General features: G+C 40.9%; 2 protein-coding genes across 5 annotated transcripts; one reads left to right on the top strand and one right to left on the bottom strand.

The window, feature by feature from the left end:
- Positions 1-17,117: 17,117 nt before the first annotated feature.
- Positions 17,118-23,512, bottom strand: NXT2 (nuclear transport factor 2 like export factor 2). Of its 4 annotated transcripts, none has more exons than XM_082447816.1 (4): positions 23,056-23,512; positions 21,999-22,085; positions 20,255-20,399; positions 17,118-19,360 (listed from the first exon to the last, which is right to left on the bottom strand). In XM_082447816.1, the coding sequence occupies exons 1-4, from the start codon at positions 23,068-23,070 to the stop codon at positions 19,179-19,181; spliced, it is 429 nt and encodes a 142-aa protein (XP_082303942.1). In that variant the 5' UTR covers positions 23,071-23,512; the 3' UTR covers positions 17,118-19,178. The 4 variants fall into 4 exon arrangements, with proteins under 4 accessions (XP_082303942.1, XP_082303943.1, XP_082303945.1 ...); XM_082447817.1 differs by lacking the exon at positions 23,056-23,512 and adding an exon at positions 22,807-22,958; XM_082447819.1 differs by lacking the exon at positions 23,056-23,512 and adding an exon at positions 22,840-22,904 and having other exon boundaries at positions 21,999-22,087.
- A 29,304-nt stretch (positions 23,513-52,816) lies between these two features.
- GUCY2F (guanylate cyclase 2F, retinal) lies at positions 52,817-136,310 on the top strand (the record flags this gene model as incomplete). The annotated part of the gene is made up of 19 exons (XM_082445690.1): positions 52,817-52,882; positions 53,064-53,814; positions 63,189-63,490; positions 75,058-75,412; positions 77,102-77,186; positions 81,020-81,116; positions 85,116-85,247; positions 90,507-90,596; positions 101,422-101,598; positions 103,918-104,074; positions 109,019-109,168; positions 112,628-112,776; positions 115,031-115,194; positions 115,929-116,121; positions 119,366-119,540; positions 122,895-122,993; positions 126,030-126,124; positions 131,379-131,467; positions 131,557-136,310. 19 exons carry the CDS (start codon positions 52,817-52,819, stop codon positions 131,642-131,644), a joined length of 3,414 nt encoding a protein of 1,137 aa, XP_082301816.1. The 3' UTR covers positions 131,645-136,310.
- Positions 136,311-144,179: the final 7,869 nt, after the last annotated feature.

The following is a 144,179-nucleotide window of genomic DNA, read 5'->3' as shown; positions in this document are numbered from 1 at the left end:
TAGCTTTTTAATAAGTCTCAATATTTGTCCAAGCAAATCTCCCCACCTTATTCTGCTTCTCTAGAAGTTGTTTTGGCTATTTTTGGTACTTTGTTATACAAATTTGAGAATCAGTTGCCAAATTCAGTGAAAAATTCTGTTGGAATTTTGATTGGAATTTCATTGAATCTAGAGATTAATTTGGGAGGAATTGTTATCTTTATGATTATTGAGTGTGACTAGTTATGAACATGGTACATATCTTTGTTTATTTAGAGCTTCTTCCATGTCTTTTTATAAAGTTGTATAATATTCTTGATTAGGTCTTGCAATCTTTTGTTAAACTTAATTCCAAGTGCCTTATAGTTTTCATTGCTATTGTAAATGGTATTTTTTATTAGAAAAATTTCTAACCCTTTGTTGCTAATATAGAGATGCAGATGATTTTTGAATATTGATCTTATAGTAGGTCACTTTGCTAAATCTCTTATCATTTATAATCACTTGTAGATTTGTAAGAAGATGATTGTATTAATCTACAAATAATGATGTCTTAGTTTCTTCCTTTTCAGAAAGGAGGAAAATACACTGTTAATTTTCATACACTGTTAATTCCATACACTGTTAATTTGTTTTTCTTGTTTCACTTCACAGACTTAGTCCTCCAGTGCAGTATTGAATAGAAGCAGTGATGGGGGCATCAGGGCCAAGCTCTGTTGGTTGTTAGTAAAAGTCTAACAACTGACTCTTTAAGGGAAGAAAAGCACTGGTTTGTTGCATTTTCCAGGTTTTATGATGTAAATACTCCTGCCATGGTTGATTTCAAGTTACCAAAGTGACATCACTGAACATGGAGTTGGGAGGAGATGACCACAATTGGCTCTCCTGAGCCAAACTGACGTTATCACTGGATCTAGCTCTTCTCACACTGCTGGGTCCTTGGGCTGACTTGTTGGGACAAGCAATGGGGTTTATGGTAGATGATGCCAGAGGAGGAAAGCTCAGGATTCGTATGGGGGTTTAAAAAGTTTCCGGGGAAGAGGATTGAATTATGGGGAGTAAAAGACAGCCTCTGGCTGCTCAGGGTGGAAAGTGCTGAGAAAGGCATGGTAAGTTCTTGACCCTCTTACAGAGAGAGGAGAAACATGTGATAAGTTTAGAGAACTGTTACCATTTTTCTGTGGAGGTTTGGAGAGGGGGACTGTGGGATGGAATCATGTGAGCAGGTGAGGATCAAAACAGTGCCAGGGAACAGAGTACAGCCAGGGTCTGCCAGCCAACCTGGGGCTTATGAAGAGGACTTGGAGTACGTGCTTCCCTCCATTTTTCTGTTTTTGTCATCAAATTGGGAAGGTAGAGAGGGATGCGGAGTGTGGGAAGGGGGAACGCTGAAAATTTTGAGAGAAAAAAAAGGTAGGATCATGAGAACTTTGAGCGCTGCACCCATTCCTCGTAGGCCAGGCAGGACTAATGGTAGAGTGGCACTTTAAGGTGTTGGCAGCTGCATGGAAAAGAAATAGATTCACTAAAAAAATGATGCAGGTGAACTTGTTTACAGAACAGAAACAGACTCACAGACTTAGAGGATGGGCTTGTGGTTGACAAGGGGGACAGGTGGGGTGGGGGAGGGATAAATTAGGAGCTTGGGATTAACATATACACATTACTATATGTAAAATAGATAATTAACAAGGACCTACAGTATAGCACAGGGAACTCTACTCAACACTCTGTAATAACCTATATGGGAAAAGAATCTGAAAAAGCATAGGTACAGTATATGAATATAACTAAATCACTTTGCTGTACACCTGAAACTAACATAACAGTGTGAATCAACTATGCTCCAATATAAAATAAAAAATTGGAAAAAGAATTAGATTCAGAAAAATCTTCATGGGATTTGGAAAGTCAGGAGGTAATGCCTGGAAGCTCATCATTTTGCCATCTCCCCTGTGCACTGCCCACCCCCCTGGCAAAGAAGTAAGGAGATGTATATGTTAGCAAATTGCATGTAGCAGGAGAGGGAATGCTTCCCTAAAGCTGGAAAAATATTAATGAATGTTTAGGGTGGTCTGGGAACAAATAGGCTTGGGGCTCTCAGGCTGGAGCTAGCTGGGTTCCAAGAAATTATCGGCTCAATTCTTCAGGTGCAGTCCAACTTCTTCCCACCAGATTTCTCACCTTGCAACTTCAGTCTTTCTCCATAAGGCTAGTGGGACTACAGGTGAAGATACTTCCTCCAGACCAATTAAATCAGAATCTTCGAGAAGGGGCCTGCCACTGACGTATTTTAAAAGCTCTACGGATGATACTAATGTGCAGCCAGGGTTGAGAACTACTGATGCAGTGAAATGGTGGAAAGTTTATGCCAAGATGAACTACTATAGAGTGAGTCTCAAATAGCTATTATATTTTGGTTATTTTATGAATAGTTTCTGGCTCATGGTCACTTAGAAGACCAGACAGGGTTAGGTCTTGTAGTCTGGGTGCAGAGTTTCCCATATGTAGCGTAAATTGTGGGGAGCCTGGAGTTCCTGAAGATCAAGGGAGAAGGCAAAGGTGGGGAGTATGGGACACAGGGAGGTGGGGCATCAGTGAAGTGGTGGGTACTGATGTGTTCAGACCTAGCAGGTCTGATTTTAATACACGAGTTCATTGGAACCAACTCTCGTCTCTTTCAGGTATGGACTAGGTATGGTTTAGCAACTGACCAGGGGCAGTATCTTCTAGTCTCTTCACTCCTGCCAAGGGTGCTAAGGCAACCATCACATAGAAAGCAGGACATACCAGGGGAAAGTCTCTGACAAATCTCATCAAAGGCTACGTGGAGAAAGGAGCCCAGGAACAAAGTTGAGAGAATTATAAATGTGGAGATTCCTCTATTGTGCTAAGGACTGAAAAGAGGTTGAAAGGGAAGCAAAGCACTAAGAGGAAAAATTAGTTTGTCATAAGTGGCATATGCGATGTGTGAAAAGAGAGTAGCCCTGGACAACATCCCAGATCATTTGATATTTTAGCGAACATTCTAGGACGATGACCGTCATACATCAGAAACATATTAGAGAACTTTTTATTAATGCTCTATATCTGTATGTAATAATTAGGGATCTCAGCCTCTAGTTATGATGGAACATTTTGTTGCAGAACAACACATGAGAGGAACTTGGAAAAGCCATCTATTTGAAGACATAAAGAGCTGCCAGAAAGGCAGAACTTGAGAATCTGAGATCTTGGAGAGAAGGAGACCACAGGGAGGTAAGCCACTGCTTTAACTCTTAGGGAGTTTGTTGACTCAGTGCGGGCAAGAAATTTAGAATCTGGACCTTGTTCTCTGTCAAAAAGCAGAAAAAGCAGCGGAGATTTCAGAAACCTCATGGAGCTGAGGAGATAAAAATTGATTTGGAGCTGCCAAGGGACCAATATCCCAGACTGAGGTGAAGCACATCTTAGCCTGTCACTCAGTGCTTTTTTGACTCAAGATATTTGCCAAATTCCTGAGCTGCAGAGGCCAAAAAGCTAAGGAATTAAGTAGAAAGCCACTGAAATGTAGACTGGAGTTTTCAGAAGTTCCATGATACTGAAGCGGAAACCATTTAAGTTCAGTATTTGCCAAGGAGGGAGAGCCATAGTAGACCCTTCAAGCTCTAAGTTACTAAAGGGCTACACCATACAAATGAGAGGGAACCAGGGGAAGACTGAGCCTTGCAAACACTGAGACTCAGCCTCAAGTCAGCTTAGTCCCTGATTGACTTAACATGAGTTCTGTCCTCCCACAGCGACTATTAGAGGAGAGGGTGACCCTCTCTAGAGAAAGATAGCATAATTATGTATACAACTTTTCATATACAATTTCCAGGATTTGAATAAGAAATCAGCAGGTATACTGAGAAACAGGACCAAAAGGAAAAAAAAGACAATAGAAACAGACTCAGTGACCCAGACATGGGAGTTGTCTGACATGGACTTTGAAAATAAGTGTGATTACTATGTCTAAGGAAACAGGTGACAATGTGGAGAGCATCACCAGAGAACTAGGATCCACAAAGAAGAATCACATGGCTATTCTAGAACTAAAAAATACAATATATAAAAACAAGGAATCAATTGATGGGTTAATAGCAGATTGGACACAGAGGAGATGAATGAACTTAAGGATCAGATCAGTTGAAATACTCAGGTTGAAATTTGGAAAGCAGAAAAAAAAGGATTGAAAAATATAGAACATGGTGAAGAAGTGTAACACATGTGTAGTTGAAGTCCCAGGAGGGGGTGGGGGGAGAGGAACTGATGCAAAAGCAATATTTGAAGAGATAATGATTGAGAATTTTCCAAAACTGTTTAAAGATATAAAACCACAGACTCAAGAGCACTACAAACACCAAGTATACATAGAAAGCCACACTTAGATACATCATATTCAAATTTCTGAAAACAAAACTAAAGAGAAAATCTTAAAACCAGCCAGAGGGGAAAAAAAGAGACATTATGTTCAAAGGAGCAATAAGTTATTAGCTGACTTCTCAACAGAAATAATGAAAGCCAGAAGACAAAGTGCTGGCTGTAGTACTGAAAGAAAATAACTGCCAATCTTGACTTCTATACATGGTAAAAATATATTCAAAAATGAAGGCAAAATGAAGACTTTTCCAAACAAACAAAACCTGAGAGAACTTGTTGCAAGCAGAGCCACACTAAAAGAAATAAAAGCCATTCTTTGGTAGAAGCAAAATGATCCCAAATGAAACCATAGGAATGCAGGAAGGAATGAATAGCAGTGGAAAGGATAAATCTAAATAAACAGCAACTTATCAAACAATAAAAATAATATCTTGTAGAATTCAAAATAATATGTAGAAATAACTTAAGTACATGATGACAATAACAAAGTCAGAGGAATGGGAAATGGAGGTAAAATGTTCTAATACCCAGCTTCCATCTCATAATCTAAGATGGCTTCTCCAGCTCTTACCATCATATCCATATGTTCCTTCCCTTTAAAGGTATTTCTCAGAAGCTTACAGTATCACCTCTGCTTTTACTCCAGTCACATGACCTCAACTTAGCTGCAAGGGAAGTTGGGAAATGTAGTTTTCAGCTGGGAAGCCAAGTACCTAGCTAAAACTTGAGGTTTCTATTATTTAAATAAGTGAAGAGTATATATTGGGGATCAACTATCAGTTTCTGCCATGTTACACTGGGGTCTGTGTACAACTGATTTGCAGATATGTGAAGATTTCAGGTTGTGGGCAGACTGCAAGCAAGCATATATGATGCCAGTGGACCAACTAGTCAATGACTGTTTTAGACTTTTTCGGATTCTAATATGCCCTTTATATTACACACAGATACTATCTTGGAAAGACTATGATAACAGTGTCAGCCATGAATTAATCCTAAACTGATCATTGTTCCATTGGATGGGGATGGAGGATTGGCACAGAGATCAATGGGTAGTGTTAGAGCAATAGTCAGTGGTGGGAGGAAAAGAAGGAGCCTTGCTGGTGGGGAAGATATGCGTTTACTCCCCAGACATAAGAGTTCTTCTCGTGGGAATGAGAAGAACTATCACTAATGGATGGTCCATTTGTAGGGTACTATACTGTCCCTTAGATGGATAATGGAAGTAGATATTATAGCCTAAGAAAGAAAGCCCTGGAGTGCTGAGGGAAGTGTTTTGGGGGATGGAGAAATGCTAGAACTAATTAAGGGGTTGCTGTTTGAACCAAAATGATCAAGAATATCCAAGAAAAAGTTGACAAGTAGACTGGATGCAATCGGTGGAAAATGTTGCTCACCAAGGAGCCCATTCAGGAGGGATCCAGAGGATCCTAGGCAACACGCTGGTGGAATCCCTACTCCTCATACTAGCAAGAGAGATGACACCAGCTTCACTCACTATTTCTTTACATTCAGGGGGAAGCCCAAATTGCCTTGTTTCAGAAGGAGCTAGATGTGAGGTGAGGGCCTCACGTGTAGGCAGCTACCTTGAAAGGTAGGTTCTAAGTTGCAGATTGCGATGGCCCTGGCAGTCCAACATAACACCGGGAGCCAGAGAAAGCACTCTGACACATCCCTCCTCTGAGTCAAGGAGAACAGGGTCAATTACTTGCTTAAATGAAGAGAGAAGGGAAATAAGGAAAACAGGGAGAAAATAAAAATATAAGTTCCTATCTCAAAAAAAATTTATCCTTCTACAGAGCTTAAAGAGGGAGGTATAAATGGAACTGACCACCCTAAACACAAGAGACAACTTCAGGATGAAATGAGAGGGGAGGTGGTAAAAAATGAAGACAAGTGGGAGATAAAGAGGAGGGACTTCTAGGGGCCATGTGTTGTGAACATGGTGCTGGCCAGAAGGCAGCTTAATGAAAGCACCAAAGTAAAGTATCTCATCATCCTCCGGGATCTGAGGGTATTCAAGCCTCTGAGGAAGAGCAGAATCTTCACAGTCATGAACTGAGCACTCTGGCAGGAGTGTTGTTATGGAGTGCAACAGTAGGGTCACATGAGTAAACACATATGTAACCACAAAGTGTGATATTTCTTATCAAGAAAGAAACAGGGTGGTATGATCGTGAATACTTGGGGGGCATACTTTAGCCAGAGTGGTCAGTGAAGTCCTCTCTGAGGGGGTGCCAATTTTAGCTAAGCTCTGAACTTTGAGAAGTCAACCCATTCAGATTGCGGGCTGAAGGGTTTAAGAAGAGGGTGGAGAAAATGCAAAGGCCCTGAGGAAGGAATGAGCTTGGCATATTCAAGGAAGAGCAATAAGGCCAGCAGCTGTAGCAGAGTAAAAGGGAGAGTGGTAGGAGGATAATTACGGAAAGACAGGTTGGGGCCACATCTTGCAGGGCCTTGCAGGCCATGGCAAAGAATTTGGATTTTATTATAAGGGCAACAGGAAGTCACCCCCCCACCAATGGTTTTGTGGGGGAAGTAATATAATCTGATTTTCTGTTCCAGAAGATCACTCTGGCTGCTGTGTGTAGAATGGACTCTAGTGAGGCAAGAGTAGAAGCAAGAATACCACTCTAGAAGATACTGAAACGGGTCAGGCAAGAGATGGTGGCATGGTGGCTTGGTCTAGGGTGAAGGCTGTGGAAACTGAGTAAAGTACAGTTGATTCCCATTATTCATAATAGTTATGTTCTATAAAGTTGCACACTGCATTAACACTGCATTAATAAAGATTGAACTCTTGCTCCTATAGGAAATGCAGGGTTAGGTTCCGGCAAGGCTTTGGTCATAACATTTTTGTCAACTGATGAACACATAACTTTGTGTGTGTTTTGTTTAAAGAGACCTCGTTTAACATATATTATATTATTGGTTCGTTCACATTGAACTCATGGCCAACAGCACATGAGTTATAGCTCATGGCAGAACAAAGCTTACGTAACACTGTATTTTCTCTGAAAGGCACATCACAGCCTTCGTGCACTTAGCAACACTAGAAAGCACTTCAGCACTACACTTGGGGGCCAGTTCAAACAGAAATTATCAGCAAAAAGCACAAAAATGTGAAAATGTGGCACTAAAATAGACCATGAAAAGGACATTTGTCTACAGAATGAGAACTTAAAAAAGGAAGGCAGAGCATTGCCTTGTTTGACGTCAGCTGGGAATGTGCACATTGATTGAACTACAATTTCACCATTCTATGCTAGTATTTTAAAAAATATTTTATTTATTTTAGTTATTTATTTTTTTGGCTGCGTCAGATCTCAGTTGAGGCATGCAGGATCTTTCCTTGTGGCACATGCTCTTCGTTGTGGTGCGCGGGCTTCTCTCTAGTTGTGTCATGCGGGTTTTCTCTCTCTAGTTGTGGTGGATGGCTTCTGTAGTTTGTGGCACATGGGCTCTCTCGTTGAGGCACACGAGCTCAGTAGTTGTGGCGAGCGGGTTTAGTTGTCCTGCGGCATGTGAGATCTTAGCTCCCTGACCAGGGATCGAACTCGTGTCTCCTGCATTGGAAGGCAGATTCTTTACTACTGAACCACCAGGGAAGTCCCTGTTCTATGCTCGTATTAAGTTGGGGGTTACAAATGCATTTTAGCAAGTAGGCAAATCCACAAATATGAAATCTGTGAATAGTGAGGATCAGCTACGTATGTTTTTGAGATACATTCTATAGAGCAGCGGTCCCCAACCTTTTTGGTTCCAGGGACTGGTTTTGTGGAAGACAATTTTTCCACAGACCGGAGGCGGGGCATGGTTTTGGAATTATTCAAGCACATTACATCTATTGTGCACTTTATTTCTATTATTATTACATTGTAATATATAATGAAATAATTATACTACTCACCATAATGCAGAATCAGTGGGAGCCCTGAGCTTGTTTTCCTGCAACTAGATGGTCCCATCTGGAGGTGATACGAGACAGTGAGACCTGAAGTGTGTTGCTTATGTCCAGTCTACTCTGTAAGATGCAGCTTAATTGTCACTTGCCACTCACTGATAGGGTTTTGATATGAATCTGCAAACAACTGATTTATTATGGTCTCTGTGCAGTCAAACCTCTCTGCTGATGATAATCTGTATTTGCAGCCACTCCCCAGCGCTAGCATCACTGCCTCAGCTCCACCTCGGATCATCAGGCATTAGATTCTCATAAGGAGCGCACAACCTAGATCCCTCACATGTGCAGTTCACAGTAGGGTTCGCGCTCCTATGAGAATCTAATGCCGCCGCTGATCTGACAGGAGGTGGAGCTTAGGTGGTAATGCGAGCAATGGGGAGCGGCTGTAAATACAGATGAAGCTTCGCTCACTCGCCCACCGCTCACCTCCTGCTGTGTGGCCCAGTTCCTAACAGGCCACGGACCGGTATTGGTCTGTGGCCCGGGGGTTGGGGACGCCTGTTATAGAGGGAAACTGATGGGACTTCATGGTGGATTGAATGTAGGAAGTGAGAGTGGTGTCAAGGTGGACTCCTAGGTTTCTGAATGAGCAACTAAGTCAACAGTGGTACCATGCACAGGGGAGGGGCAGGTTTGTAAGGAGATGGTGAGTTTAATTTTGAACATGATAAGTTAGATATGGTGATTATCCACCCAAGAAGGGATGCCAATCAGACAATTCAATATATGAGACTGGAGCTCAGAGGACAGGTGTAAGGGAAAGACAGGTACTTGGGAGTGGATAGCATATATTATGCTAATGAAACATCTGCCCTTCCTCTGTCCAGAGTTGTATTCCAAAGCTTTTCAGCATCGTCAGAGAATGAAGGAAAACTGGTGCCTTTGCTTCCTAATCATTTGGTTTCTAACCTAACTTCAGAAAAAAGTGGTGGTGGGTGAAGATAGCTCACTTCTCCCCAGGGCACAGATTGGCAGGAAGGTCCATTATGGGAATCATGAACTCAGTGTTTGCTGCCCAGTTATGTCTTTGATCCTTACATGCATTCTCCCAAAATAGGAATACAAAAATAGATCTCTACCTTACAGCATATACCTAGTGAAAACAGTTTTAAAAAATCAGATGAATCTAAACTTTATAAAAGCCCAAGGAAAACAGGTATCCCCAAACCTATATAAGCACTTGAAGAAAATATGGGAGGCTACATTTATAATTTGGGGGTAGGGAATATTGTCTTAAGTATGAACATCAGAAGTTAAAAAAGAAAAGAGGGGCTTCTCTGGTGGCGCAGTGGTTGAGAATCTGCCTGCCAATGCAGGGGACACGGGTTCGAGCCCTGGTCTGGGAAGATCCCACATGCCGCGGAGCAACTAGGCCCGTGCGCCACAACTACTGAGCCTGCGCGTCTGGAGCCTGTGCTCCGCAACAGGAGAGGCCATGATAGTGAGAGGCCCATGCACCGTGATGAAGAGTGGCCCCCACTTGCCGCAACTGGAGAAAGCCCTCGCACAGAAATGAAGACCCAACACAGCCAAAAATAAATAAATAAATAAATAAATAAATAAATAAATAAATAAAAAAGAAAAGAGTACCATGTTTGACCAGATAAAGAACATAAAACATCCGCATGGCCAAAGGTATAAACAAAGTAAAAAGGTAAGTGACAGAAAGGAGAAAACATTTGTCACGCATGTAACAAAGGGTTAATATCCACTTTCTCTAAAGGACTCCTATAAAAATCAACAAGAAAAAGAAAAAAAAACTTCAGTGGAAAAACAGGCAAAGGACATGAAGTGGCAGTTCACAGATCAAGCACTATAAATTGTCATACTCACTAATGCTTAACCTTGACTGTTCATTTATTGAACAACTGTTTAGTGAGAAGCTACTACATGCAAAGCACTGTAATAGCTTCTGGAGATTCAGCAGTGAACAAAATATACAAAGTCTCTGCCTTCTTGGAACTTACGTTCCAATGAGTGGAGTCAAAGTGTAAAAACTGAGATATATAATGTATCAGTGGTGAAAAATGCCCTGAAACAAAATTAAGTGGTGAAGAGTGATAGAGAGTGATGTGGGAAGTGCTTTTTTAGAAAAGATGGTGTGATGGTTAATTTTATATGTCAACTTTCCTAGGCCATGTGGTGCCCTTATATTTGGTCAAACATTATTCTGGGTGTGTATGTGAAGGTCTTTTGGATGAGATTAACATTTGAACTGGTAGACTAGTAGACCAGATTGCCCTCCCTAATGTAGGTGGGCATCATCCAATCAGTTGAAGGCCTGAATAAGACAAAAACGTTGAGTAAGAGGGAACTCCTCCTGCCTGACTCTTTGAGCTGGACATTGGCCTTTTCCTGCATTTGAACTCAAACTGAAATGTTGGCTCTTCTAGGGTCTTGAGCCTGCTGGCCTTTGGACTGGAACTTATACCATGAGCTCTCCTGGTTCTCAGACTTTCTGATTTGGACTGGAACGATACCATTGGCTCTCCTGGGGCTCCAGCTTGCCTACTGCAGACCTTGGGACTTCTCAGCCTCCATAATTGTGTAAGCCAATTCCTTATGTTCTCTCGATAGATAAATAGATAAATGGATAGGTAGATAAATAGATGGATAGATAGATACTAACAATGCTATCTGGGCCATACACTCCCAATCCCCAGCCTTCTCCTCCCCACCCTCTATCTCCCTGCCTCTGCATTCTAGGCCTGGGCAGCCTAAGTATCTCCCCATCTCCTCTTCAACTCCAACCCTCACAAGGCCAAATGTGATTGGCCAGGACCCCAAGCCTTCTGCCCAAGTGGCTATGGAGCCTCTCCCACCACAGGCTGGGTGTGGGGCTTTACAATGAGTCCTCGTCTCCTTCTTTTTCCCCCTTGCCTGTGGAAGTTTCCATGGCAACGGTCAAGCAGGCTACTAGGATATTTGCCTGAGAAGCCACCAGACACTCACTCTCAAGATTGATCAGTGCTTCAGTTCGGCAAAGGAGAGGCAACAAAACTCCCTGGGTCAGATTGGGTTCTCTAAGAAGCAGATGCTGAGAGGGTGTTAGGAATAAAAGAGGTTTATTGGGGGTTAACACTTGTGAAAGATAAAGAGGGAGGAAACAGCGTTGGGCAGGGAAGTCTCCAGACATTGATATGTATCTGACCCTCGTGAGAGGAAAGAAGGAAAAAAGCAGAGTTGGGCAGGCCTGTGATGTGGATCTGAAAGTCTCGGCCAATCTAGGGGAGAGCTGCAGAGGAAAGATAGTCCATTAGAGAAGTTCTGCAAAGAGTTGAAATGGCCAGGCTTTAGCAACCTTGCTGTGTTCGGTCATTGGCTAGAGGCTGCCCCAGAAGAGCATGGCCTCAGCTCAAATACTGCAGCAGATCCTGCAGGCACTGTAGCTGGGGTCTGTCAGGTAACTAACTGTCTTCCTCACAGCTGAAAGGCAAATTCTTTCTTTTTTTAAAAAAATAAATTTATTTATTATTATTATTATTTTATTTTTGGCCGCATTGGGTCTTCGTTGCTGCGCGTGGGCTTTCTCTAGTAGCAGCAAGCGGGGGCTACTCTTCGTTGCTGTGCGTGGGCTTCTCACTGCAGTGGCTTCTCTTGTTGCAGAGCACTGGCTCTAGGTGCGCGGGCTTCAGTAGTTGTGGCTCACGGGCTCTAGAGCGCAGGCTCAATAGTTGTGGCGCACAGGCTTAGTTGCTCCACGGTATGTGGGATCTTCCCGGACCAGGGCTCGAACCCACGTCCCCTGCATTGGCAGGCGGATTCTAAACCACTGCGCCACCAGGGAAATCCCGGGAAATTCTTTCTTGAAGGGTGAATTGAGACACGTCCCTAGCTGCCACAACCTCTAACCTTTTCTAACCACCAAGAAAACAGCCAGCATGGTCCTATCTAGGCAGGTCAGCCTAGATAATTTGAGGTAACACCTTGTGACACTTCCAAGACAGGGCTTGCAACCTGGACTGGTTTCCTCTACCTTACAAGGAGTGGGGGTGAAAGGGGGTCCCATCTTGTACTGCTGTATTTTCCTCTCCAGATATTAGCCCAAGCTTCACCCTCAATTGAGATATATATAGTGAATATGCTTCTCCATGTTTACCTTTGGCTCCAGGAGCCTTCCATCCAGGAGGTAAGGAATAAGATGTTGACAAGACGTATGATGAGTGGGCCATATATACACCGAGTGTATGGGCAGCTAAGTCTTCCTCAGGCTTGGCTCTAAGAATGTACAACACAGCAATTATAGCAATCGCTACCGTTGGTGAAGTGCCTGTAATTCTGATATCATGATGGTTAAGAATCATAAAGGCCTGGTTTTGAGTCTGTCTTTGCCACTGAGTGGCCTTGGACAAGTGACTATCTCTCCAAGCTTCAATTTCCTCATTTGCGAAATGGTCATGACAATAATACTTATCTCATAAGGCTAATTTGAGGTCAAATGAGATAATAATGCATGTGAGGTGCTCAGCATAGCTGGACACATTTAAGTGCTTAATGATGGTCGGCTATATTATTACTGTGTACCAGGCACAATACAGCTGTATCTAATTCGGGTCTCACAATAACCTTGCAATGTAAGTATTATTATCTCCCTTTTATAGATGAGGAAGCGGAGGCTCTGGTGGAGGATTAGAAACTTGCTGAAGGATCACACAACTAGCAATTGGCAAGTCTGCAATTCACCTCCGGGTCTCTTTGACTCTAGAGTCCAGACCCATTAGCTCACACCAAACTACCTTCTAGAGTTTTCTTTGGCTACTGCCAAAGGGCCTCTGCAGTCTCATAAGCAGCATGGGGCAGAAATGGGGTTTGGGAGTGTTCTCAGCCCACTGACAACTAGGTGAGAGAGCAGTAGTGGAATGAAAACCATTTATCACAGTGAACAGGAGTCAAAAAAACATATAATCAGTAAGCTATTTGGGTGGCTGTATGCGGGGTTAATTTATATTCCATGATAAATGATATATATGAGTTCGGCTTCTGCAAAGTATAGTTTGAGGGGCACTAGAAGTCCCTCTGATCTTCAAATCAAACTTCTCCCATCCCTCACACACAAAATATATGTCTGAAGAGTCAAGATTAGTAAGCCATTCCTTTGAGTGACGGTATTGTTCCAGCTGCTTCCAGACAAAATACAACCCCAAGAGACAAAAGCCAAACATCTCCATGGTGAGTTTATGAGTTAACAAACTTAACTTGAAAGCGGAGGGTGGGGACTGTGAGAATGGTTCTTAGGGCAAGTAGTTTGGTTGGGATGGGAAGGGGGATTTGAGGGGATGGCAGGATTGGGCCAGAGTTTGAAACTGCGGGGATCTTGGGAAGCATAACAACGTAGGGCCCCAGAAGATTGGGAGAAAGGGGCACATGGAAGAAGGAGGCCCCCCATTACTAGTTTTGCCACTGGTCTCCCAGGGATTTGTAAGTATATATATGTGTGTGTGTGTGCGTGTGTGTGTGTGTGTGTATACACACACATATACATATGTATATATGTATATTTTAGCTGCAGTTCTCATTCTAAGATGTAAGGGCTTCCTTAACTGCCGTGCAGTGATTATAAATTTCCCATCCAAAGGAGGCTGAATTTTCTGGTTTCTCTCTCCCACTTCCTCCCCTTTTACTGTCAGTTGTTTGGAAGGCAAAATTTATCCAACTGCCCCTCCGCCTCCCCCCAGCTAATTTCTCTTCTGGTCCCTTCTCCCGGGCTTGCCTTTTGCACAAGCCACATCCAGAGCCAATGAATGAGGTTGGACCTGGACCACTGGGAGTCTTGGGTGCCACTGATGGACAGATGCGCTTGTTAGAGAAATCGTTCCCAAAGGCACTTTCAGAATTGACACAAAATGGTGGGGAAAAGAGCAGGCTGGCCACGTCAGGCAGCTCGGGGCTCCAAGGCGGACTGCAGCACCTGCACTTGGTAAATGTTGCAGATTCCTCTTGCTGATATCCTGCCCTTGAGTAAGAGAACTGGAATCAATAATGTTCAGGCCCATTTTTTTCCCTTTACAGAAAGACCTCTCAAAAATACATCTGTGAATTGCTATCCTTTTTTTTTTTTAATACCCTGAATCTCCTTTTACAGTTTTGTTTTTTTTTTTATTAAAGCCATCTATATCTGTATCGATCTAATCTTAGGCTTTTTGTGGAGCTGGTTAAGTCCTGCAAAGGCAGTGGCGAGATTTAAAATGAGTGTCTGGTTGTGGACAGCAGTCTGGATCAATTGATTTTAACCTAAAAGAAACAGAATTTGGGGAGAGGGAGAAGCCAATCGCCCAGCAAAAAAAAAAATAGAACCATTGTATTTGTGTAGCACTTAGCACTTTTCAAAATATTCTCCCATTTGTTGTCTTATTTGATCCTCACAACCTCCTGGTGGGCCAGATGGGGCAAATCTCCATTCAGCAGCAGAAGACAGAGGCCCAGAGTGCGTGACTCACCTAGGGTCACAAAGCAACATCAGGGACACAACAGCCTTAGAATACAGGTCTCCTTTGGGACCAGGACCAGGATTTACACCTTAGAGCCCACCATAGCCTTTTTTTTTTTTTTTTTTTTTTTGCCACGCTGTGCGGCTTGCTGAAGCTTGGTTCCCTGACCAGGGATTGAACCCATGCCCTCGGCAGTGAAAGCTCGGAGTCCTAACCACTGGACCGCCAGGGGATTCCCTACCGGGAGGGTTGAATACAGATGTTTGGGGTGTCCAAGGAGGGAGGGAAAGAGAAAAAAACATATGAAATTCACTTAAAATAGGCTAAAATACAGTGCACGTGGTATGAAACCATGTTCAAAAATGGTTCTGCTGGAATGCCTTCTCAGTTCTCTGCTTGCACATCTGAAAGAGGGCAGTCTCCTTCCTGTTTCAACTTCATTGCCACACATCCTATTCCCAGATTCTGCCTAAAGACTAGCCTAAACAGTTGCTTTCTTAGCTTTGAACTTCGGGTACAAGATAAGGAATGGGAGGAAAACAGGGCTGCCCTTCATGGTCCTCCACAAATACGACATGCCTGAGAGGAATTTTTTGATCTTTTCTAAGCCAAGGTGACATCACTGACACGACACTACTTTTTAGAAGCTGACCCTACCCGCCCCACCCACTAGAATGTGATGGTGAAAATATTATGCTTCCTCTATTTTCATGCTTTCCAAACTGCTGGTACAATCTATTAGGAGGTTGTAAAAATCAATTCAGCAGGCTATGAACAGCATTTTTAAAAATTAATAAAATGAAGTAGAAAATGGTAGAAACACATTGCAAGTAGTAAGCATGAGTTTTATTTTTGATATATGATTTTTATTAGTTTGTTATATGTACATGTATTTGTATACTGGGCTGCGACATTTTATGCTTCTTACTGTGGGTTAGAGCAAAACTGAAAACCACTGATCTAGAGGGTATATATACTTCAACCCCAGATGTAGTCTGTATCCTAAGACCCTCCATCTGACACATTATTCCAACAATATTCTACAGTTTTTTAGTGCTTCTCTAGGAAGCAAGACTGATGTATAGAGCCCACTGATAGTCACCGAGCAATTTTTTGTACAGAAAGATGCATTTGACAAAGAAGGGCAAATATTTAATAGAATACAGCAGAGTTTGGTAGCAAGTGTTTTGATGAAATATTTTTATTGTAGAGACAACTGTTAAGTAAAAAAGCTAAATATGCCCTACCATCTCCCCCTAAATATGTAAGGTTATGTTAAAGCACATCCATGCTTATCTTTTCTATCCTATATTAAATCATATTATAACAAAAATCAGCAAATGAAGTCCTCTGCTAACAAATTTCCTACATTAGTAATTCCGGGCATGTCAATCCAGCAACATTCCAGAAAAAAGAACTCACGGTACCTTCTTGGCTTTTATGTGACTTCTTGCTCCTTTCCCAAACACTGCATTTACCCTTTAACCTCATTGGGAGTATCTTTTTAGACACACTACATACATTACTAGGAAATTTCCAAAAACTAGGAAAATGCTGATTCCAATTCACCAAAGCACTTACATGCTTAAATAAGGTCTGCAGCTCTTCCAGCCTTATGAGCTAGACATGAAATGCAAATAACTTGGGGACAGAGTTTGTCATGAGTCATTAGCCTCTTAAGCTTACAGTCTTTTACTTCCACTAATGCCTACAAATTTACACGTAAGTAGATTCCTAACCATTTTTATCTAGGCAAAATTCATTACTGTATTTCATCAATCTAAGATGCCATCAATTGTAAGACTCATCAGTATTTTACGTACCACTGAGAAAAGGAAAAAGGCCAATTAAAGTATGCTTTAGCATCAGTTTAAAATACACCAATTTCAGGGATATTAAAATGTGAAAAATACATGCCTCATTGAAGAGATGAAATACAGGAGCTGATTTTAAAGGCTGTTGCCTCTTCTCACTCCTCAAGTGTCTGCTGACATATTTTTAATGTAGAATTAAAGTTAATGGGACCATTTTTTTTTTCTGAAAATGAACCTTTGGTTTCACTGCCTTCTGGATATAGTATTTTGGCTAGTTTTTCAAGGTTAAAATTTCCAACATTTTACCAAAAACGTCACTGTTACTTCAAACAAACAGGTGATCTCAGAAATGTGAATATTTGGTAGGAAAAGAGGAAGAATGAGGTAGACTAGAGAAAAGACAAAGTCCAAGTTGTCAACCATTGTTTTCAACATTCTAACTTAAAATTTTTCTTAAAACGTTATATTGTAAAAAGGAACAACCAACTGTTCTGGAGCCTTAAAAAAATCAAGAGACCTTAAACCAGGCTTGAGAAAACTCTTACAGGGCAAATTTTATTTTAATTTTTTCAAGTTACAAAAATATGTCCATGTCAAAAATACAGTCTAGTCCATGTAACAGTAGTTCCAGCCATTTAAAAGTTATATAGAGTTTGGAAAAAGCAATTAATTTAATTTACAAGTCTTAAAACAGTGAATTCATGAACAGTATACAACCACTCAATTCAGTTATTGCTTGTTATACGCAGCTTTTACTTGAAACTGTTCCTCTTAAGGGAAAGGACAACATTTGGGCAATCTGACTGTTGCTGCTAAAGCTGTGGTTTTAAAAAGCCAATACAAAATTAGAATAAACTTACTCTGAGTAGAATATAAGGTGTAAGTTTTAGTCAGTACTAAAAGAGGGTAGGAAGGTGTGGTCTAAATTTTAGTTTCATCCCCTTCTCCTACTTAATTCTATTTTGCTAATATATCAGAAATGTAATGTGTAGTTTGAGACAAGAGTAAATGAATCACCAATTTTCAAATTAAATGACAAGGAACATTAACTTTGAGTTGCAATGTAGAAACAAAGCTGGCACACCTAGTGTAAAAACATGAAAACAATAAATTCAAGAAGGGAGAAACATTTAAAGCTTAACCAAAAACCAAAGCTAGATTTCTTTCTCTTTAGATGTTGAGACATAAAATAAATCAATTGGTTCTTTTGAAGTTTATGGGCTTATGAAGATCTGCTGTTCTCTGTTTTCTCTAAAAAGACAAAGTGTTAGACACATAACAGGAACATGTTTTATAACAGATCTATCTGCTCAATGCCATATGAAAGAACAAATCATGAGGTTAAATAATTTTAACTTTAAGTAGTAAAAAGACCATGCAGTTGACAGTGTAAACACAGAGAACAAATCACTCACTTTGGGGGTGGGTAGTACATAGGAGACTTTTGGCCTGAAGTTCACATGGAAGACTTAGAAGTTAAGGGTCCCAAAGAGGGAGTGATGGCTTTGTTTCCAACTTTCCTGTCAGACCCTGTTGCAGGGTCAGGCTTATTGCTGACATTTTACCCCCATAAGTTCTTGAATAAACTGAGACATATACTAGTGATGAGTATGAGGTGAACTGGAAAAACCTTTAAAAATAATTCTTAGAACAAAAGTGGCCTTCATGACCATTTGGTTAGGATACTTATTACTTTAAGGACTCAAATCCTAAAATTAGGCTACATTTTTAGGAGGTAGAAAACAAGTACCAAAAGTGTACCATTTGGCCACCCCGCCTTGCTTTTGGCCAACCTCGGATCTCTACACTTCTCACTACTCATTCTCCCATTAAAGCTCTTAGTACTACTACGATTCACTATCTAAAGTTACAGACCTGGAGCTGCCAAGAAAAAAGCTTTCTTAAGAAGTTTTGCTTTTAAGCCACTGAGTGTTATCTAACACTCAGGTATCAATCGAGAACATTTTACGCCTCTTTAGTAGATTAATTCACTTAAGAAAACATGGCAACATAAAAAAAAAACACCTACATTACTTAACATAAAAAGACTACTGAACATCTCTACATGCCATTCTAGTATGTCAGAGTAGTTATGTAAACCTAAATTAGTAATGTGTTCACTGAACTGATTTGAAAAAGCCTCATATTTAAACTGCATTACCAGTGTTTACCAAAAATAGGTACATGCTGTACTACAAAATTAACCTAATAACAAAAAAAACACTCCACTTCCTCCCAGAGAGTTACATTGTGCTGATATCCCATAGACAGTACTATAAAAGGAGTTCATTTTTGCAATACACTGGGCTCACAGTGAGTATATTAGTACAGAGACCATGGGTTTAATGTTACTGTAAGAATGTCATTAGTGAAACGTATATAAGGCATGTAGAAAACTAACATTAAAGCTCTTAAGGGCAATGATCTAAACTGGCAGCTGCTAGAAAAGGTGCTGCTAGGAATAAAAAATATTAAAGAAATTTAGTTTCAGCACATACTAGTTTTTAGTGCTTCTACAATGCAATGAACTATTTCTTATAAGTTTCTACTGCTGGAACTAATGGACCACAAGAGAATGGACTTTTGCCCCCTTTAACTACTAGCCCAATCTTGAAAACGGAAGCAGTCGCTTGCAATCTTCCACACGGTATTGTTAGGAGTAGACTGAGCGGTCAGCAGGAAGCTCTGGTTGAAGTAGTGTTGTCTGTTTCCATCAAACTTCACAGTTCCACTGGTCACCACGAGAACTGTAGTCTGGGCCTGAGTAGCTTGCTCTTCACCCACACAAAAAAAGAGAAGAGGTTGGATGCTCTCTCTAAGTAAGCAGATTTTCAGGTTTAAACTACACTGCCTAAAATTTAACACTAAAAAAAGTTTCATAAACTTTCTTTACTTTGCACATTATCTTGAGCATGTGCACCCAAAGCCAGAAAACTCAATAATCATTTCAAAGATACTAACATTATTTTCAGTCCAGAAAGATTTTGGGTGCTCTAAAGTTTAAAAATAAAAAGCTTATATCTAGAATAGGACCATTTGGTTGCTGTATTTATTAATATTTCATTGGGTTTCTAAAAGAGTTTTGTCGTATTTTGCTTCTTAAGCTTTCTTTTCAAGAACCATAAAGGAAAAAAATAATCACACTCAACTACTACTTAAGATGCTTAGGACCCCACCTAGAGGTTAATCTTAGAAACTGCATCAATCTACTACCTTGAATCAAATTCTGTCTTGCCAAAAGTCATCCTTTCACATAACAGAGTGAATTTCTGTGAAATTTTAATAGGTTGTAAGATAATAAAACACATTAATCAGAGATAAGGTATAATTTTTCTCTGGAGACATTTCAAGGTACAGAAGGCAACAATTTACTTAGGGAAAATAGTCGTTCCTCTCCATTAACAAAAATCATATTAAGGCTCAATTTGTCACATGACTTTTACTAAGCCATAATCACTCAATCCACCAAAACCTACTAGTGGTCCTCTGGAGAGAGATACATCTAAAGGAAGACCAAAAGTTTGATTTGACAGCTAAATTCTTCATATTTAATTTGCTCAAAAAAGTAATTATTTCTACCACTGAAAGTCGCTAGCTGCTTTTGGTGTTAAAGTTCACTGCTCACTAAAGGAAAACAAAGGAAGTATCTTAAAAGACCATGATCTTACCATGAACTGGCTGGCAATCTAGCATGTTGACCTGAAACTCACTAGAAGGCAATGTGTCAAAAAAATTAGCTAGGGCTTCCAGCCCTGTTACAACATTGCCATTCCATATTAAATTGGCCTTGTCCAGATACAGCCTGGTTAGTGCCTAAAAAGAAAGAAAAAAGAAAAAAAAGGGAAAGTTTTTTGTTTCTGGGTATTTTATAGAAATGGCTTGAAAGGTTACAGGTAGTATCTAAACATTTTTATTGTTCTTCCTCCATCTCTCCTTCCCTTGCCCCCTCTCATGGGAAGACAGTGTCAACAAGGTATGTGCCTTATAACGTTGGCCTTAAATAGACATTATCCTGCTTTTAATAAACTAGGCAGCTAGCTAAATACTTTTTTTTCAAATTTCACTTTAGCCACACTGAGAAAACTGTATCAAACTGGAAGAGAGTTTTTTAAGTTTTGCTCTCTGTATTAAAATAAATTAAATGATCACAGGTTTCAAGCCCATGCAGCCCCGAACTAGCTTTAATCTCCCTCCCTTTTCTAATTCTGTGAATTAACAAACTTGTCAATCAGGCCCTACCTGTACACTTCAATCTTAGTGTTTATATACATGTGAGTTATTTAATGTTTGAACCATTTAATGTTGTATGTGTTAGGAAGCATTCGTTCCTTTTACCACTATGGAAATAGCATATTTAGTTCAAAAGAATCAGGAGTACTTGCTAAAGCAGAGTCTTGGATAAGTCAAGTAAGTTAAAGCTCAAATAAGGCAGAATTCAAGAGTTAATGTTTTAGTCCCAGGAGTCAGTCACAGGAATTTAGTGTGTCACAGGACACATTTGCTTAGCTCTAAAATTTAACTTGGATTAAAGGGCCAACACACATCTGGACTCTGGAAATGAACTATGTTTCCTTTTTTTTGGGGGGGGGGCTACTTTGTCTTTGAAGGCACCAAGGCACAATAAACGTCCATTGTTACATCGCTTGCCCCTGTCCCTTGTCATCAAACGTCAGTATCAAGAACTTTTTAATCTTCTACCTTAACAAAATAGTTTTTAGAGATACTAACTTCTGTACCTACAGCGTAGACAAAGTTCTCTAAAACATAGTCTTATTCCGATAAGAGACCTAGGCAAGACTCTCGAGCACATACTGAAATAGTTACTTAGAAGATATGGCTCAGGGATAAATCACAATGAAAAAAGCTGATGAAGTCAGAACTTGCTCTGCTGAAGACTAAAAGTATCCAAGCCATGCAGATTCTGTTTGTGAGTGCCAGCTACAGCTGTGTGCTTTAATTGAAAATTATCAATTAATATATGATTTTAAAGGGGCAAATCAAGGAACAGTCCCTGTAATGCAGACCCCCTTCACTAGCATTAATACTATTTTAACCATATTGGTTGTACAATGGAAGGAAGAAAATGTAACATATTTCAGTAAATATACGTTGGGTCCCATGATTAAGTGCAGTAGTTAAATTAATTCCCATTTACCACCCTAAAAATAAAATGAGGTTAAGAGAGGTTAGCAACTTGCCCAAGGTCACCGAGCTTGGCAAACACAAAGCTGGGGTATGATTCCAGAGTCCACATTTCCATAATGCCATACCAACCCTTCCTTAAGCAATGTGCTTTTAAAGAACACAGCAATCACTTATGCAAGTCAGACGAATGGCTGGCTCAGGAAAAAAAAAAAAAAGAAGAAAGAAAGAACTGGTATTTAATAAAGAGTAGTAGTCTATAACACTCACCTGTCTTCTTCTGTCCATTGTCTCATAGTAAATATTGACAAATTCCTCAGCAGCTTTGCATGCCTGATCTACATAAGTTTTAAAATCCTACAAGAAAAATTTCATTAAAGTGTACATTACCACCCCTCCAACCCCTCACAAACACAAAATCACCAACAAAAGCTGATGATTTATTTCAATCACTTTGTAGCTCCATACACAGTCCACATTCTTCCACATAAATTTGGACATTTTTAAGGTTAGGGCTCAAGTTTCCAATTTTCATTATTTTTAAGGACGTTATCTTTAGAACATATTCATCCTTGATTAGTCAATTTCACTTTTTTTCTTACCTTAAATATAAATTTATAATCTTTGCTTGGCAACTGGTACTTTAGGCTTCCAGTATTTTACAAAACATTCACCTTAATAAAAATTATGCGGTCTTAACCTTAAAAAAAAAAAAAAAGACGGGGCGGGGGGCGGGCGCGGATTGCCATTGAATAAATTAGGAAACAAGCGAGAAGTTATTCGAAAGTAGTTGAATGGGAAAAAAAGTTGGGTAAGTTCAATGAACTTGTTTGAAAAGCTAGGTACTTAGGAAACGTCCTCACATTACGTAAAAATTCACCGGCGTTTGTAAAGGATTTTAAAACCGAAGCAAAGAAATGCTGTTGCGGTTTTCTCCTTCAGGAAGATTAAGTACTTTCTTCCCCAGCCATTTACCAGCCCAGCCTATTACTTGAATTAAGAACTAGTTTCGTTTTCTGTCTCAGGCAACTGCAAGTTATTTAGATCGAGAAAAGATTACAAGCCATAAGCAACAGACCCCAACATTCCGGACTCTGGCTAGTTCCCATCTCAGGGTCCTTTCCAGGCTCGGAAAAGCGACTGCACGGCCCTGGAAGTGGGGGGTCGGGGGGATAGTAGGGGCTGCAGAGAGCGGGCCCCGCCCCCGGCGCCTGGCGGGCCGGACCCTGATTCGCCGCTTGCCCACGTGACCAGCAGCCAGCCAGCCCCAGAACCCCTCCCCTCAGCCGCCCGCGGCCGGGCACCCTGCCGCGGCCGGGGCACTCACCATGGGGATGGCCATCGGGCTGCAGAAAAAAGGCTTTTCCGGCACTGACGGCTTCGCTACGCTCTGTCGCGCCTTGCTCCCTTGGCTGCGGGATGATCAAATAGTTAGGAAGACAGAGAAACCCGCCAAACCCACAGAATTCTCTGCCCGCCCATTCTCTCCCGGAAGCAACTCGGTCCGCTGTTAAAAGCACCCCGATGTACCAGCCTTAAGTCCAATTCTCTTCAGTTCCGACCGTACCCTCCCATCCGCCTTACGTATTCACTCATTTGATATTCATTAACTTAGTTTGGAAGAAAAAAACACTCCGCTTTTGTAGCTGGACAATTTTAACAAAAGCACCCATTTCTCCAACGTGCCCAAGGACTGCAAAAAAAGACCTATTTAAGGCGTCCAATGGGGAGACTTCTTTGCTCCAGGAGGTGGGGCCAGCGAGGAACGCTAGGAGACCTGCCTGACCTGTAGCTAACCGGAAAAAAGGGTGGAGCTTGGGGAAAAGCGTGCAACTGTACTGCGCATGACTGGCAGACAAACGGCTTACAGTTCTGGAACCTTATGGAAAAATCTTCACCAAATTAAACCCCAGCATCTCCGTAGTAGTCCTAAAATCATTCACTATTTTGATTTGGCACTATTCTGTGGAAAAAGTTCGTTTAGTTCTATTCTGAAAGGTCTTGCAGACCTCAAATGAAGATTAGTCTCTAGGGCCATTCACCACCTTCCACGACGCACCCTCGAAAAATATTTAAAATTTTACCGAGTGGTGACCGCAAGCAAGGTACTTTTCTAAGCATTTGGACCCCGTCCCGTATTCACTTCTTACAATAACGCTATGAGGTAATCATCTCTGTTATACAGTTAAGACACAGAGTGATTAAGTAACCTGCTGAGGGTCACAAACTAACTGGGATTCAAGCTCAAGCAATTTAACTACCACTACAACCGGACGCCACTCCCCAGCGTCCTTCAAAACCGCTCATCTCAAAGTCCCCAACAAATCCGATATCTCGACGGCCTTACCACCCGTAGCTGGTGTGTGGCTCCTCAGAAACATGATCACTCCTTTCATGGAGTCCTCCTCTGTCTTCTTGACGCTGGTCCCTCCTGAATTTTCTCATACTTGAACCTGAATTTTCCCCGGCCTCTCCTCAGCTTCGTCCGGTTCTAACGGCCGCAACTTCCCAGCATGCCCTACGTGCCGCTCTGCGCCCCTTTTACTTGCGTCACTTCCGGTGGCGTCTCCCGCTTAAAGCCACACTCCTCTGAGGCGGTCTCAGTCGCTACTTGTTTGCTACTGAGTTTCAATACATCGCCGGCACCGCCCTCCACCTCTTCTCTGGGCTCCAATTCAAAGTATTGAATTTCCCTAAGCAGGAACACCGGAACGCACTACAGGCTTCTCAAACTCGGGGAGTCCAAAATTTAAACGCATTATTTCCCCTGCACTTCCAATCTTCTGTATTCTTTCAGCCATCTATGCTTGAATTCTTGGAATATTTTTTTTTTGGTGTCTTCCCCCCACATCATCATAATTCATTCCTTCATTCAACAAATATTTATTGAAAGCATACTATGGGCCAGGCATTGTGCAAGGTTCTGGATATACAGTGGTGAGCAAAATAGACAGGATCTATACCCTCATGAAGCTCACAATGTAATTGGGAGTCATAGACAATAAACAAAACAGTGAATTACAGAGGAGTTCCAAGTAACTTGCCCAATTCTGCCCATTCTTTAAAGAAATTCTCTCTCTCACTCCCCTCTTTCTCTCTCTCCTCTATACACAAACTTTGACTTTGATTGCTCTATTCTCATTTTTCCAAAATTCTCCTAATCTTCTAAATACCTATCTTGGTCTGGTCTCAGTTTACCCTTCCAGACTTCTCTCCCATTATTCACCAACACTGGCAAAGTTAATTGCTGTTAAACTACTGTTTACCAAAAGTGACTCATGTTTACTGCTTTATAGGTGATTGCCTTTCTTGATTGAGAGCTTAGAATGTGTCTGGATTTATTATGATTTCATTCAATCCTCACAGCCCCTGGAGAGGGAAATATTATCTACATTTTTAAGAATTTAAACTGAAGTTCACAGAGGTTAAGTAAGTTGGCCGAGATGACGCAGCTAGTGGAGCTGGGATTTTAACTCACAACTGTCTGATCCCAGAATCTTTGTTCTTAGACACTTTGCTATTCATGCATTTGCTTATACTATGCTTATTTTGGAATGTTTATTCCTTCCATTTACAACTGCCTTTCAGGGGCCAGGGCAGGTACAGCCTCCTCCATGAAGCCTTCCCTCATTTCATGTCCCCAGAACCCCAGAAGATGTGACCTGTCCTTTGGCTATGAGGAGTGGCTATTGGTGTGGGGCAATAGTGCTGGGGACTAGAGGAGCGTTGGTAGTACTGAAAAGGGACAACTGAGCTAGAGGTAAAGGGAAGGCTTAGAGTTTTGCAGTGAATGTTTGCACAGAATTTTGTGCACTTTTATCGATGTGCTACAAGGATGGGAGGTTGGGTAAACTGATAACATGAAACCAAGCAGGACCCTGAGGGGCTTTCCTGGGGACAGAACATCCTATGTCTCCTGCTTCTTGTTTGTAGAAAAGCTTTAGCATCCTAGGCCTTCCCTGAGTTATTTTAAAAATATATTTATTTATTTATTTGGCCGCATCAGGTCTTAGTTGCGGCACGTGGGCTTCTCTCTAGTTGTGGCATGTAGGTTTTCTCACTCTAGTTGTGGTGTGCGGGCTCCAGGGCACGTGGGCTCTGTAGTTGTGGTACATGGGCTCCAGAGCGCATGGGCTCTGTAGTCTGTGGCAGGCAGGCTCTCTCGTTGAGGTGTGCGAGCTCACTCTTTGTGGCGCATGGGCTTAGTTGCCCTGCAGCATGTGGGATCTTAGTTCCCCGACCAGGGATCGAATCTGCGTCCCCTGCATTGGAAGGTGGATTCTTTACCACTGGACCACCAGGGAAGTCCCCCTTCCCTGTGTTCTAAAGAGCAAATTTAATCAGAGAAGTAAAGAAACAAAGGAAAACAGTCAAGTAAGACAAAATAATAAGAATGTAGCCATAAAACAAAGTCAAAGACCTTTAGTTCCCCCTTAGGGGCTATAGATAATATCCTGAGTTGTTTTGCAGATACTAAAACCCCCATCAGGTAGAAGAAGTTAACTGCTGACCACCAACATGTAGACCCCAGACCAGTTGGAACCAGAAGTTTGATGATGTTGGTGTTGACTTCCAAAATACCACCGAGTTACCTCACCACCAACCAATCAGAAGAACGTCCATGAGATGATCAGGCACCCTGAGACCCTCTCCCTGACCTTGCCTTTAAAAACCCTTCCCTGAAAGCTATCGGGCAGTTCAGGTCTTTTGAGCATGAGCTACCCATTCCTGCTTGACCCTGCAGTAAACACTGTACTTTCCTTCACCACAACCTGGTGTCAGTAGATTGACTTTGCTGCATGTCAGGCAAATGGACCCATGTTTGGTTTGGTAACAAACACAAAACACACTGTTGGGCTCTGGTTGGTCAGAGCAATGAATTTAAACCATATGAAAACTATGTTTGGGGGGACAAATGGGAACCAGGTGAATAAGACACAGAATTGGTCTTCACTAAATAACTGCACATGTGCAAAAAGTGGGGAGAGTGATTAGGAAAGGTGTGAAAGGGCTTTTCTTGGAACATAGAATGGCATCTTGGTTAAGTAAATTGTTGTTGGCACCAGTTGGGTTTAGATCCTGGCCATGCCACTGAGCAGCTCTGTGACCTTGGCCAAATTACTTAACCTCAGTCTCCCAATCTATAAAATGGAAATAATAATATTAATACATATTTCATAACATTGTTGTGAGAATTAGATGAGTCAGTGCCTGGTGTACAGTCCCTGCTTGAGGAATATTATTTTCCTACCCACGGCAGAGATTATGCAGCCAGCCCCCTATTTGAGAGTACGGAGTTGGGACAGATTAGATACATTTTGGTGTGTTGAGAGGCATCAGTACAGTTCAGGAGATGGTTGGGGGGTCTGGAATAGCAGACTGTAGGAGCAATAAATTGGGTTGATTAGGATTGCTGTGGCTATTCTGTGCAGCCATTTCTCCTGGTCAAGTGTAGACCTAATGGAAATAAACCGACCTAATGGAAATAAACCTCTTTGGAGTTACCAATATCCCTATCTCAACCTTCGCCTTGCTCTTGACTTGAGAAGGACTAGTCTAGACCAATCAGGGAAGTGATCTGAGCAGTCAGTCTCTTCTTGTCAGGTCTCTAACTGGCAACCAGACTGTTCACATTAAGTCTCCTGCTCTACCGACTAAGTTAGCCAGGTACCTTTGGCCTGTTCACATTAAATAGTGCTTTTAAAAACAACTTTATCGAGATACAATGCATATCGACCATTTAAGGTGTAGAATTTGGTGGTTTTTAGTATATTCACAGAATTGTACAAGCATTGCCATGAAATTTTAGAACATTTTCAATGCCCTGAAAAGAAATCACTTTCCCATTAGCAGTCATTTCCCATTCCTCTTTCACCCTAGCTCCTGGCACCACCAATGTACTTTTTACTTCAATAGATTTGCCTATTCTGGACATTTCGTATAAATGGAATCATACAATATGTGGTTCTTTGTGTCTCAGCATAATGTTTTCAAAGTTCATCCATGTTGTAGCATGTATCAGTACTCTATTCCTTTTTTTTTAAACATCTTCATGGGAGTATAATTGCTTTACAATGGTGTGTTAGTTTCTGCTTTATAACAAAGTGAATCAGTTATACATATACATATGTTCCCATATCTCTTCCCTCTTGCGTCTCCCACCCTCCCTATCCCACCCCTCTAGGTGGTCACAAAGCACAAAGCTGATCTCCCTGTGCTATGCGGTTGCTTCTCACTAGCTATCTATTTTACGTTTGGTAGTGTATATATGTCCATGCCATTCCTTTTAATTGCAGAATAATATTCCACTGTTTGGCTATAACACATTTTATTTATTCATTAATCCGTTAGTGGGCATTTGGGTGGTTTCCATTTTTTGGATATTATGAATAATTCTTCCATAAACATTTTGTGTGGACATGTTTTCAATTCTCTTGGGTATATACCTAGGAGTGGACTTTCTGGATCATATTGTAATTTATATGTTAGAAAACTAAATTCAACTGAGTAAAATTTTGAAGATCTTGCTGCCTTTATTCAATTCATGAATTGTGCAGCATCCAATCTAGCAGATAGAAACAAATTCCGAAGAGCTATATGAAATGAAAGACTTTTATAGTCGGAAGGGAGCAGGAATAAGGAAGTTATACTAGGCCGAAAAACGAGTTGGTTATTGCAAGGTTACTTTCCTTTAGGGGATGGTAGAGGTCTTTCAGGCAGATTACCTAACTAGTGATGATCAAGTGATTCTTGATTGATTGGTATAATATTCCATTTTTGGGAGAGCCCAAACTGTAATTAAGTCTTGGTCTGGTGACATGAGGCTTAACATAAGCAACTCCATTTTGGTCCTGTTGTCTCATTTTTAAACATATGTTTAACGTTTTAAGGAACTGCCAGATTGTTTTCCACAGTGACTGAATCATTTTACAATCCCGCCAGCAACTCATGAGGGTTCCAATTTCTCCACGTCCTCACCAACACTTGCTATTGTCTATCTTTTTAATTATAGACATCCTAGTGAGTTCGAAGTGGTATCTCACTGTGGTTTTGATTTGCATCTCCCTGACGCCTAATGATGTTGAGCATCTTTTCATGAGCTTATTGGTCATTAGTATATCTTCTTTGGAATCTGTACATTCAGATCCTTTGTCTATTTTAAAAATTAGGTTATTTGTCTTTTTATTATTGACTTTTAAATATCTTTATATATTCTAGATACAAGTCCCTGATCATATATACGATTTGCAAGTATTTTTTTCTCATTCTGTGGATTGTCTTTTCACTACTGTGGAGCTGTAGAGAGGGTTATGGGAATAGGTGAGTAGGTCAAGTTATAACACTACAAACCCTGCTGTCTTTTTGGGTGTTCAGCAGGTTTTCTTGAATCAGTATTCCTCAGATATTGCAAGTGTTTGCTTAATTTCTAGAGTTCTGAAAAATTAATTTGGACAATTTTTGCTAGTGTTTTTATTGCTTTTATGGAGGGGTGGACTTACAGAGGTCTTCACTCTGCCATTCCAGAAACCCTGCCTAGATAGCCCTTATGCGTATCTTTTTGAAGACATTAATAATAAATAATAAATAAATAAATAATAAAAAGTCTGCCTTTATTTATATATTTATATTCTTTACAAGATGTTAAGTTCCTGTGGCTAACCTTATGCGTTTTTCATACATTAAACACTCACTCAGGGCTTCCCTGGTGGCACAGTGGTTGAGAGTCTGCCTGCTAATGCAGAGGACGTGGGTTCGAGCCCTGGTCTGGGAAGATCCCACATGCCACGGAGCAACTAGGCCCGTGAGCCACAACTGCTGAGCCTGTGTGTCTGGAGCCTGGTCTCCGCAACGAGAGAGGCCGTGATAGTGAGAGGCCCGCACACCGCAATGAAGAGTGGCCCCCGCTTGCCACAACTAGAGAAAGCCCTCGCACAGAAACGAAGACCCAACACAGCCAAAATAAATAAATAAATAAATAAATAAACCTTATTAAAAAAAAAAAAACACTCACTCATACCACTGGTATTGAGTAAAAACCTTCCATGGAGTAGGTGGTAAAAAGTGAATGACCAAATGAAATTTCATCCTTTTTTATCCCCATTCTGAATCCATTCTGAAGGAAGTGAAGATGTGACCTAATTTCTTATAAAGGGAACTTTTTCTTCCTGTCATGATAGAAGTGAGAGAATAATCCATTTTCACCTCATTACTTTTCAGTTGCCTCCTTTATGGGATAGTCACAAGTCTTATCTTCAGGAGAGAACAAGTCTTTCAACTCTGCTGAAAACTTCTTTTTCTTCAAGTCATTATTTTCAGAAGCAAAACGTACAATAAGGCTTTTGTATTGGTTGAGCTCTCAGGTTTTGGGAAGTCCCACTATCATTCTGGCTCAATCAGTCTGAAAATTTCTTAGAAAAATGTGAATTATCATTGTCAAGACATCATAATGTAAGCTTCAGACAGGGGCATACGTTTAATTAACAAGATGAGAAACTAAGATCTGCAAGTTTTCTTATCTTACTTGGCTCTATCTGAGAAGTCTCCTTCATACTAAACACCTATGTTTTTTTTCTTACCTTCTCCCTCCCATCTAGTTCCAACCTTTTTTCTACTCCCATGTATTCAGTAAAAATAAACAAAACAAAAAGTTCTCCCCCTGCCGCAGAAAAAAGGAAAGGAAAGAAAATGTTGCTAGGGGCTTAATGTAGTCACTCAATTTTTCTCTATTCTTTTTACCTTTAAGTATATGTTTTCCTGATATCAACATAGATCTACAAAAATTTTTGTTAGTATTTGCTTGACAAAACTTTTTCTCATCATTTTCTTTTCAACCTTTTGAGTCCTTATGTTGAGGTGTGTCTTTTGTAAATTGCATATAGCTGGATTTTTTTCTTTTGGCTTGATAATCTGTCTTTTAAAATGATGTATAATTTACCTATAGTAATGTTCATGAAGTTTAAGTGTACTGCTTAATGGATTTTACAAAAGTATCCGCCCATATAACTAACCACTAACTACATAAAAACAGAATATTTCCAGTGTCCCAGAAGGCTCCTTTCTGTCCCCTCTCAGTCAATATTCCCCAAAGGTAACCACTGTAATGACTTTCATGATTATAGATCATTTTTTCAGTTATTTAACTTCATATAAATTGATTTATATAGCATGTACTCTTTAACATCTGGCTTCTTTCACTCAACATCAATGTGAGAGCATCCAAGTTCTTGCATTTTAGCAGTAGTTCATTCGTTATTTATAACAACTTCAAAATGGAAACAACACAAATGTCAATCAATGGGAGAATGGACAAGTAAACTGATCTGAGGGGAAAAGAGTTCAATATTTCATCATTAAATAATACGTTAGCTTTTAAAAAATGCCCCTGATTTAGAGAAGTCCCTTTCTATTCCTAGTTTGGTGTGTATGGTTTTTTTTCTTAAAATAATGATCAGGTGTTGAGTTTTATCAAATACCTGTCCTGCAAGTATTGGTAGCTTTCTCCTTTATTCAGTCAATATAATAAATTGCATTGGTTGACTTTCAAATACTTAAGCAAGATTCATTATTGAGATACACCTCACTTAGTCATGATTCATTTCATACATTGCTGGATTCCTTTTGTTAATATTTTGTTTAGGATTTTTGCATCTATCTTCATGACAGATATTGGCCTGCATTTTTCCTTTCTTGTTGTATCCTTGTTAGGTTTTGGTATCAGTGTTCTGCTGGCCTCATTAAATACAACTGCTTTGGCTTTCTCTTTTGGTGTTTGCATTGTATATATTCCCACCCTTTTTACTTTTAACTTTTCTTTATCTGTTATTTAATCTGAGTCTCTTTTAAGCAGCATGTAGTTGCATTTTTTCTATAAAAGAAAAAGCAGTCTGATAATCTTTGTATTTTAATTGAAGTGTTTAGTCTATTTACATTTAAAGTAATTATTGAAGATAGTTGGGCTTATAGCTACCATCATACTATTTGTTTTTTATTTGTCCTATCTATTCTTTTTTTTTTAATTTAATTTTATTTATTTATTTATTTTTGGCTGTGTTGGGTCTTCGTTGCTGTGCGAGGGCTTTCTCTAGTTGTGGCAAGTGGGGGCCGCTCCTCATCGTGGTGCACGGGCCTCTCACTGTCGCGGCCTCTCTTGTTGCGGAGCACAGGCTCCAGACGAGCAGGCTCAGTAGTTGTGGCTCACGGGCCCAGTTGCTCCGCGGCATGTGGGATCTTCCCAGACCAGGGCTCGAACCCGTGTCCCCTCCACTGGCAGGCAGATTCTCAACCACTGTGCCACCAGGGAAGCCCCTGTTCTATCTATTCTTTATTTAGTTTTTCTTTCTTGCCTTTTTATTATTAAAATATTTTTATTACCCTATTTTATCCTTTATTACTTTTTAGTTGTATATTCTTTTATAATTCCTTTCGTGGTTACCCTGCAGGTTATAATATGCATCCTTGACTTATTCCAGTCCATCTTAAATTAGTATTTTTACCATCTGCTGAACATGTAAGAACCATATAACAGTTTCACTCCATTTATTGACCTCTCATCCTTTGTGCTCTTTGTTATATATTTCATTTCTATGTATGTAAAAACCCTATGTGAGTTAATTTTTACGTTATGTATATTTTATCACAATACAAAACTCCCTACAGGACATTATTATCATTGTTTTAAACAGTTCGTGCTCTTTGCACCTTCCTGAAGTTTCATGCTTCCATCTGTGGTCATTTTCGTTCCACCTGAAGTGTCTCCTTTCATATTTCTTGTAGTGTGCATCTGCTGGCAAAAAATCAACTTTTATTTGAAAATCTCTCTTTTTTATTGAGGTGAAATTCTTTTAACATAAAATTAACCATTTAAAAGTGAGCAGTACGGTCACTAGTGTTAACAATACTGTATTATATTCTTAAAAGTTGCTATGAGAGGAGAGCTTTAATGTTTTCACCACCAGCACCACCACAACAAAATACTAATTACATGAAGTAAAGGATGTGTTAGCTAACCTTATTGTGGTAAACATTTCACAATATACACCTGTATCGAGTCATCACATTGTACACTGTAAACTTATGCAATGTAATATGTCAATATATCTCAATAAAGCTGAGGGGAAAAGTGAACAATTCAGTGGCATTTAGTATATTCACGATGTTGTGCAACCACCACTTCTATCAGATTTCAAAACATTTTCATCACTCCCAAAAGAAACCTTGTACCCATTAAGTAGTTACTCCTAATTTCCCCCTGTTCCCAGCCCCAAGTAACCACCAATCTGCTTTCTGTCTCTATGGATTTACCTATTCTGGATATTTCGTATAAATAAAATCATATAATATTACACAAGACTTTTTGTATCTGACTTCTTTCACTCAGTATAATGTTTCTGAGGTTCATCCATGTTGTAGCTCTGCTTTTGCTGCAGCCCATAAGTTTTGGTATGTTTTGTTTCAACCATATGTGCATCCCGTATTTAAGGAGTGTAGCATATAAGGTCCTGCTTGTATTGTTTGCTTGTCAACATCTCCAAGCACTTTTAAAAATATGTATTTTGTGTAATTTTTATAATTATTTCCAGTGGGAAAGTTAGTCTGCTAAAAGCTACTCCCTTACTGCTGTAATTGGAAGTCTTTTTTCCCATCCAGCTTTTGACTTCAACTGAAGAGGTTAGTCTATTATGTTCATTATGGCTACTGATATATTTGGATTTAATTATACATTCTAACCTCTTACCTTGATATTTCTCATTGTCCTGCTACTCTTGTTTCTCTTCCACTACCTTACTTCTTGCTTCCATTTGGATTGATATTTTAAAATGTGTCTGTTTATCTCAACTACTTTTTCTTTTTCTATTTGGAAGTTTTGTGCTATGTTTTTATTCTTTTAGTGGTTACCTAGAAATGTTAACAAGCATATTTAATAAAGTTTAAAGTAAATCAATGTATTTTCCATTCTCCCAAACAATGCAAGGACCACAGAACACTTTAACTCAGATTGCCCTGTTCTGACTTATAGGTATTTATTGACCAGAGTTTTTGTTCTATATTTTGACCCTATAAATTAGACATTATTATTGTTTCATGCATTCAATGTTTATTTTGGCTTACTCATATATTTACCACTTTCTAAATTTATTAGATCAAAGGGAAGGAAATGTAAGTTTGGTCAAGGCAAATACATTGACAGAGGTGTACTCTCCCAGGATTCAGGATTGAATGTGATGGGACTCAAGTACTTGAGACTGACACACAATGGGAGAAAGGAGGACTATTTTTGGAACCCAGATGATTCACTGAGTTTTTATTACACTCCTTTGCCCAATTATATTGGACAAATGGAAACTGAAGCAACCCAGTAATATAGATAATACCATAACGAACTCATATCCTATAGACAAAAAGAACTTGGTTTTCCCATGAATTCAAGAACCTGGTCTAGCCTGGATGCTGGCAGAGGGAAAGGGGAATATAGAATGGGTGGTGGAAGAAGGCAGCTTTGATTATTACCTTAAGCAAACTACAAAAAACAGAGATTGCAGCTGCTATGTTTTATGTTACTTTTTTTAACCCTATTTTGATCCCCACTACCTTATGTGAAGAGCAGTAGTGGTGACCATTGTTTTAGGTTTCAGGTGGAAATTTGACTGGATTCACATCACCCTGTGGTCATACAGTAGCTGGTGGGACTTTGTCTGATCCTGTGCTTGTGAAACAAAATCTTCACCTAGATGAAGGATGATGAGTGGATACTGGGGGGCATGAGGAGTGGACTATGTTGGATAGCTTCCACTTGCTCCTCCAGATCCACTCCTCTACTTTTCTTCACTCTGCTCTAATCCCTGGGAGGCTGACCTTTATGGATTACATCAACAGGATCTCTGTCCTTTAGTTAATTTCTAGTTAGATATATCCATTGGAAGTCCATGGCAGGATACCATAAAGAGATGGAGGAGTGAGGTTAGGCTATTTATTACTCCCAGCTCCTTCCTGTAGGATCCCCTAGAGCTAGTTCTTTCAATCTACCAAAGGTCACAATTCTTTTCAGAGTGGTCCTTCTACATGAATCTTTTTGAATTCTGGTAATCACTTCCCTCATTCCTTCCAACCTAGGGGTTTTAACAGCTCCAACATATAATGTTATCTCTTGTGGTTTTGCTACACCCTTGCCTATATCTTTGTAAACAATCCCTTTATTAAACCCTCCTTGAATTTTCCTATTTTGAATGTGTCATCCATTTCGTATTGGGACCCTAATATGTCCCTTCTCCTTGTTTCCTCCCTCTCTCTGTCTTGTCCTTTCCTTCTCCAATTCCCTTAATTGTAGGTATTTACTATAATTTCAGCTATTTCCTGTAAGCAGATGACACCCAAATCTACAGCTCAGTGTCATCCAGGCCTCAATCTCAAAGTCATATCTGACTCACAACTCTGTCCCACTCCTACCTCCACTGCTACCAAATCAGTTGCTGTTACATCTATTTTACCTCTTAAATGTTTCCTCCATCCACTCTCCCCTCTCTAGTCTCCTGGCTATTATAGTGTGCAGCATGGTGACGAAGAGCATGGACATTGGCCTCAGTCAGACCTGGGTTTGAATTCTATATCTGCCACTTTCTTGGATGAGTTCATTCCCTCATTCAGTAAATATTTACTGAGCATTGACTTTGTGCCAGGTACTGTTCTAGACCCTAGGGATTCAGCAATGAACAAGACTAACTCCTGCTTTCCTGAAGCTTACATTCCAGTGGGGGAGGCAGATTATAAATACATGAACAAAACAATAAAAAAAAATAATTTCAGATTGTACCCTGATGAAAACAAAACAGGGTAATGGAAAATAAGTGTCATAGGAGGAAGAAATCTTAGAGTTATAAGGGAAGTGTGGCTAGAAAAGAGAAGAGGCTCTTGGACTAAGCTCTGGGGCATGCCAAGATTTGGAGGTTTGCAAAAAGAAGAGCAAATGTGTTTATGGTCTTTACTAAATGCCAGGCATTGTCCTAAGTGCATTATGTACAGTAATCCATTCAATCCTTGCCAGAACCCTAGAGGGTATCATTTTGATCTCACCATCATTTTACTAAAAAGCAAACTGAGGCACAGAGAAGTTAAGTAACTTGCCCAAGGTCATATAGAAAGCAAATGGTAAAACTGATATTTGGACTTACTTACAGCAGGGGTAGGCTAATGTTTTATGTAAAAGGCCAGATAGTAAGTATTCTTAGGCTTTGTGGGCTATGCGTTCTCCATTGCCACTACTTACCCCTGCCATCGTATAGTGAAAGCATTCATAGAAAGTACATAATACAATGTGCGTGGATGTGTTCCAATAAAACTTTACTTACAAAGCCAAGCCTGGGGAGGGCTCGATTTGGCCCACAGGCCAGAGTTTGTCAACCCTTGGCCTACAGAATTAATTTGGCATTCAGGTCCCTACCTGCCTCTTTCAACCTTGCCTCCCACTTGCTCTCAGTTGTTGGTTCCCAGACTGACCCCTGTACACAGAGGGCAAAAAGACATCAAAAAAGCGGCAGAGCACTCCAGATTGGTAGGTGACAGATTTAATGAGCAAGGGAACTTACATACTAGGCTTATCTTTGTGTGTGTGTGGGGGGGGGGTGGTCCGCAAGATGAGTAGATCTCTGCATCCATCCTCCAGAGTCTTAAAAGTTTATATACAGGCCTTAACTGGGTTTAGTCACGTATACGCTCCAGATGGTCTCAACACATTACTATCTCAAGGCTGTGTCCTTGGGATAGCTTGTAGCGTGGGGAAGGCAAGCAGAATGCACATTCCAAGGATAGGGGCGGGGGTGAGGAGCCTCCAGTTGCCCGAGTCCAGCTTGCAGGTCAACTGGTGGTCACATCCTCTCCATGACCTCCTCCAACACCAATCACCCATTTAACACTCCAGCCAAACCAGATGATGCTCTGTTCTCTTTGTTTACACTAGTTCCTCTATTATCTTACTTGCCCCCCTCTTCAAGCTCTGTCTGTTAAAGCCCTATGTATCTGTATTGATTAGGGTCCTTTGCAAGCATTAGAACTAACTTTGGCTGTGGTATAGACTGCAGGTGCTCATCAATATCAGTGTTCTTTTCTTTCTGGATGCCCATCTAGATTACATTTCCCAGCCCACCTTGCAGTGAAGTGTGGCCATGTAACTGAGTTCTGGCCAACGGAATATGAACAGAATTGACATGTGCTATTTTCCATAAAAACCTCCCACATTTGATCCTGCCAGCTGAATGCAGAGGATGCCTATTTTAGTCAACTCAAGCTGCTATAACAAAATACCATAAACTGAGTGATGTAAACAACAGAAATTTATTTCACACAGTTCTGGAGCTGGGAAGTCCAAGATCAAGGTGCTGGCTGATTTAGTTCTTGGTGAGGTCCCTCTTCCTGGTCTGCAGATGGCCACCTTCTTGCTGTATTCTCACATGGTGGAGAGAGATCATCTCTTTTGTGTCTCTTCTTATAAGGGCACTAACCCCATTCATGAGGGTTCTGCCTTCATGACCTAATTACCTCCCAAAGGCCCCAACTCCAAATACCATCACATTGAGGATTAGGGCTTCAACACATGATTTTTGGGGGAGACACAACAATTCAGTCATAGCAACTCCTAAGACCTAGAGGAGAGCAGAACCAAAGAATGGAAGGAGCCTAGGTCCCTGAGTAGCATGGAGAATAGTCCTCCTGCTAACCCACTTTGGATTGGACATGAATAAGAAATAGACATTTTTTTAAGCCACAAAGATTTAGGAGTTTGTTTATTACTTACCCAAATGAATATCCTGGCTAATCAAGGAATATACCTGGAAGGCAATGATTTAGCTCACAGAAGGAAAAAGTAAACAACCAGGTCTCAGAAACAAGGCATCTTGCAGGATCTAGATAGAGGGAACTAATGGACCACTTTTCTAGGCACCACTGGCACTATGAATCAGCTCCAACTCTTTCCCATCTTTACATTGCTCAGCTCAAAATTTAAATTCCTAGCAGGATCCAATTGATTTGGCTTGGACCTCATGCCCACCTCTTGACCAGAGAAGTGCAGGATATATTTGTTGGCCATCCTTCAAATGCTACACACAATGGGGAAAGGGAGTCTTCCAAAGGGAATAACATAGCTGGCGCTTGTAATGTCCTGAAAAGTAGCAGTAAACATTAGTCTTTATGTGGTCCATGGAGAATTCTTAATTTCATTTATTGTATTTTTCAATTTCAGATTTTTCATTTGATTATTTTTTATAGATTCTAGCTTTCAGGTGAAATTCACTATGTTGTCATTTATTTTCTTGAGTATTTATAGTCACTGTCATACAACTGCAATAACTGGATCACTATGAGTCTGTTTCTATTGCTTGGGTTTTTTTTTCTCTTCTTGGGCTCATTTCTTGGTATGTCAGTTAACTTTTTACTGACTGCAAGACTTTGTGCCTGCAAAGGTATACAGGCTCTAGATGATCGTGTGTCCCTCCAAAGAGGTTTCACCCCATTTTCTGCGAGGCAGCAGAAGGGCAAATTACCTTAATCCAATCAGCCACTGAAGTGACTTGAGGCTGTTTTACAGCGTTTGCTAGACTCAGCCTACCTCTAGTTTGCCCCATTCCAAGGATATAGCTCTTTAAGGGGTCCCAAGTGAGAGCCAGGGGGTGGATGTTTCCTAGGGACCTTCCTCTGTGAGAAGTCCTGGGCTCCGACCTTTATTTCCTCAGCTCTCTGAAACTTCCCCAAACTCCACTCTACTTTTTGGCCACTCTGCTTGACTTCTAACTTTTTGCCCTGCGCAACTTAATTGGCAATTTCCTGAAAGGAAAAACCTGGGCTGAGTGTCACGCTCACTTTTCTGTGCTTCTCCTCCCTCCAGATTGTGGCCACTCAAATCCTAGTTGGCTTTGGCAGAACTTAAACTCCAATTTTTGTCGCTTCAGTCCTGTGATATTACCTAAAGCTCTGGTGGCCTCTCTGCCTCTTCAGAGTCACCCTCTACCCAGTGTCTGGGCCAAGAATTGACAAATATCCTAAGGGAAAAAACAACATGTAGGAAGTTGGGCTTGCTTTGATGAGTTTCCCTTCTTTCTGGAATCTCCCTTCTCAAGTCCTGGTTCTCTGATATTTTCAGAAAGGATTTTGTTTTTTGGAATTTTACCTGATTTTTCTAGTTACTCTCAGCAACAACATTGGTCTGCTACAAGTTACTCCATCTTGAAGCAGAAGTCCCTTGTATGGTACAATATTTTAATAAGTATTGGGCCTCCAAGAAATTTCTTGTATATTTATCTCATTTATGTGGTCCATAACTGAATTGGAAACCAGATGTTTACAACACCTTAAATATGTAATGTTTAGTGATAGTGACAATGTTACAGTGTGTGTATCAGTCAGATTTTAGTGCAGGAAACAGAAGCCACTCTAAGAAGTTTAAGCAGGAAGAGATGTCCCTACCTCTTTATTACAAAAATAGAATTATACAACCTGTTTTATTAAATACATCATATATCATGACATACATACACATGGCAATACACACACAACATTTTTTTCAGTTTGCTCTAAAATATCTCATAGTGAGATGTACTGTATGAATTTAGCCATTCCCCTATTGATGGAAATTCAGGTTGTCACCAGGATTTTTTTTTTTTTTGCCACTAAAAATAACACTGCAATAAATGTCTTTGTGGCAATGGACCCTGATGTTCTTACTTCTGTACAATGGAATTTTCCAAATAAGACTGCTGGGTCAAAGGGTACAAATATTTTAAAACTATAATAGATAGTTAGACTACATTCCAGAAAGTTCATAACAATTTACAGCAACGAATTTAAAACAGAGAATTGAGTACTTACAAAATTGCTGGAAGGTCTAAAGGAGTGGGGTGTAGGCTGGATTTAAAAGAATAGTTCCAAAAAAATACTGAACTGAAACCTCAAGGGAGCTCTTACTTCTGATGTCACCTCTAGAGCCCTGCCAGAATCAAGGACCTGCCATCGTCACCTCTGCAGCTGCTGCAGCTCTCTCTGAATACCCAGGGAGCTAGATGAAGAGCGTCCATAACTGTGATCCAGTGATTAGAAACTACATCAAGAAACTGCTGTTGCTGCCTTTGCTGGGGGGTAGCCCCTCTGTTCCTCTTGATACCCAGGAAGCTGGCGAAGAAACACTGCAGAAAATCATTTCTACAGGCAGGACTGCAATTTCTAGCTTGTCAGCCGATTTGCATCTGCCAGACTTTCACATAAGTGCATCTACTGGGTGATATCTAATTCACATGCAAAGCCCTAGCTGGATGGGACTCTGGGGTGGAATGCAAGTGGAGTAAACCAATGCATACTAGTAGCCACAGTCTGTAGTTATTATATAGCATTACTAATTACCCAATTCTGCATAATGCTGGGCAAGACACCAATTTGGGCTATTCTCTGTCTACCACTGGACCTTAGAAGTGGGGGAAGATACAAAGAGACACTTTACAAAACAGGAAATGCATATGACTTACAAAATTATGGCAAAAGACTGTTTAAACAACTCACCAGTAATCCAAAAATGCATATTAAAGCTAGATTTTTTGTTTGGCCTGTGGAATTAACAAATATAAATTTGAGACGAGCTGGAGCCGATGACAGAGCAGTAAAAAGGACACTTTTATTTTATTCACTGTTAGAAAGAGCATAAATTGGCCCAAATATTTTGGAAAATGAATACCATACATGTCAAAAGTCATTACTGATATTCATATACTCTGACCCAGTAATTTCACTTCCGGGAATCTATTCTAAGGTAATAATCCTAATATACTGAAAAGAAGTTTATATTATAAGATATTCATTATAACATCACTTATAATAGAAAAAAATTGGAAACAACCTAAATACACAATAATAGGGGAATGGTTGAGTGAATTTTGGATCGTACACAAAATTAAATATTCCACAGCCATAAAATAATGCGTAAGTGTAATGATAATAATGTTAGCCAGAAACTTTTATTTTAATCCATCAAGCACTATAGGCACAATGTCTAAGGTCTATGAACTTTTCTAAGACCTGCAAAGGTGTTTGACACGTGATGAATATTATTGGCTTCCAAATATGTAGGTAACTGCAAAATTAAAGTCAATAAATGTTTAAGTAAATGTCAAAAAATGTAACGCATCGATTTTATAAATTACTTCTTTTTGTACTCAGAAACATTTCAATACATTGGAAAAATTGTTGGTTAGATTGCATCAGTTTGTAAGAGTTCCTGAGTATATATAATCTCTGCTAAGAAGTCATAACTAATAAATTTCAAAAGCAAAATTTAAAAATTTACTTCAATTTAGCAAAAAATATATTTAATGTAGGATATGGGTACATGTTAAAGTATAAATGGAAAGATTTGGGTGAGGCCACCTAAAGCAAGAGTACACGGGGCTTAGCATGGTCTTAAAATGCTCTGCCTAAGAAATGCCATGTTTTGAGGACCTACTGTGTTCCGGACACTTTATATGCATCATCTTTAATCCCCACAGCAGTGCTGGGTTGTAGCTCTGTTTAATCATGGTTTCTTTCATAGGAGGAAACCTAGGCTTTAGGGAACTTATGCATGTAGCCCAAGGTCACATGGCTAGGAAAGTCAGAGCTGGAATTTGAAGACAGGTTGCCTTGAGTCCAAATCCTGAGTCCTTAAATTTATGTATGTTATGGTATCAATTTTTTTTTTAAAAAAAGGAGCTTACAAAATTGTGTATGTGGTTTGATTGTGATTTTTAGAAAAAAATACAGTATTCATTAAAACCAAAATTTTTCTGATTTTTACTGTTCTGCATTTTCTAAAATATGTTTACAAGTCATGCAACACTTTAATTAAAAAAAAAAAAAAAATTGAGGAGTTTGAGAATACTTGTATAATAGTGACATCCTGTGGCTATGTGTGGGTTCATTACAGTCTCAGCTTTAATTTCAGTTTGGGACCTGGCTACTAGAGGGCAGCACTGGGCTTCCTTCTGGTCAAGATTTCTGGGCTGAATGTGGCCGAAAACTAGGTCAGGATTCTACCCTTCCTCTCAAAACTGGAGAAAAATAAACCCATTTATAATGTCATTTTTGGCAATTGTACTTAAATATAGCTTAATGTAATTTTATTATATTTAAAAATATTATTCTGGGAAGGGTCTGTAAGCTTCACAAAATTGCCAGGAGTCCACAGCAGGAAAAAGGTCACTAATGCCTTTATCTGGCATATTCCAGACAGGCCGCTGCACCAGCTGGGTCCTGGAGAGAAGACCACAAGAAGCGGAGCTGCCACTGACTCATAAAGAAATAGATAGATGGATAAATAAATAGATAAATGAAACACCCTCTAATAGCTTCTCTGTATCCTGAAGCAATATAGCAAAGTTATTAAGCTCCCAGCCCTGGAGCCATGCTACCTGAATTTGAGGCCTGACTCCACCATTTCCTAGCTATGTGATCTTGGCCAAGTCACATAACTTCTCTGGACTTATCTTTTTCTCCATCTCTGAAGTGAGGATAAGAATTGTCTCCCACATCTTAGGGTTCTGAGAGAAATAAATGAAATAATACACTTATAGTGTTAGTTGGGGGGTGCTTAATAATTGGTAATTATTATATTGCCTGCTACCCAAAGCTAGCCTTCCTTTAAGATCCAATATGTATCTTGCTGAGCATCATAAGCAGAGAGAACTTTGTTATTGCTACTGAATTCACAAAAGAACTTTCAGTGGGTTAGGGTTTATATGAAACATTTAAAGAGAGGTGGAAAATTGCACTTCAGAGCTTGCACTGGAATCAGGCAGATCTGACTTTGAATCTGGCTTAAGCCTGCAAGGTACCTGCTCTGTCTAAGCCTCATTTGTCAAAGATGGAGAAAATAATATTACATGCGTCATAGAGTTTTTGTGATGTTTGAAACGAGAGAGTGCCTTTCATGCTTGTAGCACAGTGACTGGCATGTAGAGCTCACAGCAACTGTTAAATTTTATTTTCCTCCTTATCTTCAGCAGGGTTATATGTGACATGGCAGCCCTTGTGGCAAAATGTGGACGTTTGTCTAACATCCTGTCTTGTAGTTTTCCTCTCCCACTCTCTGTCATCTTCCCCCACCTCCCTTGTTCCCTAGGTTCTCACGTGACTTCCTGACTGCAAGGAGCTACTTGTCCAAGCCTTGTTCTGGATGATTAACTAGGAACACACCATTCTGGACCTATTTTTATAGCCCAGGCCCCAGCCCCGCAGAATTATTCATCCTGTGCCTCAGTCTCAAAAAGAATACATAGATCCCAGGCTAATGTCATGGAAATCCTTTCCCACTTTCCCATGATGTATATAATTGGGGGTTTCCTGTAGTGTTTAGTAGTAAAAAAAAAATTAAATATTAAAGGGCTGTGTTTCTGTCTTTGCAGCTAAAGTTAAGAGGGAACCTGGACACATGTGTCTGGCTTCACAATCAGTCTTGTGGGGAGAGAGGGTGCCATTTTGGATCCTTGTTCCATGGCTCCTTAGGAAGTAAAGATCATCCAGAGATGCTTGAATTCTATAAATTGTTAGGCTTCGATATAGGGAACATAGAATGGGAACTGATATAAGTTTCAATAAAATCCAGTAGAATCCCACTAATATTCTCCAACAAGACCCCTGAGGGACAATATTTAACCAGACAGTGTAGCTGATGTTTCTGACACAGCGATTCTAAAAGGTCCATAGGAATGATCCCTAAGATTGTACTCGTGAATGAACTTAAGGTTTTTGTAAATTTTTAGACTCACAAGGAACCCTAGTGGTTTTGAATCATTATCATTTATCATCTACACTGTCACTGAGGTCTAGAGAGCCAATGAGTATTTTTGAGCCTATGGATAAATCCAATGGTCCCACCCTACAATTTCTTTTTTTTTTTTTTTAATTAATTAATTAATTAATTTTTGGCTGAGTTGGGTCTTCATTGCTGCGCGCGGGCCCTCTCTAGTTGTGGCGAGCGGGGGCCACTCCTCGCCGCGGTGCGCGGGCCCCTCACCACGGTGGCCTCTCCTGCCGCAGAGCACGGACTCCAGGCACACAGGCTTCAGCAGTTGCAGCACTTGGGCCCAGTAGTTGTGGCTCGCGGGCTCTAGAGCACAGGCTTAGTAGTTGTGCATGGGCTTAGTTGCTCCGCAGCATGTGGGATCCTCCCGGAGCAGGGCTCGAACCCGTGTCCCCGGCATTGGCAGGTGGATTCTCAACCACTGCGCCACCAAGGAAGCCCTACAATTTCTTTTAAGAGGCAGTCGTTAAGGACCTTGACTCTAAAGCTAGACCATTTGTTTTCACAATCTGGCTCCACCACATACTAGTTGTGTATCCTTGGGCAAGTTACTTGACCTTTCTCTGCCTCCGTTTCCTCATCTATAAAATGTGGATGATAATAATACAAATCCTATAGGACTATTGTGATGATTCAACGATTTAGTACATGTAAAGCCCATAGAGCAGTGACTAACACAGAGTGAACCTTCAATAACTGTTAGCTATAATTATTAACATAGAGAGAGACAAGTGTTTGTGGAACTCAATAAAAAAATATCCCTTTAGAAGTTTTATTTATATGTTAATTCCCAGCTACTCCTACCTATAAATTTGGAATCTCATGTCTCTTCAGGATTTTGGAGCATTCCTTGAATGTGGCCCCTTGAGCATCCTAGCCCTTATCAGAACTCTCCTGTGAAGAATCTGCTGTCCCCATAGGTAGAGAAGGCTAGAGGACCCTCACCTGCATGAATATTTCTATCACGTCACCTAACATTCCACAACTGGTGATTGTTTCGTTTGGGTAGTCACCAGGATTTCCTGGACCCCCTGTTAAAATGCAAGCAGCCTTGGATGTATAGCACAAGAGAAACATTAGTGGAATGTGGCAAGGATAAGAATGGGCTTTGTTGGAGCCAAATGACCTTGGGTTTGAATTCTGACTCCACCACTTATTCAGAATCAGACTGTCTGGGCTTAAATTCTGGCTCCACTGATTAGTGGCTGTGTGACTTTGGGTCAGTCACCTTAACCTCTCTTTACTTCTGCAATTCAAACAGTATCCACCTTATGGGATCATTGTGCAGATTAAAGGAGATATAGGGATTCCAAGAATGCCTACCACATCATCAGTACTCAATAAATATTATTATTGCCTAACTTATCTGAGTCTTGGTATCCTCATTTACAAAATGGGGGGAATAATAGCTACTTTCATGGTTGTTGTGAATATAAAATGAGATAATGTACATGTAAAAATGCCTACCATACTAAAAAAAGGCAGCCAAATAATGACCATTGGAAAGAACAGGTGGAGAAACAAGAACTCTCGTATATTGATGGTGGGAATGTAAAATGGTACAGCCTCTTTGGAAAACAGTTTGACAATTCCTCAAAAAACTAAACATAGAGTTATCACATGTCCCAGCAATTCCACGTTTAGGTATATACCCCAAAGAATTGAAAATGTATGTCCACACAAAAACTTGTACACAATGTCCATAGAAGCATTATTCATAATAGCTAAAAAGTGGAAATTACCCAAATGTCTATCCATTCATAAATGAGTGAACAAAATGTGATATATGCAATAAAGCAGAAAATTATTCAGCCATAAAAAGGAATGAAGTAGTGATGCATGCTACAAGATACATGACCTTTGAAAACATTGTGCTAAGTCACAGATGACTACGTATTGTACATGGGCATTTATATGAAATGTCCAGAATAGGCAAATCCATAGAGACAGAAAGTAGATTGGTGGATGACAAGGGCTGGGAGGAGGGGAAGAATAGGGAAATGACAGCTAAATGGATACAGGATTTCTTTGTGGCAGGTCATAAAAATGCTCTGGAATTGGATAGTAGCGATGGTTATACAACCTTGTGATTACATATATCAAAGCCCACCAAATTGTACACTTTAAAAGAGTGAATTTTATGGTATGTGAATTATGTCTCAATAAAGCTGTTAGCTTTTTAAATGTCTGCCATATGGTAGCCATAATTTAACAGAAATCATTTTTAGCCACCAACCCCTCAGCTCTCACCTTAGGAATACAGAGCAGGTCCCTGAATGAATGACGCTCGCGACAAAGAGGATTGCTAAGGGGAAGGGGATAGATTTAAAGTATGGGCGTGTGTGCAGAGTTGGGGGGAGGGAGTTGGGGGTCTCTCTTGGAAGGAAAGGCAGTGAAGGCATTTAAGGAGAACAGAAGGAGACAAACTTCACCTACTTCGAATTTTGCAGGGAGTCAGCCTGGATCATCTTTCATATCCTGGACTGGAATCACAACTGGCGAATGTTCTGGCATTTAAAGCCGTCCTGGAAAAAGGGTGATGTGTGATTATTGGACAGAAGAGAAAAAGGAAGAACACGGAGGCAAAATCCGAGGGTATGTGAGTCCAACTTTGAAAGGTAGAAGTAGGCAGTAGTCCGTGGAGGATGCATTTATCCAGAGGACTCTTGTTTGTTAATCTCTGGGTCAATGCATTTAGGTCAGCACTAACTCTGCTACAGGTGGGATCAATTTAAAGGATTAGAAGTGTCTCTCTAAATCCTAATCCTGGTCTTGGGCCGGGGATGCTGAAGAATGATTTAAAAAAAGGTTTACTCTCCCTCTCAATTATTTACCCCATTAATGGAATTTATCAACAGACTGGAGTCCTTGGCAGGATTATGAACGCATAGAGGATGCCCTGAAATGGACACACGGGGTAGCCATGCCAGAGATTTGCATGCGCAGACGGTAAATTGAAGACATTTGAGCGGTGAATTGCACGGTGAGTAGTTGACAGCTCTTGTTTATTAGAAAGATTGTAGTGGGGAAAAAACACAGCCCACTTGGGAGCTCAATCTTCTGACTGAGATATATCAGTTTTACTACAATATGTGGCGGGAAAAAAAGAAACAAAATAAAAAATGAAAGAGAGAAAGAAAGAATGAGAGAAAGGGGGAAAGAAGAGCTTTCAAGGCACTTTAAATAAAGATCTGGGCTCAAAGGCTCTCATCCAAGCTTTCATTTAGTTTCTCTCGTGATTCTTTTTTATTTCATCCTGATGTTGTCTTACACAAGCTGTTAACTTGATTCAGGCTGTAACTGCAAAGATCTATCATCCATAGAAGTCCTCAGCTTGACAAGCTAGGGTAAGGAACCATTTTCCTCAGAGCTATTTGTCATAGTCTTTCTTTGTACATGTTTAAAGAACAGTCGTTTCCCTTGTGAAATCAGGCTTCGCATCACATTGCGAAAGCTACCTGAAATAAAATGATGCATCCCTATGCTTCTTTCCATGGAAGCCCGATTCCATGCAGGTGTTCAGACCTGAGTTACCTAGGCAACGGCCCCAGAAGAGCTGTGGGTCAGTAGTATTCTATTTTCAAAATTTCATATCTTCAAACTTTTAGTTATGTCCACATTTCCCATTAATCCCAAAGAAGGCTTCAGCAGGCTTGTTGCGAAGACAGTGTCTTTTACACAAGAGCTTTATAATTTTGTTTTTAAACCCAAATCAGCAGGAAAAAAGAAGGCTTAGGGCATCCTCTCTCCCCCCTCCCTCCCTCCCTCCCTCCCTCACTCTCCCTTCCTTTTTCCCTTCCTTCTTTCCTCCCTCCCTCCCTTCCTTCCTTCCTTCCTCCTTTCCTCCCTTCGTCTTCCTCTCTTCTCTGTCTCCTTACTTCTTTTTTCAGACTAAGTTTCCTTCTGCAAAATCCTGGGATCAGGAATCAAGACTACATTTTAGAGCAACACAGAACTTTCTGGTTCTCAAGGGAGTCCTAGCGGAGTTAGAAACACCACCCAATGCATGAAATAGAGCCCAGGAAGAATGGAGAGACAAATCTTCAGCTTGGGAGTTGTTTAACAAAGGGCAACAACAACCTAGACAAATAGCAAGAGGTACTCTCTGACATGTGGCTTGAGGAAGGACCCATGTTGTAAATGTGTAAACTTGAAAAATGCTACACAAAAGGAGCAAAATTTGAATTTGAATTTTTTATTATGATAAGAACACTTAACATGAGATTTGCCCTCTTAACAAATTTTTAAGTGCAAAATACAATATTGTTAACTATAGGCACTCTGTTGTACCGTAAATCTCTAGATCTTTTTCAGCTTGCTGAACTAAAACTCTATGCTCATTGAACTTGCCATTTCCCTCTCTCCATAGCCCTCAGCAGCCACTATTCTATTCTCTGCTTCAATGCATTTGACTACGTTAGACATCTCATATAAGCAGAATTACACAATATTTGTCCTGGCTTTTTCACTTAGCATAATATCCTCCAGGTTCATCCATGTAATCGCATATGGCAGGATTTTCTTCTTTTCAAAGGCTTAATAATATTCCATTTTATGTATATACCACATTTTCTTTGCCATTCATCCATCGACGGACATTTATGTTGTTTCTATATCTTGGCTATCGTGAATAATGCTGCAATGAACATGGGAGTGCAGATATCTCTTTGAGAGCCTGATTTCAATTCTTTTAGATATGTATATCCAGAAGTCGGATTACTAGATTATATGGTAGTTCTATTCTTAATGTTTCGAGGAATGTCCATACTGTTTTCCATAGCTGCTACACCATTTTACATTCCCGTTAACAGTGTGCAAGGCCTAAAACAAAAGCCTGTTCAAGAACATAGTAATAAAACCTTTCACTTGTGTTCCATGTCTCCTCTTCACTATTTATTCAACAAACACTTGCTGAGTACCTATTATGTTTCAGGCACTGTGCAGGGCCCTGGAGATACCATGGTGAGCAAAAGCAAGCAGGGAACTTACAAATTTGACTTTACATATGAGCCATGTAGGTGGATATTATTGCTCTCTTCCTCCTGATGTACATAGTTTCTTTTCCTGGTAAGATTTCTTGGCCAGGCCCTATAGTCCCCCACTTTTTATTTTGTAGCTACAGGCCTAGCACAGACCAGGTTCTCAATGTATCCTTGCTCATAATGATAAGATAGTGAATGGTTGTAGGAATCCAGATTTTCAGTATAGTATAACTACAGCATGGGGGTGGCACTTCACACTGTAGGTACTTGATAGAGGATTCTAGACCAAATTTTAAAATGATCAGGAACTGGATCTGCCACATGGAAGTAAGTGCAAACCACTCCAGCAAAATCTAATTAGAACAGCAGAGCCTAGGGAATGTTGAATGAATTCAGAAAGCAGTTTCATAGCACAGAGGTTTAGAAAAGTCACTGCTTGGAAGAAGTACAGAACCCCAGGATCAACGTACGTCAGAGAAGAAAGGGACTTGAAGATCCTCTAGTTCAGCTGAGGGAGAAAAAAGAGAGACCTAGAAGGGGGAACAATATCTTCAGTGTCACATGGTGAGTCAGTGGCAGATCTGGGTTCAAGATCCAGGCCTTCCCATTCCCAAAGCAGTCCGCTTTCCAAACAGCAAGGAAGAACTAGTATTTACTGAAGGACAACTGCGTGCTCAGCATTCTATCTTATTTAATCCCTTACCTCAAAAGCGTTAAATTTACCTCCATCTTGCAGATGAAGCAGTTAAGAAGCAGAACTAACGTGCCAAAGGTCGTACTCCCAAGACTTCTGCTCTCAAAGACTAGGATTAGCTTCATATAGAGTACAATGTGACTGGAGGCCCGCACCCCCAGTTGTGCAATACTGCACCCTCAGTGAGGGGTCCCCAGGTTTGGCTGGAACACTGGTGGCAAATTTCTTCTAGTTGGATAATAAATTTCTGTTTGCTCCTCCTAGTTTACTCCATCCCTCCCCCTCATTACTTAATTTATTATTTCATGGGGAACAAAGGGATTTTTAAAAAACCACCAATGAATCATCCAAGCTCTATCTGGGTAGCATAGAAGGTATAATAAGGATGGTCTCAGTGACTTCATAGATTAGGGGCTGTTGGCAGGCAGTGCTTGATCAACTGGGGTACAAATCCCCATCCTGCTACTATGTGCCCTCAGGCAAATTACTTACCCTTTCTGAGCCTCAGTTTCATCATCTGTAAATGAGGGTAATAATAGTATCTACCTCAAAGGGCTGCGACGAGTTGATTTTATTTATTTATTTATATTTATTTATTTTACTTAGTTATTATTATCATTAGTTTCTTTTATTTTATTTTTATTGAAATATAGTTGATTGACAGTGTTGTACCAATGTCTGCTGTACAGCAAAGTGACTCAGTTATACACATATAGATATTCTTTTTTTAATATTCTTTTCCATTATGGTTTACCATAGGAGACTGAATATAGTTCCCTGTGCTATACAGTAGGACCTTGTTGTTTATCCATCCTATATATAATAGCTTTCATCTACTAATCCCAAACTCCCAGTCCTTCCCTCCCCCATCCCCCTCCCCTTCGGCAACCACAAGTCTGTTCTCTATGTCTGTGAGTCTGTTTCTGTTTTGCAGATAGGTTCATTGGTGCCATATTTTAGATTCCACATATAAGTGCTATCATATGGTATTTGTCTTTTTCTTTCTGACTTACTTCGCTTAGTGTGACAACCTCTAGTTGCATCCATGTTGCTGCAGATGGCATTATTTTGTTCTTTTTTTATGGCTGAGTAGTGCTCCATTTTAACCTGAGTACAAATGATGGGGCATACTATTGTGGTACGTCTGGAAGACCCAGCAGATGTGCCCCTGACTGGTTTCTTGAAGAGTCAGGCTTTCTCATAAAATTAGGGGTGAAAGTCAAGGTGATAACCAACAGACCCGGCCCAGACAGAATTATTGCTGGCAAGCCCAGTCACACAAGAGCCAATTATTAACCCTGAAGAGAGCCATGCCATTATTTTGATCTTTGGTTGGAATTAAAAATTCACTAAGGATTTTCCTCATTAATATCTCCCCCAAGCAGTTAATTCTTCTTATTATATCTAGTGAGGTTATTCTTGGCCTTGGAGCAACTTTAGTGTTTTATTAATTCCTTTCACAAACATTTATCTGGTACCTACTATGTGTTGGCTAGGCATTAGTGCGATGAAGAAGATCCTTAGGAAATCCCAGTACAGTGGGCTCTGTTCCCCATAGAGAGTTGCCCTCGTTACCTACCCCTTGTAGTTGAAAGTATGAGGTCCTGTAAATACAGAGATAGCAAACAGTTCGGTAGCTTTGTCACAACACAGACCAGAAATAGGGACAGTTTATAAATCAGAGGAACGCCTTTCCTAACGGGTATAAGTATGAGGCACAGGTGGGAAAACAATGAACTCAACCTGGGGGTGTTAATTAAGGCTGCACGGAGGAGGGAACACTTTATTTGGATCTTGAAGGTAGAGTTCATCAGGAGAATCTGGAAGTGGAGTAGGGGAGGAAGGAGGAGGACATTCCAGGCAGAAGGAACGGCACTTTCCAAATCCTATGCTTGGCAGACTATGTGACATATGTCTATAGAACTGCAAAAAATTTACTATAGCATCAGATGAGAACAGGGAGATGGGGGATATAGAGAAAGACAAGGGCCAAGTGGAGAAAGGCTTTGCATGCGTCATCTTGAAAGAGCCCTCCACATTTACTGACTCCACTTCATTCATCCCCATTCATTTTTGACTCATTGTGGGTCCTTCCACTTGCAGCCTTACTCTCTGAATCCAAATCTAATGGACAGAGACCTTTCTATATTTAGCTCACCTGACTTCTCAAAGGAGTGTGAGATGTGATAAACAATCTTCACCCTCAAAGTGTCGTCTTCCTTGTGTTGTAAGATTCCACTGTCTCCTGGATTTTGCTGTTTCTCTGGACTTTTCTTGGAAGTTTTCATTATAACCTCCTTTCTCTCTGCCTGACCTTTAATTGTTGTGGGTTTTCAGGATTTTGTCCTCTGACTTCTTTCTCTACTTTGCAACTCTCTTTTGTTGATTTTATACACTGCCATGTCTTCAATTACCCTCTATCAATTGATTACATTCAAATTTATATCTCTGGCTCAGCTTTCTGTTACAAGATCCAGTATGTCAAATTGTCAACTGGATCTTGCTACTTGGATATTCTACAGACATCATCAGTTCAACGTGTCTAATAGAATACATAATATTTCCCACCCCTTCCTTTAGTGGTCCCTATCTCAGAGACTTATATCATTTTCTAACCAGTTGCCTAGCCCAAAATCATCTTGGAGTCCTCCTTTTTCCCCCTTACCTTCTACATCTTGTCAGTCACTAAGTTATTATTGGCTTTACTTTCTTAATCTCTTTGATGTTTTTAATCTTGGTGGACTTCATCTCCATTCTTCTACGTCTTTACTACCACTCTCTTGGTCTGCCATCATTTCTCATATGGATTACTACAACAGCCTCCAAACTGGCCTCCCTGCCTCCAGTCTTGTCCCCTTTCAACCCATTCTCCACACTGCTACTTGAGTAATCTTTAGAAAATGAAAATCTTATTATATCATTTCTCTGCTTAAAACTATTATCTACAGGATTAAATCTAAAAACTTATGAATGGCATATAGGACTCTTGGTGACCTGGCCTCTGCCTTGGTTGACATCACAGACCCGAGCAAAACAAATGCCTTAGGACTGTGAGAATCTAATATATCCTTTTCCTTTTATAACCTCTGGGCCTTACTGTATATCGTTCCTTCTGCCTAGAAGGCTCTTAGCAACAACCCCCTTGCAACCCCATTCACCTGGCTAACTTTTCTTTCAATACTTAACTCAGAGAGACGTCCCTCCTCCTCCCTCTTCTCCTCCCCTGAAATTTGGGTTCGGGTGATCCTCTCTGTTTTCCTCTGTCTGGGCTACTTCAATCATAGCACTTCTTACTCTGCTTCGCCATTATCTATTTACATCTGTGCCTGTCCCCAGGAGGGCAGTGTGGTGGAGAAAAATGGACATATTTGAAACTATAATAATGATAAAAATATCACAAATATAAAGTTAATGACCTGCCAAACCCTGTTAAAAGTGTTTGCTGTATGTTAATCCATGTAATCCTTACAACACTGTGAGATGAGCAACTATTACTGAAGTTGAATCAACAGTACTTGGTGATGGATTGAATGAGGGACAGAGAAGAAGGAAGAGTCTCAGCTGACTACCAGGTTTCTGACCAGAGCAAGTAGATGAAGGGTAGATGGAGGTGCCATCTCCTGAGATAAGGATTACAGGAAGTAGAGGAAGAGGAGAAGTTTTGGTCAGGGTAGGGGAGAGAAACTTTTAGTTAGGGACTGCCATTCCTTGGCCATTCTTTCATAACTGTTATTTCCAGAAGTTTCAGGAATAATGTGAGTAATATACCTTTTCTTCTGATTGACAGGCATTTGGAAACAACAGTATCCATCTCGGGACAGCTGCCTCACCTTCCAATATTTCTTCATTAGCCTGCTGGAAGCAGGACGGCTCTGTTCTTGGGACCCTGGCCTTTCTCACACCTTATGCTCTGGTTTTCGGCTCCCGGAAGACAGCGAGGGCACCATGGCCTTGCATCCTTCAAGCTCCTGTGGTGTTTGTGCCTCCTGGCCCTTACGTCCCTCCCACAGCAGGTATGGGCAACCCCCTACAAGATAGGGGTGGTGGGCCCTTGGACTTGTGATCCGTTGTTCTCAAAGGCCCTGCCAGAGGTTGCCGCTCGGTTAGCCATTGAGCGGATCAACAAGGACCCGTCGTTTGACCTGGGTTACTCTTTTGAATACGTGATTCTCAATGAAGACTGCCAGGCTTCCAGGGCTCTATCCAGTTTCATTTCCCACCACCAGGTGGCCTCAGGATTTATTGGACCGGCCAACCCTGGCTACTGTGAGGCAGCCTCACTCCTGGGAAACAGCTGGGACAAAGGGATTTTCTCTTGGGCCTGTGTGAATTATGAATTAGACAATAAAAATAGCCACCCGACCTTTTCTCGGACACTCCCTTCTCCCATCCGGGTGCTGGTAACCATCATGAAATATTTCCAGTGGGCTCACGCTGGAGTCATTTCCTCAGATGAAGACATTTGGGTGCAGACAGCCCATCGAGTTGCAAGTGCTCTTCGGAGCCGCGGCCTACCTGTAGGGATCGTCCTGACCACAGGACAAGACAGCCAAAGCATCCAGAAAGCTCTACAGCGGATTCGCCAGGCAGACAGAATTCTCAGTGAGTGCCTTCTCCTGGCTCAGCTTTAAATGTGGCTTCAGTGAAAGGATATGACAATGTCCAAAATTTTCCTATCCTCACACCCTAGGATAGCACATCACTCTCCAGTTCTTCATGCATTTGCCCCCTTTCAGTCACACTCGGGCCCCAAGACTATCCTGCTTCAACAGAGCCTATTTTATGAACTGAATAAAAGTACAAAGACCTCTGTGGTTACAATGCCCTTGGGTGCCAGTGCTGGCTCTCAGCACCTGGGGTGGGGGGGAAGATTAGCATCAAGAGCAACTGTGGTCACACACCCTCCATGCCCTTAGGACCCCAGCAGTTTCAGATCAGCCAAGAAGCGATGTTCTTATAGCTCTATTTTTGTCTGGTCTAGTCACTGAAGGGAGATTTACCTTTGATTCCCTTCTGTGTACTTTCCCTCATAGATGCCCAGTGCCCTTGTGTCATCACATCTCACTAAGAACCTGTCTTCTCTGGACTCAGAAATGCACACCCACCCCTTCTCACTTTCCACTCCCTGAAAGCAGGGCTTCTCTCTCTGCAGCACACAACGAGCCGATATGGAGGGAGCTAGCTGATAAATAAAAGCATATTAAAATGAGAAGCCTGCCTAAATTGTAACCTTTCCCCTCCCAAGAGAAGTTTTATGTTCAAAGATGATTCTTGCAGAGACCATGAACCAAGTGTAAAGCAAAGGACTGACCCACTGACCCAGGGCGAGTTGGGTGCATTTTGGGAAAGGGGAGGGCTCTTCCTGGCCCTCTTAAATCAGATGGAAGTCTTTTACATATACATACTGCAAGCCTTTGTGACACTTGGTTTTGATTTTTTTTCTATTCTAATTTTTTAATCTCCACTTTACCTTTTTTCTGGAAAGTAGCAGTGATCTGTGGGAACACTGCTCATCCTCTATTGCAGTCACTCCATCGCTTTAGGACAGATAGATAGCTCAGAAACTACTTGTCAAACTGATTACTTCCAGGATTAGACCTGGTCCCAGTCATTTCCTTAACATAACAATGGACTTGTTAGAGAATGGTCCAGCTTAGGGCTGGCCTATACCCAGAAGCCCATTTTAAGTTTCAAGTGTCTCCAGTATTGGACCTTAATTATGATCATTATGGGAGGATGAGGGCAAGAATTTTTAGTTCCAGGAACTATAGTAGTCTGCTTCCAGCTCCAGTCTACAAGATCCTATAAATGTTAAGCAATCAGTGTGGCTCTGATTACTTCATAATAGAGCTTGATACTTTCAAAGCAGAGCACAGAATTATTTTTAAAGATATAAAACCATTTCCAGGGAGGAATCATGCCAGAAACAGGCTAACGTATTTAATATCATAACTTTATAATATGTTACAAATCTTCACGAAGCCCAGTGTCTCCTGCAAGTTTACATTCCATGAGTGTTTCACATCCCACCCATTCTAAATAGTATACTCTTTGAAATGACATTTTGGCCTCTACCATGAAATGTTAAATAAATCCAGGCCCCGAAGCTCTTTGGGTTGTCAGACTGAGAGAAGTTAGGATTGAGTGTTTACCACCCACAATTCTTTTGAGGCAGGGAGGTAGCAAATGTACAGATTATCGCCGTACTATTAGAGATTCATTCCTTTAGGTCAATGGTTCTTACTCTGGCCGCACACTGGAAATACCTGGACATCTTTTCAAAACGATTGGGGCCAGAGTACCACCTCCAGACATTCTGACGGTCTGTGGTGAGGCCCCAGCAAAGGTATTTTAAAGAGCTTCCCAGGTGCTTGTAAAATGTAGCCAGAGTCAAGAACCACTGTTTCAAGTTCAAGAAAATGTAAATAAATGTTCCCTACTTTAAGTTACCAGACAATTTTTTGTCTTAATATGACTTTGTTTAATCAGATTGCTTTCTGTATAGCAGTGTGGATCAGCTCGCTAAGGGAATGAAAATTTTAAGATGGGGGTGAGGGGGTAGGAGCCTGGAAGCCTAGAGAGGGAGGTATGTGGTTATGCAGCAAAGAAAGACCCTGGGTAGGGAGAAAAGCAGCAGAAAGCGCAGTAGGGACTCAGAAAGGGAGATAAAAGGGAGTGAAGACAAAGCTCTGCTCTCCAAGATTTTGCCCCGGGTTTCTGACAAAACATAGACAGACTCAGGTGAGGCGTGCTGGGACCTCAGCGTCATGAATCAGAATGTGGGTAGGTTGGGGCGGATGCAGGGAAACTGAGCCATTGGCTGAGCTGCGACCTGAGTAGGACCTCGGGCACCTGAGTGTGCACTGTCCAAAAGCGTGTGTGGTACCCACACTTGGCACAGCTAGTTTTTGGTATCTGAGGGCACTCCAAGTGATGGGTGGGATGTGACAGGAGGACTTGCAGAAGGGGAGTGAGTCTTAAAGCAAGATAAGCCTGTTGTCCACTTGATCATCCATTGAGACTAGTGCCCCAGCCAATAGGAGCATGAGAAGCAGGATTCAGAGTATGAATATAAATCGAGTATCAGGACTTTAGCCGCGAGGCCTAGGGTTCAGGGCACATCTCCAGTCCAATCAGAGAATGGGAGATCTGGTGAGAAACTGAGCTAGAAGTTAATGAGTATGGATTGGGCCAACTGAGCAGTGAGGACGGTTACAATACACCAGATCCGGCATCTACTCGATCAGATCTCTAGCTGATTTTCTAGCCCCTTTCAACTGGTAGGACTGAGCCTGTGAAAGTATTCCTAGCTGTTGACTATTGGGACTGAAAAAGCACTAAGGTTTTTGTGGTGACCTCAGCTGAGAAGGGCTGAGGAAGGCAGTGCCTGGCCTCTTCCTTATTTTGCTGGGTATGAGGCTACTTCTTAACACTGTGGACCCCCAAGTAAACCTTCAGAGAAGGACCTTTTATGATGTACAAAATATAGTGGAAAGGGATCCCTTCGTTTGGAGAGGACTGGCAATATTTGGAAGTAATGGAAATAGCTGGAAGACTGGTTTTGTCTGACCTACTCACGACAACAGTGACCAAAGCCCCATGTGGCAGTGGCAGTGGTGGCGGCAGTGAGAGATAGTGGTGGGGAGGGAGGGTAGTGCTGCTATGCCACTTCTCTTCCTTGTAAATTTATGTTTCCAGTTATCACTGGCACATTACTGGAGTCAGAAGGAATGTCTTTCTCAGAAACTGGTCTAAATTTTGCTTACACAACAGCAAGACAATGATAAAATTTAATAGTAAAGATGATCATAACAATAATAATGGTTGTGGGCTCTTGGAAAGGGAAACAGCAGGGGTGTTACTAGAGGCTGCCATTGAGACAATGAAAGCAACCATAATACCACTTTACATGTGAACAGCTCTCTACAGTTTACAAGGTATTTGCATATAGATAATGTCATTTAATCCTCAGGGTTATCCAGGAGCAAGGTATTTTCTTCCAAGTTTTACAACAGCTGTGAATCTCACATAACAAGTAGGTAGGTGTATGCATTATTAACACCAAAGAATGGGGTAAATGAAGTCCCAGAGAAGGGGGGATTCAGGATTCAGCCTCTCCCAGATTGTCAGCTCACTTCCTTTAAGCTTCAGAGGCAACTACCAATTATCTTTGTTTCTGACAAAGTCATATAGGAGAGATATTAGTCAAGGACAAAGGCCTCAGCTTACAGGCAGGGCTGCTGTATGTGGCTTTCCCTGCCCAAGGGAATCTAGCTGAGTGGGCTTGAGGGCCACAATTCAGTTCACTCTCTGCTCCTTACACCATGAGTCCTGTTGGAGATTGGGATCCAATGGCACAAAAGAGCATCACTCACCAGGCAGAGCACCTGGGGGCCTGCAATTTCCCAGAAGTTCTTTTGCTAATTCTCACAAAGACTAGCAGGAGGCCCCACTAGAAAGCTCTTTAGAGAACTTTTCAAATGGTTATTTCGAGCCCTCCTCCCTTCTCCTCACCTTTTTGCCTATCAATGCTTGGCTGATTGTGAAATCCTTTCAATTTGGGTTTACAAGGTTGTTGAACCATTTGGGGATTCCTTTAAATCCTTCCAAACTGGGAATGCTTCATTACAGCATGATGTTCGGTAACTAGGACACGGTCAGAATGTCCTTCTCTTGTTCTTCCAAAATCAGATACTTTATTACTACCTCATTGTCAGAGACCTGGCTGGCCTCTTCCACCTATTGAAGATTCTTGACATAAAAAAAACCCCCAATAATAATAATAGCAATGATAATAGCTAATATTTATTGAGAATTTATTATATGCTAGTCATTTGGCAAGGGTTTTATATGGACCATCTCATTCAATTCTTGCAACCTCCCTGGAAAGTAAGGCCAATTACTATTTAATGCACTTCACCAATGAGACTTTGGAGGCTGAGAGAGGTTAGATAACTTGCTTAAGGTCACACAGCTAGTGAGTGGGAAAACTAGGATATGTATTCAGGTTGATCTAAAGCAGTGCCTCTCAAACCTAAGCACGATCGGAATCCCCTGGGGGGCTTGCGTCCCTCCTCCAGAGTTTCTGACTCAGGAGGGCTGGGATAGGGTACCAGAATCTGCATTTCTAACCAGTTCAAGGTGGTGCTGATGTTGCTGGTCCAGGGACCATACTTTGAGCATCACTGGTTTAATGAAAGACTTATGCTCTCCTGCCTCCTGTCCACTTGAGGGACGCCCCTAAAGCGTACTCACTTGACCTCCTGTGTCCCATGGTGTATAATTTAGCCCTTCCATTTTTCTCTCTTAACTTTTGGGCCCACTGATGAAATTCGTTTAAGTGCCTCAAGGTAACAAGTATCGCCCCAGTTTTCCTCCAGTAATAAGAATAGTGATACTGTAATACTATGGCCAAGAGCCTTAGTGCTGATAGGGAATTTGGTATACAGTTTGGTATAGATAAATGTAAGTAAATGGAAATGGTGAAAGGACAACTTGCTCCCTTGAATGGGTCCACTGTCAGTAATGATAGAATTATTGAAGACCCAGCCCAGGAGGAAATCTCTAAACATCTAGGCTTCCTGCGTTTAAGAGCCCTTACCTGCATAGCAGTTTAGGAAAAGCTGAAGAAAACATACGTTGCAAAGTATGGAGAAATATTAAAAACATAAGCTGGGCAGCAATAAAAGTACTTGTAATAACAGTTTTACTGGGTATGAAGAAACACGATCTGATGCAGACAGAATGGCCATTGAATGTAATATGTGTCTGACAGCATGCTGAGCTACTTGGACCAGTTTGACACTGGTGGCAGGTAAGTAAGTGGTGGTCTCAGGACTTAAGGCCAAAAATGTGTGCAGTGTCCTCAGTCGATAGACATAGCCACACATCGTGTACTACAGTGTTCTTAAAGTGTGGTCTGAGGGCCTCCTGCACTGAATCACACTTTGGGCGGTGGTTGGGGAACATGCAGATTCCAGAGCCTCCCACCCTCTTTTTATGTATCCATTTTATAGAGTGCATGGGGGAGAACTGAGGGGAGGAAGGCGTGAATCTACTTGTTTCAGAGTGTGGCCAGATGGGGCTGAATCCTGGGGGAACATGAGACCTGGGATAAATCACACTGTATGTCCCCCTCCTCCTCTGGCCTGCTTACTCTCCCATCTCTCAACACCTGTTAACACGGAATAGGTTAAAATGAAGGTTAGTGGTAGGAAATGTCACAAAAGGATTAAAATGAAAATTAAGGACAGTAGAATGGAGGGTTTCTGTGGATTGGGAGCAGTATTGTGGGCTCACAACATGAATATGACTTCTAAGAACTTCTTCAGCAATAGCTAGTGAAACCATTTTCATCTCACAAGGTGTGAAGCTGGGCTCAGGTTCCTCCACCAAGCGCTCCATAGCCAGTAATCTGGGAGAAATAAAATTTGCTTTTGGAGAAACACAGTTCCTCTACCTCGAGGAAGTATTGGATAGAGTATTTCAATATAGGAAGAGAGGTAGGAATTGAGTGGCTTGGGAATTGGCTTCTCCTGGAGTTAGACATTTCCTGCTGCTAGCATTGAGGGTGAAAGAGAGGGTCCTGAGCAGCCTGCCATAGTGGGTACCACAGCATGAAGACGTAGCTACTAGACAACTCAAGTGGGGCTCAGGTGGCTCAGAGAAAGTGCTAATATCATATCCTAGTGAGATGGGATCTCAGGAGGATGTATCTCCTGGTCCTTGTTTAGGCTATAGAGTGGCTTGACTGTGAACAATCAGGATGGAAACTTACAAATTAATATTACTCAGTGATCACCTGTTGACCCAGGTCTTGTCAAGGATTTAAGGTTTCTGTCCGCTAATCCTTTCCTGACAACTTACAGGTAAAATCCCATTTTAATGAATGTCATTTTGAGATAATAAAGCTATTTAGTAAAATAATCATGTAGAACAGATGCATCTACAAATCCCTATTGACAAAGCACTCAATCTATTAAATGAAGATGGTGCTGTTTGAATTCAGTATTTATGCTTTCTGTTTTAATCGTGTTCGATGGCAAAGTCTTACCTTGCAAAAAATAGAGTAGCTTGTGATCATTCCCTCTTGAGGCTTCCATTTCATCATCTGTAAAATAATGGGGGGAGTAAGACAGGCTAGATGGTCTCAAAGGGTCTTTCCAGTAATAAAAATTCTGACTCTGCCCAAAATGTCCTCTGTGTGGGCCAATGAAAGGAAAATTAAGGGGAGGGTAAGGTCTTGACAAAACTTCTTTCTGAAATTGTTTCAAACATTCCTTGTTCATTGGGTATATAATATGTACCAGAATACAGAAATAAAATACAGTGTTTGACTTCAAGGAACTCATGGTTTCATAGTAGAGGCTGACATAAATAAATAAGGGCAATGAATCTTGTAACTGCCATGACAGAAGTCAGTTTAGGGTACAGTGGGGCTCTAAACCAGTGTCACAAGTTGGTACCCTAGTAAAAAGAAAGGCAGATGGAGATCGGTGTGCAGGAAGCTTATTGGGAGAATGCTTTCAAGGACAACACCTGTGACGGAGAGGCAGCAGTAGGATTGGAAAAAGAGAAAAATTAAACTGTCATGCAGTCACAACAAAGGTCCCAGCCAGTCCCAGTGGGAGCTCTGGAGCTGGGGTGGCCCTTCAGTATTGTCCAGAATTAAGGAGTGTTGGTCTTTATGCCTCCATATTGACCAGTCATTGGGTACAGGCAGATACAGAGAAAGGGGTGCAATGTGATAATAATTGTTTAATAGCCAGTTTATCGGGGGAGGAGGGGAAAGCCCTGATTTGTAGCATTTGCTAATTTCCATGGTGTTATGACACCCACCATGGCCAATTTCAAGCTACCAACATGACATTTACTAGTTCATAATATCCCTGAAAATTTAACCATAGTCTCTTGTGAACCAGCACAAGCCAGCTCCAACACACTATGGAGGGGATGCAACCTTGGGAGAGGTGGTTCTCCTCAGCTGAGGACAATCCCCTGAGAGGTATTGGCTATTATCTCCAAACATTCCCAGCAGCTAGGAGAATGAATGCTTCATTCCTGAGGGTTGCATCTGACTGGCACACCACAGCGCCCAATACACGTAGTATATGTTAAAATATTCGCTGTATTTCAACCAACACAAAGCACTTAGTTCTATTTAATATTTTCCATCCAGGGAAGTAATTTTAATATTCCTTTAAGTTAATTAAATGAATTTTATCTCTATTGGGTAACCTTGGTCTCATAATCTAATCTCTGTTTTTGTAGGAGATCCCAATACTGACCCGCTTGCCAAGGATACTGTCGGAAGAACTGACCAGCTACCCGAAGCACCTAACTAAACTCAGCGTTTCCCCTCAATGGACATGTTACTGAATTAATTTGACCAAAGTGATTCATGTTTAATGGTGTAGCCAAACTTAGGGAGTTAGGGGCCTTGGGTTCTAGTTTCTCTTTCTAAATCCAATCATTGCCTTGTTGGACCTCTCTGTCACTCCATTTTCCCATCATACAATGCATGATTATGAACAAGGGAGGCTGAATTCCTTGTGTGGCTCAAGAACTAGCTCCAAAGATATCCCTAGAGTATTCAAAGGAATACTTTGCACATCAGAATACATGTAGAGCCTCTCAGGGTAATTATATTGAAGGAGCTAATGGTCATTTAAAAATTCAAGTTATGGTGTGTGTGTGTGTGTTTGGTATCTAAATCAACTTCGTAACTTACTAGGTACACCTTAAAAAATAAAGGGTACCAGCTCTGGCTCAAAGGGGAAATTTTCTGAGGGTATCTAACAAGTGCAAAGAAGGTTTTTGAAAATAGATGAAGCAATACGTAAATACCAAAGACCAGTCATTGAACGTAGTTTAAGCATACTCAGTTCCTGAGATTAAAGGTTCCATGTAAGCATGTATAGTTAATATTTACCAAAGGCAGTAGGCTCTTTGCCTTTCTTCAAGGAGCTCAGAATACTTGCCAGGCATTATCTAATTAAACTACTCAATGTACCTGTGAAATGCATTGGAATCTACATTTTAAAGACGTGGGCACTGAAGCACAAGTGGGCTTAAACTAAACTCATTTAGCATGCCAAGGGCGAAATTGGATATAAGACTTTCACTCTCATGATCTAGCTGCCATTCTTCAACCGTGGCCTCCACTAATCCACTCTATTCTAGCATAGCCTTGCCAAGCAACATAGTTTCATAAGTCTAGGGAGAATTAAAGTGAGTGCAAAGTAATTCCAGTTATAGGGAAGTTGGATTTTTAAAAATTGAACATATCACTCGTAATATTAGTAGCATTTACAGCGGAGTGTGAGTTAGTGCCATTCATTGTCTATAATGGCCTTGGTAAGGGTGGGAACAGTTGGTCAACATCTGTTGGAATGTATGTCTGCAGGAGGTAGGCAATAAAAAGCAACAGTGGCTATGGGAATATCACCCATCTTCTCCCTCTAGCCTTTTTATTCTTAGGTATAATAATAGCTACCATTTATTGAGCGCTGTGTGCTAAGCCCATTGTATGCATTCCCCCTTCAGTCATCACTACCACCCCATGAAGTACATATTTACTATCTCCATTTTATGAATGAGGCAGAGAGAGGTTAAGTAATTTACCTAAGGGTATACAGCTAGTAACTGGCGATGTTAGGATATAAACCTAGGTTTTCCAACTCCAAAGCCTCTTCATTATGCTACCTCCCACTTGCTATATTTGTTTATTCCAGTCTAGTACTAGGCTCTGCAGCCTGTAGACATGTCTGATTTTTCCCTATTGCCTAATCAGCGTCCCTGAAAATACGTCAGCCTCAACTCAGGGTTTCAACATCTTGTTCATCTTAAAGACATAAGATAGATATCATTTAAAAATTGGTTATAATACAATTATTTGTTTCTCCCAATCTGTAGTTTTTGGTACTATATTTTACTAACGTATTGCCACCATAACCTCCCTGCTTTGTCGGTTTCAGTAATCATCATGTGTATGCATTCGACCTTGATTAGGGGAGAGACTCAGACGCATCTCTTGGAATGGGCTCACGATCTGAAAATGACTGATGGAACCTATGTCTTTGTTCCCTATGATGCCCTGCTCTACAGTTTACCTTATAAGCATACCCCCTACCAGGTTCTAAGGAACAATCCAAAACTCCGGGAAGCCTATGATGCTGTGTTGACCATTACAGTGGAGTCCCAAGAAAAGACCTTCTATCAAGCCTTTATGGAGGCAGCAGCTAGAGGTGAAATTCCTGAGAAGCTGGAGTCAGATCAAGTAAGTGCAGATTCACAAGTTAATCATGAACAGAAAACCTCAAAAATCAGGAAGGTAAATATTTTTCCTATCAAGTGACTCTATTCCATAGGAAACTCAGTCAATAGCAGGCAACCACACACAAATTAAAAACACCTTTTGTTTGCAGAAAACATTTATAAAACAAAGATATATTATTGGAGTTTTTTGTTTTTGCTTTTGTTTTTATCTTCAAGCAACCTGCAATGATAACATATACAGCCATGAAGAAGAAATAAAATGTGTTTAAGAACAGGGAAACAAAACTTTAATATATACTAGTGCCATTCAAGGGGGCATAGTAAAAAGAAATCTTGTTTCTGACCCAAGTTTGGAACCAATTCAACAATAAGAGAGCTGGTATATAGGAAGATATTACCATTATTATTGATAAAGCTGGTACTGGAGAATGCGGCTTCTGTCTATATGCATTTGAGTTTCCCAGTATTGAATCTGAGGGTTGATCAGACTTCTCCATCTAGTTACCAGCATTGCTGGACCCCTATATTTCTGCCCCGTGAGGGCATGCCTTTTGTAAAATGTACAGCCTGAAAGAGCATAGTGGAGCTTACTCCCGAGAGAAAGAAGTTAGGAGGGCTTGGGCTACATCTGTTTAGTTCTCCTTCCCAACTAACCAGTCAGATTAAGTCACTCCTTTGTGGGAAGGAATGAGTAAGGGGTTGAAGAGGTCAGGTGTTTTTTGCTAGTAGAGCTGTCTCTATATGAAAGGAATCATTTGGAATGGGGAAGAATTCCTCCCTAATAATATACAAGAAATAATATTTATGTATGTATACATGAATATATGTATAAACATATTTCAGATCAAATCCCAGCCATTTGAGGGCTAGTGGAAGGAAAAGCAGTGGGGACAGGATGAAAGCAAGGAAATGAATGGACAAAAATAAAATGGACCAAAAAATGGGCAAAAGACAAAAACAAAGAGGGAAAAATACAAAAGAGACAAGGAATATGAGAGGAAGATGGGAAGGCCAAAGATAGTTAGATTAGAAAAAATACAGAGGGGGTTTTTATAAGTTAGAGGCCAGATGTAGAAGGCAGTCATTTTCAGAATGGCCCATCAATAAGTTTAAAAATTCTAGCATTTGCTAACATATTGTATTAGTTATAATGCTCTGTTATAACTAATACATTAGTTACAATGTGTTAGTTATAATGCTCTGGCTGTAACTAAGAGACAGCTCAACACAAAATGGCCCAAGTAATTGTTTTTTTTTCCAAACTGGAAGATATGGGGGCTTTAGGGTCAGTTAATTCAGCTGCTCATGATGTTATCAGTGAACCAGGTTCTTTTCATCTTTCCACTTTACAATCATAGCATGCTAGATTGCCCTCATGATCTGGTTCTTCTCCTGGTCCCAAGATGACTGCCACAGTTCCAGACATCATGTCCAAGTGCAACTGTCTACAGACAAAAATGGGGAATGTCCCTCTCTTGTGTCTCTTTTTAAGAGTGAGGAAATCTTGCCCAAATGCTCCTCAAGCAGACTTCTCCCCACACTTTCCTGGTCACAATCGTGTCCCATACCCATACCCAAACTAATAATTTAGAAAGAGGAATGAGACCATCGTGACTGACCCTATGGCTGCTGGAAAAGTGTGCAAAAAATTGAGATTCCATTAGCAAGGAAGAAGGCTATCAGGTAGGCTGGTGGTTGTGCCTAACACTCACATTCTCCATGATCTTCTCCTTTTTGTATACTATTTATTCCTTTATCCTGTGCACTGCCTCTCTACCTGAATAAATGATTCAGATGAAACTTAGGTTTTCTTAATCTCTTTCTGTCCTGAGTATTGATAGCAAAGATTTTGCAGATTCTTGTTCTAATAAAAAAAAAGTGACCAGCAGAGATACTAACAGTGTTGGATTTAAACTTTATTGCCACAGATATGTTTGTAATAAATCTTTCTTTTAGGAGACACACACATGTTTAATTGAAAACAATTCATTGATTTGGTCAAGAAAGGCAAGAATCCCTCAAACTGCTAAGAATGATTGCTCAAACCAGTTGTTTGGTGTATTTATAGGCAAGCAATCATATGGTGAATTTTTGTACTTTTTTATGCAATGCTATGGCATCACATAGTTACAAGACTAAGTCATCTTTTTTACTTTAATCACAGGATTGAGGGAAATATAAAGGTGTGTGTGTGTGTGTATCATATGTATGAGCAGATATTTTGATACAAAAAATTCAGACCTTCTACTCTTAATGTTTGATCCAATCTCTTTGAGCTTGTGGAAAACATAAGGTAATTAAGGTAAAAAAAGACGCCATTAGTGTGGTTGCTAGGTAGCCTGTACTCTACTTTAGACAAGGAAATAGAGAGAGTGAAAACAAAGACTCTAAAGCTTATTAAAAAAAAAAAGCTTTTTTGGATACATTTCCACCCCCACTTTGCAGGTGCCTTGGCTTTACTTTCATAACCAAAGAATGATAGAAGAGTGAGACAATTATTTTCACATCTCTGATAAACAAAACCCCCTTTTTTCCTAAATTACCTTGCTAAAAGGTATTTTTGAAGGCAGCTAGTATAGCAGAAAGAACATATGATAAGAAGTTAGACAGGTTTAAATCTCAGCTCTCACTCTTACTAGCTGCGTGTCCTTGGGCACGTTACTTAGATTTTTGAGTCTCAATTTTACCATCTGTAAAGTGGGTTAGTGATCTACAGCTTCTAGGATTATTGTGAAGATTAAACAAAGTAATACGTGTGAAGTGACTAGCAGAGTGCCTGGCTTATAGCTACTTCCTTTCCACCTTTTCTTTTTGGGGCCAGGATGACCTTATTGGTTGATGGTGACCTAGCATCTAAATTACAGTCTGACCTGAACTTCCTACTCTCTTGAAGTTTTATGATTACTGGCACAGAATCGTTCAATAGTTCCAGCTTTCAAAATTATCTCACTTTCAGAATTCCAAATGGTATTTTCTCAGATCAAATTATGTAGCTCAATGTTTGCTTATCCCTTGGCTCCTGTTGTTTTTTCCTATTCAGTCAACAGATCAACAACTATTTATTAAGCACCTGCCACGTGCCATGCACTATGCTGAACTTCAGATAGAACAGTAAACAAGACAGGATTTTTGTCAGTAGTGTGTTGGAGCCAGTTCATAAAAGCCAATTGTGTGCCTCTTTGCCAAACACTGTGTTCAGTGGCATCATGTTGGTAGCTTGAATCAGGCATTGAGAGTATTTACACCACAGAAATTGGTAAATGCTACAAATAAGAGTCTTTTCCCCTTTTCATAGAGCTGTTGCCAACATTCACTAGCATATCACTTGTTCCTGCTCTTATGGGGCTTAAATTCTAATGAAAGAGAGATTGTAAATGAGTAAACAAATGTATGAGAAAGATGGCTGTATTTCTCCCTTGCCCAATAACTTCCAGTGGAATTGAAATTTCTATATATAGGCTATATTGCTTATAGAAGTGGTTTGCATCCTCTTTTAGTTTATATACTTGCCTATTCAAAAATTATAAAAAACAAAAAACTATCAAAGTGATGCATGCACACGATTTTAAAAGTCAAGAAATGCTAAAACGTTTTGTATCAACAACAAAGCAGTTCCTAGGCCTTCTTCCCACTCTTCATCAGGAACAACCACTTTCATGTCTTTTAGTTCTTTATTGTGGTATTTATATTTCTAAATACCATACTGCTACTGGTTTCTTGATTACTCAGTTTTGGATATTATTTGTTGACTTCCCATTATAGTTGAGGATTGTTAGCACTTATATACTTCCTTACCCTCCTTCAGACCCTCAATATAGTTATGTCACAATTTTTAGTTAAATTCATATTTTGTGTTTTTAACATTATACCTGTCTAAATATCATTCATAGATGATGCATGTGGTATACTATGGTAATAATTCATTTCAAGTATAACTTTTGATTTTTACTGGAGTTAATAATTACTTTATTTTTTAATTTGTTTACCTTAATTTGGATTTCTAAGTCTTTCTGTACTGTCTGATAAAGCTGTAGAATCCTCTCAAAACAATTTTATACACAGTAAAATCTGTTAAATCCCTATCAATTTCATTTGTTTATCCTGAGGCTCTCTGTCCTCCTATTCCAATCTAAACTTGTTGTTTCCTAAGGCTGCTATACAGCTGTTATGGTAGGATCTCTCTTTTCATCACCCTGGAAATTCGCTTTCTCTTTCTTCTGTGCCGGATTCACTATTCATGACTCTCATGACTCCCATTTTCTTGTTTACTCTCTCATTTTCGTTGAGCGCATCCTTTAGTAGCTTCTGAAAAAGGTATACTGGAGGTAAACTTTTGAAATTTTGCACTGAGAGTCTTTATTCTAGCTTCATTATTGATTGCTAGTTTGATTAAATATATAAATCTAGGTTAAAAATTATTTTCTGTTAGCACTTTGAAGACATGGCACATTGTCTTCTTATTTCCACCATAGGTGTTGAGAACTCCATCGTCATTCTTATTCCTGATCCTTTGAAGCAACCTGTTTTCACTCCTCCTTATCTCCCCTGGAAACTTTTAAGGTTAACTCTTTATTCCTGAAGTAATGAAATTTCATGATTATGTCTGGGTCTTTGACATGTATTATGCTGTATATTTGGTGGGACCTTTCAATCTAGAAGCTCATTCTGCCTAGAAAACTTTCTTATGTTATTTTTTTTGATAATTTCCTCAACAACATTGTCTTTGCTCTTTCTGAAAATATTATTGGTTGGATATAAGATTGCCTGGGTTGATTTTTTAATTGTATTATTAGTTCTCTTGTATCACCCATATCTTTGTTTTTAGCTTTTCTTCCTGGAAGAATTCCTCAATTTTGTGTTCTGACTCTTTTACTGATTAAAAAAATTTTTTTGCTATCATATTTTTAATTTCCAAGAATTGATTCTTATTGTTTGATTATTCTATTTTTATAGCATCCTGTTTTTGAATATGGTATTTTCTTATATTTCTCTGAAGATATTCATTATAATTTCTTTGAAGTTTTCTCCTGCTCTTTGTGTTTTCCTCAGTTCCTAATTTTTCATGTTCTTTGTTTTGGTCTTTCTATTTAATCTTGGAAGTTTTCCTTAAATGTCTGATGATCCTGGCTATCTGTATGTTTTTGAGAGTGAAGCTTTAAAAGGAGGATTTGAAAGTGTATGTACATGGTGGTTATGTTGACCTGTAGGCTTCAGTATAGGGCAATTGGCTTGCGAGCTGTTGTTTTTTTTTTTTTTTTTTTCCCAATACCTGTAGATCTTGCCTCTTGAGCTAGTCACTTTCTTCAGAGAAGAGTGTTTCAATCTCCTTCCTGGGAGTTGTAATCCTGGTTGTCACTATTCTAGGAGCCATGTTGGGGGAAGTAGGCTGGGATTCTCATCATTAAGTATGAAGACTTTAACTTCATCACTCTTTTTTTATGGCCCACCTCACTCTCACTGTCATTTGGGTCAAGTGTCCCAGCTCTGGAGCTGTTCTGAATCAGTTTAACCTGTTTCCTGCAGAGATCTGGTTCTCCTTCGTAGAAGTGGGATGGCAGAAGTCTAACTGTTCCTTACACAGACATTCAAAGCTATCCCTTTTTTCGTGCTCTGCCTAACCTCCACTTCTGTACATAGCGCCTCTAATTCCTAAGCCTTCCCAGGATTCACAGGGAGCAAATCTGCTTGTTGCTTACCAATACTCCCCTCTTCAGATACTTAGATTTAATCACCCTCCACTCTGCTAAATCAGTTACCACTCCTGTAGCAGCTTTCTATCTTCATATTCTGTGGTCAAGATTATACTTGTCTTCTAGTGCCGTTAGATATGGAGGTTTATTGTTTCTGTTTCTTGTTCTCCTTGTTGTTTGGGAGTGATGTTTGAGAGGAGGAAGAGGGTGAAGGAAAAAAATCTTGATTTTGCTATCTTTAATCGGGAAGTCATGAAAGGAAAAAAAGAAGTTACAAAAGGTATATATGATATTCTTTTATTGGTGGGTTTAATGACAGTCCATGAATTAACTTAGCATTTATTTATTAAGTTCAGATATAACATGGTAGTTAAGAGCATGGGCTCTGAAGACAGACTGCTGTAAATTTACTTAAGCTCTCTGTATCTTCTTTTCATTATTTTTAGGTTGGGAACAATAATAGTACCTACCTCATAGAGTTGTTGTGAGGATTAAATAAGTTAATACACATAAAGAGCTTGCCTGACACCTAATGATTCCTCAATAAATGTTTTTCATTATGATTGTTAATGTTGTTATTTTTATTATTAAGATGTCCTAAACACTCTGTTGGTGATATAATGGAAAACAAAATAGAAGCAAGATCTTTCCTCCAGTGAAGGGGAACAGTTTTACCATATCAGGGTGCTAAGGACACTGGGTCCAAAACTGGGACTCTATTACATATTTGTGACAAATTCAAGACTGAGACAAGGGTCTTGAACACTAACTTCCATGATGATATTACCAGAGCCCTGTGTTCCTCTTCTTAAATGCAAACAATAGCAGCTATCATGTAGTCAGTGATTATTCTGCACCAGGTAGTTTACATAAATGATTCCATTGAATCCTCAGACCAAGCCTACAAATTAGGTTTTATCAACTCCATTTTATGGATGGTGAAACTGAGGCTCAAGGTAACTTGTCCAAGGTCATACAGCTGGCAAGTGGCAGAGCTGGGATTCCAACCCAAGTCTACTACCTGGAGTAATATAACCTGACCATTTAACCACACATTAGCCTTTTAAAAAAATTACCTCGTGTCCCATGTCTAGTGCTTTACTCAAAGTAACATTGCTAAGTGACTAATACTTATTTGATTTGAATGGGTATTTGATTTGAATGGATTGTTTTCCTCTGATATAGGAGGTGATAGGGCTTTACGAGGACCTGTGAAAAGAGAAAAATAAATCAGAATGGAGAGATTGGGGGTGGGGGTGGGACATCAGTGAAAAACTTCCTAATTTGGTCTCAGCATGATTGGGCAAGGATTATCACTTTGTACCTTTATATTTTGGCACAAAAAGACTTCTGAAATAAGGTTTTAGTTCCTGCATTCTTCTCTTTCATTGTATTCCCAATGCTTGTTTTCAATGAAATTCTATTGGCTACAAATGCATATTGCTAGAACACACATTTTGGATATTTTTTCCAAATGTGGCCTTATTTGGCTAAGCAAAAGAAATCCTCTGGATTTCTCAGCCAGCCCGGGGGACCTTAAGCTCCTACACCTATTGTTTTCCATTACCATAAATATGGGTGCTTGGCAGGGGGATGCTAGGCCGAAGGCGATGTGGTTAGGACTGGAACATTCCAGGATGGGGCCCACTAGACATGTTGTCAGAAAAGCTTGCCTGCAGCTTACAGTGGCTACAATTGTCTTTGTACTGCATTCTATATAAAATAAGGGTGTTATCTTCATGAGTATCATATCAAACAGATTAGGCTATTAGACATTTTTTGGCTAAGTCCAAGGGTTGAGATCATGCATTATTGGAGGTACCACCTTTAATAACAAGAATTCAATTACCCTTTGGCTTCTTGGTCTCTGTATGCACCTGGCTTTTTGTTCAAAGGTGATGTTGCCATTTTGTCCTTCAACTGGTGCTTTCCAAGCCAGGTGTTTTAATGTATACTTCTAAGGACAAAATTCTTTGGAAACCCGTTTTGTGTCTTTTAAGCACAGTAAATCGGAACTGATGATAGTCAACTTGACGACACCATGAACCATTAAACTGAACAAATTCAAATATCACTTGCTCCTGACCCAGACCTTGTTCTCTTGAATACAAGCTCCAAAAAAGCCTAGGGTAGAGCTAGCTAAAGTCACTGAGTAACAATGAAAGATAAGTTTCAATTATCATTCATTTATTCACAGTTCATTCATTCATTCAGGCTCAGGTCTATACAGCACTCCAAACCAATAGACTGAGTCATCAGTGGTTTCACCATTCTGGCCTGTGATAGAACAAGGCCATCTGCCTGACAGAAGGTCTTGCCAATCCTGTCTTGCTTCTTTAGAACTATAGACAGAAGCCAAGATAGAGGGTTGTAAAGAGTGTCCTTACTTTCCTTGTCCCATCCTCTATCTCTTCTTTTTCTCATTATTTGCAGCAGTTGCAACTACAGAGCTTTTGTTACCAACGCTAACAGAGTATGCCTTTGGCTTATGGGAAGGGGCAATTACCATTGCTGAAAGGCACAGCAGGTAAAACAGCAACACAAACCAGCTAGAACACAAATCTAAGGCCTCACAGCGAGAGTGGGGCATAGTGACAGCCCCTCTTTTGCAACCAAATGCTGTTGCTACAGCTATGTTCTTTCCTAGCTTCAAGTCCCCCTACCATACTTTTGTGGCTCTGCATGTGTGTGTGTGTGTATATGTGTGTGTGTGTACACATGAATGTGTGGGTATGTGTGTGGTATGTGGTAGAGGCTGGAGAATCCTGAAGAACAAGCTTCAGCTTTCGTTCATCTTGGGGAGTTGCTGTCAGTCAGCTCTAACAGGGGTCAATCCGAGAGCACCAAGGACAACATAGGCTGGTCAGCTGAAAACTCTGTGCGACGGGTCAGCTCAGAGGTGAGGATGATGTTTTTAAGAGTTTAAATCTTTGCTTTTGGTTGTAGGTTAGATGCAGTCCCTTTCCCAGAAGGCTCTGTGCCTTTCAAAACAGAATACTAGCATTCTCCCTGCTCTCAGGGTCTTGCTGCCCTGTGGTATTTTACTCATTTGTTTTACTAGTATTGATTTTATACTCTACCTTACAGCCTTCACTTACTGTCATAACTTACCAAAGCCCCAGAAAACAGGCAGAATCTTGCAGCAATCCTAAATACCATTAAATGGGTCATCTGAGAATGTCAGGAGGGGGAGTTAGTAAAAACCCCTGAAGGGACCTCAGTGTGTGCTAGGCAACTAACTGTGGATGCCTTGGTGGCAGCACATGTCATCCATTCACCATGCCTATATCTATAGTGTGTGTTAAAGCAGGGTGAAGGGAGATCATTGGAATAAAACTCAGGAGACTGAGATGTTGATTTCTGCTCTGCTATTAGATGCTCTGTTACTGGGGCAAGGTCTTTGGCCTGAACAACTGGAAGAATGGAGTAGCTTTTAACAAAAATGGGAAAGACTCATAAATGGAGCATGAAGATTTGGGGTAAAGATCAGGAGTTTGATTTTGGGTACACTGAAACTTAATATTTAAGTAGAGATACCAAGTAAGCAGTTGACTATATGACTCTGGAATTTAGGAAACAGGTCTTAACTGGAAGTGTAAACCTGACATTTATGGCATAGAGTGGTACTTAAAGCCATGAGAGCAGAAGAGATCACCAAGGGAGTGAGTGTAGATAGAGAAGAGGACCAAGGACTGAGCTGTGCGGCATGCCAATGTTAAAAGATCAGAGAAATTAAGAAGAAACTATAAACAAGCCAAACAAAAAAGTCTGCAAGCTAAGTTTGCTCCCTGGACTAGATCAAGATTTGGGAAGTTTCACAGGAGCTTAGAACTAGAAGAGACCACAGAGAACATCTATTTCAATCAAGAATGCTAAAATAAACTAAGAACCAAGAGACTTGGGTTCTAGTCCTGATTTTATGCCTAGGTGAGTGACCATGACCATTGCAGGACATCTGATCCTGTCCCAAATATCCATAAGACATTTGGTCCACACCAAAAAGTCCTTGATATTTGGTCTTGACCAAAACGTCCATCAACATTTGGTCCATAAGACATTTGGTCCTCTCCAAAACCATTTGGCATGCACCAAATATGCTCCTGGACATTTTGGGTAGGACCAAATTTCCAGGACCTTTTGGTGTGGACCAAATGTCTTATGGACATTTTGGATAGGACTAAATATGACCAAATCTCAAGGACATTTTGGCATGGACCAAAATCTTATGACTATCTTGGACAGGGCCAAGTGTTTGCTAATCGACCTTGACAAATCACTTAACTCCTCTGGGTCTCTCTTTCATATCTAGGAAGTAAGATAGCTAGACCAGATGACTCCCAAGGTTTAGACATTCATGATTCTATATCCTCATTTTAGAGAGTAAGAAACTGAAGTCCAGAGAGAGGGAATAAGTAACTCGCCCAACATACTGGCATTAGGAAAAGACCCCAGGCCAGTGTGTCTTCTTCTATACTGTTGGTCTTGAACCCTGTATGAATATTAGAATCCCTGGGGAGCTTTTCATAATACTGATTACTGGGTTCCTAACCTAAAGTGTCTCATTTTGCTGGCTGGGTTGTGTTTGGCATTAGTATTTTTGACATTCCTCAGGTAGTTCTAATGTGCAGCCAGGGTTGAAAACCCTCTGCTCTACATTTACAAGGCATGGCAGTGTTTTGCTAGCTGCTACACCACTCTGCATCTTGACTTGTATTTCTAGCACAAAAATGATTCACTCAATTTTAAACCCTTTTATTCAGATGCAGATTGTTACAGGAGGATAGTTTTCTAGACCTTGTGAAACTGAAGTAGCAAGTATCAGCTTTCCCTGAAGCTTAGTAAAATGGCATGACCATAGCTTTCTTGAACTCCATCCTAGAAGTGAAATGTTGTGAAAAGCCACGAAGCCATGGCCAGTGTGGGAGGAAGCATGGAGGGATCATTTGCTCTTCTTCCCCACCTTTTTGGAAAAAGGATACAAGGTTTGTTCCAAAAATAAACTTACAAGGTTAATGAGCAGGGTATCAGACACAGGACACAAATGCTGTTGCTTTTACCATATTTATATGAGAAGAAGAGTCATGCTGTCCATTGTAGCAGCCTTGTTGCTTTACAGTGGCTTCTCACCAAAGCTTTGCCACTTTGCACAGCAACAGATTATGGGATTCTTGATTAAAACCTACTTTCTCCATACACAAAAACATTTGGCTCTGTATTTGTGGGTGTGTGTGTCAGTGTGCATGTCTGCATGTGTATGAGTTGGGGTATATGTTTAAAACTGTTTTCTAGTGTTCACTTTCTCTGGGGAGCACGTGTCTAGGAGAATAGCCATTTTGAACTTGTTCACTTTCTCTGGGGAGCACGTGTCTAGGAGAATAGCCATTTTGAACTAAGTCGGGACACAGACCTGGACTGTGGAGACACATTATTTATAGTCTTACCACATACACCTACCACTCAAGTAGTGTCAAGCAAATGATTTTACCATGCATAATGCACTAGTAATTAACCTGGTAAATTTCCTTTGCGTGCCTCTTGTCTATTTCATACTTTTTTTTTTTAGTGCCCTTTATAACTCTAAATCACTATCTTAGTTTAGGAGCATAAAAATATATTGTGTATGACTTGGTTTGCTCATAAAATTGTCATATTTGATGTATTTAAAGATGTGATAGGCCTGTGGGAGAAAAACAGAAAAATTCAGGGGAGAAACCAAGCAAGTCCTGAGAAACAATTGTTTTTTTTTTTTTCCTCTGGGTCTTCATAGCTCACCTCCACTCAGACGTGCAGCCCTTAATAATGAACACAGGCTTGGAATACACTCTGAGATTGCTCTAGGGTGACTAGGGCTCAAGATAATTGTAATTTTTAAAAATAGGTTTCACCGTTGTTTGGAACCATCTACAATTCAATTTACTTTATCGCACAAGCCATGAATAATGCTATGAAAGAAAATGGACGGGCCAGTGCTGCCAGTCTGGTTCAGCATTCCAGAAACATGCAGTTCTATGGATTCAACCAGTTGATAAGGACAGATTCAAATGGAAATGGAATTTCAGACTATGTAATCCTGGACACCAACTGGAAAGAATGGGAACTCCACAGTACTTACACTGTGGACATGGAAACAGAGCTGCTACGATTCAGAGAGACCCCAATTCACTTTCCTGGTGGCAGGCCCCCTCAAGCAGATGCAAAATGCTGGTTTGCAGAAGGGAAGATCTGCCAAGGAGGTAAGAAATGGAAAATCAATGGTAGTCAATTTGGCTCAGCTTGGGTTACAGGGAACCTCTTAGGAGAAGGCATATTTTAATATTGGGACACTCATAGAATCAATCATTTGCATTTAGGTGACATAAACATCTTGGCACTCTACATAGTTAATTTAAAATAATAAGGACCATGATAGGTACTTTGTAGCCTTGAATAACCATCCACAATTTAAAAGCCCCCCCCTACCTGTTTTTAAAAGGATCCCACTCCCAAAGAGGTTTTTCTTTTTTTTTTTTTTTTAAATCCAGAGGGGTCTTCATTTGGTTTTTGCTGAATTTGAATTTTGTTCAAATTCCTTTACTTCGTTTCCCCCCCTTTTTAAAAAAAATTTTTATTTATTTATTTATTTATTTATTTATGGCTGTGTTGGGTCTTCGTTTCTGTGCGAGGGCTTCCTCTAGTTGCGGCAAGCGGGGGCCACTCTTCATCACGGTGCGCGGGCCTCTCACTATCGCGGCCTCTCCTGTTGCGGAGCACAGGCTCCAGACGCGCAGGCTCAGTAACTGTGGCTCACGGGCCTAGTTGCTCCGCGGCATGCGGGATCCTCCCAGACCAGGGCTCGAACCCGTGTCCCCTGCATCGGCAGGCAGACTCCCAACCACTGCGCCACCAGGGAAGCCCCCCAAAGAGGTTTTTCTAATAAGAGGAAGGCACGATGCTTTTTCTTGGTCTTTTGTAGGCTGTGATCTGTGACTGTTCCCCCTGCTAGAAAATTCACCTGTCCTTCCCTTGATGTATCCAAATCCTTTCAATCAGGTTCCACCACAGAAATACCATTTTCCACCCTCTCCTCTCTGAACTCCCGTTGAACTAAAAGTCTGTACCTCACAGCTTAGCACAAAATTGCTTTTCAGTTGTTTCTTGTGTATTGATTGTGTCTCTTCCTCCCAAATGGACTGCTCCTTGAGGGCAGGGACCAGAGCTAATAATTCTTATACCCTCCAACCAACCAACGCTGTTGGCATCCCATGAATACTTGCATTTGATTGACTGATGGAACCCCTCTAGTTTGTGGAAGAGGGGAAACTCCATCCAATCTCTGAGAGCCAGAGGGGAAATTTGGAAGGATCTATATACTATTCCTATGCAAGTGTACCCCATACCCTTCTAAAACCAAATGCATCTATTTGACATAGACTTCAACTTCTACTTTGTTTTAGTGTGACATACCCAGCTACCTCTTTACTTGCCTCATCATATATTTCCCTCTGAAATCTTAGTAATCTATCCAAACACGTAGATTTTACAGAGGACAATTTACATCCTAGTGAAAACACTAATTATCAAAACCAGACTGACCCTTGAAGGACAAGTGTTACGTTTTTCACCTATAACTCACGAGGTCTATGGGCTCAGGTGAATTAAAAAGGTCTTTTATTTTATGAAGCCAACATAATACCCTTCGCAGGTGAGATAACATGTGATTTGTTATTGTCAGAGCGGTGAGTGGTTTTGCTTCAGAACAGTGAAATTGCTTTCTGTGTCCATAAAGTCAACAAGACAGACTGTGCTGGAGAAAAATAGAATTAAGTTAGGTAGATGTAGCTTGATTTTAGAGTCACCAGAAAGCACGAGGAGTCGCTCAGTGGTGCCCTTTATTTACAGCCTCTTTCTGATGCCATTCTTCCCCCTCCTCTTCCTCTCTGCAGGCATCGACCCTGCCTTCGCTGTGATGGTCTGCCTTGCCTTGCTTATAGCCCTGCTGTCTATTAATGGATTTGCTTACTTTATAAGGTACATTGTTTTTCTTTTTGTATATAAAAACACAAGCCCATTATAGCCTTGTTAATATTGATTTCTGGGAAGTCATGTTTCAGTACAATTGCCTCATTACATGACCCACTGATTTTCTTTTTTCCGTAGTGATTTACCATCCCTAGCGGCCCCATTTAGAGTGAAGTGTTTTCATGATGCCAAGAATAACTTCCTCAGCTGTGTTGTCAGTGTTGTCGCCTGTGAGTAGATCTGGCTCTCAACACTATCGTGAAATAAGAGAACTAGTACTTTAGGGCCTGCCTACTCCCTAGCTGTGCTCCCTTTTCCACTGGCAGAGTCTCCTATAACCACTTCCTTCCTCAAATGGTATGGAGTGGTAGGTATGGACTGGGATATTTTAACAAGTTCCAAGAATTAGGCAGACTTTGGCTAGAACCTAAGATTTGGGAATAATGGTATTCATTCACAGGACCGTAGCGGGGATTAAATAAACTGAAGCAAGTATTGTACCTAGAACAATACCTGACTCACAGTAGGTGCTCAAGAAACAGTAAATCTCGTCTCCTCCCCAAGCACGTGGGACTCTCCTGCTGATTGTTGGGAGCCCAGGATCTTCACTTTGACAGTAATCTCTTTTGCCCAGGGTATCGTATTCCAGGTTTTTACTGTCCTTCTTCCTTGGACAAAAGCTATCCTAGCTGATCATCAACATCATCAAGTCCTTGTTTTTCTCCCTCAGATCATTTAATACATGACCAACTACTCTGACGAACTAATTCAGGATCAGGGATAAATGGCTGAAGATGGCTTAATATGACACCCCTTTCTTATAATCTTTGCATTTTAACAGTTGGATTCTCCCCACATTAGGATGATTTGGGAAAAATGAAAAATGAAATCAGCCATACCCCTCCCACTTCACCCTTTCCACACTGCAAACCACACCTTTGTTATCTCTTTGTGGGTGGTCCTAACAACAATATGACAAGAACTTGGTAGGGAATGGAGTGGAGCTATTTTGGAAAATTCCAAGAAAAAACATGTCTAGAGTGTATTAAGTAGCTGTGTAAATTTGGACAAGACACTAAATCTCTCTTGGCCAGAATTTTCTCATTTGTGAAATGAAGGAATTGGATTAGATGATCTTTAAGAGCCCTTCCAGCTCTGATGTTCTAATGAGTCTGCAAAATCCTGGATTGAAACTATAACAGGTGTTACTCTTAGTGTGAGAATGTTAGCATCGTTGTGAAAAACCACTATTATCCATCTCCCCAGTATTAGAAACTTGATAAAGCCACACAAAAGAGTAGGTAGCTTATGCATTGTTAAAGCACACTTGATAAAGACAGTAGTGTAGTTCAAAGGAAGTTTTTCTTTCAATTTCTATGACTGTGACATATCTCTGCTCAGAACAGAAATTTAATGTCTTTAGCTGCTGCCAAAGAATAAAGTTTTTAATTAACATCATGAGATACTTAGTGAAAATAAATGCCCTCCAATCAAAATCTTCCCCCTCTAGGGAGATTTGAAGAGTAATAGGCTCTGGCTTCCCAATGCCAAAAGATGCCATGGCAAGGTGGAAAATGGAGTCACTTAGCTGTTTATTTGTCAATCTCCCCCCCACTCTCCCCCAAATGACTGATCTCACTGGTCTTTCTCATGGAATTGACTGGTTTTTTGGGCTTAGAGTGAGCCCAACCTGCAATTCTCAGGAAGGGAAGGAAAAAAAGAAAACAAAGTCATGGGGCGGGGGGGGGGGGGGTTTGTTTGGATCTTGTGGGCTGAAGGGCAAAGAAGACTGGAGAGGAAAATGATTGGAGAGGAAAATGAGTTTGAGACAATTGGTACTTCAAGTGGTCACAGAAAACTCAGAGATGGGAGAGAGGCACATCATTTCCCAGAGTCACTTGGGCCTTGGTTCTTCAGTTAACAAAGCACAAAAGATGCCCTCTCTCTGCTGCCTTCCTCCCTCTCTCTGCCCACCGCGGCTGCAATCAGAAGAGCTGAGCGGCTGATGAGTTTCTGTAATAGATGGTGATTACTTGCAGGAGAGTGGCTCTCTGTTCCTTCCTTTTCTCTGTGTTTTGATTGTTTAAGTTTTTTTTTCTTCCGAAAGAAAGACGTGCAAAGAACCCAACCACCCCAAAACAAAGGATTCTTTGAACTCCTCCTTTCTCCCTACTCTGAACCAGATTGCCTCGCCTTTCTATAAAGCTCTCCCGTGCTTTGTAATACTAATGATGATAATGAAAATAATGAGCTCTTATACTTTCATAGTGCTTCGCGCTTTTCGGAGCACTTTCACATATATTATCTCATTTGATTTTCAAAACAACTCTATAAAGCGAGTAATGCAAGGACTATTATCTGGCTAGATAGATGAGGACACTGGGGCATGAAGAGGTTAAATTATTTATCCAAGGTAATCTGGCTAATTAATGACAGAATCTGCACTACACCCCAGGTCTCTGGATTGAGAGTCCAGTTTTTCTTCTACTAGAGTGTATTCTGTAGCATGATTATTTTTACAGGTGTGCCTGTTTTAAGACAATTCACTGCACATATGAAATAGATAAGTTAGGGAGTGATGCTTTACTTTGCCAAAAGATTCATGTGCTCTACCCAAGAATTCACTACAGGGCTCTTTTAATTTTCTCTGCAGGGCAGCAGCTCCCACAGTGATAAGGGACATATTTGTTGGCAGACAATTAGAAACACATTAATTGTTTGTTTACAAATCAGTAGAATCACTGAGAAAAACTGTCTGGGTTGCTGGTACTTAAAGCTACAGTGACACTGTAGACTTCTTAGAGCAACTTGACAAAGCATTTTCATTCAGTGGTTGTTTTCCCCATTCTGGCTGTCGGCTTTGATACATTCCACAGGGTGACCATTAAGGGGTTATGGAAAAAGTGAAGCCAAACTGTAGCTATCAGAGCCCCCAAGACAAAACAGAACAAAACAACCACACGGACTAATCCAAGGTTCCCTTCAGGTCCTCAGGTTGCTCAGTTAGCTCAGCTGAGGACCCACCTGGCTGTGTGGGTAGACATCATAAACTCCTATGTGTCTAGTAATTGATTTGTAAGAAATAATTGCATTCACCGCAAATTAATGGGCATGTTTGGAGAGAATCAGGTTTAAACTGTGAGACAAGACTCTTTAAACAAGAGACCAATTCAGTCAAAGGAAAAAAACTCCGTCAGCCCACTTGTTTGGAATCATGTAGACAAAGCAACCAACTGATTGAATTTTTCCACTTTTCAACCTGTTGCTTTGGCAACGTATAGATGCAACTTTGCAAGACAAGTGGTCTTGTGGGCAGAAATCTGGGCCCACAGCCAGACACCAAGGATTCAAGTCCCAGCTCTGCCTCAGGCTATGGGATCTCACATAATTTGCTTAATTTTGTTTTGTTTCTTTAATGTGTTTTTTGTATTTATAAAATGGAGATTAATGATTCTTGGCCTTGGTATTATCAGAATATATACTATGGCATATGACAAAAGGTGTTGAGTTCTTTAAAAGTATTCAGAGGTGTTGTTTTGAATGTACCCTCGATGTGGAATCACTGTTTTATTAGTCTGAGATACCATCCCCATGCAGCACTCTCCCTTTTGATACCTCTTTAATAGCATTTTCACTTTTCTCTTTTGGTCTTTGTAACATTGCAAGTTATGAGGACCAGGCTTGTTCTCTCTCTTTGCTGTGGATACTGTGGTAAACATCTATGTGTGGTTATTCTCTCAATTATCTTGTATATATTTTTAACTTCTATCATAGGGCAAATTTACCCCTGGTTTGCAAAACATCCCGCCCCCTGTGACCTTCTGATTGTATGCTTGTTTCAGAGGTCGTATAAATAAAATCCAGTTGATTAAAGGACCCAACAGAATTCTACTGACTTTGGAGGATGTGACGTTTATCAAACCCCACTTTGGCAGTAAGGTAAGGAACATCCCTTTCTCTTACTGCACGGCCCAAGCTGGTCTCCACACGCCACAAGTGACTATTGGGCACTTGGCATGTAGCTAGCCTGAACTGAGATGTGCTGTAAGAGTAAAATACACGTTGGACTTAGAAGACAGTATAAATGTAAAATATCTCATTAAAATTTTAAAAAATATTAATATGTCAAAATGATAATACTTTAGATATATTGGGTTAAATAAAGTATATTACTAAAATTAACCTCACCTGTTTCTTTTTAGGTTTTTTTTAATGTGACTACTAGAAAACTTAAAAGTACATATGTGGCTCATGTTACATTTCTATTGGATAGTGCTGTCTTAGTTTTGAGACAGTGATGCAGCGCACTTTGAACAATAGTGTAGCTTTGACTTCATATAGCCCTTTTTTTGTACATTTGGACTCAACATGTGATTGCTAGTTCCTCAAGGGTGGAGGTACATCTTTCTTGTTTTAATGTTAGCCCATAGCACCTGATGTGGTGCTGATAGTGTAATAGGTGCTCTTAAAAGTGGTGAATGAATCAACTAGTGAAAGAAAGTTAAGTGTCACCAGGGGTTCTCTTCTGATTGTGATTGTGTTGTAATTGGCTCTTTTCACTGAGTGCCTGCCACTATGTCCTGGCCTTGGGCTAGGCTTTGTAAGAGATGGCATGTAGTCCCTGCCTTCATGGAGATTACAGTCAAGTCAGAGAGACAAATCATACCACACGAGTCGGTAGATGCCATATTGCACAGAGGACACTAGAAATATGGTAGAACTTAAGAGGAGATAGATCAGTGGAGGAAGGCTTCTTAGAGACCCAGCACCGAATCTGGGTCTTAAAGAAGGCGGGAGAGGATTTGTCTAGGTCCCAGGTCACAAACTGGTAACCACTTTTGTCTGACCTTTATGGTTTTAAAAAATTGTAGCCAGAATTTTGGAATTGTGAGATTATACATAAAAACCTGGATTTCTGGATGTTCTTTATAGGTTGGAAGATCTATCAACTTTGGGCATCATTGTGGCAACTGGCTGAAACTCTTCAGTAGTCACCATTTTCGGAAGAATTTGCAAAAACGGTGTCTGCAGTTTGACACATTTCCCATCACTCTCTATTGTCTTATACTCAACTTATTTCATCAATTTATATTACCTGCCTCACCCCTATAGGCCTCCTAGGCAGAGAAAACAGCACAAACAAGAGCTTGGAAAAGAAAATGTGTAGGGAAGAGTTTTGTCCGATGCAGCTAGTAGTAGGAGACTGTGTCTCTTTGTGCCCAGTATATGTGGTCAAAATAAGACATTAGTCTTTGCAAATTCTAGTATGGTGGTGGCAGGGTGTAGGGAGAGGATTCCCACACCTCACATTGTTCTTATGTGCTATTTACTTTTGCTACACCAGCATACCAGATCTGAGAATTAATTATCTCTGTGACAGAACTGATCACTTGCCTAAATGTGACACTAAAAGGTATGCTTTAACTAGTTGGCTGGGTGAGAGTGGATTTACATGATAATACCCTGTGCATCTGGAATCAAATGAAAAGTTCAGCTGTTTGCTTTAAGTCTCAATTACAACCCTAGCTCTTACTTGTTTAAATCACCAGATCCTTTTGTAAGGTTGATATCATGTTCCTGGAAATGTATTGCTGAATGCCAAAATGATCACTGTGGCTGAAAGCTACATTCTGCCCTTATGCCATCGAAACTTATTGATGTTAGTCTCTATTTTTGAAGCCACCAGAGGACACTGGAACTCAAGTGGTGGAATTTGTCTGGATTTGTCATATTCAATATAACTAGATGTTTTGGGTATAAAGTGTCAAAACAATAAACATAGTTCAATTTTGGACTGAATTAGCCTCTCCTTTTTATAGGCCTTGCAGTAGTCTAGTAAATATAAAACCTCCTCCACCTATGCCTTCTCTCTTTCCTACTGAGACACAAAATATATTTGGGTTTCATACCAGTTCTCACAAAGTCACCATAAATAACAGAATAGTGCTACCTTCAGATGAGCAAAGTGCCTAAGGTTTTAAAATCTTGTTCATGATAATAGATCTTTTCTTTCTCTTGTGCATAAATTCTGACATAATGAGAGTTAAAAAATACAATCATCACCACTTCTCACCATATGAGTGATAAAAATGAATAGCAACAGGGATAGATAGCCTTACAGGGCTGCTTCTCCTTCTTCTCCTTCTTCTTCTTCTTCTCCTTTTTTCTTTACTGTATTGGCCCAGGTGGAAAGGGATGGCATTTCCTAGAAGAACATAGCCGTTGGCCTCCAGATCCTTTTTGGCACTTGGCTTGTATCATGGGTTCTGATGGAAGAAGATAAGGGGAGCATATATTTTCCTTAACTGCTGTGTAGTCACAAACTTGCAGCTGGCTGTGTCTAATCAGTCAAGAAGCCAAGCCAAGAATTCCATCCAAATGGAATGTCTGAAAGTGTAAACTCTTGGTGAATAAAAAATTAATTCAGTCTAGAAAAATTGGCAGGTCAGTAGAAGTCAGGTCAGGAAAGGAAGTTTTTAGAAGAAAGTGAAGCTGAAGCCCAAATATATGTGGATTTTGGCAGATTCTCTTGCTCTCTCCTTTGCCCTTCATGGAGAGGTTTATATCTCAATATACAGATCTAGGTGCTCCTGCTGAGATATGAAAATAAAGAATGAAAGGGAAGTGGATTCCTCTCTGGCCTTGCTCTGTTGAGGAGAGTTCAGGTTGATGCAAGGGTTATGTGAAGAGTCAAGTTTTCCATCTTGTCTGAATCTTGAGCTGTTGGGACTTCAACACATTAGGAGCTAAGTATAGTTTACTATTGCCTTGGAGCTTTGTGATAGTCTTGTCTTGGTAGAATGAACTGAACTCGGGGCTAAATCAACTGGTGATCTTCAGTTTATCAAAGATTGTTAAGGGCAGAGTGTGCGAAACTGCTTAAGATTAATTTTTATTGGCAAGCAAGAGTGAAACAAAGCATGATGTGGTACAAAGAACACAAGACCGGAAATATAACATCTACATTCCTCTTCCAGTCCCTAAGTCCCTCTCTAGGTCTCTGTTTCTTCATTGTAAAATGAGAGTGTTGGAGTTGGTGGTGGGGAATGGACTAGACAATACCAAATGTAACTGCTAACTCTGAATTGCTATAATTTTAAGAAAGGCATATTTAGAGACGTGGAGAAGGATATGAGGAACTTGTTGACTTATTATTTCTTCATATGAAGTACGTCTGCTGGTTCAGTTGAAGATATTAAGTTCAGTTGAAGATGTTCAGTTTTAAAAGTTAACACAGATTGGAGATAACCCTTCCTTTTGTCATTCAACTGTACACTTCCTAGCCCTCTCTTACCAGGCTTATGTGTACTAATTAACAAATAAAGAAATAAGAAATTTGGCCTATTTAAACATCAGACTTATAAATCATGGGCAGATGATCTTCTCACTCTCTACCATCTTATAGCTTTCTGAGATATCTTCTGCCATTAGTCTTGCCTGCACAAAAAAGGATGCCATTCAAGATGGTATAACATAAAGAGCTAGGCCTAAGAGCCAGAACAGTGGGATTCTGTCCTAATTTTTCTATTGATTTTTTCAAAATGTTAGATTCTCATCTTTTTCTCATTTTTGTCTATAAAATGAGGGTCCCAAATTAAATTATGACAGGTGTTCTTTCTTGTCCCCAAAAATCCACAGCTCTAATCTTCTCTAGGAGATGGAAATATCTGCAAAGCTTTGCCTTTCTTTTGTGGTATATGGAGGTGAATTGTGGTATACGGAGGTGAAGCACAGAACGAATCCTAGCATAAAAAACTGCTGGGGATAGGAAAAATTAATCAATCTCATGTTTATAGAGCTCAACTCATAGAGTTACTCTCTTAGGAATTAAAGAAGAAAAAAATACCATGTAAGCACAGTGTCTATACCATAGCTCAATGCTCTGTCCTTAATCACGGTAATTTTGTTCATAAACTTTCTTTTCTAATCCTTTCACAGAGAGGAAGTCGTGCCAGTGTAAGCTTCCAGATCACGTCGGAGGTCCAAAGTGGAAGGTCCCCAAGGCTCTCCTTTTCTTCAGGGAGCCTAACTCCAGCTACCTATGAAAACTCCAACATAGCGATTTACGAGGTAGGATATCCAACAGCTATCTAATCTGCTGCCTTCTTGGGTTTTAAAATGAGGCAGTGACGTAGGACTTACTTAGTCTTTGTGCCAAAATATTGAGGCTTTTGGTAAGTCTTTCCTTTTGATAAGTGTTTTTGTCCATTATCCCCTTACAGACTTGTTTGATTGACATTTTTGACGATGATTTTCCTCGGCAACTAATCTACTTACTTCCAACTTCATTGATCTTTCAACACCATGTATTTACTATGAATGTGGAAAAAAGTTCGTGAGGCCCAAACACTTAACCATGTCACTCATTCCAGAAGACATAGATACAATAATAGAAGAAATGACTTCCTGAGTGAACTGTTTGTGATGGGATGTCTAGAGACATGCTTATATAGAGTAAGGCTTGGGGCAAGCTCTTCCCTTCAAATACTGCTTGTTCTTCCTTTACCTGTTATTCTCTGATATTACTGAAATCTTTAAAAAATTATTCATTTCTTTCCTTTTCTCAGCTTGTACTTCCTCTTGCAGTAAAAGGTTACCTTCTGATGTCTAAAATAGAAATCCTTTTTATTTCACTTAAATTTCTGTCTTTCAAGCTTTAAGAGACCACCCCCAACCCCTTGTTCTAAGATACTGGAATTTGGCAACCAGAACAAATCTTGAATCAGTTGGAGAGACGAACTGTTTCTTCTCAGCAGGAAAGAGTTAAGCAGGGGGTAAAAGGGAAACTAGACTGCCTTTCTGTCCCTCCTAAGTAAGGCCTTCCCAGTATGGTTTCCTTGTTTTGTTTGAAGATACTCCCAAAAGCAGCAAACACTCTCAACTTCAATAGTAACTACAAAGAAAGTCCAAAACAGGCCAGAATGAGTTTTTAGGTTGTCCACCATTGGATTTTCCGAGTGAATGCTCTCCTTCATTGGATAAATAATTTATAACTACATAAAAACGCCAAGATTAGCGTGGCATATATTTTCTCAGTGTACCTGAAGTGTGTTGACTTAAATTTGGAGCAGGAAACCTCTGGATCTTGCCTTGAACTTAATTTAATCAAAGAGGAGATTTGATTCAAATGTAAACTTGAGGTATTGGGGAATTGACAGTTCTACTCTCTCAAAGACCAAAGGCAAGATAATCTCAAGATAATCTTCTGAATGTCAAATGGAATGGGGCTGATGGCTTTACAAATATATTGACATCTCTAAGATTCTGAAGTAAATCTCAATACCTAAGGCAGTCTCTTGGTTTTTCATCTGTAAATTGAGGGGTTGAACTAAATTCTTAATCTTGGCTGTTCATTAGAATCTCTGTGGGAAACGAAAAAATACCTATGCCCAGGCATAGTAACTCTGATTCATTTGGTATGGGGTGGGCCCAGGCATTGGTATTTCTTTTAAAAGTTCCCCTATATGTGCAGCCAGGGTTGAGAATTGCTGAACTAAGAGTAAGGCCTCTTCTGGCTCAGATATGCTATGATTCTCTGATTCTGCAGAAGAATTTATGTGTTTAATTGTGGTATGTTTTATTTGGTGGAGCTGGAAGGTGATAGTGTAGAATTAAGAAGGGAGAAAATAAACATCTGTATGTAATTGGCCTTTAAGAATTTGTCAGATATTTCCTCATTTTGGAAGGAAGCAGACAGTTGAGTTAGTTCCCATAATGACTGTTGTTGGTCAGTCAGATCATGGGTGTTTCTGAATTGTGTGGGCCAAAGGGGGACTTTATCTGCACAAAAGGAAGGTGTTAGTGAGAATAATATCACACCATGAGGTCAAGATTAGGCTGATGGCAGGGTGCAAAGGAAGACAGTTGAAGCTAGAAAACTGCCTAGCTAGAGCTAAAGAGGAAGGACTCCAGGAGAGAGTGGTAGTCAATCGAATCAACAGACCAAACAAAGAGGTCCAGTGTGCCTTCTGAAACAGCCCTCTATTAGGAGTGTTTTAAAGATTCATTATCTAGTTTCTGTTTCGAATAAACCGAATTTTCATAAGAATTTTTACTGGAAGGTGTGGAAGTTCCAGACAATGTGCCTGGAGTAGCAGATACCTAATAACAAAGGACAGGCTTCTTTAGGACATGCCATAACATTGTATACACTGACACAGATTCACACTTTGATGGGACACGCAGATGCATAGCCTTCGGAACTGTACAGGAAAATCAGCCCTTATCTCAGAGATACTCTGTGAGATGTAAAAGGAAAGCCAGCTGAGCAGACTGCTGGGGAGAAAGAGCTATGACTGGCTGATGCAATGGGGATGTGTCAGGATCTGTTCTAATAGCCACAGTCTAGGGGAGAGGGGTGAGGTGGGCAGTAGTGCAACCCTGGCACACTCAGAGAGAACCCACTGAACTGATCCTCCCTCTTTATTCTCTGACTCCTTCTGTCTCTCAACCTCTCCGTGTGTTTTTCTCTTGGTCTCATTTCTGTCTCTCCCCCGCACACCCTCCCCATTCATTTCTCTTTTCCAGAGCCGTTTTTTCTATCTTCCCACCTTCTATATCCCGTATAGCTCTCTCTCCACTCCTCTCCTTTGCACCAACCATCTTTTCTCTCTCATCACAGAATCGGATCATCAAAGCTGAAAAGGACCTTAGAAATCATCTAAGTCGTCCAGCTCTATCAGTGAGGAAACTGAGGCTCAGGCCAATGAGGTAGCTACCCTAAGACCACCCCTGAATTTGAGGCAAAGCCAGGTCTAGGACTTAATTCTCTTGACTCTTAGCTAATACAACATGGCCTTAGTGCAAAACTGATGGACTTTAAATTACTTCTAAAAACTTTAGTGGATAGAGTTTGACGTTTCTTCCTCTTAATTAAAAAGTGAATGATGAGTGAAATATTTTATCATTCTTTCTCTTAAAAGAAAAAACAAAACAAATAGTGCATGCTCGGTAAAGATAAAACCTGCCCATATCCTCCCTTTTCCTCATTACTCATAAAGTAGGATACACACAGACTTAATAAACATTTGCTTATAAAGTTCATGAGAATTGTTTAAATCTTTAAACAAACACACACAAATCCCCCAAACCAAAGAAAGCCCATGGGAGGAAAGAGCAACAAAGTGGGAGATGGAAGACCTTGGCTCTGTTACTACCTAACCTTCTGACCTTGGGCAAGTCATTTAATCTCTTCAGGCTTCAATTTCTTTAAATATGAAGCCCTCAAATTTGGTGATTTGGGAGGAAATAAAGCTCTGCTTAACTACTTGTAAAAGTTAATAAGCAAGAGAGAAAGCAGACCCATATCTGCAATAGGGCGGATTCCAGGAAGAAGGTATTAGGCACTGGCTATAGGCAGAGTCAGGGCTGCCAGTACTGATATTCAGGCTGTACACGGCACAAGGGAACCACTTCTAAGACGGTACTATTCACATTGTAGACATATAGGAACTTATACGAGAGTGGTGCAGGAGTGAGCAAAGAGATTCTGGCCTCTCAGCCTAGTTCTGGAATGAGGTGGCGGACCTGACAAAGAGGCCTTACCTGGCAGGCAGGGCTTGGTGGTCCGCAGAATACTGAAGCTGCTAGTGGAGTGTTTTCCCTGGTGTCTGGAGGATGTATGAGTCAACGAGAGTGTGGTACCTGCACAGATATATACAGCTGCCCAACATCACAGGGCTGCCACAGGCTGCAAAATAATATTCTCACATTATTTTTTTACTTGAGGGAAAGCACCCTTTGCTAATTAGCACAAAGGTGCCATAGAGGCTAGCGGTGACCGTGGTCCAAGTAATATAATTGCAAAGGTGCTGGGAAGGCTTTACTATATACACATCAGTGTATAACCCACACGTGGGCTGACTTTGTAAATTCCCAGTTAGAGTTTATTCTTTCAGATTAAACCTCAGCCTTTGATCCCTCTAAAGGGCAAAATCCTTTAGATTTTGTGGGGCCTTACAATGGGACTTTCTAACCAGTTCCTAAGTTACTATGATGTAACTGGTCTAGGGTCACACTCAGGGAATTGCTGGGCAAGAGACCAGGAAAGCTGCCTTTGGTACTTTGACCATTCTGCTACAGGCAGGCACTGGTCCTGGACTACCTTTCTGAATTTTGTGGGTGTGAGCCTGGCTGGCACAGTTTTGTTCAGCTGCTGAAGGCCTCTAGAAGCCATTTCCTAGTTAAAGGGTTTTGAGCTCCTTGGCCAGAAGATACCCTCTAACACACATCTGAGCGAGTAACTCAGATGCCTGCAGCTCCCATTATTAGCCTTTGCCTCCGGCTGGTCTCCAGATGTAGTGCCACAGCTGGATATATTCCATAATAAGAGAGTGGCTACACTCTCTTATTCTCGGAATTTGACTGTACAGAGCTCTCTGTTTTATTATCTCTACTTGATGACAAATTGGTGCAGCCTGAAATGGAATCTCCAGGCTATAGGTAATAGACGTGAAAGCACTTTGAAGAGGAGAGAGCACTGTGCAAATGTAAGGCATTATTATTATTATCACAGAGAAAAAGGAATCTATGTATTGCTTTTTTGAGATTTGGGTTGGACAGAAACTAAACAGGACTTGGTGACTGATGAATCCTTGAGGCTATGCACGTAGAAGAAAATTATCTATCAGGCACTGGTGTTAAAGTGAAGACAGTAAAATAATTGTTGTTTTTGACTTGACAGCAGCCTTAGAAATAGCTGTTTTGTGCTTAAAAAGTCAGAAATAGACTTCTGAAAGAGTCTAGATTACTCTATTACTATGGTAGTACATTTGTACATCCAAATAAAAAATGGTTAATCGATGTTTAAGCCAATCAGTTTATGATTAAAGCATAACAGGCCCCCAAAATGGCCTGTCCCACAGGAGAAAAATGGATCAAGGTAAATGCAGGAAACATTTGCTGCACTACATCTCCTGCCCTACATCTCTCGACATAGACGCCTCAAGGCAGTGAGAATTGCAACCACTAACCATCACCGTTAATCGCAGGAAACCTGGTGCTACATCACTTAGCTATGAATGAGTGAAATGACCCAGCGCTTTCTGCAGTTAGTTAAGGAAGTCGTTGCAGAGAGCAGTATCATTCCTTTTCTGGCATCTGCATCCCTGCAGTTGTTTCCCTGCTTTAGTTAATTGGAATTTTAAACTTTAACTTCTCTGTGCGACCTCCTTTTTAGCTCCGAATACAGAATGTCCATGGGGTGGAGGGTGAGAGAGGAGGAACAATGCTTGTTTCGGTTGATGGTCTAAACTCTTCATGTGGAAGGGACATTGCTCTAAAGCTGCTGGCAACTAAGGCTCACCAACAACCTTTACCTTTTCTTTCTAGGGTGATTGGGTGTGGCTGAAAAAGTTCCCCTCTGGAGATTTTGGAGACATTAAATCCATCAAATCAAGTGCAAGTGATATGTTTGAAATGGTATGAGAAACCCTCTCTTATATATATTCCCACCGAAACCACCAATCCTTTCTCCAAAGTAACTAATACCAGCTGTTAGGAAGATCCTTTAACAGATCAGTGCAGGGAAACTATAGGGTGGCTCCTGACTCATTATGACCGTATGATGCAATGGCAAAAGTATGGGCTCTGGAGTCAGAAAGACATGAAGGATTCACTTCTCAGCGCTACCACTTAAGAGATACATTAACTTGGGAAAGTCACCTAAACTCCCTGAGCTTTACTCTCCTTATTTGTAAAAGGAGTATATTAATGTCTACCTCCCAGGGTTGAGATAATACATGTAAAGCACCTTGCACGTTTCCTGACATATACCTTCTTTGTAAAATGGTAGGTATCTGAATATTATTAAGTACATATCCCATAATCATTCAAAATCTCCGTTTGCCAGGCCTGGAAAAGTCATCTGGTAATTTCTATTTACATAAGAAAATTGGTGATTTCCCAATCCCACCAATTATATTAAAAAAGTCCTTGGATAGTTTGTTTAAGGAAGCAGTCTGTACATAAGGCAGAGGTGATGATGTTTCCTCTCAAACCATTTAAAATTGGCTCCTCCTTGAACTTTGAGTTCATAAAAGATTTATGGAGACTGTCTCTGGTTCCTTCGGACTCATGAAAGTGGGATTTCTAGAAGATAATGATATATTTCTTCACATTTATGAATCAGGCAAGTTCAAATCAATCCAATAGGTTTGAATGAGACACCTGCTACATCCAGACTGCTGTACAAGTGAGAAAACAAGGGAAATGGGGAAATGGAAGAGGTGCAGCCCATGAGGGACCCAATGTGCCCCATGGATCAGAATGAGATGTTATGATTTGGTATTTTCCTTACATGTGGTTTTGATGCCTGGAGCTGAAGGAAAAATAATGAGAGATGAATCCAGAAGGGGGACTAAGGTCAGAGCTAGAATAAGCAGTTCCACACTGGTTTGATGATCTGGGATGCTAAACAGAGAGCTAGATCCAAAGTATGGAGCCAAACAAGGCCAAACCTGGGGGAGCTGATAAACTAGAAGTATGGAAATAAGAAGACCCAAGGTAGAGTGTGTCCATGATACCTTCTTTTGGGTAATTTAAAATTTTGATGTAATTTCAAACTTGCAGCAAAGCTGCAAGAATAATTCAAGGAACTGCTGTATATCCTACCCAGATTCAGCAATTGTTTACATTTTGCCTAGTGCTTTTCATTCTCTATTTATAAATTTATGTACAGTCGGCCTTCAGAATCCATGTGTTCCACACCCTTTGATTTAACCAACTTCAGATTGGTTGAATCCGCAGGTGCAGAACCCACGGATATGGAGGGCCCACTGTACTATTTTATTTTATTTTTGTTTTTTTTAAGTTGACAAGTATTTATTACATTGTTTGATAACAACCAATATTATGTGTTAACTATCATTTTTTTAAAGGATAAAATCATGATGCTCGCACAAATACAAAATGAATACATGTCAAAGGTTTTGTTTAAATCATTATATATATAAGGGAATCAGGAAGATATTACAACCACTTCAAGGGAGAATTCAAGGGAAGTACTGCTGTATCATTTTATATAAGGGACTTCAGCGTCCATGGATTTTGGTATCCTCAGGGGTTTGGAATCAATCCCCAGTGGATACTGAGGGATGACTATATATTCTTTTTTTCTCAACCATTTGAGAGTAAGGTGTAGACATCATGCCATTTTACCTCTAAATACTTCAGTGTTTATTTCCTAAAAACAAAGACATTCTTGTATATAACTATGGTATAATCATCAAAATCAGAAAATTTAGCATTGATGCAGTAATATTATCTAAACTACTGCTCATATTTTAATTTTATCATTAGTCATAATACATTATAGCTAATTTTTCCCTGGGCCAGTTTCCAATGCAAGTTCACACATTGTAGTTGGTTGTCATGTCTTTTTAGTTGCCTTTAATCTGAAACAGAGCCTCAGCTTTTTGTTGTTGTAGTTTTTCTTTATCTTGACATTATTTGAAGAATGCAGGTGAGTTATTTTGTAGATGGTCCCTCAATTTGGGTTTTTTCCATGTTCTTCATGGTTAGATTTAGTTTATGCATCTTCAGACAGAATGCTACAAAAGTGATGCAGTGTTCTTTTCAGTGCTTTGTATTAGGAAGCACATAATGTTGATTGTCCCATTTTTAGTGATATTAACTCTTATCGCTTGGTTTAGGTGGTGTCTACCAGATTTTGCCACTGTAGAGCTACTGTTATTTTTTTCCTCATTGTAATTAATACATAATTTGTAGAGAGATACTTTGAGTCTGTATACATATCCTGTTTTTCTAATCAAATTTTTACCTACTAATTTTAGCATCCATTGATGATTCTCTAACTCTAGCATTCTTTCTATGTTTATTTGTTGGCTCTGTATTGTAAGAAGGAGCCTTACCTTCTCTACTGTTTATTTATTTATTCATACATTTATACCAGTGGTTTTAATTTTATTCAGTTATCTATCATTTATATCTATCTATCTATCTATCATCCATCTAATACCTCCAATTGTAATTGAATACCACAGAGTTCATTCTATCCTTTCCCTTTTCATATTTGTAACTCCTTTCTCCAGCCAGTTAGAAAACTGGCTCCCATTATCCTCATGACATCTTTTTGTGTCCCCTTACTAACTTGTGTTACTATGTCAGGTGCAGATAGTAACTCAATTCTAGGGTGAAGGCCAATTTTCCAGAATTTACCATGTGAAAGGCCCTAATTCCTTTCTAGTACTTTTCTGAAGCAGGAAGTGGATCTGACGATGCTATCACTGTGAGTGCAGCACTGCTTTGACTCCTATGTGCCTTCATAATTTTAAAATTTTGGGACTGAGTATCAGGGGTCAGACTGGAAAACACATCTTGGTGAGCCAGCTATAGAAGGGAGTCGTGTACAGTCAGATAGATATTCCTTAAAGGGAAACAGCTGGAGTCAGAAGGCCAAAGGACTGATGACTTCCAACATCTTTTAGGGTCCCAACTTCTGCAAAGGTGTATGCAGGAAAATCAGGCTGTATGTATCTCCCAGTCTCATGTTCTTTCCCATCATCTGGAACTGAGTGGCATACTGCCTGTACCTTCTAATACCTTGGCTATTTAGTTCCTTGCCATATAATCTCTAATCATCTTCTCTTCCATTTCACTTTGGCCATCCACTACTATCGTTATACCTTGGGGTTTGTCATTATCTATAATTGCTACTGAAAATGCTTCACTTCCCAAATCATAGATTCAAACATCACACTCTCTGACTATAGCCTTCTCTTCTTTCAACTGTGCCTATATTTTACATCGGGTCTTCCTGTCTACTGCCCTCTGCTTTCTCCCATCCCACAAGCCCTTCTTTTATCTTCTTTCATGCCCACCTTAGATTTCATAATTGACCGTTTGAACACATTCTTATTTCTGTCTTTTTGGACACACTTATAAAACTCATATTCAGGACGACCCTAACTCTTAACTTTCTTTGTGCCTGCATCTGAACAGCTGAGTATTATGGCAGAAAGTCGTGCAACAAGGTATATTGTTTCCATCTTAAACTGTCCCTTAAAATTGTCCTTTAAGTCCATTATAATACTTCATTAGTTAATTCACTTTCTACAACCTGTATTTCGGAGCGTCTCCATTTTCCTTAAAAGTCCAATGTTCTCTTCCTCTATTCTTACTGTTACCATCCTGGTCCAAGCCACCATCATCACCCACTAGAGCTACTGCAATTGTCTGTTTTTTTTTTTTTTTTAAAGAGACAGTTTAGTTTTTAGAGCAGTTTTAGGTTCACAGCAAAATTGAGCCTCCCCCATTATCAACATCCTGAGCCAGAGTGGTACATTTGTTATAATCCATGAGCACACGTTGACACATCATTATCACCCAAAGTCCATCGCTTACATTAGGGTTCAGAGGGTAGTACATCCTATGCATTTTGACAAATGCATAATGATGTATCTACCATTATAGTAACATACAGAATAGTTTCAATGCCCTAAAAATCCTCTATGCTCTGCCTATTCACACCTTCCTCCCCCTAAACCCTGGCAACCACTGGCAATTGTCTTTACACATATCCACTTTTACCACTGTCAAATCTTTTCTCCACATTGCAATCTGAATCAAAATCAAACCTGATCTTGTCAGTTCTCTGCTTGAATCTCTTTAATGAGATTCCTATTGTTCTTCTCTTTGTGTGGAGATTTAAAATTACAGATCCAATTTCTTGAATAGATATTGGACTATTCAAACTTTCTATTTCTTCTTATACCTGTTTCAGTAAGTTATGACTTAAAAGGAAGTTGTCCATTCCATATATGTTGTTGAACTTACTGGCATAAAGTTGTACATAATATGCTCATGCAATCTTTTAAGTAGCCTTAGGATCTGTAGTGATGCTCCCATTTTCATTTCTGATATTGATAATTTCTGTTTTCTCTTTCTTGATCAGTTTTGCTGGAAGATTATCAATTTTATTAATCCTTTCCAGAAATCAACTTTTGGCTTTGTTGATTTTTCTCTATTGTATGTCTGCTTTCTATTTCATTGATTTGTATTCTGATTCTTTCTTTCCTTCTAATTTGTTGTTCTTTTTCTAGTTTTTTGAGCTGGAAGTTTTTATAGTTGATTTTAACCTTTCTTAGTTTCCAATACAGTCACTTAAAGCTAGAAAACTCCCTTTAAGTACTGCTTCAGCTACATCCTGGAAGTTTTTCTTTTCTTTTAAAAAACTTTTATTATGGAAAATAACAAACACATACAAAATAAACAGAATGATATAAACAAACTCCATATGCCTGTCACCCAACTTCAACAATTATCAACATTCTACCATTATTATTTCATCTCTACCTCCACCCACTTCTCACATCTCTAACTTGGTTATTATTGTTGTTGTTGTTATTTTGCAGTTCTGTATTTCTGAGGTACAATTACACACATTGAAATGCTCATATCATAGATATATAATTTTGATGAAGAGATATGCCCATATAATCTAGACTTCTCTTATGATATAGAATAGGGGTTGGCAAAGTTTTTACATCCTGGCCTGTTTTTTACATCCTGGGAGCTAAGAATGTTTTTTACATTTTTTAAGGGTTGTAAAAAAAGAAAACAAAGATTATGCAACAGAAACTATACATGATTGGCAAAGCCTAAAGTATTTACTATATGTACAGAAGAGGATTGCTGACCCCGATATAAAACATTTCTTTCTCTCAAGAAAGTTCCCTTGTGTTCATTAGTAAATTATTGCGCCCTCCCCCCCGCCCCCCACCAACCAAAGAAAACCACTGTTCTGGGTTTTTGGTCTATCTTGCATTAATTTTGCGTATCCGATAACCTCATACAAGTGGAATCATACAGCATACTGACTGATTCATTCGTGTTATCGTGTGTATAAATAGCTTGTTCTTTTCATTGCTGAGTAGTAGTCAATTGCATGAATATAACACAATGTAATTATCTATTTTCCTGCTGATGGGCATTTAGGCTGGTTCCAATTTTGGCTATTGTGAATAAAACTGATATGAATATGCTTTTTATGTCTTTTTATGGACACATATTTTAATTTCTCTTGGGTAAATACCTAAGAGTGGAATTTCTATGTTAAAATATAGTATATGTTTAACTTTCTAAGACACTATCAAACCTTTCCTATTTTAATTTCCTACATGCAAATTATGAGAGCTCCCTTTACATCATCACCAATGATGTAGTCTTGTCAGTCTTTTTGGTTTTAGTATTCTAGTGGGTTTCTATGGGTATCTCATTGTGTTTTTTAAATTTTAAATTATGATAAAATGACAGAAATTACCATCTCTAAGTGTTGAGTATATTCACATTTTTTGGCAACAGATTGTCACAGCTTTTCTCTTGCAAAGCTGAAACTCTGTACCCATTAAACAAAACTCTCCTTTTCCCCACTCACCCTCAATGCCTGATAACCACTATTCTATTTTCTGTTTCTATGAATATGACTACTTTAGATACCTCTTTTTGTCACTGGCTTATTTCACTTAGTATAATGTCTCATTGTGTTTCGAAAAGACATTTTTTATTTATGTATAATTTGATGAATGAATTATCTGTTCAGTGAATTTTGATAATTGCATATATTGCATATATCTGTGTAACCACTCCCCAAAACAAGATACAGAATATGTCTATTACTCCAGAAAGTTCTCTTGTTTCCCTTCTCAGTCATTTCTTTTATCCCAGAGGCAATCATTGTTCTGGTATCTATCATCATGAATTAATATTTTTTCTGTTCTTGGATTTCATATAAGTGGAATGATAGACTATATACTCTTTTGTGCCTGACTTTCTTCTCTCAACATAGTATTTTTAAGATTAAATCCACGTTTTTACAGGTATCAGTAGCAGTTCATTAAAAAAAATTTCTGAGTAGTATTTCATTTTATGAATATATCACAATTTGTTTATAATTTTCCTGTTGATGAACATTTGGCTGGGTTTCCTGTTTTTTGGCATTATGAATAAGACAACTATAAATATTTGTTGAATTATGAAAAAACACATAACATAAAATTTACCATCTTTATTTTTAAATGTACAATTCAGCAGTGTTAAATATACTTGCATTGTTGTTAAACACATCGCCAGAACTTTTTCAATTTGCAAATATAAAACTCTGTACCCATTAAATAGCAGCTCACTTTTTTCCCCTCCCCCTATTCTGGGTTAACCACCATTCTACCTTCTGTTTCCATGAATATGACTACTTTAGACACCTTGTATAAATGGAATAATATAGTATTTGTCTTTTTGTGACTGGCATATTTCACTTAGCATAATGTCTTCAAGGTCCATCCATGTGGTAAAGTGTGAATAGATTTCTTTCCTTTTAAAGGCTGAGTAATATTCCATTTTATGTTATTCATTCATTTCTTGATGGACATTTGGGTTGCTATGTATATGGGTGTGCAAATATCTCTCTGAGATCCTGCTTTCAATTCTTTGGATATATACGCAGGAGTGGAACTTCTGGATCATATTGTAGTTCTATTTTTAATTTTTTGAGGAACCTCCATACTGTTTTCCATAGCAGTTGCATCATTTTACAATCCTACCAACAGTACACAAGAGTTCTAATTTCTCCACATCCTTGCCAACACTTGTTATTATCTGTTTTTTTTTTAATTCATAGTAACCACCCTAATGGGTGGGAGATGATATCATATTGTAATTTTGATTTGCATTTCTCTGATGATTAGTATGTTGAGTATTTCTTCATAGGCAACTATAAACATTTTTGTCCAGGTATTGATATTTTTGTGAACATATATTTTCACTTCTCTTCGGTAAATGCTTAAGAATAGACAAACTGAGTCATAGAGTAGATGTACGTATAACTTTATATGAAACATCCAAACAGGTCTCCAAATTGGCTACAATATTTTACACCCCTGTCAGAAATATACAAACGTTCCAGTTGCTTTAAATTCTCAGCAACATTTGTCTTTTTGATATTTGCCTTTCTACGGTGTATACAATGTTATCTTATTGTGGTTTTAATTTGCATTTTCTTGATGACTGATGTTATTGAGCATCTTTTCATGTGTTTATAATTCATTTGTATATCTTCTTTTGTGAATTGTCTGTTCACGTTTTTGCCCATTTAAAAAAATTGAGAGTTTTGCCTTTTAATTGTTGAAATGTAGACGTTCTTTATATAACCTTCCTTTGGTCAGATATACGTTTTACAATATTTTTTCTCAGTCTGTGGCTTGTTTATTTAATGGCTTTGATGAGCAAAATTTTTAATTTTGAGGAAATCCAATTTATGATTTTATTTTGTGGCTCGAAAATCTTTGCCAATTCCAAGATTTTAGATTTAGGATTATGATCCAATTGAATTGAGATAGTGGTCATGGTTAATTTTTTTTTCCATAGCGATATCCAGTGTTCCAGTAACAATTATTTTAAAAAGGCTTTCCTTTCTCCACTTAATTAACTTTTCAACTTGGTGAAAAATTAACTGGCTATATATGTGTGGGTATATTTTTAGACTCTCTACTCTATTTCACTAACTCATTAGTGTACCCTACTGCCAATATCACACTATCTTGATTATCACAGCCCCAGAGTAACTCCTATAGTTAAGTGGTGTAAGCTCCCGCAAATTGTTCTTTTTCAAGATTGTTTTGGATAGGGTAGTTCATTTTAATTTTCAATAAGTTCTTGAATAAACTTGTCCATTACTCCAATAAAGCCTTCTGGAATTTTTCATAGGGGGTTATATGAATTTATAAATCAATTTAGGGAAAATGGACATCTTAACAATACTGAATCTTCCAGTCCATTAATGTGGTATAGATCTTCATTTATTTAAGTTTTCTTTAACTTTTCTCATCAATGTTTTGATGCTATTATACAATATTGAGTAGAAATGGTGAAGGAAGACATCCTTGTCTTGCTCTTGACTCTAGAGGAAAAGAATTTAATGTTTTACTATTGGGTTTGATGTTACCTGAAGGTTTTTTCACACATGTCCCTTTGACTTCTGATTTTCTGTGCATTTTTTTTAACCATGAAGAGGTTTTTGTATATTCTCTGACTGCCTGCAAAAGTTTATCTTTAGATTTTAGGAGTTTAATTATGATGTGTCTAGGTGTAGTTGTCTTCATCTTACCTGACCTCTCTAGTATTTATCACATTTTCCTGAAATTCCTTCTGGCATTTATCTCACTTCCCTGAAACTCTTCCTGTGGTGTTCATAATGTTGTTCTACATAAGCCTTTCTCCACTTCTCTAGCCTCATTTCTAAGTCTTTACGCAGGATGTTCTTCCTTTTCCCATCTTTTAAATGTTGATATCCCCCCCCCCTTTTCTTTTTATTTTTTATGCTTCCCTTGGGTTATCTCATTCACTCCCATTAATTTCATCTACCATTTACATGTTTACAATTCCCAAGTCTGTTTATCTAGAACACACTACCTCCTTGGAATAGTTCCACCTTGATGTTCCACAGGCACCTCATTCTTAATATGTCTCAAACTGAATTAATCAGCTGTCCCCATCACCCAAAATTTGCTTTCCCACTGTCTTAGGTCAGATTCTCTAAAAGCTGAGCCTGAGATGGAGATTCTTGTTCAAATTACTCATTGAGAGAATGCTCTCAAGAGAAAAGGAGTGAGGATGCAGGATAAGGCAGAAGTAAAAGCTCAGCAAGTATGTGATCTCAGCTTGAGACTAGCTTCAGTATGATTTTATGGGAGAAATACTGGAGCACAAGTTATACCATGAGTTCCACTTTGAGGTGAGGGAGTTGAACTTTTGTACCTTTCCCAGTCAGTCAATCATTAGCTGAGGTCTGTGGGTGGGCCCTAACCTTTCAAGTAAGATAGCTCCCCTTTGGCTTAGCCTCTAGGACAATTTTCCAGAGAATGGAGCAACTGTGAGTTATCAGCCAACATTTACAGCAGCTACAGGATGCACTGTAAAGGGGATATGGGTGGGGCACCAACATATCCACTACTAAAACATCCCTGAATTTCTTATATTGATGTATAGCACTGCCATCTACCCAGGAATCCAAGTAGAAATCTAGAAGCAATAATGGAGCCCTTTTCTCTCTCATCCCCCATTAAAAAGTAATAATAATAGATAACAATTATTGAGTGACCGTAATATTAATTTCAAATTCTATAGCACGGTTCTCAAAGCTGCACAGGATGTGACTCCTGTCTATCTCTCCAGCCTTTTATAAATTTATTTATTTATTTATTTTTGGCTGCGTTGGGTCTTCATTGCTGCACACGGGCTTTCTTTAGTTGTGTCGAGCGGGGGCTACTCTTTGTTGCGGTGCACAGACTTCTCACTGCGGTGGCTTCTCTTGTTCCAGAGCACAGGCTCTAGGTGCACGGGTTTCAGTAGTTGTGGCACGTGGGCTCAATAGTTGTGGCACATGGGCTCTAGAGCGCAGGCTTAGTAGTTGTGGCGCACAGGCTTAGTTGCTCCACAGCATGTGGAATCTTCCCGGACCAGGGCTCGAACCCGTGTCTCCTGCATTGACAGGCGGATTCTTAACCACTGCGCCACCAGGGAAGCCTATCTCTCCAGACTTGTATCTCATATTCTTTCCTTGGCACTGTGTTCTGGCCACCCTAAACCTGTTGCAATTTCCTCAGCATAACATGCTCTCACTCTCAACCCCTCCCACCGTGTCACCTTCACATGGTCAGCTCTTACTCGCGCTTCATGATGGTCTAGACATTACCTCCTTAGGGAAGCCAGATCTCCCAGGCTGAATTAGGTACTTACCATCTGAACTCTACCAGCATCCCGTTCTCCCATAAGAAACCATTTCACAGGGAAATACAGCTGTCAGTTTGTTTGTCTATCACCCTTCTTTGAATGTGAGCTCTTTCAAGATATTGATTTCATTTTATTTATCTCTATATCACTAGCATGCAGTCCAATGCCTTGGACATTGTTGAGACACACTAAATGCTTCTCACATTAGTGGAAAAAATGAATGGATACAAAGGTAAAATGTAGTCAAAATTCGAAGTGTTTCTTCTGAAACAAATTTTGTAAGCTTTGGCCTGATGTTTATGTAAGCTATTTATTTTAATAGATGCTGCATAGATGAATATTCACGGAAAGACAATCTATTCCACCTCTTACTGTACTAACCTCTTTAGTATTCCTGGGTCACTGAGCTCCACTCCACAGTGTCCCTAAAGAATCAGGAAGAAGGCCCCAGCTCCAGTTGAGACAGAACAGCTGTGACTCTCTTGTCTCTCTCTGTTTCCAGATGAAGGACTTACATCATGAGAATATTAACCCTTTAGTGGGCTTCTTCTATGATTCGGGGATGTTTGCCATTGTGACAGAATTCTGTTCCCGAAGGAGCCTGGAAGACATACTGACAAATCAGGATGTGAAACTAGATTGGATGTTTAAATCATCACTCCTGCTGGATCTCATCAAGGTTAATGGAAAGACTGAAAAGCCAAGGTTTTCCCTGTAGATTAGAACTTCAATATTTTGGGATGTTTCACTTTCCTTGGGTCATTGTGATGCTCTCACTCCTCCACCTTCCTTCCCTGTGTCTGCCCTCACTTCTTCTCATAGCCCCTTTGTCCATATGTTATAAGGTCCTGATACAGAAAGAATTTGCTTGCTCCTCACCTGACCCCCCACCCCGTTTGAGGGCCAGATTTGTCTTTACTTCCTATAGCTATTGAGCACTCTTCTGCCTTAAGCAATCTTTTCTTCCATCCCATTTCTCTGCCTTCTGGTTGTGGGAAAGTGCGCATTCCCAGGCTCTTAGGTTCTGCTTAGCCCCATCTCCTGGCTTTCACGTTCTAAAAGGTGGTTCAGTCTAGAACTAGGTGATGGGTCTTTGCATAGGTCTATACCATAGGTGTAGATGTGGAACTCAGCATGACCAGAAAGCCAAAAGACCATTGGTTCTATCAGGCAGCACCTCCATTCTCAGAGGCAAGGACTATTAACAGCCAACGGGGTTCACAGATGGGTCCTTGGATGGGCTTCAGTGGCGTCCATGAACTCCCTAGAGTGATATGAAAATTGTGTCTATGTGCACTTGTAGTGGGCTGATTTGGATAGCAAATAGTCATTGAGCTTCCTGTATATTAATCACAGTCTTGACCCTTGTATTGTGGCCTAACTCTTTTCAAGGTAGCTTTATAGACATTATCTCATTCCAATTTTCCATAAAAGAAGTGTGATTATCCTCCTTTTACAGAGGCTCAGAGAAACTAAATGAGGTTTTTGTTATATAGTGTCTACCACACATAGTAGATACTCAATAAACATTTACCAGCTGGCTATTAAGTGGCAGAGCTAATAATAGAATCTAAATCTCCTAATTCCTATTCTAACACTCTTTCCACTCACTCTGTAAGCAAAGTCCCATGAGTTAAGAGAGAGTCCTCTAAATGAGTCCTCTCAGACCCCTGATGAATGAAACCCAAGCATTAGACAGCTAGGGAGAAATCTCCCCCACTATAGACTCTGCTTGGAAGTACTGGGGACTACAGAATTTCCTAGGGTGCAAGATGTAAAGCATACAAATACAAAGGGGTGTCAGGCTGCAAAATAGAGCCAGATACTTAAAAGGACTCAGCATAAACAGTCCCGAGATGACTGCACTAGAAAATGGATGTATTTATATGTGAATGATTAAACCCATCTGGTAAAGTCCTGGTAGATCACATTTGAATGTCATACAAGGTTGCCAAGCAAACTGTAGCAGTCAGTATCAGCTTTCTTGCTTTCAGCTTTCTTTTTTATTGTCTATTTTTAATTAAAAATATATAAAAAATAAATTGTATATATTTTATATAATTTTAATATATTTTATATAAATTATAAAAATAAGACATTTCTAATTATAAAAATAATGCATTCAATTAAATTTAGAAATCAAGTGATATAAATATATTGGGAAAATACTGACAATTATTCAATCCTCCTTCATATCTTCCCCCCAAATTAATCACTGTTGACAATTTGGTGATTAGCCTTGCAATTCAGTTTTTGTGTATTTACATACATTATAGATTTTGTTTGTTGTTTAAAATACATACTGTCACATAGTTCTGCAACTTACTCCTTTTCACTTACTTTATGGCTTAGATATGGTTCCTATCAGTACATACAAATCGATCTTATTATTTTTAATTGTTGCAGAATATTCCATAGGTTGGATGTACCACAATTTGGACATCCCTTCTTGATAGATATTTGTTATACATCCAATTATATAATATAAAGCAGAGTTGCAAGGAGCATTCTTGTGTATGTGCACATGTTCAAGCATTTCTTTGGAGAAGTAGTATCCGTAGGTCACAGGGTACACATACTTTAAATTTTGATAGCTATTTCCAAATTACCCACCCAAAAGGCTGTACCAATTTCCATTCCTGCCAGTAGTAGATGAGAGTTTGGCTAGACCTTTTGGGGGAATATCAGAATTTTCAAATTCTTGGCAATTTTATATGTATAGATCTGTCCTGTGTTTGAAATGTCAATAAATCTTCCAATAACACACAGTTCTTTATGCCCACAAGATATGATTCTTCATCAAAACGTAAAATTTTAGCGCTAGAAGGGACCTGGAAACGATTCTTGTTGTCAAAGTTTTGCTTTGCCTGTGTATAAGAGAAAAAGGCTGAATTCTAGATCATAATAGCTCATGCCATTAACAATCTCAGAAAGTGGCTCTAAAAGCACAAAATAGTTAAATAAGTTGCTAAATAAATCCTGTTTGTATCATCTGCAGGGCATGAAGTACTTACATCACAGAGAGTTTGCTCATGGGAGGCTGAAGTCTCGGAACTGTGTGGTAGATGGGCGTTTTGTACTCAAAGTGACAGATTATGGCTTTAATGACATCTTGGAAAGGCTAAGACTCTCCCAAGAGGAACCTTCTGCGGAAGGTAAGCGATGTATTGTACCCTTCTGATGCACACAAGGTAACTCCAAAGTTCAAATGAGAACATGCCCTGAATTAAAGCCTCAGGCTGATTCAACTCCCCACTTTTGTTGAAAAGCAGCCTCATTTCCAAGCCAAAGGAGTTGAATGAAGTCTGCAGGCTGTAATCTCAGCGCAGCCAAGCCTTCTGAACAAAGCCAGTGCAATAATGTTGAGTTCCTGCTGTGGCAGGATTAGGTTATATTGTGTGGAGACCCCAGGTGTCCCTGGAGGAACTTGCTGAGCGCTAGGCACACAGTAGGTGCTCAATAAATACTTGTCAGATTGAATGGAAGGTAATTTGGTAGCTGGACTCCCACAAAGCCCATTCTGGAATGGGATGTCACTAGAGCCTACCCTCACTCACTGTCTCTGTCAGAGAGAAAGAAGCAAGGAGGGGGGGGGGTCGCCAGCAAGTAAATGCTCTGTGGGTTGTGTGGGATGGCTTCAGACCGAACTATGGCCTTCTAGTAAATCAGTAGGCATGCCTGTAATGTCCACTTTGTGTTTTTGTCTTCTATTTAGTGCACCCGTGGCAACACCAAACAATGCCTGTAGAGGTCACAACAGATCAAAGAAATAGAAATCTGAGATGGGACTTGGGAGTGGGTGATTGAGAACTATGAGGGAATGAATTGATGGAAGGGAGGGAGGAAGAAAGAGAAAGAGTAAGAAGGAGAGAAAATGAATAAGGTTAAATACATATAGGAAATTTGCACATTAAAAGTTTTAACCGGTGTTGCAAGGGGGAAGAAGAGAAATGACACAAAAACACAGAGAAACAGACAACCCGGAAGAGACACAGAGAGGGAGAGATGCAAAATGACAACATATACTGATATTCTTAAAATGATCTTTGGTGTAATAAGTTTAAAATTGCTGACTTTATAGGAGAAATGAAGAGTGGAGGACACAGAGAGACACATGCACGGATAGAGACACAGTCCAGTCATCAGTGGCATCATCTTTGAGCTTTACAAAGCTAGTGGAATACGAAATTTTAGGGAGTCGACTGGTCCAACTTGCTCATTTAACAGATGAGACACCTGAGTCTCAAGATTTGCCCAAATCGTGCAGCTACTTAGCAGCAAGCAGTTCCAGGAATTCAGTTCAGATCTTCTGAAGACTAACTCCTACACCCAGCTAAATTAAAACATTTAATGACAATTTCCTCTTTCTCTGCCCATCCATGCTTTGAAGGACTTGAAGCTCCCGGTAATCACAATAGAAACATGTGCTATTGTCTTCCTCTGTGTCTCTGTTTCTCTGTCTCTCTCTCTCCGTCTCTGTCTCTCTCTTCCTCTATTTCTCCCTGTGGACCTGTTCTTGTTGACGACTTAGTCGTATGGTTATTATTTGGCTAATCCCAATTTGAAAGCTTGGAGTAGTTGCCTGGTGTTAGCGCTAGGATGTTGGGACGACAGCTGTAGAGTGGGAAGTACTTAGCTTCCTGTCAAAATTACTCATCTATCAAAGATAAAACACAATGTCCAGCTTCCCAGAATTCCATTGAATTCACAGGTTGGCTACTTTCAAACTTAAGAAACGCTGGTTTTAGAGTGAGGAAAGGATAGCTGCAGTGGGTGTTTTTTATTTTTATGTTATTTTATTTTATTTTTTGGTGGACTGTGTCTGTCTCTTTCCCTGTTTCTCCCTCTTCACGTTTCATTCCATTCTCCAAATTGCAAGGGCAATCTGGATGCTCAATCCATTCTTCGCACACTGCAGCCAGAGGGAGTTTCCTAAACTGCAAATCTGATCATGTTACAACTGTGCCAAAATTCATTGAATGGCTTCCCATTGCTCTTAGGATAAAGTTCAAACTCTCTTACGTGGCTTACAAGCCCTTCATGGTCTGGGCCGTGAGGACCTCTTGTGCTTAATCACTCCCTCCTCTGTCTCTATGCTCCAGCAATGCTGACTGCCTTCCACTTGTTTATTTGCACCAGGCTCTCTCTTACTTCCAGAACTTCACACATGCTGTGCCCATTGCTTGGTACACTCTTCCCTTCCTACTCTGTTACCCACTCATCTGAGTCTGGCTAAATTCTCCTCCTCCCACAGGGCTCAACTTAAATACCACTGATTCAAGAGACTTTCCATGACCCCTTAGGCTTGGCTAAATTCTCCTCTTTATGATCCTTTAAGGCTTTGAACTTTGTTGTAATACCACATTTTGTTGGTATTACATGTTTAATTAGCTGTCTTCTCTCCCTCCCCAAACTGTAAGTTTTGTGAAGGTGAGAAACAGGTTTGCCTCCCTCGGTGCCTTTCACAATACTTGGTGGAGTAAATGTTTGTTGAATCAATGAATGGATGAAATAAAATAAAATAAAATAAACAAATTTGCTGCTCCCTACCTTAGATGACAGGGCTAATAGAATCTTATAATTGGAAGGCCCTTGGAGATCATCTGGCTCAATTTCCATTTTACGGATGGGGAAACTGAGGTTCAGAAAGGTGAGCTGATTAGTGACCGAGTTGAGATTGTGAATCCAGGTCTCCTGACTTCCACCCTGTGTTCTCTTTTACCACACCACACTGGCTCTCCAAGGTTGATTTTATCACCATAGCAGGGCTCAAGAGTTAGTAGTAGCTCCAGCAAACACAAAACAAGCCAAAGTGATTTTTCTAGGTTTTTTTTTTTTTTTTTCCTGAGAGTTCAAGTCTAATGGTAGGTAGTGGCTCTTACTTGGCTCTGGAGTGGGAATGGGAAATGGGGGCAGGTTGTAAGTGTATTCATTACTGCCCACTCCCAATTACATAAGTATAGTGCAGATAAAGCCTCATTTTAGCCATTAACAACATACATGTAAGTGCTCTCTGAAAATACTATTTGGTAGTGATTGTATTTAATAACCCAGCTTTTTACCAGAGAGTCATGTCCTCTTTTCCCTTCTTGTGCTTTTTTTTTTTTTCCTTCTTGTGCTTTTAAATGTGCAGGGAGAGAGAATGCCAGGAAGAAGCAGCTGCATACCATTTTCCCTCCCCCCAAAACCGTATGCCTGAAATCCCATGGTCAGAAACGTATTCCCTTGACTAAAGTATGATTCAATCTTTTTGGCTTTATTTGCAAATATCAGTTCTCCTAGGCGAGGAGATAGAAGGGCAAAACCACTATAGTGAGTGTATCAGAGACTCTCACAGGGGTGGTGGGGCAGGCGAGTTGGGGGACAAAGGCTGGGGATACCCTCACCCTCAGGAGGCACTCTTTTCCAGCCTCCCTATCTGGACATCAACCTGCTGTTTACTCCACCTCTCTCCCCTCGGAAGAGCATATCGAGCCTATCCCCAGCCCTGCCCCTTCCCTGTCCATTGTAGCCTACCTATCTATCTCGTTCCCCATCCTGCTGCTGTCGCCCCTGCCCCCATTCAGGCCCCTTTCACCTCGCCTCTGGCTCTTACTGTAATAACTTCCTCGCCGGTCTCCCTGCTTCCAGCCTCTCTCCTTCTTCAATCCAGTTTGTGCAGGTTGCCAGATTAATCTTCCCGAACACGGCTTTCATAAAATCCCTCTCCAGCTCCAGCACCCCTACTGCCTTTTGTATTCGCTCCAAATGCCTTCATTTGGCTCTCAGGGCCTCTCACCTTCTGCCCTCATTCTTCCAGCCACCCTCCCTCCCCCACTTCATCAACCCCATTTCTCATTTCTCATTATTCCTTAACAGAGCCCTTCTCTTCAGCCAAGCTAATCTGCTTACCGGCACCCCCATCCGCAATTTGCTCCTTTCTACCTCTTGTTCTTTTGCACATACTGTTCTTTCTCCCTGCAAAGCCCTTACCCTGTCGTCGGCTCTAGGAAACTGCATCCTTGACCTTCTTAACAAACTCCTTTAAGATTTAACTTTTCCGGGAAGCCTTCCTGGATTAATTTGATCAGCTCAGTGTTTTTGTTAGCTTGAACCTCATGGAATTGCCAATATTGAACCATTTTTGATCTACAGAAATGGAATTTCATATGGTTCAATATGAAGCATTCCCTCCAACTTTTGACTACTCAATTTATATTATTAACTGGTATTTCTTTATATATTGCTTAAGGGGCCCTCGCCCCAAATTTCTCAGTCTCTGCCATAACTCTCTGAAAGCAGAAATAATATCTTTTTTTCCCTGTTGGGGTCTGAAATGCAGCAGAGCACACAGTGGGTGCTCAATATTGGCTTTTAATAGATTCATTTCCTTACACTATATAGTGGCCCTCATCACTATCTCTGTTGTATTGCAGTTAGGGGTACACGTGTGTGTCTTGCCCACTGGTCTGTGAACTCTGCAAGGGCAAAGGCAAGGTCTAATTCATCTCTGACACTGCCCCTGTCCCTAGCACAGTGCCTGGTACATAGTAAATCCTCAATAAATATTTGCAGAACTGAGTTGAGGGAATTGCCGCACCCTTTTGCTCTGCAAGGAACAGAGGAGACTTGGGGATCCTCTAATCCTCTTAGATAAGACCTGGAGAAAGCAACTTGTGACTCCTCGAGCCCCAGCACAGTCAAATTATCAGACACATATAGATCTCAGCACACAGCAAATCCATGGCAACCAGTCGGGCAGTGCACTCGCCTTTCCCTGGAAGCCTGCCAACTGCTACTTGCAGACTCAAGAGAGCAAGAAAGTCAGCACCTGATAGTTTTTTTTATTTCGAGCTTCTCTGCCCTTCCCCACACCTCCGCTCTGTCTGCCTGCGTGGTCCTGGTGTGGGGAAAGTAGTATGCTTTCTCTGAGAGTAATTCCTTAGCTTCATAAATTCAGACTCCAGGGGGAGGGGGGGGCGCGGAGGCACTAGCATGCCAGTCTGTCTTAATAAAAATATAAAGCAGTCAATGAAACAGCACCCTTGGAGCCCTCGAGGGCATTGCAAATGCTGTCAGTTAATCCTCCCTGTATTCATTACACAGTGCTTTCTTTTCAGAGTTGCTGTGGATGGCCCCTGAACTGTTGAGAGCCCCGAGGGGCAGCAGGTTACGTTCTTTTGCAGGAGACGTCTATAGCTTTGCCATCATCATGCAAGAAGTGATGGTCCGGGGCACCCCATTCTGCATGATGGATCTGCCTGCCAAAGGTAAGCGGGAGGTGAGGAAAGGGTACCAGGAGCCCACCATGACCCAGATCATCAGGCCAACCCAGGCTGCTGCGATTTGCCAGAAGAGTGAACACGATTCCGTGTTTGTGCTAATTGCCGGCTGGTCTGCAAGCAGCCCTTGTTGTGTGCAGGTGGGACTTGGAGCCAGACAGCTTTAGGCATTTGGAAGAAATAACCCTCACCCAAGAAGCTGGTCCTTTTCCAAACTGTGACATAAGCCAAGGGCCTACAGGACTTATGTTAGTCCTTTTTTTTTAGCAGCCCCCTACTACTCCTTTGAGACACCCCCTGCCAGATATTTCAGTGCCCCCTCAATGATACTCCTGGATGTCAAAGTCCTCCCATTCTTTCCCTGTGACACGCCATAGTCTTTCATCCTTATCTCCCATCAGAATCTTTGGCGACCAGACAAAATTTGAGGGGAAGCAGGATGTTTACGTATTCTAAAAGTATGAAATCACTAGATATTTACTAATTACAAATGGAAAAAGAGTGAGTTTATTAGTGGAGGATCCTGCAGACACCACCTTAACCAAGTGATCAAGGTACATCAACATCATGTACCCCTGCCATGATGCACTGAGAAGGTCTCAATACCACCCTGGTGGTATTCTTGCCCCAAGATGCATAACCTCAATCTAACCATGAGAAAACATCAGACACACCCCAGCTGAGAGGCATTGTGCAAAATAACTGGCCAGTACTCATCAGAAGTGTCAAAGTCCTGAAAGACGGAGAAGGAATGAGGAACCATCACAGATTGGAGGAGACTGAGACATAACAATTAAGTACGATATGGGATCTTGAATTGGATTGTGAAACAGAAAAAGACATTAGGGGGAAATTGATGAAATTCAAATAAAGACTCTAGATTAGTAATAGTATTGTACCAATATTAACTTCCTTTGTACTGCAGTTTTATAAGTTGCTAACATTCGGGGACATCCCTGGTGGTCCACTGGTTAAGACTCCGTGCTTCCACTGCAAGGGGGCGCGGGTTCAGTCCCTGGTCAGGGAATTAAGATTCCACATGCCGCATGGCATGGCCAAAAAAGAAGAAAAATAATAAGTTGCTAACATTAGGGGGAAACCGAGTGAAGGATATATAGGCAATTATTGTACTATTTTTACAACTTTTCTGGAAGTCTAAATTTATTTCGAAATAAAAGATTTTAAAAATGCAAAATCAAACCAAATCAAACCTAAAATACTTAGTTGTCTTTTGCCCCACTCGGAGTTTTAGTTCACTCCTCTACTTAAAACCCCCCAACAGTTCCTCATCACAAGTTAAATGAAGCCCAGTCTCCTCACATGAGGTACAAGGCCCTTCACAATCTGGTCCCTAGCCACCTCTCTAGGCTTATCTTCTGCCACTCCCCATACTCCAGCTAAGCCATGTGACTGGCAGTGCCCTGAAATCACCACAGTCTCTCCCACCTCTGTGCCTCCACACGTGTTGCCCCTGCCTTCTCCCCACCTTGCCTCATCCAACTCATGTCACCTCCACTGGGAAACCTTCTCTGACCTTTTCAGCGTGGGTCAGGTGTCCCCTCTGTGCTCTCCTGTGCATATATCTGCTAGAGCACTTATATTGCTGGTCATTGTTTATCTTCCCAATTGAACTGTGAGCTCCTCGAGGACATGAATCATGCTGGGCCTAAGCAGAGAGGTGACCTATGTCACTCGCTGGTGTTCTGAGAAAGGGACTCCCTCTACCAGAGAGTTGGATGGGGCAGTTGCACTCCAAGGGGTCGACTTCCATGGAATCTATTGCACTGGGGGCAGGGTGAGAGATGTGATGGAGAAACCATTACTGGTATGGGCCAACCTGGGTTAACAGAGCAGAAGGTGTGGTGTCACAAGGAGCTGAGAAGTCGGAGGCAACAACTGAAATTCTTTCATGGAGGCAAGGGGACACTTATAATGGTATAAAGCAGTACTGTTGGAGTGTTACAGCCAAGGCAGGGGTGGGAAAGGCACACTGGTGGTGCAAGCAAGGTTTGGTTCATGATGAGGATATTAAAGTCAAGGGTGTGGAGAGGGGGCTAGGGATAAGAAATGGGCTGAAGCAACTATACACCAGTAAAAAATTGATAAGTAATAAAGCTATTCTGAGAAATGTGGAACATTAAATTTGAAAATGGAAGCTCCAACTTCCATATGCAGTAAAATCTTTCTTCAACCAAAAAAAAAAAAAAAAAGCAATAAGCTGAAGAGATAGTCGGGGCTTGGATTTTATCCTGTGGGTAATAAAAATCCATGAAGGGATTTTAAGCAAAAAAGTGACGTGGCCAAATCCATGTTTTCAGAATGGTTTGTTGAAGGCGAGGCTGGAAGCAGAGAGACCATGCAAAGTGCTCAGCCCATATTCTGCTACACAGTTAATGTTCCACTGAAAGTGGGGTTCAAGTACCAGCAGCCAGAAGGATCCCAGTGAGGCCCTGAACTATTTACCGGAGTTTTTTTTTTTTAATTTATTTTTAATTTATTTTTGGCTATGTTTGGTCCTCATTGTTGTGCGCGGGTTTTCTCTAGTTGCGGCGAGTGGGGGCTACTCTTCGTTGCGGTGCACGGGCTTCTCATTGCGGTGGCTTCTCTTGTTGCGGAGCACGGGCTCTAGGCATGCGGGCTTCAGTAGTTGTGGCTCGTGGGCTCTAGAGCGCAGGCTCAGTAGTTGTAGCACACGGGCTTAGTTGCTCCACGGCATGTGGGATCTTCCCAGACCAGGGATCGAACCCATGTGCCCTGTGTTGGCAGGTGGATTCTTAACCACTGTGCCACCAGGGAAGTCCCTTTACTGGAGTTCTTAATTCCCTTACCTTAGGGGCCAGGCAGGACCCATAGCCTGGAGCTGGGCTGGGCCAGGGTCTTCAGCGGGGGCTAATTGGGTCTACTGTAGGGATTGAGAGGCTTAGATGATTTGGGGGTGGGTGAAAGGAGCCAGATCATTGAAACAATGGATAAACAACAAGGTCCTAATATATAGCACAGGGAACTATATTAAATATCCTGTAATAAACCATAATTAAAAAGAATATGAAAAAGAATACATATATGTATATATATATATACATATATATATATATATATATATATATATAAACTGAATCATTTTGCCATACACCAGAAATTAACACATTGTAAATCAACTATACTTCAATGAAAACATAAATAATATCTAGCAGAAGCAGAATAAAGGTGTGGTTAAATGATACCAATAGCTCAATTGATTAGTTTCTCAGTCCTTCCTCAATTGATTGATGTAGCTTTTGTTCAGATACAGTTTATATTCAGGCCACCTAAGGAGAAAGCAAAAGACATGGCCTTTATGTAATTTCTCCTGACCAACGCTATTCTTGGCTAAAACTCAATTATCTTTGCCAAATCTTGGTGCTTTCCCCACAGTCTGTAGACCTTTTTCTTCTTGCTTCTGGACAGAAATCATAGAAAGACTTAAGAAGCCTCCTCCTGTCTACAGACCAGTGGTTCCTCCTGAGCACGCCCCTCCAGAATGTCTCCAGCTGATGAAGCAGTGCTGGGCTGAGGCTGCAGAACAGCGACCAACTTTCGATGAAATATTTAACCAGGTAAGGACTCCGTGAATCTTAACACTCACAGCCCAGAAGCCATCCTGAAACCAGCCTACCTAAAATGAACTCCTTGGGTTCTCATCATACTGTGGAACCTCTTGCGAGAGAAAAAGACATTCGTCTTGGGGAAGAGGCACGGAATTGGCTATTTGAAGGCCTTTGGTGCTGGAGCATCCCCAGCACATCCTCCAAGAGCACAAGGATAGGTTTCTGTGCTCTTTATCTGAACCTCTGTTCCAGACCATCCACAATCCGATCTAACTAACCTTTCAAAGATGGAGTTGAACCACTAGGCACTTGCAAGACAATGGCATTGAGGCCATTAGAAGATGGAATAGATGTATCCTGGACTAGATGGGGATCCTCGTAGAGCCCCCTTTGCTTTGGAAATTCCAGAGAACTCTGATGAGTATCCCATTTAAATGAAGCCAGATTGTTTTTGGAGGGTCAGGGAAAATATGGGGTGTTTGAAACGGTGTTCCAGATGGAAGGAAGTGCAAATGCGGAGTACAAAAGCAGGGGATTCCTTAGGTTTCTAGGGAACGACTTGAGGCAATGGAGTGCACGAAAAGTGATAAGCTCTCTCCTTAAGATACTGAGTTTCTAAAGAGGTTGACGCTTTCCCTAGAGTTGGGGATTTAAAGGGGAAAATGAGGAGCAGACAGAGAGAGCCCTGCTAAGGGAGCCCTGCTAGGGTGTGGTTCCTCTGTTGGAGCATGCTGTTGAGGGATTTGTTCAAACTACAGGATACCGAAGCTCAGGGTGTTCTCTGGGAGAGCCAGTGCTGTGTCAGCTCTGGCGGAGAGGCTTTTGAGCCTGGCTAGGGTACAGCACTGAGATGCTTTGTGAGTGGCAGGTATCTGAGGCGGAAAAAAGAAAGACTTGGACTGAAAGCCTGAGGGGCCCCGAATATGAAGTCATCCGTGTCCCCAGGTAACAATGCCTCCATTAGCCCGGCTGAGCTTTTTGAGGACACTCAAACAGGTATTCAATAGTATGGAAAAGGCAAAGGACCATGAAGGTCAAATTTCTGAAAACTTACCATGAGGCAGGAGAAAAAGCATTTGCCCTGGTGTTGATGCTAGAGATGTTATTTCAGAAGGCAGAGGGGAAGCCGGTGATAGATAGAAGGAGTGCACATCATACGACCTTCAAACAAGATTGCTTGGAGCTGCCCTCACTGAAATGCTTCAGTGGAAGTTTGGACTGTCTGAAAGACAAGGGTAGCCTCCCAACTCCCTGCAGCTAATAAAACTGAAATGGGAAAAGGAAGAGAGGGAGGCTCCCTGGGTTAGGCAAGAGCTGGCTACTGAGATTACCTGTAGGACCTTGGTGGACACGTAGATGTGGACCAGGCTCAGAAGGAAACTCCTAGTGTTAGCCTTGGGGCATTGAGTGCTACACAGAGCACGTGTGGCTCAGCTGTATAAAAGGGTTCATCGGGACAGATTCCTAGGCATGTGCTGAGCAAAATTACCACCAGTCTTCCCTTGTTGTCAACCCAGCATTTTGCATGCTGAATACAGCAATAAGGAGGGGTTACCCCTCGTGATTCCAACGCTATGCCAAGCTCCTTGTCTCTGTAAATGAACAGGGTCCCAGGAGGGCTTATTGAAAATCTGTGGCATGCAGCCACCTCTAAAGGGCCAGGGGCAAGACCAGGTGAATTTTTACATGACCCTGACTGACATGAAGGCCAAGTGCTAGGAGACACCATTATTCTTGGACCCCATGGTAAGAAATAGGGGTAGATCTTACCATGTCGATCTTGGGTCATATTTAAGAGGTCAAAGAACCTCCCACTGTCCAAGAACTGGCAACATGGTAGCGTTAGAAGATAAGGATGATTTTATAGGTTGATGATCTAGAAGAGTAACAGAGCACTCCCTGCCCTCTTCCCCTGACCCCACTCACAACTGGCCTGAGCTCAAGACCAAATCCTGCTGCCTTTGAAGTGGCTAACTATTCATGTGCTAGCATCTCAGAACTGAAGGATCCTGCCTGGAGAGCACCTTTGCTTAGACTTGAAAGAACCAGAAGGGTAGGGGAAGAACTACTTAGGGAAAAAGAGCCCTGTGAGTGGGCCAGGGTGACAGTAAGGGTGGGTAGTGACTTTTCCTATTTATACTTGGGTTCACCTCTCCTGCCTTTTCATTTTAGAGGAAGGGATTTATGATAAGGGGGTCCTGTTCCATCATCTCTAAGTTTAAGAAGTAAGAATTCCCTGGCTCCTCTTTCTGTTTACTTCCAGTTTAAAACTTTCAATAAAGGGAAGAAGACTAATATTATTGACTCTATGCTTCGGATGCTGGAGCAATATTCTAGCAACCTGGAAGATTTGATCCGGGAGCGGACTGAAGAGCTGGAAATTGAAAAACAGAAAACGGAAAAGCTTCTAACACAGATGCTACCACCGTATGTGTGAACACCTGAGGAGTGTGAATGCTTGTAACAATGTGTTCTATTAAAAATAGAAAAAAATTACCCATCAACTAACTGCTCCCTCCCCCTGTCCTGTACACTCTCTACTCCCAGTAGGTTTGAGTCACACCTTCAAATCAAAGAAGAAGTGGAAAGCCAAGGGAGCAGAGCACACTTCCTAATTTTCCACTGCTTGTGGGTCACACTAGTCATTTAAGTTTTTGATGCCTCGGTTTTTCTATGTGTCACTTCATGACTTTGCCTGGAAGTTGACCAATTAAAAGGAGGCAGTTTTTTTAGCTCCTAGAGGAAAGTAGCAGGGTTGTTTTTCTACGCTTTTCCTTCCTTAGGTGAAAGCCTTATGTGTTGCTACAATTTCCAAAATTTCCAAGGCACCTTATCATGTTGTAACATGATCTTCTAGGAGATAATTTGGGGCTGGGGGAACTGAGGAAGGATAGAGAGTTGAAAAAAACTCCACAAAGGTACAGATCAGGGCTCTCTGCTCAATGCTGCATTCCAGCACCTGGCACAGTGCCTGGCACATGGTAAGCACTCAATATCTATTTGTAAAATAAATGAAAGAATGAGTGTTTGCATCCAGGTGACATTTTCTTCCTTATCACTTACTTGGTAGTGATTTTTGGAGAAGTTGTGTTCTAGCAGATGTTTTGTGCGGCCTGGAGGGAGACCTGTGTCCTCTGAGGAATAGCTGTGTCTGTTTTCAGATCAGTTGCTGAATCCCTCAAGAAGGGCTGCACGGTTGAACCTGAGGGCTTTGACTTGGTCACCTTGTACTTCAGCGACATTGTGGGCTTCACCACCATCTCAGCCATGAGTGAGCCCATCGAGGTGGTGGATCTTCTCAATGACCTGTACACACTCTTTGATGCCATCATTGGCAGTCATGATGTCTACAAGGTACGTTACTTAGCAGAGCAATATATTCCAGAGAGAAATTTTGATTTGAGGCTCACCTATGTGTACTCCAAAATGGAAGGAAGGATGCAATTGTATTGAATGCTGTTATTTAGGAATTAAAATGTAAATAGTACACTACTTCCATTGGTCTCCCATTGGAAATGAAGGCCAAATAGAATGCATAGAATTTCACACTTTCCAAAACAACAATCTCAACCTGGCAAGAGATTGCCGGTCAGATTTCTTTTGAGCTATTTTCCAGAACTGGGACTAAGAAGAGGTTGGGGCCAAAAAGCATTATTGCACTTCAGTTTCCAAGTACCCACAGTGCAGACACGGAAGGGGATACAGAAAGTACTGGTGTCTGGCCCATAGTTGATGACTATGACAGAGTTCATCCTGGTAAAGTTTGTGTACATCTAATACATGCTGTTAAAACTTGGTTTCCTCCTTTAGGTAGCGTTTTTATACAGGAGGGAACTCTGGCATTATACATGTCAAAGAGCTATTGGACCTGAGGCTCTCTGGGATTGCTATAGGGTAACCTAAAGCCCACCTAGTGGTCTGAGGTCTTGGGAAGTGATTAATTGTGAGGTTGCAACCCACTGCTTCCACTTCCCCCCACCCCTCCAGCCTGTCAATTTCCACTCTTCCTTTCAAAGGTTGCAGAAGATGAGTACAGAACAGATGACTACATTCACTCATTTCGGTGCCATGCTTCTTTACCCTTGATTGTATGTGTCGTCCTGTCTCTAGGCAGAAAATGACTAAAAATCTCATAGCTACACAGGAACATTTCCACGTCTGCAACATGGTTACTTGTTTTATTGATGGAGAAAGATGCCCCAGGCATCCCACACTTTAGACAGCTCCTCTGTCCCAGGAACCCAGGTAGAGCTGGAGAATGAGTAGCTCCATTCATTGGCTCCTTCACAGTAGTCTGAAATGTTCCAACTCTCAAATCACACACAGGGCAGTGTGTTTATCTCAGATTAGACAGGGCCCTTTCAGGTCAAGTAGAGAGCCTCGGGGCTAGGCCAAGCTGCCTAAATAGGGCTCAGAAACAGACATCATACCTGTCAATCAGCAGGAGCTGCAAACTAATCAAGAAGCACACATGGAAACCACGGTGGAGGAAAAATCCATGGAATCAGGCTACCTGTCTTAACTTGTTGAACTCGAGCAGCCTGAAGAGAAAAACAAATCACTGAAAGCTAATTCAGTTGAAACTAAAATCAAAGATGACTCGGTGTGGCAGTAACACAGCCTCTGGTTTAATCATTCCAGCTGATACTGTTCAGACAATTGTTGGGGGTCTTGGGAATGAGGTTGTTAGGTATTTTGATACTTCACGGCTGCAGTAAGAAGCTAGTGGGCTGTTTTCAGGACAGAGTAGGGCTATATACATCCAAAAATGGAATCTAAGTTTTCAGTCATTTTTAATAAAAACAACACAGTGCAAAGGAAATAAAAATTGAACCAGCAGCGAGTTACCAAAACCGTTTGTGTTTTCATTTTCCTTACCTGTAAAATTGGAATCACCTCCCCTGGCACTTGATAATCTGAAATGGAAGTAAGAAGGCTGCTACAAAATTATGAAGTTAGTGATTGGTTTTCAGTTTCAGTTCTCCTACTACCACTCCATCTCAGCCAGACCCCTTTCTATACCTCCTCTTCCCTTTCTGTGTTCTTATGCTGGTTTATACAACCCACAATTCCCCACAGCAGTCTCACACCAAGGCCAAGCAGTGGCCGTGCTCTGTGCCTTTCTAACTTTCTCGTCCATATTCCTGGGGGCTCCTGGATGACCGACTCATTAAAGCTGAAGCGTCAACCACCAATGATAACAGCCAGCCAGTGAGTTTCTCCCTCCCATATAGTATTTGCATTGTACTGTTGCCTTCCTCCGTGCAGGCAGGCATGCTTATCTGAGAGCAGGGATCCTTTTCTCAAATTGCACCAGGTATAGGAGGCCCTGAATGGAAGCATCCTGAGGTACAAAGTACCATAGGTGCAAAGGATCGCTGTTATTGGCTACATAGGAAGTCATGATGAGGGGCCTATTGCCAATTACGAAATTTTCTCTGGAGCTGAGTCATAGGCACAATCCTATGACTTGTTTCAAGACACGTCAGTTTGACGATGATGATGTGGTGATAATGATGGCGGTGGTGCTAATGGCTTGCACTTATTATCCACCAGACAGGTTTTAAGTGCTTTGACGTATATTATTTAGTACTTAGAAAATTCTAGGAGGTAGGTGCTGTCATTATCCCTATTTTACAGGTAAGGATACTGAAGCACAGAGAGGTTAAATTACGTGACTATAGCCACACAGTTTGTAAATGGTGCATCTGCAATTCTAAACGAGGCTGTATGACTTCAGAATTTCATGCTCTTAACTATGGCACTCTGTGAGTTCAGTTCTTTAGGAGAACATAGATTTTAACTGGATCCAAACTTGTACTAGCAGAGTCTGACAGGCACATTTCATAGAAGTCCCCTCAGCTTACTTATCTTTTGGATTTACTTGAAAAGTTTCACCTTACTAATCACCTAAAAGAGTGAGTACACTTCTGTGGGGAAGACGAGGAGCACAGATTCATTTGCCTTTATTTACAGGTGTCCAGCTCTAACTGCCCCTGCAAAGCAGTTGAGGGCTAGTATTGCTGCTTCTTTGAGAGGTAGCACTAGGACAGGAGGAGGGAGCTGGTGGGAAAAGACTGAGTTCTCACACGCAAGGAGACTGCAAAACTAACTCCATCATATTAGCGAGGCAAAGCAGAAGGAACAGAATCTTTCACCTCCTTCCTTTCCTTTTCCCTATACTTTCCTTAAGGCTGTTCTAGCTTATTGACCCGAAATCACCTAGAGAAATGCTTGCTGGGAAAACACCTTCTCCTAGGATGAATTATTTGGAGCCTGATAATTCTCTAGGGTCAGACAGGAACCTGAGAAGTAGCTGCAGAATCTACAGGTATGGGACCGGGACATCAGTATTTTTTTAAGTGATGCTCCTTAAGTGATTCTAATGCACAGGCAGGCCTGTGAAGCACTGACAGCCTCTCTCTGGCTTCCTCACTTTACAAGAAGAACACTTGGCCTCCATCATACCCTTTAAGCTCTGTGAAAACACACACACACACACTCACACACACACACACTCACACACACACACACACACACACTCACACACACACACACACGTTATTTACTTGCTAATTCTATTTCCCCTGATTTCCAGGTAGAGACCATTGGAGACGCTTACATGGTGGCCTCAGGCCTCCCAAAGAGGAATGGCATGAGGCATGCAGCCGAGATTGCAAACATGTCCCTAGATATCCTCAGCTCCGTGGGTACCTTCAAGATGCGGCACATGCCAGAGGTGCCAGTCCGGATTCGAATAGGCCTGCACTCAGGTAACAACCAGCAGCTAAAGCAAGAGAAGACATTCCCGTGCACCTCAAGGGAAGGCTAGAAACGGGAGGAAGAGGGTAGCTCTCCCTTGATTATTGGCAGCTGGATTATCCAGGTGTCTAGTGCTACATCATTCCTTTATGTCTCCCCAAGTTTACGCTCTTCCCAGCACCTGCCCTACCCCAGTGGGCAGCAGCCCTTGTTCTAGGTACCAAACCCTTCCAGTCTACCTTTCTTGTTAGAGCCAACAGTTCCATGTTTGACTATGATACAAGACCAACCTGCACATGTGGTATTTAGGATAATTCCTTTAATTCGTTAAAATCTCAACTCCTGGAGTATTTTTCTCCCACACGCCTCTTCACTTGCTTGAACGTCTTCAGGACTCCCCTTCATTGTACCCTTTCCACCTATCTTCACATTCACAGGTATCTTCACAGGTCTCTCACCTACTAGCCTCTTGCTCCCCTCTTTACTCCCCTCCTCTTTATCTTTGCTTTGTTCTTCTAGGTTCCTTTTCTTCTCCCATCATTTTCATCCCTTTCCTACCAAATGTTGTAGAAGAATGATTGACATTTATCATGCCATTTCTTCACTATCCATTGCCTCTTTAGTCCCTTTGCAATCTGGCTTTAGCCCTTACCACTTTTCCCAGTCCTAGTCTGCCCTTATCTCTGCAGCATTTGATATTCGTGACGATTCTCCCTCAGTTGGCTTTTATGACCTGCTCGTCACTCTCTGAATCCTTCTTCTCCATTTCATTTACTGGCTCTCTTAGCAATCCCTGCTCTCTAACTGCTCCCACATTTTCTGCAAAGCTCTGAGCTGTGATCTCCTTGCTCTCTGTATGTCCTGACCTCGAATTCATTTCTCAACCCACTCCAACCTGGCTTCCATTTCTACCATTGTCTGATAATCTCTTCTGTCTTTATCTGTCCCTTAAATATTGATATGCCTCAGGTTTCTGTCTTTCATCCACTGTTTCTCTCCCCTTATATGCTCTTCTGCGTCATCTCATCCATGTCTATGGTTTAACTACCACTTGTGTGCTGATGACTTCCAACTCTACAACTTCAGCACCGGTCTTCTCCCTTAAGCTTCAGCCCTATATATCAGACTTGCTACTGACATTTCCACTTGAATGTTCCACACAGACCTCAGACTCAACAGATCCAAAACAGAGTGATTTTCTTCCCACATAATCAGCTTCCTCTTCCTGTACTTATTTTCTATTTCAGTTGGTGTCACCACCATTCACCTAGTTATTCCAGTTAGTCTTGAGTGTCACCCTCCTTGACTCCTCCCTCACCCTGACCTTCACCATTCAACCAATTACTAAGTCTTAAACATTTTACCTTTTCAGTATTTCTTGATTCTGTCTTTCTCTTCTTGACTCTCACTACTTAAGTCTAGGCCACCAGCATCTCTTGCCTGGATCACTGCAATAGCATCTTCTTGCTTCCACTCTTGCTTCTTTCTATCCATCCTTCTCATAGTCATCACCGTATCTGTGTTTGCTTGCCTGTCCTTCCATTAGACTGTAAGCTCCTTGATGGCAGGAACCAGATCTTACTCATTTTTGTATCCTGAATGCTTAGCACATAGCAGGTTTTCAGTATTTTTCTTTTAAAGAAAAGCCTTCCTCTCCCATTTGTGCTTCAGTTTCACATCAACAACCCCCCTCAGCACATCTCTTCTTGGATGAGTCACCATTACTTCAAATTCTGCATATCTAAAGCTTCAAGTCATCTTTTCCCACAAACCAGTGTAAGCTCGTAAGCCCATGCCAATTTCCTCATGGTTGTCAATCAGACAGTCAACACTTCTCCTTTGATAATGTCTCTCTTTTATCACTCCTTTTTGCCCTCCGTCCATCATCACCTCCTTTCCAGTACTTACAACCTTGTGCTTGAATTACTGCTATTACACTTAACGGTTTTCCCTGGTTTTACTTTCTCCCCTTTCGATGCGTTCTATACACTGACCTGAGAAAAAAAAAGAAAAAGGATTTTCATCATGTAATTCCCTGCTCAAAATTCTCTAATGATTCAAGGTCCGCCATCTTGTACAACTCAATAGCCAACCTTGTCTCTAGTTTCTCCTTAGGCACCTGAACTAAGCAGACTGCTTTCTCTAAGAGCTTCCCAAAAGTTCATGCTCAGTCCCAACCACAAACCTTTGATTTACGTCCCTTTTCTCCTACTCAAATCCTACCCCCCATCAAGATCCAAATCAAATCTTACCTTCTCCATTGGGCCACTTTTGACTGAACCAGGTCTTAATAAGCAACCCCTCCCCCATTTTCTAAACTATTAGAGCACTTCTGTCTGTGCTATTTATCTTGCCTCAGCCATACATTGTCTTGGATTGTTGCTTAATTCCTTCCAGTTTGGTAGTCTCTTCTCTTCAATTAGATTATAAACTCCTGGAGAACTGAGACCATGTGCTACACTTTTTATTCCCCTTGGTGCCTAGCTCAGGGCTTAATGAATGCTTCTTAATGGGTGAGAAATGAATTAAAATGAGAAACATAATTTTATTTACTTTTATTCTTAAAAATTAATGTTCAGAAAGAACTTTTTGAAGCAAAAACACTTAATTATTTTCTCTAATTCAGGAAACAGCAAAAAGATAATGCTGAACACTTTTCACATAGAAACAGAACAGAGACCAGAAAGGTGAAGGTGGAGAAATGTCTAGATCATCTTGAACTAGGTTTTCAGTATGGTTGCTGAGATTTTTTCAAGTAATGTTCACTCTCTGAACACTTAACATGATCGTATTAAAATGTAAGAACAAAAACCATTCTAAGGGCAAATAGAAAATATTCTCAGATTATCTTTATATACTACTCTTCCATGCACCTAACACAAATGATTGAATGTCAACTCTACTTCTTTTCAGATTTTCCAACTGTCTTAGCAATAATTCTCTTTATAGACACAATTTGGGAGACAGCCCTATGAGATCCCTCCTTCCAACCCTAAGGCACAAGAAAGAGTCACATTTTTTCCCTTGCAACAAACATGTTTGGATCCTGAATCCCTGCCCAGGCTTTTCTGATTGGGTTTAATGCTTATTTGTCCCTGTTGACAGATATAAGCATCTTGGGTGTAACTGTTACTTGGAACAAAGGTATAAATCAGAAGGGTAATCATTTCTTCATCGTTATAAATTTGCTTTCTGGTAGGGCAAAGAGTTCATTACTCACTCTAAGACTTCCTTCAGATGCCCAGAGCTATTTAGTGGCAACTTTATTCTTTTATGCAGCTGCATTCCTTCCCTTGGCAGTGTTCCTCTATTAGCATTGGATGCATACCTGTTGACTATACTCCCAATTGCCTGCTACTCTACAGGGCCGGTTGCTGCTGGAGTGGTGGGCCTCACCATGCCCCGATACTGCTTATTTGGAGACACTGTGAACACAGCTTCTCGGATGGAATCAACAGGGTTACGTGAGTACTTCTAGAGGGATGGATGGGATGGTAACCTCCTGTTACTGACAAAGTGATTCTTCCTCAAGAGAGGGAAAAGAGGGACTTCCCTGGTGGTCCAGTGATTAAGACTCCGCGCTCCCAATGCAGGGGGCCCAGGTTCGATCCCTGGTCAGGGAACTAGATCCCACATGCCTCAACTAAAGATCCCACGTGCCGCAACTAAAAACCGCCCAAGCCACAACTAAGACCCGGCACAGCCAAATAAAAATAAATAAATAAATAAATATTTTCTTAAAAAAGAGAGGGGAAAGAGAGCAGAGAGATGTTTTAATGTTTCAAAGAAAAATCAAAGATAACTGGAGAAGATGAAGATTTAACACACATTATTTTGGTCTCTAATGGCAAACCAGCAGGGGGTGATGTTGGATTGAACATGATGTTGTTCTAGCCGTGAAGCTGTAGCTAGGTGACGCTGAAACAGCCAGACAATTTGATCAAAACAACTCAAAAAAATCCTTTGGGTAAAGGAACAAATTGGCCAACCCGGTGGGTTTGGGAGCGTCATCTTGAAAAAGGAAATAGGTAAGGGACTGACATTTTTCAGCTTTTCAGCTAGTTTGTGGAGACACGCCCAGAGCCAGCTGTCTCCCAGCCAGCTGCTGTTTGCTGCTCTAGTCCTCTTTTCGAACTCATTACGACCCCAGGAGTTCTGGCTTCATCAAATAGCGCCCTCAAGTTTAGCTAGCAATAATCCCTCAATCTAAGGAGCTTGGAATTCTGAAATAATTAATTTCAACTTGCCTGTATATAAAACTCTTAGCTTCTACCAAAACAGGCATGGTATCAAAGATACCATTTCTCCCTACTTCTTTGAGAAGAAAACTGTACAAACCATTATGTCATTTGTGTGCTGCTGGCAACTCTTCCTTGGTTATTTCCTGCTACTATTAAGGCAATGTCAGAATCAAAATGTGCTTTACCTATATTATGGTTGAGCAAAGCGATTCGTTCAAGCTAGTATAAAAAAAGCATCAAGAACCACAATAGAGTCTATATATAGTTTTCATGGATTTTACATTTTAAAAAAACCACTTAAGCCCTTAGCAGCCCTGGCTCTGGCAGCTACTAAGCAAGACAAGCTCTTCCCAAACTTCAGCAATATACGTAAACAAGTCCCTGATGATGGTGGCCTATATCACAGTAGGTGGTGCCCTGTCTGACCCCCTCCTCATCACTCATGTGTGGAAACAGCCTTGCACAATGGGTCCAGTCTTAGTCAATCTAGCCTGTGCAGCCATGATTAAGGAGGCAGCATGGAACTTCTTAGAAGCTGTTGTCAGAATAAATTTTCTGACATCTGGGAAAGTCTTCGAACTCCACAGGTATGGCAGAGGCCATGGAAGGAGTCATCCAGGAACTGCTGCACGCATATAACTTTGCTCTGGAAGTGCAACCCAAGATGAAGTGAAATTGATCATGGAAACGCAATGCAGATTTGGCACCGTACTCTGGACTGCTGTAAGCTTGTAGAACACTGAAGTCATATTCTGGTCTTCACCAGGGAAACCCACTCCACACATGTCACGTTGGAAATACAGAGGTGAGAGCAGAAAGTGAATTTTCAGATTCGGGCAGCACCTTGTCCAGTGATCAGCTAGGAAGGAGAAAATGGAGTGAATCATGCACAGCAGTGTGTGACTGAAACACGACATTAAGCGCCACTCCTGAGTGAAGATCTGTAAAGAGGTAGACTAACTTCATGTTGGATATGAGACTAGGACGTGTCATAGGTCTATTTTTTTAAAAAATCAATTTCATCAATACCTCCTCTATGCTCAGTTGAATCTACTGCTTCTGGGGTGGAAGTGACTAGTAACCCAGCCCTGGAGTGACCTTCCTTGCCACACAACTGGACGGTGGTTGGAATGAGCCATCTCTCCGTATTGAGCTGTGCGTTCCCCATCAGTAGGATTATTCTACTGAAATGTTCCCTCACAACAAGATGCTACTGGAATGTCACACATAGGGCTGGCTAGGGACACACTAGGTGAATTTTAAGGATGGGACAAGCTTTTTGGAGCAGAGGTTTTGGGTGACCATGAGGTAGTGAGGAAGATACAAACAATACTGAGCTGTCAAGAGAAGGAAAGTCATTGTAGAACACAGCAGAAATTTCTTGCAGTTCTTTTCAGCCATGACTTGCTACTCAGATTCTAAAAGAGTTACTTTCTCAAGTGTGTGTGAGACTGTCTTGGACTTTTATTGAACACAACTTGAACAAGGTCTTACTTCATAGGATGACAGTTTTCAGGACAGCTAAGGACCCTACCTCAGTTAAATGATTGTTCTTCACCAAAGAATTACACTTAATTTCTAAAAAGAAGGTTTAGTCATAGTTCCTCATATAAAGCTCTCATCCCAAGTTGGGATTATTAGTTGAAAAATAATCCATTCATGTGTGTACACAGCTAGAGGCACCCACCCAAAGGACAGCTATAGATGTAGTCACCACAGAGTGTTGGCAGAGGTCTTGGGACATTTCTCACTGATGTTTTATTTTAAGTTCAGCAATATTGAAAGACAGTTGGATGGATGTATATGGAAGAGACACCCTTTTGCCTCTTAACTAGGATGTGCAAACCTTGGGGGTTCAGTCCCGGCAGCAGCCTGTGAGAGTGGCTGCTGAAGCTTAACTTCCCTCAGAGGAGGTCACGCTTCAGCTGAGAGCAAAGTAGTGGTTGCTTTTTTCTTCGTCTCAAACCTCAAGTTGAATGAACACCTCTCTACTGCATGGTCTTTCATCTGAGATAGTGTCTAGGAGGCTGATAGGTGCTACAGCTAATGTTTTATTTGGTGTTTGGCCTGGTGAGGAAGGCCATCCATCTCCCTCCCCTCCTCCTGTGAAACTCTAACTAAAGCTCTCTCTCTCTCTCTCTCTCAGGGACTTTGTTTAGGGTCTAGTTCATTTAGAAGTGGGGGCATTTATTACATTAATATTTTTCTCACTGATTTTACCTGAAAAGATCCAAAGTCATGACTCTCTTGCTTTTACAGCTTATCGCATTCACGTCAGTCACAGCACGGTGACAATTCTTCGAACCCTGAGTGAAGGCTATGAAGTGGAGCTTCGAGGAAGGACAGAGCTCAAGGTATAATGTCCTTTTGTTTTTTGAGTCAAACCACTTGGACACACCTGCTCCTGGAGAGGTCATGGTCTGCTGAAAGAGTTTACCTGGGTGTCTGACTATAATTTGGGCAGAATTTCCAGCTCCATTTCTGGTTCCCAAAAGATTGTTCCTTTTTGCCTCACTTTTCATTCCTTTAAAATATGGCTACAGTGAGAAGGATCGTTAAAATCCCTCTGCATTTTTCTGACTAGGAGTTGCATTTTTCTCTCTTAAAAAATTGCCCAGAATTTGGCATTTCAGTGAGCGGCACTATTATTTACATTTTCTAACTTCCATTTCATTTAGTATGTGGCAGTGCTACAGTATTGGGGAGTTTGGGTTTTCTGTCCATCTGCTTGGTGGCTCTCCTTTCTGATTTTTCATCCACAACACTGACCCCCTGTTTACAGAGAGGCTTTATGTCTTTCCCCAAGGACCAGTCAGTTCTGATGAAAGACAAACATTTTATAGTGCCTTTTCTCTGTTAAGACTATCACTTGATCTGGGATTCAGGATTATAGTAATATTCCTTTTTCTTTTTTCACCATTTCCACTGGATTCTTTTCATCTTCCTCTGGGTACCCCAGGGCCCCTGGTTGTCCCAGCTGTAAGAGACTCTAGAGATTTGATAATTTAACTCCATTTTCAGATGAAGAGCCAAGGCCCAAAAAGGTGAAGTAATTTGATCAGGGTCATATAGTCAGTTGATAGCAGAGTCAAGCCATAACCCAGGAAGCCTGACTTCCCATTCAGTAGTCTTTCTATGATACCACTGTCCATGAAAATTATTTCCTCAGTGATTATTCCTGGGCAAAGCAAAATCCGGGCACTGAATGATGCACAATTTGTTTCTGTCATTTGCATGCCTACCCCAAATAGTGGCAATTTACATATAAAAGGATTTCAGAAGTCAAAGATTGGAAGGCCTGGTTCTAGTTGATCAATTAATTCCCTTTATGGCTAGTCCTAGTTTGTCCCTTCCAATAGATCCTTAATATCTTCTAGCAGGGGAGATGGGTCACTTATTAGGGGACAGAGGTTTCTTTCCCACCTCTGCAGAGAACGCAAAGATAGGATGTGGGTGACGATATTACTTAGGCAATGAATCAAATCACCCAAGGCGTTTGTGATCCCTCTATATATTTGGTCATTTCTCAGCAGAAGAGGACAAAGGTGGCCTGGTTTCCTGAAGCACTTGCCTGCCTGTATTACTAGACACAGATTCCCTCATTTAAGAGAGAATTTAAGAGCTGAAGAGGTGCCACTTTTGAAACTGAAAAGGAAAAATATACCCCCATCCCCATGGTTTTTATTACCCCCCAAATACCAGTCAGGAGCAATCACATCTTTGGGTGGTTCACATACAAAAGCAGGACTACTTCAAAAGGGCCCTCTGCAACTTCACAGTTTCCCCTTCCCCAGGGAATTTGGGGGAAGAGGCTGGGAGAGGCTTCCCCTAAGGCCATGTCAGGCCTTGGTTATTGGGGTGGCAGGGGCCTCCTGAGGAAGAGAGATTGAGAGGGAGATACTGAGAGAGAAGAACAGAGGGTGCCCCAGGGGAAAGGAAAGGCCAATGAAAAGAAGGATAAGGATAGGAAGTAAGACCCACAGAAAGGAAGGGAGAGGAGGGGAGATCTTTTCTGTCTCTGTACCTCTACCTCCCCACCAGAGGCAGGTGTTGGCTATTACCTAGTAGGGACTTGGGGACAGAAGATTCCTTGTCCTTTGAGGGCATGCAATATATCCCCAATAAGACCACATCACCAGCACACTTTAGAAATTCTGATTCAACATTTCCATCACCCCCCGCCCCCCCCGCCCCCATCCAAACTGTGCTGCTGGAAAGCAAGAATCGCTCTAGTGCCTGGGTCAGAAGGACTACATTTGATGGCCAGCCAGGTGTGATTTCAAAGCTGATGGCCAAAAACATCCTCTCCTTCCAGCTGGCTGAGGCTTAAAATTCCTCCATCAGAGCCTCTTCTCTTCAGCTCAAGGCTTGGATCCAGTAACAACAACACTCTTCCCCCCTCTACCCCCCATCCCATTTCCTTCACTGGAGTGATGACGCTTTAAGTTGTTTCTTTTAGTGGGATCAAAGATGTGGATTGGATTGGCTGAGAGAGGAGAACACAGAGAAGTTGAGTAATTGGGTGGGAGGGGGGTACAAAGAAAGAGACCAAAATGAGGAAGTTTAGAAGAGGACACATTTGGAGACAAGAAGCTCATACTCTCTGGGAAGTTGTTCCCCTGCCCACTCCAACCTCCTCTTGTACTATACTGGCACAGAATCATCAGTGCTTAACTGGCCATTTCTGCTTTTTTCAATATTTTTCTCCTAATGGCCTGACGATAAGTCGTCTCATTACCTCTTCTCTTACATGAATGAGTCTTGTTTCAGTTACTGTTTTCCTAGGAAGTTTGAAGCTCCTTGCTGAGACTTTGTATATATCTAGGCTTATCACATATATCAGGGCCTTTTAGGTAGGTTGACATTGTGAAAAGATTTTCCCAAATGGTTGTTCTTAGCTGGTTTCTGTTGTCCTTGCCAGAGGTGGACATTTACACACCAGCAACTGAGCTAAGAAGTAATGAGTTGGATTGACAGAGTCATGAAGGTCAGAAGGTCTGGTCTGTAATTCTTGTCCCATCAATGACTCAATGTGTGACCTTGGACAAGTAACTTCATCTTCTCTGTGCTTCCATTTCTCAACATGGAGGCCTCTTCTGACCTGTGATTATCAGGAAGATCATTAATCACAAGCTTTAAAATTCCCTGCAGTTGCTTTTTGGCCTCTAGACCTGCCCCTTGACTCCAGTGTGTTGGAAAAACTATATGGTGTAGAGGGAAGAACACTTAAAATTTGGAGTCTAAGATGTTAACTAGACTTCTTGTTGTGATCATTTCACAATATATACAAATATCGAATGATTATGGTGTACACATGAAACTAATATAATGTTGTATGTCAATTCTACCTCAATAAAATATAGCAAAGTCATAGTAAAAAATAAGTAAATAAAATTTGTAGTCTAGTAGGGTTGGGTTCAAGTCCCAGCTATGCCTGCTTATTGACAAGTCATTTTATCACCATAAACCTCAGGGACCCCGTTTACAGAATGAGGTTAATAATAAACCTACTTTCCACAGTTTTTGTGAGGATTAAATAAGACAGGAGGTGCCAAAGTATCTTAAAAGTGTCAGGCCAAAGTAAGGTGCTATTATTTGGGAGGTCTCTGGGACTGCCTAGGGATTGATACTGAGTCAGAGAGTTCGCTTTAGGCTTCAGTTGTTGCATACTTGTTCCCCACCCCCCGCCACCTTCAGCAGACTTTTGAAAGTAGGGTGGGTAAACAGAGAGCTAGGATTCTAAGAATTCTCCTGGATGGGCTCCAAAACCTCAGAGAGCCCCTGGAGCTCCCCAGCAGACTCTTTGATTTGGAAGCTTGCCCAAGTCCATAACACTTCCATCCTATTTTGCAACCATTAGTTTTGGCATGCCAGTATGTCCCAGGACTCACCCAAAGATCTAGACAATCCTGGCATCTGCAAATCTCCCTTGGGGATTGGCATGCTGTCCTGATAGCCCCTAGAGCTCAAGAGAAACAGTCAACTATGGCTGGGGGTTGGGGTCACGTTTTGAGAGTATGTTTTACCAAAATGAGGTCCAACGACACCTTGAGTATTCCAAGTACTCAAGGAATGAGAGTGCCAGTTAATGGAACAGTCTATTTACTGAGCACCTGTTCTGTACGAGACACTGTACTAGGTTCTGTAAGGAAAACAAAGAGCTGAGGAGGCAGAAAGGTTGGGCTTCTGTTTAGGGCCCAAGACATGGCCTGATAATTGTTTTTATTTAATTACACTGTGAGCTCCTTAAGGACAGAGCCATCTCTGTATTCCCAGCCCTGACACAACAAGGGTGGAATAAATGTAAGAATGAGTGATGGGAGCATATTTTCAAGTTGCTCACTTCTTCTGAAAACAGAGTGGCCCCAAACAGTCCAATTATTTGAGGTTTAGGTTTACGGTGGGTTGGTTGCCTGTTCATGGAGGTTGGGCTGTTGTGGTATTCTCTTCCTACTTGCTTCATGGAGGGCTCGTTCAGAGCCTTGAACCAAATATTTGGGAAATGCTTTGTGATTCTCCAATTAAATGTGCTAATTATTATTATGGTTGTTGTCGTGATTGTTAAGGGATGGATATATGTGATGTAAAATAGAGAATAATGGATTTGATATTTAAAGGGGGCAAACCTAATTGGAATTTCTAAGTTAAACTATTTAGAACTGTTCCAAATGAGATCTGCCGAGAGTGAGACCATATTTCAGATTAATGAGTTGGAAACACATCCCATTACTTTTCTCAGTCTTAGTAAACACATTTTTTCCTTACGGATTGGGGAAAATGAGAGGACAGAGAAAAGAGAATTGAAAGGAGGAGAGAGAACCACATTGTTGAGGAGGGTTGATTGGAAAGAGGGGAGGACAGGGCAGAGGCAGAAAATTTGGCTCTTCTGAGGTCATCACTCAGGCTCTGGGGCAATGAACTTGAGTTTACATTCCCTTCTTCTTCTCAGACCTGTGGTTCTTGACAGTCAACTAATGGGGCTCTAGGTGGAGGCCTCCCTGGGGTGTCTCTCTGTAAGACTCCCTTGGCAGGAAGAAAAGAACATTGCAGAAATGCAGACTTCTCAAAGCAGCCAGGATGCCCTGGGCTTAAGATCAAAGTTGCATGGCGTGCTTTCCATTTCTATTCCCTTTTTGGGTTTTGTGAGGGCCATTGGATGGTGGAGTGTTGGGGATGGAGGTTGACTCTGAACGTATGTACTCTAGATACAAAAGACAATGGGTTGCCTAATTCCAAAAGATCATGGCAAAAATGACAAACGGAATCTTTGATTGAACGTACAGATGTTTGGTTGCTATGAAGCGAAACATCCACGTATTCCCAAATATGGAGCTGCGTGGCAGCGGGTAGACAAAACATCTGGATGACAGCTTGAAATGCTGTTCGCTCTTCATCTGGCCGCTGTGGCAGCTTATGGAGCTTGTCTGAGCCTTAGGTATATACGGCAAAGAAGCCGTGTAGGAAGGAAGACTCCAGGGAGTGGTGATAAGGGGAAAGCAGAGGCAGTTTCTGAGCCAAACGGAATGTTTGCCCCCTACTGACCAGAAGGACTTCTTTAGGAAAATTGGTTATAGCACGTTTAAGATTTTCCGTATTTTCTATAATAAGGGCAAAGGCACAGAAGAGACATTCTGGCTGGTTGGAAAAAAAGGCTTCACGAAGCCCCTTCCCGTGCCTCCACCAGTGGGCAAAGATGGGTAAGTGGAGATGACACTTAGCATCTTCCCATGCCCCTCTCTGCCACACTCTCTTCGTTAACTATTTTTGCGTCTCTCCTGCCCCGCAGGCAAGTGGGCCATGGCCTGCAACCAGTGGAGATCGCAGCCTTCCAAAGAAGAAAAGCAGAAAAGCAGCTGGTGAGAAACAAGCCGTAAGGTAATGGCCAGCAGGAAAACAGAGCCCAGGAACTGGCCAAATATTCAAAGCTGGGGCTCCCTTTGGCATGGGTGCCAGTCTCAGCCTACATTCTGTTGGCAGAGTGTGATGGAGTTGGTGAATTTCCAAGCTCCACTGAGTTGTGCAAAAACCTTGTGGGGAGGCCTATTGCAGAGCAAGCTGCATCTGAGGGAGGTCAGCTGCCCCGGCCTTAGAGAGATCTTCGCCTCCTCACTGATAACGTATTTGAATGTTAATGAGGCTGGCCTTGTTATCCAGTTATCAGGCAGGTGCACCCATCTATCTCATTGTCGAGCACTTGGGCCTCACGGTGAGCCACCTCTGGTCTTTAGAGACTCACCTCTATTTAAGCCGCACAGCAATATTGCAACGACCCCCTTTTCCCAGGATCTATTGGCAAGATCATCTTCGAGGGGATGCTTATGTCATTTCCTCTGCAGGCCCCGCCAAATTGCTTTTGAGGTTGGTATTGCCAACCAAAGTAAGACTGGCAACTCCTTGACTGCCTGGCTTGAATTCAGGACAATTTCCCTCATCCCTCCTCCCCTACTAGAAGGGTATCATTCCGAAGCAGCAACAACAGCCTAATTATCAAGAATTCTCCCCATGTATTTATCTCTGAGGAATCCATTGCTTTATTGGGCTCCTGTCAGTATCTCTTCTCTTCTTTATCTTGCTTTCTTATTCTCTCTTTCATGGAGACACTGACCCTCAGGCCCATTGCTCTCTCCACATATCCTTGGAAATCACACGATTCTAAAGTAAACATTAGGGCATCTCCACACACTCCTGCTCCCTTGTCTTTTTAACATGTTCCAGAATAATCACAATTCCAACAGCAGCTACCAAAGGCATCCACATTCTTCCTATATTTCCACTAGCCTTTGTTGACTTTGTCAGCTCTCGATGACTGCTTTTCTCCTAAGAAAACCCAATGCATCCTCATTTCTGTGACTATCACAGGTACCCTCTATGTGTCATAACATTTATGCTTCAGAAAGCTTCTGTACTGAGCATGTGGCCCCCTGCACCACCCTCTGCCACCCTGCCACCTGGGACCCGGCTCTGTTCTTTCCTCCTAACCAATATAAGCAGATAATCAACTGGGACACACATTCATCCAATCTCCAAGACATTCTTTCCTGTAGGGAAGGAAACACCCAAGACACACAGCACACAGTCAGTCTCGGTCTCTGCCTCTGCCTCTGTCTCTCTCTCACAGCAGGGAAGGGTTTGGAAGCTCTTGAAGTGTTTTCCCTCTGGCAGGGTGGCACAGGCACTGGAGGTACCTCACAAGAACCTATCCATTCCTAAGAATGTGTTGGAGTTTGCAGCAGAAAACACTGCAGCTGACTCGCCGTCATTGGCTGTGTGCTTGGTAGTGCTTTCCCAGCACTGGAGATGGATATAGCTGAGGCCATTTACACTCACTCTTCTGGATTCCCTTGATAGAGGACAAGATTCCGTGGGATGTGCATCTGTGAAACAGATTGAAGCCAATTGGCCCCAAAGTGGATTTGACCTCTGATCCTGGCCTCATCAGCACTTGTGCTTTAACCAGCGTGTTAATTGACCACAATGGCCTTGGCAGGCTGTACAAATCACAAAAGTCCTCAAAAAGAGCCCCCTTAACAAATTTCAGAAGGCTTGACCTAAATCCAAGAGCTCCCAGACATCTCACTTACCTTTCACTAAATGTCCTATGTTGATGCCACCGACTAACACCACCTATTCCAGAATGTTTCCAACTTTCTATGAATTTTCAGGCTGACTCTTAGTGAGATAGACTCAACTTCTAAAATACCCACAAGATCTAGGAATGCCTCACGTGCACTGCCGCTACCATGGGAGCCATTGAGGAGACACTTGAAACCTTGAGAGAGCATTGTGGTGTCAGACAGGGAGGAAGGAAAGATGCTGTGAAAGGGGGTATAGCTTTGGCGAAGTGACTGCAGGGCTTGCCTTTCAGGCTGCACCCTGCTGTCTACCTAGTAACTCCTTCCTCCTGTCCTCCAATATCTACCGCTTCCTAAAACTTCCTAGAGGTTGTTACTTTCCCTTAAATTTCACCAACTGGGGTTCATTTGGGGTTGACAAGCCTCCTCTTCCAACCATAGGTATACATTTTGGAGGGTAAGAGGCAATTCATCCCTAATATCATAATGAAGGTGAACTGAGCTAGATGCTCAGGAAGACTGGGAAGTTTCATTTTCATCAGGACTAGGAGAAATGAAGAAGTTGGCTGTTTTGAAGAACGAAGGATTATAGTGGAAGGCTTGGGACAAGACACGAGCAATGGATCCCTAGGAGATGTGTGAAGGGTGAAACAAGTATGAGGGTGGAAAAGTCAGTTTAGATTCCTCTACTTTAAAACTTTTGCTTTGGGTTTTCCTTGGACCCAAAGAATGGGAAGAAAGAATGCTTTTCCTTGTGCTCTCAGGACCTAGGACCTCAGCCAGAGCGCTAATATAACTCTGCTTCATGCGGGTTAAATCAGCCTTTGCGTACTGGCCTAGAAACCTGACCACCGCATATGTAACACAGTTTCTCTGCAGCAAGGCATTCCAAACTCCAAGTCATTGACTTATAAATGTTTAGGACACATCTCATTAGTAAGTTGAGAATTACCTATGTATTAATGTGCCTCCTCTTTTTTTGTTAAATCTGTAAAAACCTTGTAAATAACAACATTATGCAATTGTAAGTATGGAATCCTGACAAATGTAATAATGTTTATTTTTTCAACGACCCAGGAAAGTTTAGCAATTTGCAAACTGCTGGTGGAGTAGCATGATGTTGCAGGGCTTGGAATCATTCATATTGAAATCCTGTGAAAGGCCTAGGATGGAGAAGGTATACTTACTGTTTTCTCTTTCTCCCACCCAGGAACAAAGGGCTCCAAGATTGACATCTTCTCTTGGTGAGGCAATGGAAAAGCTCACTCCTGTTCAACAAATTGTTCTGCCTGGGCAAGAAATTAGTGAATGACTATACCTCTGAGGATGATGACCAATGTCTAGGGTTATTCAAGCCTAATTCCACTGTAAGGGGGCCCCTGGGAAGTAATTTTAATAAGCTTCGTTCACTACACAGCTATCACCAAAAGGCCATTTGAATGTATACTACCATGGATGTGAACCCTAAGGAAGGGCAGAGAACCACCTCCAAGTTTAGTCATTCTAAAAGAGCAGACCCTATTTGGACTAAGATAAGAAGCTCTCTATTTTCACAGAAAAAAAAAGTAGGAGGCACTTTGTTTTCTTTTTCATTTCGTTTGAATCTCTAGAAAGTATTTAATGAGCACAATTTATAACTCAGATACTGTGAGATTAGTGCCAGGAAAAAACATCTTCCAGCAAACATACATCTGAATCCCAGTGCACTGTGACCTCAGTTGGCTGGAATGCATAGGGAAGAGGAAGGGGGAGAAGAGTCTGGTTAACTGTGTTGTTTGGATAACTGAGGGCTAAGAAGAAGTTCCTTTGTTTTCTGATTGCTTATTACTCAAAAGCTTTCCAAAATTGTCATGCTCTCTTTTCTTGTCTGAGTAAGGAGAATCTAGGCAACACAATTGAATTGTCCTTGCTAGGTGAGTATCTCACTGCGCCTCAGGGTCACATTCTGAACATGACGGAAGAGATGTAAGAGATATTGTTAGGGTAAAAGATATAGCGGTCGTAGATTGACTCGAGCAATTCCCTTACAGTTTGGTACCTTCCCTCCCTTCCCCTGTCCACCCTGCCTTTCAAGCCCCTACCCCTGCCCTTAAACTAAATCCCTTTGAACATTTGCTTTTACTTTATTCTTTTAGTTTTCCTACTTTCAAGGGGTTATTGGCAGTGGATTGCCACAGTCACATGGACCGAAGCAATAAGGCTTAAGTCACAGGCATGTTTAAAATAGTTAAGCAAGCTTTTCCTCTCTTTTATTATAAAAAATAATCTCTTTATTAAAACAGCTGAACCCAAACATATCAGCCAGTAAAGCAGTTAATTCTTTTAGAACAAGCCTTTTTAAAGAAAGAAATGCCTGAGGTATAATTTGATACCTTTCTCACTAATATTTAATTTTTCCATTATCAGCTCACCCTGAATCTGAGCTTAGAGTCACAAGCTCTTCCCAGCATTTTTCCCTCAATCTTCAGTCAAAGCGCCCTTGGACTACTCTCTTCACAGAAGCTCACTTCTCTCAGCCTCAGGGTGGTCTATTTACTATACTAAAGCTGTTCAAGAGGATGCAGAAAAGGCTCAAGTTGCCTTTCAATCTCCTCGAACTGAGTTTCTAATCCCTTTTTCTAGACATGGCAGTGGAGGAGGAGACATGAAATATCATCTTCTACTGGTGGCCACGTTCAGTCCAAAGCTGAACTTTTAAGACTTCTAGAAAGAGGCAAAGCCTGAGGGATGTTTCAAAGAAAGGTACCAACTTAAAACATGACTTTACTTCTCCTAGAGGAGGTGGTACTGCCCTCTTATATGAATATGGAAGGATTTTGGGGGGCAGGGTAGGGGGAATGAGGCTGCAGCTGTAGGTGCCATGGATCAAGATTCTCCCAGACATCGTGTAGTGCTTTAGCCCCAGGGACTGTCTAGCCCCTGGGCTGGCCCTGTAAAGTGACCACTGACCAGCCAAAGTCTTTTAGTGAGCCGTTAAGATCCACTGTATCGAATCCTACCCCCTAGTTCCCTCTTCGGTATTTCTCTAGTCTAGCATGCCAACCAAGCCTACCTTGTCTGGCCTGCTAGTCCTGTCTTGGTCATGATCACATCTTCCTTTGCTTGATTCTATCGTGAACCTCTATCTAAAATCATCCATCCTTTCTTGGATTCTTTTCCATTAAGGCCTTCTGCGTTGACCAAAACTAAGCTTTCTTCAATTTGCCTTAGTGTTTTAATTATTTATGGAGAAGAAAAACACTCTCTACTTTCATGTACCATTTGATTTATTTAGTGGAGTATAGCCTGATTCTTATATTTCTCTACTCATCTGTCACTAATAACACAGGAGCTTGAGTTGGAGGTGAAAAGGGACCAAAATGATTTTTTCAAAATGATGTTTTCCTAAGTAAACTATATTCTTTGTGCAAAACAAAATATTTAGAAAACAATTTAAACAAGGTTTTCAAACAGCTATTTAAATCAGTTTCACCACATCCCTTATATCTGCTTGTTTTCTTGTGATTTGCCTCTACTCAAAATGGATTATTGGAAAAAGAAAGCCAAATGCTGATGAACTTCAAGTTGGGTTCTGCTTACTTGAGGTTTGACTGTACTCTACAAACGTAATGTAACAGAATGGTCATCCCATGGGGGATTATTTAAATCTCTTTAGGTTTTTTTTTTCTTACTGATCTCAACAGCAATACAAGTTCATTGTAGAAAATTTAGAAAACACAGAAAGGCACAAAGGAAATTGAAATTGCTCAAAATCCCTTTAGATCATTTATTCTATTTTATCCTTCCCGTTTGGGCTCACTTCATAGATTATTGCATGTTATTATAACATCCATCCAGCCAAAGAATACCTGAAGTCAGCCTGATTCTCAAATTAGTCCACTTTACTTTTATTTTATTTTATTGCTGGCAGTGTTACTCATATTTCTGGTGGCGGAGGCTGAATCTGTTTAGATTGTGGGCAGCTTTCAGCGATCCACTTATTCCTTATTTCACTCGATGTAGCTAAGCAGGAGGAGATAGCAGATGGCTATCTACCTCATCTGTAACTTGGTTTACTACACAAAACTACTCTACCAAAAAGTGTTGTTCCAAGGACTCCCATTCTGCCTACCTTGTCTTAGACTTAGTATAAACAACTTTATTACCAAGCTACTCATCTCATCACATTCTTGTCCTTAAGCCAAGTGGAATCAACTTGCAAGGAGTGGGAGGTGGCAAACGGCCAAATGGTAATACTTCGTACACTGGGTGGTCACATCTATGTGACATCAAACAATTGGATGTAACTTGAAAACTCAGTTGAATCAAGTAAGCATTAATTAGACAAAAGGCCACAATGGATTGGCCCTTTTATTTTAGCCTCCTCTTCAGCCAAAGCTAGTCGACTTAATCAAGCACATTTCCCACCTGGCTGGTTACTCCTAGCCCATTAAAATAATGGAATCTGTGCAATACGATTCTCTCTTACCCCTTCTCTGGTCCATGCCGTCTTCTCAGCTCAAGATGACTGATAGGTAGACTACAGACATAGACACAAGGTACCTTTTAAAAACCTACAATACACCTGTTATTTGTATGTTGTTTGGGTTTCTCTGGAGTGGTTTGTAAAAACTGTGCTATCTTACCTCCTTTCCAGTTTGGATTTGCTGCAGGACAAGCAATAGTGGATCTCTTTCAAAGAGGCACTGAGAGCAGAGGTGACTATTAATCTATATGCTAACTTTGGCTCACTGCAAATTAGAGTGGCTCCAGATGCCACTAAAGATTTTTCAAAGGTGACCTAATTCCAAGCAAATGAATGTGTGCACACAGAGTTATAGACCTGGCAGGGCCCTGGAGACCATCAACCGTGTTGAAATGTGGAAAAGTATATTAGGGTCCAGAGAGGAGAAGCCATCTTCCTAAAGTCACCATCTAGTTAGTAAAAGAGGAACTGCTCTTACCAAGTCAAAAAGAGATCTGAGTTACCAAGGACAACCCTTGACCCTTAGGAACACTCCTTAGAGATCCTGGGGAAAGACCCCTAAGTGTACGTATGGGCATAAGCTTGGCAGGAATACTTTGGTTTGGGGTGTTTTGAGCTAGGTGACTGTATTGACATCACAGTCCAGAGAGAGAGAGAAAAAAAATGCAGATTCCTTGGTCATTACATCACCTTTATCATGCAGACAGGATCTCATCTAGAGCCATACATGTTCCTAAGTTGATTTGGCCCGAGTGGATGGAAAACAACCTCGAATTCTGCCCAGCCTTATGGATTCATTTGTGAGTTGAAAGCACATGGTCTTAGTCCTATTTATAGAATTAAAGTCTCAGAAATACCTGAGAAGAGGCCTGACTTCAGAGGACATCTTAGGAACATTTTCACTGTGCCCATCATCCAAATAAGAGCTCCAGTATATGGGGAGGGAAGTCAGAGGAGAACCAAGCCTGCAAACTTCAAAGCGAGACAAGAACCAGTTCTGATTACTATTGTTGACAACCCCTTTCTCCTCCAGAGCCATGAAATCTGAGTTGTGGGTACAGTTCTGTACCCAGTGGGAATAGTCTGGCCAGGGAGGGACTTTGCCCCTGCACTCACTGGCTCCAGCTACTTCAGGGTGATTGAGCCCAGCATGGGAAGTAGTCCCAGGTGAATTTCTCATGACCATGCTTTTCTGGAATGAGAGATCAAAGGAAAAGCAATTGCTCCAAGCAAATGCTTAGAATCCTCTAGGGGACTAGCTGATGGAGGTAGGTTCTTTATAAGTGGCAGTATATTAACTTAATTGGGACATATTTGATGTGACTAAGAAGCAAGACCTGCTTGTTCTTTTGGGTATCCCTTGGTCCAGGAGCAATCTAGGGTCAGATTAAATTCACTGGGATGGTTGTGAGTCTGCAGAACCTGTCTCATAGGTCAGACTTGGGTTGACTTGGTCTCTTGTCCCCAAAGGACAAATATTAACATGAAATATCCTTACTTATGCCTATAAAGTGCAACACTACTTTAATGGTTTGTAGTGACAGTGTTCCAAAAGGGTGTCAAAAGATGGTTATGTTACTCCAGAGAAGTAAATTTTTTCCCTCTCTGTGTATATCTCTATCTATATTTCAGTGTACCTTTCTGGGATTAAAGCTCAGATCTTATAATCTTCTCTATCCTCTTTCTACAGTTTATGCTCTAGCCCAAACCTAGTGCTTGCTCTTTCCCCTGACCTTTTCTGATTCCATGCCTTTATTCATGCTTTTCCCTCTACCTGAAATTCCCTCTGAATACCACCATAGGAGGCCAATCCTTCAAAGTCTAGTCAAATATCACTTTCTCCAAAAAGCCTTCCTTGTTCCCACTAGTGATATGTCCCTATTTCTGAAGTCCTGTAATAATTGTACCTATACTTCTTTAATGGTTATATAATATTAACTTGTTTTCTAGCTATTTGTATATTTGTCTTGTTGTCCCTACTACACTTCATTCTACAGAGAAAAAAAAAACAAATGTTACAAGCTTCTTTATGGCAGGAACCATGTTCAATTCATCTTTGTACTCTGCACAGTGTCTGACATATATAAAAGGCACTCAATAAATATTTGGTGAATGAATAAATGAATATTTCTATGCCTCTCTGTATATCTTTCCTCTGTGCATTTTCATCTCTTTTCCTTTTTTATTTAATGTTTTTCTGGTGTTTCCATCCATCTGTCTATCTCTCACCACCCTTCTCTATCTGTATCTCTATATAAATTTATACATATATATATAATTTAATTAACCATTATAAAAAAATATATGTTGTATTTGTTGTGTTTATTAAGTTGAGGTTAAATATCTTGCTTTTCATTTGAAAAGCAGTAGTGTTTTTATATTCCCCTCATAAAATTTCCAAGAGGTAAATTAAGTCACATTTCTATTATGCCATTGTTGTTAACCTTTTTTTATCTTGATAGCCACTGTCTTTTGATAGCAAAAATGGTCTCCATTCATGCATTGAAAAGAATCCAATTATTGTTTACTATGGTTTTCTCTTAAGGCATTGAGAGGAGCCAATTTTAGGAATTATAATACTTAGCCAAGAAAAGTGGAGACTAAAGAACTAAGTGGGGGACATGATAGCTGTCTTGATATATGTGAAAGGCTACAATGAAGAGCAGGATTTCACTTTGTTTTATGTGGTCTCAGGAGACAGGATCTGAATCAAATGATGGAAGCTAGAGACATAAGGTCAATATAAGGAAGAATTTCCTAGAAATCAGAGCAGTCCAAAAATGAATGTTTGGGTCTCAAAGACTGTGAGTTCTCTGTTATTAGGGGTATTCAGATAGAGGCTGAATGGCCATGTGGTGGGGAGAGAGTAGATGATATTTCTAGGATTGTAGGGGGGTTGCAATAAATGATCTTTTAAGATCTCTTCCTACTTTGAGAGTCTCTTGGTCTGATTCTCTAACATGCCTACTTAAAGTAGACTTAGGCAGTTTTCAAATTTTAAGAACATATAAAAACAGATCAATTCAAATTAAAAACAGAAGAAAAAATTACAGGAAATAGAACTAGAAAGTTCAGACAGCCCTATGATAAATCACTGTCTTTGACCACTAAGTTTTACTCTGAGTTTCTTGGCAGTTAAGGTAAAAATGGAAGAAAACAACAAAATTGAGTCACATGGTTCTCTGTTGAGAAAAAAAAAAAAAAAAAGCCTGTGAGTTCATCTGCCCAGACTTTTTTTCCTGCCACTGAATTCTAAGAGGAATTTATCATGTAATTCCTTGTATAATAGGTAGTGTTTTTTATAATGGACAATGTGGTTTTACAAGAGATACAGACATAATCTTCAAATGGAAATGTCTTTTCTTCCCCTTCGAAAAAAGGGGATGTGTGTAAGCTGTGAAATCTTAAGCCGGTAAGAGCCTTTTTCTGTTGGAACACTAAGGTATTATGGTTAAGGTAAGTTGCTTTCTGTTGATCTGCCTCAATATGGAGACCCAGAACAGAGAACCTAGAAGAATGGACAGTTGACACGATCCTTATCTGTTCTCAAGTGTCTCCTGTATCAAGTGATCCTTTGGATCACAGTCAGTTCATTGTTGAATTCTCTGAGGGGTCTCTCAAGGAGGATTGAGATTAGGAGCCTAAAGATTTGTGGTCTTTGCCAATTACTTGCTGGCAAAGGACAATAGAGATATGCATCCTGGTCCTACCTACCCAGTAGGGGTGCCGTGAGGATGGAAGAGGAGAAAATTGATGTCAAAGCACTGGGGAAAGTTACAATATCTAACCAAATGTCAGGGATGAGGGATAGTGCTATTGCCACCAGACTGCATCTCACCAGGGCCTAGGCCTCTGGCAGGGCTTTGGTAGTTAGCTACTGGGAAAAGCCAATTTGTGAGATCTGCTATGAAATGTCATTGCATATCGACAGGGGCAAGGCAGTCAACCTCACAGAAAGATGATTCTGTGAACTTAATGACGCTTTGATAGAGTAAGGACCCTCGTTGTCCAGTATCAGAGTAGGTCTTATTCAAAGACATAGTCTAGCAACCAAAAGTAATTTCAAAACAATTCAAATTCTTGTGCTAATCAAAAACCATGAAGGAGATTCAGAACAACTCGTTAAATTCCCCTTTCTCTCCTGTGTTTTTTGTTTTTTGTTTTTTTGCATCATATTCCACAGGTCTCCAGTGTCTCTCTCTTCAATTTATCCACCCCACTCCCAACTTTCCCTGGACCTCCAGGCAGAGCAATTCTCTTTTCTCAATATTTTCCTCTCTCCAACCACTTTATTATGTATATTGGTTTAGAAATGCAGCCTAAATCCTTTCCCCCTGCCTCTCATGTATTCTTGCTCTCTCTTCTTGATTGTGTGTAACAAAAGGCCAAAGATCAATTTTGCTAAACATAGGAGGGAGAGGTTGGAATAGCGAGAATCCGAGAAAATAAAACTCAACTTCTCCTTGATGCACTGGGAGAGGGAGAAGGTTGTTAACATATACACATGAATAATTTTTCACTCCATCACACCATGACATGGAAATTTAGTCAGTTCCTCATTATGGACAGATGGATCATCAGAATAACTCACTTTAACTCTTTTGTTATTAACCCAATTTCTCTTGTTTTTCACTCTAACTTATAGAATAGATTTTCCCACAAGAGTTGGAAACAAAAACCTTCGGAAACAATAGTTGATTATCACAAAACCTTCTTGTGGATGAGGTGAGAAAAGGTAGCAAGCCTCGTGGAAAGGCTGGGGTTCCTCTTGGACTGGTTGTATACGTCATTCTAAGAGATGTCATCTTCAGCATGTAGAAGGAGAAAGGAGGAGTTGGCTAAACTTCCCAATGCTTCCTATGTCTTCCCTTTGTAGTGCAGCTTCAATATTTGACTTGTGGTATGAAATCCCCAAGCATTAGGAACACCTCTTCAAACAAAAATCCAACCCCAAATTCTAAAGCCAAATGTAAATATTTTGGTAACTGATTGCACCAGTCATACTTCCCTATTGGCAAAGATTCTGGCTAAGAGAAAGACAATTGAGTTGAAAGCACCGTAAAGGTGTGGAGAAAACATCTTCATCCTCTCATTTATGGCTCTAAAACACTGGCTACAGAGTTAAAGAAATGCCAGCTTCTGTACATTTTAGAAAGGTAAAGAAGTATACACTATGTATAGATTTCTTCAAGATTCTTCCCAGATTAACAATGTAGGGGCTTCCCTGGTGGCGCAGTGGTTGAGAATCTGCCTGCCAATGCAGGGGACACGGGTTCGAGCCCTGGTCTGGGAAGATCCCACATGCCACGGAGCAGCTAGCCCCGTGAGCCACAACTACTGAGCCTGCGCATCTGGAGCCTGTGCTCCGCAACAAGAGAGGCCGCAATAGTGAGAGGCCCGCGCACCGCGATGAAGAGTGGCCCCCACTTGCCGCAACTAGAGAAAAGCCCTCGCACAGAAACGAAGACCCAACACAGCCCAAAATAAATAAATAAATAAATAAATAAAAGTGCTTTTCCTTAAAAAAAAACACAAAAAAACAATGTAAATCACTTTAGTAGTCACTCTAACCTTGCTATTTCATGTAAGTCATGGGATGCTGATACCAGATGGGATATGCATTCTGATTTCATACCAGTATTGGCACAATGTCTAAAGCACTTAGCAAAGGCTCTGGCATGTATTAATGAAAAAGCAGGTCAAGCTTAACGGTGATGAAAATGATATCTATCCTTAATCACCTACCCAAATATCTCGCCTACAGACTCCCCAATATTCAGTTTTCATACCTTGTTTTTTTTTTCATGGTGCCAATAAATAGATTCATGTAACTTCAAAGGAGGAAGGGACCTCAAAGATCATTTAGTTCAACTTCTTATTTCACAGACTGGTAAACTATTCCCAGAGAAGAAAGTACCCTCTCTTAGTTTGCACAGCTGGTTAGTGGCAGAGCTGGGACTAGTACTTCCTTTCTCCTTGTTTCAGGTGCATAGTTACTGTTAAATTCAAACACTAGCTGTCGGCAAAATATCCACTATTGAAAAGGCACCAAGTGTCCTCAATAACTTCTGCACTTCACTTCAATATATTCTGACCCCTTTCCATTATGAAGCAGACGAATCATTAGTGATTAATTAGGTCTTCATATGGCACTATCATTTCTAGCCTGCTCCATGATCTTGCATTTTCTCCCTTCGTCTTTGGCACCGATTGAAAAAGCTACACAAACTATTTTTTGGACGAGCTCAGTTGGTTAGTTATATCACATCAGTAGAAAGGAAAGGCCTCAACTTTTGATTATTTAGTCTACACTCTTAAGAATTTCCTGACTTATACTTTCTAAATGGACTTAGTCTTTAGACCTTACAAGGA

The sequence above is a fragment of the Balaenoptera physalus genome (assembly GCF_965194825.1).
Source record: "Balaenoptera physalus genome assembly, chromosome: X".
NCBI lineage: Eukaryota > Metazoa > Chordata > Mammalia > Artiodactyla > Balaenopteridae > Balaenoptera > Balaenoptera physalus.
The sequence above is the reverse complement of the archived record's forward strand: the minus strand, read 5'-3'. Positions and strand labels throughout refer to the sequence as shown.

Coding starts and splice junctions, on each gene's coding strand:
- NXT2 (XM_082447816.1), bottom strand. Junction 20,400..21,998: donor CAATGGACAGAAGAAGACAG/GTGAGTGTTATA, acceptor CTTTCTTTTTAG/GCACTAACCAGGCTGTATCT. Junction 19,361..20,254: donor AGATTGCCAGCCAGTTCATG/GTAAGATCATGG, acceptor GTGTGGGTGAAG/AGCAAGCTACTCAGGCCCAG.